At 40.2% G+C, this 121,441-nt stretch overlaps 1 protein-coding gene across 2 annotated transcripts; it reads left to right on the forward strand.

Annotated features, from left to right (window-relative positions):
- Positions 1-14,889: 14,889 nt before the first annotated feature.
- Positions 14,890-112,807, forward strand: ACVR2B (activin A receptor type 2B). Of its 2 annotated transcripts, none has more exons than XM_007500378.3 (11): positions 14,890-15,710; positions 89,744-89,951; positions 90,539-90,648; positions 94,386-94,534; positions 95,183-95,326; positions 96,567-96,710; positions 96,928-97,076; positions 100,570-100,684; positions 101,846-101,984; positions 102,221-102,351; positions 104,660-112,807. In XM_007500378.3, exons 1-11 carry the CDS (start codon positions 15,659-15,661, stop codon positions 104,852-104,854), a joined length of 1,536 nt encoding a protein of 511 aa, XP_007500440.1. In that variant the 5' UTR covers positions 14,890-15,658; the 3' UTR covers positions 104,855-112,807. The 2 variants fall into 2 exon arrangements, with proteins under 2 accessions (XP_007500440.1, XP_007500439.1); XM_007500377.2 differs by lacking the exon at positions 14,890-15,710 and adding an exon at positions 33,373-35,345.
- Positions 112,808-121,441: the final 8,634 nt, after the last annotated feature.

Here is a 121,441-nt window from a genome sequence, read left to right on the forward strand (position 1 = left end):
AGGACAAGCATATGGGGTAGGGCTTGGAGAGCCCCAGACTTCTGGGAGCTCCTGTTTTGCTCCTGAATTGGGCCACGTACAGTACACTTCATAACTCATTCATAACATGTCCCTTGGAGCACAGCTCACACACACCCACACACACATGCCTGTCGGCACGCCTACTCCTGCTTCTGCTGAGCCGACAAACGAAGTATCATTAGAAGTTTAAAAAATGGGGTAGATGAGCCAGCAACATTCCTGTTAGAGAATGTCTGAGCATTTAAATGTGAGGGCATCTGAGGACAGAGGATTGGGAATGATTTCCTCTTGTGTGAGCCTGAGGCTCCAACTTCACAATTTTTATTTGTGTGTCCCCCGAATGGGAGTGGCCCTGAATTGATGGACAACATGAATGAACTTCCCAAATTACTAGCCTGTTACAGGATCCAAATGTAGCATGTTTGCCAATGATCTCTGTGCAAAGAGTCAGAACTGATCCCCGCTCCATGGTTTATCTACCTTGTGGAAGATCCATGACCAATGGTGGTTAGTCCTGTCCTACCTCTCAGCCTGAAGGCAGCAAGTGCAAAGGGTTATCATATCAACCCAAGAAAACTCACTACTGGGAAAATCCCACAATACATACCACAGCCAGATGTGCTGGGTTTATGGGTTATCTGTGTGGATAATTGAGAGGTGACTGTATAATTGAAAGGCAGCTGTATTACTTCCCAGACCAGATGTCCTGGAATGTTCTAGGTTGCAAGAATCTGTCTAAAGCACAGACTTGGGCTGTCTATCCAATACCCATTTATGGGTTGAGGACAAACTGTGCCCTTGGCAAACTAGTCATTCGATCCCCTTCTCTAGAAGCTTCCTCCCCCGCCCTAATCTCTGCCAGTGACATTTGGGTTTCAGGATTTCTTTGAATGACCCAACCTTTATCCCTCACTGAAGGCAGGAAACAGTCCTCACGGCATCCAGGAGAAATAGAAAAACAATATGATAAAGTGAAACATCTTGGTTATTGAATCATTGATCCGTTGATCTATCATTGTCTTCCCTTTCCTCTTCCAGTTCCAATTCTTCCATTTCATCCCATTTTTCTGCTTCTTCTTCTACCCACATTTCTCCTCCTCTTCCTTCTCTTGCTTAAAAAATGCTAGATTTGGGGGCAGATAGGTGACTCGGTGGTTAAAGAGATAGGAGGACCTACATTCAAACATGACCTCAAACCCTTCCTAGGTGCATGACATTGGCAAGTCACTTAACTCCAGTTGCCTCACTCTTACCTTCTGCTTTGAAACTGATATTTCATATTGATTCTAAGACAGAAGGTAAGGGATTTTTGTTGTTGTTTTAATTCTAGATATCTGGTTAGAAGATCTGAGGCCATGTTCCAACTCTACCACTTACTATCTGTATGACTTTGGCCAAATCATTTACTCCCTCTAAGTCTCAGTTTTCTCATCTATAAAATAGGAAAAATAAGAGCAGTCCCTGCCATTCTTATAGAGTGGTTGATTGGTTAAAAGGGCTGAATATAGTATGTGTGAAAACATTTTGTAAACCCCAAAGTACTTTACAGGTGGAAACTGTAATTTTGATATACATCCCACAAACACTTATTTACCATAATTTTGTTGGGCACCATTGCTGGGCACATATTTATCCTGGTTTATTTGGGTTCTGACTAGAGTCTACATTCTTACTTACACATTTAACATTTCTTGGGGTAGGGGGAGAAGCAGGGGTTCCTTTGAACTAGGCAGAAACTTTCAAAAGAGCTCCCCACTCTTTCTTATGTTAGAGGAAGGGCTATCCATCCTAAAGTATGATGCTAAATCATGTCCAGATCCCAAACCCTGTTATCACTCACAGAAACCAACAGGTGACAAAGATGAGTGGGTACAGGACTAACGATGCTTTAACATGGATATAGGCTCACAGGAAATTAAATGACGACACTTACAGAAGGAGTGGGTGGAATTGGACAGGAAAACTGATAGGAGGGAAGTGACTCTTATGACTAAGTAGATTTCTTAAAGCAGATATATCTTTAATTCAGTGGAAAAATAACAAAATCTATAACGCATGGGGAGCCTGTGGCAGGAGCTTCCTTCTTCTGCCTTCCCTCTTCTCAAAGCTGCCTTAGGAGGGTCGCATGGGCTGGGGAAGATGTACTTTATAAGCTGTTGAGGACACAGTCCCATCTCGGTATTAGCATGGGGGGACTGAAAATATTTGAGTGTGGTAGGAATAAGCAGGGGAGTCTTCCCCTTAACCCTACTCAAGAGATGAGTTCAACGTTCCCATTCTTGAAGGATGGGGGTCCTTCTTCCTCCAATGCAAAACCAAACCCATTGAAACTTGGAAACTGGCCTTGGAGTATTTGCTGGAGTGGAAAACCCCACCCATCTGAAGCTAATTTAGTGATAAGTCTCTCTGGACTGGTCCAAGGTCTTCAGACTTCTTAACTAGTATTCTTTCTACCTTGCCTTATAATTTATAACTTCCATTTCAATAAGAGGAGGCTGTTTCTAGTTGTTAAACCATTCATATCATTGCTAGTCAATTCTGTTCAATTCAACAAGTTTTTGTTAAGGACCTACTATGTGCCAACCGCTACCTTTCCTTTATGTGTTGTCTTTAGCTAATGGAATATAAACGCTTTTAGTAGAAATATTGGCTTGCTTGTCTATCCTTGTATCCCTCATGCTAAGCACAGTGTCTAGAAAGTGCTCAAAAATGCTCCATTTGCCAATCTCTCTCTAGGTATTTTTGATTGACAAACACACAGTCTGTTCCTGGGCCCCACACTCTACGTCTTTCTAGCCTCCCAGAGTTGGGGCTAGAATAACCTTTGAGAACCAGAGCAATCTCTATGCCATAACAAGGTATCAAAGGACCCAAGTATTAAAGAAGTATAAAATTAAAAAAAAACATGAAATTAAAACCCCCCAACAGTTAAGATATTTGTTACTCCTAGACCTATAGGAGGCATCTCTGGGACATGAGATGTTTACCCTTGTAACATCATAAATATGAAGGACTTTAAGGTATTTTGGGTCAGGGCATTCTGCCCAATGTAGAATAGGCTGTATTCAGGTATTTTGTGAATGAAGATTTGAATAAAAAAGAACTCCAAAGATGGAAAGTGCATCCCTTCTGAGAGATGATATTATGGTTTTTCCTCCTGATTGAAATGCAATGAGAATCTTTGGTGTAGTATCTAATTGCTATGAGCTTTTCTAGGATTAGCTGTGTCTCTGGATTATATTGGATGTAAACCTTTATGTAAACCCCCTGACTAGTTCAAGGAGAGGAGAGGAGGAGGTGGAGGAGGGGGAGGAGGAGAAAGAAGAAGAAGAAGAAGAAGAAGAAGAAGAAGAAGAAGAAGAAGAAGAAGAAGAAGAAGAAGAAGAAGAAGAAGAAGAAGAAGAAGAAGAAGAAGAAGAAGAAGAAGAAGAAGAAGAAGATGAAGAAGAAGAAGAAGAAGAAGAAGATGAAGAAGAAGAAGAAGAAGAAGAAGAAAAGAAAGAAGAAGAAGAAAAGAAAGAAGAAGAAGAAAAGAAAGAAGAAAAAAGAAGAAGGAGGAGGAGGAGGAGGAGAAGAAGGGAAGAGAAGAAGAACTGCATTCCTAATTATACTAGCAAATGTTAGCTGTAGAATCAGAGATCCAGGGTTCAAATTCTGGTACTTCTACTTTGTGACCTTGGCAAATAACTTCACCTCCTCTGGATCTCGGCTATAAAAAACAAGGGAAATGGATTGGAGAACCTCTGAAGTGCCTTCCAGCTCCAAATCTATGAACTCTGATTGATGTCCTGAGAGGATTGCCCAGCCAGGAATAGTAGAAAGTTCTACCTGAAGGTATTGAAAAAAGAGATGCAGAAATTATTTGTTATCCCAGTGATTCCAGGGATCATAAATGATGTTTGGGAATATCCAGTATGTTACTTTATAGAAATCAAGAATAGTAGAAAGAACATATGAGAATCAGGGTGGTATTGCATATGCCATTGAGAAGCTCCAGGCTCATATCATTTTTTTGATAGTCACTAACTTTGTGTAGGTAAATAACTATACCTTTCTGAGTCTCAGTTTTCTCCTCTATAAATGGGGCTAATAACACGTGTAATCGTCCTGATAGGATTCTTGTTAGGCTCAAATGGAATAACATATGGTATGAAAGAAAATTCTGTACATTGCAATTTAGGCACAAGCCTGCCAGAAACAATTTTGTTAATTTAGATTTTTCTAAACTAAGCTTTTTTTGTTGTTGTTAAGAAAAGTGGCCTAGCAGTTTCAGATTTCAAACTATATATTACAAAGCAGTAATGATGAAAACAATCTGGTAATTAGGTAAACAATACACAGTAGTAAAAGACTATAGTAATCTAGGTTTGATAAACCGAAAGATCCAAGCTTTGGGGGGTAAGAACTCAACATTTGACAAAAGTTGCTGAGAAAACTGGAAAGCAGATTGGCATAAATAAGCATCTCACATCATATACTAAAATAAAATCAAAATGGATAAATGACTTAAACATAAAGGGTGATATAATTAATAAATCTGAAGAACAAGTAACTTCCAGATCTATGGATAAGGAAAGAACTTATGACCAAACAAGAGTTAGATTGGATTATGGGAAGTAAAAGAAATAATTTTAATTGATTAAAAAAGCTAATGCGGCTAAAATTAGGAGGAAAATTGGTTGGAAGGGGGAAATATGGAAGGTTTTTCTGATAAAGACCCCATTTCTCACATATATAGGGAAGTAGGCCAGATTTATAAAAATAAGTCATTCCTCAGTTGGTAACTGATGAAAGGAAATGAATAGGCAGTTTTCAAAGAAAAAAAATCAAAGCTATAAATAGTCACATGCAAAAATACTTTACTTCACTGTTGATTAGAGACATAAATTAAAACAACTCTGAGATCCCACCTACCAGATTGACTAACATGACAGAAAAGGAAAACAACAAATGCTTGGGGTGAATGTGGAAAAATTGAGACACTAATGCTATGTTAGTGAAGCTATGAACTATTCTAACCATTCTGGAACACAATTTGGAACTATGCCCAAAGGGCTATAGAACTGGGCATACCCTTTGACTCAGCAGTACCACTACTATTTCTGTATCCCAAAAAGATCAAGGAAAAGAGAAAATGACCTATTTGGAGAAAATATTTAGAGTAGTTTTGTTTTTGTCTTGGCAAAGAATTAGTTTAGGAGACATTTATCTATTGAGGAATGGTTGAATAAATTGTATTATGATTGTAATGGAATATTAGTGTGCTATAAGAAATGAAGAACAGTATGTTTTCAGAAAAACCTGAGAAGACTTAAATAAACCATGTAAGTGAAGTAAGCAGAACCAGGAAAGCAATGTACATGGTAACTGCAATATGTAAGAATGATTAACTTGAAAAAATTGATTTACTCTGATCAAAACAATAATCTAAGATAATTCCAAAGGACCCAGGATGAAAAAAATACTACTCATCTCCAGAGAGAAAACTGATGAACTCTGAATGTAGATTGAAGCATACTTCAAGCAAAAAAAAACAAAACTTCAAATCTGGCCTCAGACATTTCCTAGCTGTCTGACCTCAGGCAAGACACTTATCCCCCATTCCTTAGTCCTTAACCATTCTTCTGTCTTGGAATCAATATACAGTATTGATTCCAAGATGGAAGGTAAGGTTTTTAAAAAATAAAAAAATAAACAAAAGACTTTATTTTTTAGTTTTAGTTTTGTTTGTATTCTTTTTTTTACAATATGGCTAATGTAGAAATATTTTGCATGACCTCATATATATAATAAAAATAAAACTGTTTGACTTCTCAAGAAGTGGGGAGAAAGGGAGAGAGAGAATTTGAAACTCAAAAACTTTGATGATTGTTAAAAAATTTTTACACATAATTGAGAAATATTTAATGAATGAAAATAATTTTAAAAATAAACATTTCTGCTTAGAGAGAGAAAGGACCAAACATGAGCAATTATTCCATGACTTTGAAATTTTTTTTCTCATATCTATATTTAATCTATAATTTGTGATTTTCTCAAATACAGAGCAAAAGTTCACAATGAGATAAAGCATAGTTCTAGGAATGAGGATAAAATCCAGTTAAAGTTTTGCTTCATTCAACAGAATAATAATTTCTTAACTGTTGGCGTACTGTTGGAGCATCATTTTCCTAACACTTTTTGATTCCTCTTTGACCACTTCAAAATTTTCCTTTACAGCCCATCATGATAGTATATGCCTGTAATCCCAGCTACCAGGGAGGATGAGGCTGGTGGATCTTTTGACTTTGCTCATTTTGAAAAAGTGTGTTTTGTGGGTTGGGTGTCTGCACTAAGTAGATGTTAATATCGTGAGCCCCCAGAAGTGGAGGAAGGCATCACCAGATTATCTAAGGAAAGGTGAACCATCTAAGGTCAAAGCTTCTTCCCTGGAAAGTAGTAGAACTGGACTGTCAGTAGTTTTTCACTTCTTGACTGGTTGAGAGGAGACTGTTTTTAAAATAAATGAAAACAAAAAAAGATTCTCCTTTCTAGTTGGTCAAAAATGAACTCAAGAGATATTTTCATTAGTTGATATAATCAAAAACCTCTTCTTTCTCTTAATCTGATCCCTATTCCCGTCAAGGCATAGGGAAAGAAGCTACTGTTCTGAGGTGGATCAGTCAAGGGCCTCTTGCTTTTATCCAGTAACCAAACTATTTGTTTCATGGAGGTGACTTTTCTAGAGATGATCAGAAGAGAGAGGATTGGGAGTGGGTTAAAAATGGGTTAGGCCTTGGATAAGAATGGTGTGGAAAGATTATAGTCTAAGCTATTATTTTATAATTTATAGTTAAAGAAAGTTTGATATTTTTTCTTTCAGATTAGTTCATAAAGTTTCACAGTAGGATAATTTTTAAATGTTTTCATAATACAATACTGAGCATTTTGAAGATATTAAACATGTTATTTCCTTATTTTTTCAAACTTTTACTTTCTGCTTAGAATTAATACCAAATATCAGTTCCAAGGCAGAAGAACACTAAGGCTTAGGCCATTGAGGCTGAGTAACTTGCACAGGGTCACATGATTAGAAAGTGTTGGAAGCCAGATCTGAACCCAGGGCTATCCATCTCCAAGCCTGGCTCTCAATCTGCTGAGATAACTAGATGCCCTTAAATGGGTTATTTAAATGCCATATAATCTTTTCTGATGATTCTTCTCTATTAATACTCTCTTTTAGAGCCAACATTCTTGTAAATATGGATTTGGTGCCATTATACTAAGTAGTGTATAATTTCTGTTAAATCCAAGATTAAATTTTTTTTGTTTTGATAGTAATTTCAGGAAAAGAAACTTGCTAACTTCCCAAACCAAGACAGTGGACTGTTTGGAGAAGGCACCATAAACATGTCTGCAGAAACCACATTCTGCATCAAAAGATCCAGAATGAACTTTGGGATGTAGTGAATTGATCTGAGGGGGTTGAACACATTTATTCTTAATGTAAACTCTTATGGCAAAGGGGATTGCCCCTTAATTGTTTTTTTTGTCAATGAGTCTAGCAATCATTGGTTTTGCTCTCTTTCTCTATTTCCCTTTTATCCTCGAATTATTGCAATTTCCCCTTATAAAGTGCAATGTTGAATGCACCTCTTGTAAGAGATCTTTATAGATACAAATAGGTTATTTGAAATGATTCATTGGAGAGACTAGGCATGTAAATTCAGGAGATTTCAACATGCTTGTCTCTCAAAGGATCACAGGGAGGTTTGTGTAGATAGAATTCTCTCCCCAAAGCTCGACCAACCCAGCTCATCTTACCCAGCATCCCATTTGCATGCTTACGCTGTGTGAATGGATGGACATGAAGGTGAATGCATGTGGGGGAGTGTGTAGGACAAAGGTTTTGGTGTGGTACCACCCTCTCTCTCTCTGCTTCCCAGAACACAGCTAAGGAACTTGACTGAGAGCCGGGCGGTGGTCAATTAGGTTAGATTGGGCTTTAATTTGCTTTCTCTATATTTAGTGATTATTAATAAAATTCTATGGAAAAATAAGAACCTGGAGTTATTGTTATTGGTATTAATTTAAATTTTACAATAGTTAGTTAAGAAATCTAGGTTTCGAGATGGATGTTGGAACCAAAAAAATCTGGCATTGACCAAAATTAACCCTTGCATTTTGTTTCATGGATGTCTCTGACCCAAAATTTATATAAATAAACATCAAAGTGCATTTCTAACAGCAATATTTCCTCTACAGCAGAGGTTTTTAAATTAAGGACCATAGACCCCAGAGGTCCATGGATAGAGTTCAACTTAGATTTAAAAAAATGAAACCCTTACTTTCCATTTTAGAATTAATACTGTGTATTGGTTCCAAGACAGAAGAGTGGTAAGGGCTAGGCAATGGAGGTTAAGTGACTTGCCTAGGGTCATACAACTGGGAAGTATCTGAGGCCAGAACAGATTGGTTTTTTTCTAACACTTCAAATCAAAATTTAAATTCGATTAAGAACCTTCTATGTGCAGAACAGTATACCAGGTGGCAGGGAACTATAAGATTTTTGGTAAAGATATTTTATTTTATCAATTACATTTTATCACAGTTTTCCACACACTGTATATATAACAAATTTCCACTCCAGTTTTCTGAAGTTATATGATCCAAATTGTCTTCTCTAAGCCTGGCTCTCAATCCACTGAATCACCCAGCTGCCCATTGGCAGCTTGTTTTTTTTTTTTTTATAAATGCATCTTTACTTTCACTAATTCCAAAGTGAGATTTTTGTGTTTTTCAATTTTCTGAAAACATTCTTGAGTCGGTAGGTTTCCTACACTATCAAAGGGCTTAATGACAGGACAAAATTAAGAATTCTTTCTCTAGACTCCAGAGTCTCTAGAATTTAGAGCAAACCAGGGACATGTCAGTTCTCAACTCTGCATTTTTTTAAACCCTTGCCTTCTGACTTAGCAATGATTCCAAGCATTGGCTCCAAGGCAGAAGAGCTTAGGTAAAGGGATAGACAATGGGGATTAAATGACTTTCTTCGGGTCATACAACTAGGAAGAATTTGAGGCCAAATTAGAACCCAGTACCTCCTATTTCCACTTTTGGCTCTCTATCCACTGAGCAACCCAGTTGCCCTCTCCCTGCAATTGGGTATGATTAAAAACAGTTTCCTTGACCCATATGGAATTATTAGCCACAGAAGTGGCCCTCACAACTTCTGAATTTGTCATTAAATCACATGACCTAGGAGTTGGGGTAAGGTTTAGATCTGTCCTGCTTCTGCCATTATCCATTGAGTAATCTTGGCCAAAGTCACATTTTGCCCAAGTACAAAAATGGTTAGGATCTGTATAGGAGAGGGAGTTCCTATACCAACAAAAACATAGATCCAGTCCTTTTCCCCATCCCTATCTGGAAAGTAATATATTATAATACTTGCCTAGCCTCCCTCAACAGAGTATTGGGATACAGTGTATGAAAGCACTTGGAAAAGGGGGGGGAAATGTTATAAATATGGAAGGCATCATTACTATAAAATATGTTCTTTCAGTAGAAGAGATGTTACACTGTAATAATCCATGAAGATGTTGCTCAGAAATCTGCCTTATGTTTGTAACTCTTAAAGTTTAGGGGAGAAAGTTAATTCTAACAAAGGCAGATGTCTTGCACCTCTCAAGGCACAACACACACATACACACACACACATTTTATACACACACACACACATACATTCATTCAGGGATGAAGATGAGTCTGTGTAAAAATGTATCCAAAAAAAATTGAGGAAGCATTTTAAAAACTGAAACAGCACAATATTAGTAGTCAGAAGACGTGGGTTCTAATCTTGATTGTGTAAACTTTGGAAAGTCACTTAATACTGCTGACTCTCAAGGTCCTTATTATAGAAACTGGGAACAATAATACTTGCCTACCTCACAAGTTTATTTGTTTGTTTTTAGGGATGGAATGAGAAACTATTTGTGAAGCACTATTTTAAAATGTTATTATTTATAAAAAAATATATGTTTGCAAACTATTGAGTTTTTCTCCAACACTTCAAATCAAAATTTAAATTCTATTAAGAACCTTCTATGTGCAAAACAGTATAGTAGATGCCAGGGAACTATAAGATTTTTGGTAAAGATATTTTATTTTACCAATTACATGTTATCACAATTTTACACACACACACACACATGTATATATAACAAATTTCCACTCCAGTTTTCTGAAGTTATATGATCCAAATTGTCTCCCTCCATCACTTTCCTCCCCCTTCCTGAAGATGGTAAGCTATTTGATCTGGGTGATACAGGTATTATCATGCAAAGCATATTTCTAGATTGTTCATTTTTAAGGGAATAATCATATATCCCCCCCCCAATAAACTAAAGTGGAAAATAGTATGGTTTGATCTGCATCTGACTCCAACAGTTCTTTCTCTGGATGGAGGTGGATAGCATTAGTCCTTTGGAATTGCCTCAGATCATTGTATTGCTGAGAGTAGTCAAGTCTTTCCTAGTTGACCAATTCAGAGAACTCTAATGTTAAAAAAGACATAGATCATGGCCTCAGAAAGCCCTAGTAGGGAGATGCAAAATATTCATAATTAACTATGATATAAAATAGAGCATAAATGCTCTAAGGAAGGAGAAAAAGCAAAGTGCTTTGTGAGAAAGGAGAGTTTACTTATATCTGGGGGGTGACTAGACTTTCTGGAAAAGGAGGTATTTGGAGGAGACTTTGGAAAATTAGTAGGACCTCAATAGAAGATGAGGAGGACATTCCAGATATAAAGGATGAAAAGAATAAAATCAAGGAGATGAGAAGGTGCCCAACATATGGTCAATTGTGAAGAGTCCAATTTGTCTACATTAAGGGGGTTTGTATCAGATAAGCCTGAACAGAATAGGTTTGTTGAGGGTCTTGAATGCCAAATGATGAGTTATAGTCCTTGATTCAGTAAGTAGGCTATCCCTTCTTCTCTTTAACCCTGGATTGATTTGCATCTGCCATAGGGGTTTATCTTCTAGGGAATTTTCAATAAGCTTTAGCTTATTAATCTCGGTTTACCTCTTTCTTGTAAATCAGCTTCAAACTGGTGAATGACTATCATCACAGAGTGACTGAAAAGGTCTATGCCCTCCTGGGGCAGAAATCATTATTCCATTGCCTCTCACATACCTCTTGCTAAAAGCTAAATGGGTCTCCTGCTTTCCCCCAACTACGTTACCCCAGCCTCTATCTACCACACTAGTGTTGATTAGACAACTAGTGGCCTTTAATTTCTTTTCTATAAACGGAATAGACAATGCAATAATGAAAGGAGGGCAAAATGATGGAGGAAGCACAGTTCATTGGCTGTTTAACAGTGGCTAGTACCTCCTGACTGCAAAAGAGAATGGATTTTCTGCTGACATTCCAGTGGCTCCTTATCACTTCCAGGATTGAACACAAAATACTCTGTTCAGTGTTCAAATTCCTTCGTGAACTATCCCCCTTCTTTACCTTTTCTCACATTGGCCTCCTAACTGTTTCATGAATAACACACTTCATCTCTCTGCCTTAGCATTTTCCCTGGCTGTCTCCCATGCCTGGAATGCCCTTCCTTCTCATCTTTGCCTTCTGCCTTCCTTCAAATTCCAACTAAAATCCCACCTTCTACAGGGATTTTCTTAATTTTGGTACCTTCCTTTTGTTGATTATTTCTTATTTACCTGATATGTAACTAGTTTGTACATATTTGTTTGCTTGTTGTCCCTTCAGGATTGTGTGCTCCTTGAGGGTGAGAATTGTCTTTTGCCTTTTAAAAAATGTTTATTCCCAGAGTTTAGGATTCTGCCTGGCACCTACATACTTACTAAATCTTACTGTTTAGATTCCTTTGTTCAAGAGGAAATATGGAGAAATAAATCTCAGAGGAATTGCCTGGATAGGGGTAGCATTTCCCCCCAACTTTAACCAACATTAAGGATATTGTCTCTAAAGGATTTAGTTCAACAATCATTGCCTTATCAACCTACTGAATACCCTCACTGGCCTCTGAAGAGAGAGGGGCAAAATGCCTGCATATTTGGCATTTCATTTGTGGGAAGGGTTCCGAAGGAAATAAGCAGTTAATATAGTGCCTATGTGAAAGTGCTTTTTGCAAATGTTATCTCATTTGATCTTCACAGCAATCCTTCCAGGTAGGTGCTGTTATCACCATTTTACAGATAAGAAAACTAAGGCAAGCAGAGGTTTAGTGACTTCCCTGGGACCACATTGTAGGGAGAACCTGAGGCTGCATTTGAACTCAGCTCCTCCTGACTCCAGGTTCACTCCCCCATCCACTGAGCTACCAAATGAATGTCACATGAATTTGAACTGTTTCATCATTCCTCACCTGTCAACCTAATGTCTTTCTTCTCAAATTCTCCACAAAGCCCTTTCCAATCATATCATCAATTGATGGTCTTTTCATAGAAGGAAAAACTGAGTAACCAAAAGGATGTATCTCTGAGTCTCACTATTTATCAGAGCAGAGCTAGGGAGAGGTCTCAGTTCATTTACTTCCCAGACTTGGATTCTCTGTACAACTGATACTTTTTCTCTGAATAAAGTGCATAGCTTTGAGTCAGAGACCTGGGTTCAAATCTTGCCTCGATGTGTAAATATGGGTAAATCATGAAGCTTGTTTCCTGATTTGTAAAATGGGTATACTATTTATAATGCCCATTTCCCAGGCTTGTTTAGAAAGCACTTTATAAAACTTAAAGTACTGTTTAAATTTGAGTTACCATTAGAGCCTGATATCTCAATAGTGTATATATTTTATTCTTGCTCTGAACAGTTTTTCTTTCCAGGTATAGCTTTTCTTTTTCATTCCTTTCTCATTATGGATGCTTACTATTGTTACATCACATTCATTTCCAAATATATGCCTCCCTGCTCTCCTACACAGCAAGCCATCCCTTGTGACAAGCTTTTTAGAGGCAAAGAAAAAGCAGCTCAGCAAAACCAGTGCATCGATAGTGTTTGACAGGACAGACAATATTCCACATCCATAGTCACTCACCTCTGCAGTGAAACAGAGAAGCACATTTTCTCAACTCTTTTTTTTTGGGGGGGGGGGAGCCCAGTTAATATAATTACAAAATGTTTAGTTTTTCTGTTTAAATTCGTAGTTGTGTGTATTGCTTGTTTGATTTTGCTTATTTGACTATGTACAACTTATTTAAAAGTTTCTCTGAATTCTTTGTATTCTGATTTCATTTGTTTATAGTCATTCCCTAACCAAGGGGCATCTACTTAGAAAACAGTAGAATGTCCTAGTGAATAGAGCCCTGGTTATAAATTCAGCGAAACTAGCATTCACATTCCATCTCAGATATTTCCTCCTTGTGTGATCCTGGGCAAGTCAATTAACGTCTAGGAACAGCTATTTCCTACTCTGTAAAATGGGGATAACAATAGCACTTACTTCATCGGTGTTATTAGGATTAAAAGAGAAAATGTGTGTAAATCTTCAAAGTGCTATATAAATATTAGCTATTTTTGTTTTCTATTCTTTGCTAAAGTGAAAAGTGCTGCCATGAATATTTTGGTGAATTTGGAATCTTTCTATCTAAGGGTCTTGGGGGTACATGTTCAAAATTTAAAGCATAATTCCAATTTGCTTTCCAGATTGTTGCATCAGTTCATAGCTTCACCAGTAGTGTATTAATGTGGCAGGCCCGAGTTTTTCATACAAGGAGTTTGAGTTTGTATTTTGGGTGTACGAGTGTCTGACTGAGTGTGGAAGTCCATGTACACCAGGCTTTTCAGCTTTTCTCTTTCTATTACTGTTCTGTTTAGACTTTAACTTGGGAAGTCTTTCACCCACTGACTATGCCCAGGATCCAACAGGTTCTTCTCAAGCAAAGAGGTCCAGGTGGCCAAGTTGGACACGTGTTGGGGTTGGACTTGAGTCCTCAGGTTCCGCGTCGGGGCTCTACCCCAAACCCACAGTGTGATCCACAACTCAGGGAGTGGTCGGGCACTAAGCCCTCCTCTCGTCCTTCTCATTGGCCTGGGGCACGTTTGGCAGGTGACTTCTGACCACAGCAACAATCCACCCCTTCGTTTTTTCTTGGGCTTGGGGCCAGCCCGCAGCAACCATCGGTAATGTGGTCTCAGAGAGGCCTGGAGGGGCCATGGATGGAAGCGGCGAAGGCACGGGCCACTGGCCCTCTGTGATCTCTGGGCACGTTCTGCAGAAGCCTCAGCTGCAGCAGGCGCAGGCCCTGGGGACAGAAAATCGCGGCCCAAGGGACAGAAACCCAGCTAGGGCCAGAGGAGGCGGGGCAAGGGATAGAGCTGCTGGGGGGTGGGGGAGAGGCGGAGAGGTGTGCAAGAGAAAGCTGGGAGGGGGGAAATGGAAATAGAGAAAGGGACTTTTTTGGTAGATGAAGCAGGGACAGGCCAGGAGGGATAAAGCGGGAAGGGTCTACCAGCAGGGTTGGGGAAGGAGGAATTCCAGGGGGGAGGGGGAAAGAGGGAGGGAGGGACGAGGGCTATTCCCGGCAGGAGAAGGGGTGGTAGAGAGGGAGGGGCACCCCCGCACACTGAACACACACACTCCCGCCCCGTTTTTGTTTCTCACCCATCCCCGGGTGGGAGCTGTCCACGAGGCCGGCAAGATCCCGCCCCGCCCCGCCCCCTCCTCGCACACGGGGTCCAGCCCCCCGCCCGCCTCTTTGTATCAAACATCCGGGTTTCCCCGCGGGCTCCACTTTGCCTTCGCGGCTCAGGAGCCATTTTGGACTCAGTTCAGCTCCCCCCTACTCCCCCCCCCCCCGTTCCCGCCCCTCCCCCTCCCCGCGCTTCCCTCAGTCCTTTCATGGCCACTCCGGAGCTGGAGGTTGCACCGGCCTCTCCTAGTCGTCGTCTCGCTGTCCTCAGCCGCCGCCGCCGCCTCCTAGTCGTCGTCCCTGCTTCCCAGCCCCACCACCCGCTCCCCCGGCGCCCCCAGCTCCGCCGCGCTATGCCTGAGCCCGGCGCGCCGCAGCCCCCTCCGCCGCAGCCCGCGCCTCCCCGCTCCTCCGCCGCCGCCGCCCCCCAGCCCAGCTGCCGCCCCCCGGCCGTCACAGCCGCCTCGCCCCGGAGTCCGGGCCGCAGCCGAAGCCTCATCCACCTTTTGCACGTCGTGCGCGCTCCGCAACTGTCCTGAGCCCTCAGCCTGAGCCCCGCAAACTTTGGGGTCTGGGTGTGCGCCTCGCGGCCCCAGCCCCTCTGCCTGTGACGGCCCCGGGCTCCCTCTGGACAAAGTCTCCCGGCGCGCGTGGGGAGGAGGAGGAGCAGAAGCAGCAGGAATCGGAGCAGGAGCAGCGGCAGCGGCAGTAGCGCGCCTTCGGCGGGGCCCGGGCTGGCCCAGCGCTTGCTTCATCCCCTCCCTGGCCCGGCTAGCTGGCCCGCCGGACTAAGGGGACTCGGCCACGAGCGCCACAGGGAGTCGAGCCCGCTGGGTCGGAATTGATCGGAGCCCGTTCTTCGCCTGCACCCCTCAGGCTTCTTCCCGCCGCTTCCTTCTGAACTCCCTTTCTGGGGCTCCTTTTTGCCTCCTCCTCCTCCTCCTCCCCGCCGGCCCCCCGCGTGGCGCGCGGTGTTTTTGTCTTCGTGGAAGATGACGGCGCCTTGGGTCACTTTCGCCCTGCTCTGGGGATCGCTCTGCGCAGGTGAGTGTTTGCAGGGCTTCTTGGGGGTGGAGAGCGGGAGGAGGCTCTTGATCCGAGCTCTGCTCCAGACTCCATCATTCTTACCAAGAACCCCGGGGTCCGGTGACCTGGGATATGTCTCTTAAGTTTTCTGTTCCCGGGGTGGGGGTGGGGGGGCCGGGGGGCGGGGCAGGGTGTATGTTCGTGTGTCCGCGAGGCCCGCGGCGTGCGAAACTCGCTGTAATGTTTACCAACAAAGGAACTTCCCCGAAGCCTCGTACAAGCACCTGTACGCTCTGTCCATTTCTTCTTACTACCCCCACCCCTAGTGCTTCTAGTTTGGGGCGAAGCCGCCGGGTCTTGGAGGGGGGCCAGCACTGTTGTGGCTTTTTCTCATTTTCTCCGTTGCAGCCGGGTATGGCTGGTAGCGGCTCTCGGGGACTAGCTTTGCCGCGTATGCTCAGAGCCCTCCGGGCCCCTGTTGGGGAGGGGGGTGGCCGCGTGACCTGTTCACCGGGCAGGATTCGCGCTTCTTGGGGGGGATTCATTGTTGCTGGACTAGGTTCCAGGCTCTCCCCGCTGATGTCCCAGTAGCCGGGGGTCGCCTCCCCCAGACCCCTCCTTAATGAAATGTGCATAGACTTGGAAAGTCTAGCTGGGATGGCGAGAGTGGTGGGGGGTGGGGATGGTGGTGTGGTTTGAGGTGATTTGTGGCGGGATGAGCTCATTCAGAGTTGTAAAAACCAAACACAGCCGTGTCCTTTCTCCTGACACGTTTGGGAGTCTGAGGTTTTTGTTTTTTAGTCTCCACAACTATTTGCCAATTTATTGGACTCTGTTGCTGCTTTTGGAATGGGTAAAGAGGCGGAGCGGAGCGCTAAGCAAGTTAGCTTAAAACACCAGCGGAGAGAATGTCGAGATCGGGGACCCGCGGGGCTATTTTAAATTGTACCTCCCTAACCCTGCTTGGGAAAAGTGTTTGTCTTGGACTAAACGGGCAATCTCTGCTTGAGCAGCAGTCTGAGCACTGGACACCGCGGGATTCAGACTGTGGAGGTTGGCAAGTCCGGCCAGGAGGGGGAATTTTCAGCTGCTGGCCCCCAGAGCGTTCTGGCTAAGCTTCCGGGGTTCTCCCCGGAGCTATCCGCACGCTGTACCCTTTTCAAATCCCTTCGGCCCTCTCTGGGAGCCCAGCCCCGCGGCAAGGTACTGCCCCGCCCCCTCGTAATCCCTCGGCCCCCTGGGGCCGGGGGTTGCTTTAGTGGTTAGGGAGGGGGTAGGAGAAGTGGAGGAGGCCGGGCCCCAGATCCCCGGGCTCGGAGCGCAGCTGTGCGCGGCCGCTGCGCCGGGCCGGCTCGTGTTTAAGCCGGAGGGGGGGAGGGGGGAGATTCGGGAGGAGGAGGGGCGGGGCAGGAGGGGGAGGGGAGAAAAGGGGAAAAATAACAAGTCTCCCCTTTCGGGGATTGGCGAACAATGCTGTGTGTGAGAGCAGGCTCGCCAGCACTAGCGCGCGCGCACACACATACACACTCACACCAACAACATGCACTCGGGTTTTTTCAGTGATCCTCTCTCTCTCCCCTGTTTCCAAATCTTGTGATGGCCAGTACTTTGCATTGAACTGGATGTGTGTTTGTGCACTCTCAAAACCGCCCCTTTCCGTCCCCCCACCCCCAGCCAAGCTTGATTTCCCACGGTAAAAGGCCCAGGGTCGGGCGTGCATCGGATCGGGCCCTGTGGGTGCAACTGAATTTAGATTGTTTTTGCGGGAGAGGAGGCTGAATTTAAAGCGTTGTCTTCCCCGAGGAGGGGACCCTTTATGGTATGGATTTCTCTTGAGAGTCCCACACCCCGTGGGAGTGAATTATCCAGCTGCTTTTTAGGTTGGAGGGAACAGCTAGGGTCCGGCAGTACGTCTGGAGCCATTTGGTTCTGGGCTGCTGGTACTGTGATGTTTAGGAGAGGGAGAGGTGTTAAAGCGGACTTCCCTATTAGTCGAATTTGAAGGAAACCACTTGGCCGCCCTCTCGGATCATGGCCTGGAGGCGGAGCAGGGACACACCCCCGGCTGCAGGGTTGGTTTGGGGAAAGCTGAGGCTTGGGTCTTTGTTCGGAGCCCCCATTAAACATGCAGTGTAGCCTCCTGGGCTCCGACTGCTGCAGTTTCTTTGGGAGTATGGAGAAGTCGCCTTCGGGGGGGGCGGGGGCGGGGACTCTTGAGCCATTCCCACTCCGAGGGGTTTGTGGGTTCTGTGGGCTGTTCGTGTTGAAATTGTGCCGAAGCTAAGAAGCCAGATCCTACGAACGGAATTGGCACTGGGTGTGGGGGTCGTAGGCAACATCCTTTACCGAAAGGACCAGGAGTGGTTCTTATTTGAAAAGACCGAGCAATTTGAGAAGTGGGTTGTTGTTTTTTTTTTCTTTTAATCGCAACCTGCACCCTATGGGGTAACTAGTAACCATTTAGCATAAACCAGATTCGTTCTAGTATTCCTTCCTGCCCTAACTCACACTGTCACCTCTCTTAGTGCAGGGTATCCCAAAAGTCTTAATGTCGTTTTCAGCTCTAATTGCTTAAAACTGGCACTGAGACTTTGGAGCTTCCTGTATATCTAACTAAATGCGAGATGCCTTCCTCTCCCATTCATTACTCTCCCCCCACCCCCACCCCCACCCCCATCATAATACTCTGGAATATGGATTCAGATTCCCCGAAATTGTGGTGTGTAATGTTTTGGGGGGGAGGGGGGCAACATTAGGAAGTCAGAGCTATTTATGGGATATACCCAGGCATTCCTTTTAGCGTAACTTCAGATGTTGTCTTTTCAGTGTTTGTACAATTCATTCTCGAATATTTTTTGGGAGGGAAGGGATCCTTTAATCTCCCGCATTTACTAATTCGCCAAACATTTGAATGTCTATCAAGAATTTGCTTCTTATTCTGATAGGCAATTGGGGTGGGATGGGGAGCCTCTGAACAACTCTTAGGAATAATGAGATCATATTTGTTTATTAGGAAGATTATTTTGGCAGTGGTTTGAATGGAGTGGAGAGGAGAGAGATTGGAGGGAATACAATTTGAAGGCTGACACCATAGTAAGGGGCAAAGGGAACTGAGGGCTTGAATTAAGAATGAATCTGTCAGGAGCTACCTGGAGACAGGCGGTCCTAGGTTCAAATTTGACTACAGACACTTCCTAGCCCTGTAACCCTGGAGAAGTCTCTTAACCCCAATTGCCTAGCCCTTATCTGCTGCCTTGAAACTGCTAATTGATACCAAACCCTTTCCTTTAAAATCTCCCATATATGGAAACAGGTTTGGAAGCCGAAAGCGCCTTTTTCACAGTCACAAAGTGGCAGTCAGAATTTAAACCAAGACCCTGTGATATCCATGGCTTTCCATTACCCGAGTTTCTCTAGCTCAAGAGTTCTTGACCTAGCATTTGGAAACTTGTTTGTTTTGAAAAGTATTTTGATAATTGTACCAGAGTAATTGCTTTTTTTTCCTGGTAATCCTGCGTAGTTTATGTATTTAAAAATGTTATTCTGAAGACTATTGGAATGCTTCTCTATACCCTGATAGATTTCACCAGGCTGCTGAAGGGGACTGTCTGTGACAAGTCCAGCTAGATATAATTAGGGGCAGAAGGAAGGGGAAAAGTGTGGAGCAGTTGTGGTGGAGATTCTACTAACAAGGTCGTCTCAGGAACATAGAAAGGGAACTGAGAAGCTATCTAGTTCTGCCACCTCAATTTCACAGTGAAGGAAACTGAAGCCCAGATAGGTTAAATGACTTGCCCAGGGTCACAGGGATTCCAGAGTCAATGCTCCTTGCTCTGTAACATGCTGATTATACGTCTAGGAGTGAAGGAGATACAATAATCATTGACTGGCTACTCCAAAGTCTTGAACCTTGAGAATTGGGAGAATGATGGGGCCATCAGTAAAAATTGGACATTTGGAAAGAAAGGTAGTTTTGTGGGAAAATGAGTTCAGTTTGGGGCATGCTGAGTTTAAGGAGAGACTTGTTCAAGGGAAGAGAGCCCCCTTCCTAAAAGAAATAATACATAGAAGTGATCATGGAAGGGGCCTGGAAATGAGTGAGATCAAGGAAGAACTCAAACAAAAAATAAGCCCAAGTATAGGGGTTTGAGAAACATCTATTGTTTATAGAAGGAAGAAGAAGCAGTTGAGGTTGAAGAGGGAGGTCAGGGGTCAAACTTGACTTATGTAGGTTACATTCCTCTGGTGATTCCTGGCAAGCATGATTACAGCCACTAAATTAAATGCTGCTTCAAAATACATATTTCCTGAAATCTGGCAAAAAAAAAAAGTGAATTAAACTCTTAAAGGGCTCCAGAGGATGCCACATTCTCCACCTCCTACTTGATGGGGAAGGGGGAGGAAGTTGAGTTAATTTGCTTAATCAGTAAGCCCCAGGCAGGAGCTTTTCAAATGGTTTGGCATTTTGGATTAAACTAAATTTAAGAAAATCATTCATTGTGTGTCTCCCTAGGAGATTCTGAGTGTTGAAGCTGAACAGACAGCATCCTCTTCTGGTTAAAATTCCTAATACCAGTGCATTATCATTACACCTGCCAGGGAGTGGCAGAACAATGGATGTAGGTTCATAAGGTGCTACCTGTGGCCTTAGAAGGGTCTTTACTCATTTTAGATATGATGAGTCATGCCCAGAAAGTATATTTCCCAGGATCACTCAACAAGTAAGTTATCTGAGGAAGTACTCTTGGACAGCTACTCCTGAATGGCTTTCTACAAGGGAAGGATTCTTAATACTGTAATGCTTATTCGGGTAAATGACTATCTTTTCTGGCTAAGATTTCTTCCCATTCAAAGTCTGTGGTAGGTGTCCTGGGGGGTTAAAAGGAGAGTTGTAACTATTCTCCTATTTGTGTGTATATTGGAAATCTGTATCACCTTTTCCTTTATCTTTTTTAAAAAACCCTTATTTTAGGTCCTAGAATGAATACTAATTATCTGTTCCTAGGCAGAGGTAAGGGCTATGCGGGGGTTAAGTGACTTGCCAGGGCCATACAGCTAGGAAGTGTCTGAAGTTAGATTTGAACCTAGGACCTCCCATCTCTGGACCTGGATCTCTATCCACTAAGCCACCTAGTAGCCCCTCCCTTTCCCCCCTTTTTCTTTCATATGCCATCAAACATTTATTAAGATTGACACCGGAGATACAAAGAGAAAAAAGACCAAAGCAACAGTCCAACTCTTCAGTTAACTAACATTTTTTCTGTGGAATTCAACCTGTAAACCCAGCACACAGATAAGATAAATAAATGCAAGATTATTTTAAGAGAAAGAGAAAACTAGAGCTGGTACTACAGAGTTATTTATGCCTTAAAGAAAGCTAAAGATGTTGAGGCAGAGTTGAAGAGAAGACTTATTCTTGGATTGGAGGACAGACAACAGGTGCTTCACAAGGCAGGAAAGTGAATGTAAGTTTGGGAAATAGTACATATATGAAAATAAATTTTGAAAGGTTGGCAGCAATCAAACTGAATGACTTTAAATGCCAAGCTGAGGAATTTATATTTTATCCTAAATGCAATAGGGAAGTCACTGTAGCTTCTTGAGCAGAAAAAATAATAAATCTGTGCTTTGTGAGGATTGTTTTTGACTGTTGTATGAAGGATGGATTGGAGAGTTGATAGATAGTTAGCAGGAAGACCAACTAGGAGGTTATGGTTGTGGTTCAGGAAGCTAGTGATAAGGACCTAGACTAGAGTGGCAGCCATGCCAGTTGGGACATAAGCGTATTATGGACAAGTCTTGGCAGCTCATTGGATAAGAGGAATAGAGAGAAGAATTGAAGATAATTCTGAGATTGTAAATTTATGTGATTAGAAGGATGAGGGGGAGGCTTAGAAAGAAATAGGGACATGTGCAGGATTAATAAGTTTGGGAGGGGAAGGCAGTGGGTTTCATTTGGAACAAGTTGTGTTTGAGTTGTTTATGGGAGGGCTGGATGTATTCATTTGGGAGTTATCTTTGTAGAGATATTAGGGTTATCTGTGGTAGTTAATGAGATAGATCACTGAGGGAAAAAAGAGCCTAAGAAATGAAGAGAGCAGGTGAGGCATAGACCTGCAAATGAAATTGAACAAATTATTGAATCAGAGTTCTGGAGTTGGAAGGAGGCTTGGAAAACATGGAAGGACAGCACTTTTATTTTATATAGGGGGAAAATTGAGACTGAGTGATAAAGGGACTTGCCCAGGGTCACACAGTTAGTGAATGTCTGAGGCAAAACTTGTGTGACTAGGATGAGGGGGAGGCATAGAAAGAAATAGGGACGTGTGCAGGATTAATAAGACTGGGAGGGGAAGTCTTCTTGACTTCAAGTCCAGTGCTCTGCCTGGGACTGAGAAAATGCTATTGGATTTGGTAATTACCAAATTGTTGATAACTGCTGGGGTAGGAAGCCAGAATGTAAGGAATTGAGAAATGCAATGAGGCAGTGGAGGCAAGGGATATAGGGGGCTCTTTCTTGATGTTGGACTGAAAAGGAGAAAGGACAGTGGGGGTCAGGGTCACTCTTGGGTGCTTTAAATGACTATTAACTCAGGCTAGGTTGTAGACAGCAGAGAGTAAAATAGCACATAAAGGAAAATTGACATTTAGAGTTTGGCTCGACAGCACAAGAAGAGATTGATTGTTGGGGAGGCAATGGGGGTTGGGGGTGTCAGAGAAGTCATCTAGAGAGGTTTTGAGGTAGATCATAGAAAAGAAGGTGCTTAAACTGAGCATCTGCTGTTTTTCTAGTTTAGGAGGAAAAGTCCTGCTGAGAGGGAGTTGAGGGGGTAATGTTTAGGAGGCTTGGAGAAAGGGTTTTGAACCAAAGTTGTGGTGAGTGCTGAAGAGTCAATTAAGGAAGAATAAAAGGGTTGCCACAGGGCCTGAGCTTAGCTCACTGGAATTTAGAGTATTACTTATTCTGCAACTCCTGAGTTAGATGGGGGGGGGGGTTATCCCAAGCTGAGGGTTTGACAAAGCATAAGGAGGATAGAACTAGAGGGTAGAGGGTAGGTTTGATTGAAATGGTTAGCCATAGGGATAAGGAAGGTGAAGTCATGACTGACTTGAAGTCATAGTAAAGATGAAAAATAGATTGCCATCCAGGAGAGAAGGAATAAAAGTCGATTGTGAATAGAGATGAATTTTGGAGTTCTGAATGAGGGTGATTAATTGCTTAGAAATACTGGTAAGAGCAAAGGTTTGATCATGGCTGAGTTGGAGTGGAGGCATTAGAGTTTGAACTGAGTAATTGAGAGAATCTATTGATATCCCAAGTTATCCAGGTAGAGGCTGGGGTGGGAGGGAGATGTCCTGGAGAAAGGAGGGAAAATCACCTGGAGATTGGAAAATAATGGTCAGCTGAGATGTGCCAGGAGCTGCGCTGTACACTCATTGCAACTGGATAGGGTGAGAGGAATAGCAATTCTTCCTCCTTTAAGGTTAGATTGATGATAACAGAGACAGGATTAGGGAGTTGGAGGGGGAGAGAGTTAGAGTTGAATCCAGGAGTGGAAAATACTGATAGAAATATAATGTCTTTTGGGAGTGAAGAGGATCAATTTCCATGAGAGGAAGAAGATAGGAGTGAAATTTAAAGGTAAAAAACAAAGGAGTCATAGGTTTAGTTGGAAGAAACTTTTGAGGTTAGTGAGCTGACCCTCTATCCTTATTTTACACATAAGGAAGAAGAACCAAGTAAATGACTTGCTTAGGGTCATACAGCTAATAAACATGTGAGGCAGAGGATTTAAACCTAGGCCTTCCTGACTATTAAGTCTGAGACCCACATACTATGCCTTCTTGCCTCTAATAAATTTTTGTTGAGTAGAAAGTTCCAGAAAGGGGGCAGAATAAATAGTATTTGGGAGATTTGTTGTTCAGTCATTACTAAGGGGAGCTTCCCTTCCTAATGAGACCATAGTTCCATTTCCTAGTCCCTTTTTATACTACTTTCATTCCAAGGTTGTTGAGAGAGAGACAGACAGAAACACAGACAAATAGAGAGAGAACTTCAAAAAGGTGAGGTTTTGTTTTCATCAAATCCAGTTTCTCTCTCCTTAGAGGAATTCAGCTTTTGCTCAGCCACTTCCAGTGGTTAAAAAGTTCACTATTTCCTGAGAAAATAAACCATTCTCTTGTTGGATAAATCTCATTGGGGTAAAGATCTTTCTTATATTAAACCTATTTGACATGTAAGAAAATTGGCCTAGGTTAGATAGATGATCTGTTGTCAGTGACAGAGCTAGGGGCTGACCCTTAGATCTTCACTTCCCTCCTCCAACTCAAGCTTGACTCAACACCGGTTTGTTTGATATCTTCTTACCTTAAACCAGTCTCATCTGACTTAGGTGGGAAATTCAGAATGGCAACCCCTTTGCCTTTTTTGGTTGCAGTTTGGTTGGAAAGAGTGTCACTTCTACCACACCCCCATCCCCTTGTAGCAGCAAATTTAGATTTGGTAAGAAAAATAATATAGTAAAATTATTTTTAAAGCAATAGATATTTGCTAAATACCTTCTTTGTTCTCAACTCTGGGTATCCTTCTGTCATAAAGAAGACTAGCAAGAACAAACTATTCTAGGTCTAGTTTAAATAGCTTGAATGCCAATAATGACCCATCATCCATCTATAAGATGCTTTGTACTTTCCAAAGTTCTTTTCTATACTCTGTCTCATCTGATCTTTCTGGCTACCCTGTATGGGAGGCCAGGCTAGTCAGGAGTAAAAAGGGAATCCTAGAAAAAGGGAAAAAGCATCGTTAGGGACCTATTATGTGCCAGGCACTATCCTAAGCACTTCACCCTTTGAGTTCAGTGATGTTATTATTCCCATTTTACAATTGAGGAAACAGAAGCCTACACAATGACTTGCCCAGAGTTTCACAGCTAGTAAGTATATGAGACTGGTTTTGAACTCAGGTTTTCCTGACTCCCAGGCCCAGCACTTTATCTTCTGGGACACCTAGCTGTTTCTTTTTTCATCTTAAGTTTATTTATTTAATTAATTAATTTAGACTATTTCCCCATGGTTATATGATTCATGTTCTTTCCCTCCCCACCTCCCACCCTCCTCCCATAGCAAACAAGCAATTCCACTGGGTTTTACATGCATCATTGATTAAGATCTATTTCCATGTTATTGATATTTGCACTAGGGTGATCATTTAGAGTCTACATCCCCAGTCATATCCCCATCAAACCATGTGATCCAGCAGTTGTTTTTCTTCTGTGTTTCTACTCCCACAGTTCTTTCTAATAAGTTCCTCAGAATTGTCCTGAATCACTGCAATGCTACTAGTAGAGAAGTCCATTACATTCAGTTGTACCACAATATATCCGTCTCTGTGTATAAGGTTCTCCTGGTTCTGCTCCTCTCACTCTGCATCACTTCCTGGAGGTTGTTTCAGTTCACATGGATTTCCTCCAGTTCATTGTTCCTTTGAGCACAATAGTATCCCATCACCAACAGATACCACAATTTGTTCAGCCATTCCCCAATCGAAGGGCATCCCCTCATTTTCCAATTTTTTTGCCACCACAAAGAGTGAGGCTATAAATATTTTTGTACACATATTTCCCTATTATCTCTTTGGGGTACAAACCCAGCAGTGCTATGGCTGACTCAAAGGACAGACAGTCTTTTAGCACCCTTTGGGCATAATTCCAAATTGCCCTCCAGAATGGTTGGATCAGTTCACAACTCCACCAGCAATGCATTAATGTCCTGACTTTGCCACATCCCCTCCAGCATTCATTACTTTCCGTTGCTGTCATGTTAGCCAGTCTGCTAGGTGTGAGGTGATACCTCAGAGTTGTTTTGATTTGCATCTCTCTGATAGTTTTGATTTCTTTATTTTTTTGTCACATCCCTTCCAACATTTATTACTTTCCTTTGCTGTCATATTAGCCAATCTGCTCATCTAGCTGTTTTGAGAGAAGTTGCTTGTTTGCTTTTAAATCTTAACATTTACATAGCATGCTAATATCTACAGAATTATATACATTATTCAATGTTTTCGTAACAACCCTGTAAGATAGGTGCCATTATTTTCTCCATTTAATTTGCCTGCCCCTCCATTTCCTTATCTCTCCATTGGGTGATACATTAAATGACCTCCTTGCTCTAAAGCCATGATAGAATTTAGACTCCTCTAGGGCACAGACTATTTAATTTTTAAAATTCTTTTGGTATCTCCAGCACCTCATACAGTGTCTAGCATGTTCTTAATAAAGGCTTGATGATTAATTGGTTGATGATCCAATGAGTGACTTCTCAGTGTTCAAATAGCTGGCAAACATCTGCAGTAATATTGGAAGCCTGGTCTTATTGACCCCTCAAGTTTAGTACTTCACTATATTTTAAAAAATTAAATACTCGGTGCCCTGGAGGAGTCTAAATTCTAACAAGTAAATAGGAATCTTATTGGAGTCAGGTATGGTAATGAATCAGGACCTGTCCCCACTGATAGTTTGGGTCCCTCTAGGAGTCTGTGAAATTCTTGACTATCTGGGAATTCCTGAGGTAGCAAAAATCTTGACTGGTGTTGATGATTGGGTGATGTCAAAGGCTCTGTTTTTAATCCAGTAATTCCTAATGCTGAAATTCTGATATAATGACTAAGACAACAATGCTTTTTTTCCCCTTAATTTAAACCCTTACCTTCAGTCTTAGAAGCAATGCTGTGTATTGATTTTAAGATAGAAAAGTGATAGGGGAAAGGCAGTGGAGTTAACTTGCCCAGAGTCACACAGCTAGAAAGTGTTTGAGGTCAGTTTTGAACCCAGAATTTCCCATCTCTAGGCCTGGCTCTCAATCCACCAAACCACCTAGCTTTTCTCAACCAGTGCTTTTTAATGACAATTTTCTAGCCAGTTTTTTTATTTGAACAATCTCATTTCTTTTTTAAATTAAAAAAATTTTTAATGAATTTTTTATTTACTTGAATTATAAAAATTTTTGAATGTTCATTTTCAATTTTCCCCATCCTTTTTCATCCTTCTCATGTGCTTTCCCAATTGAAAAGAAAGACAAAACCCTTTCAAGAAATGTATGTTCAAGCAGAACAAACTCCCATGTTGTACATGTCCAACAAGGTATGCCTCATCCTGCCTATTGCATCTTACCACACCTATCTGTCATGAGGTAGGAAATGTAGTTCAGGATCATTCCCTAAAATCACAATTAATCATTTGCACTGATCATAGTTCCTAAATCTCTCAAAGTTTGTCTTTAAAATGTTGTCCTTATATAAAGGACTTTTCTGATTCTGCTTATTGCATTTTATTTTGCATCTGTTCACGCAGATCTTCTCAGGCTTCTCTGAATAGATCCTCTTCATTATTTCTTGCAGCATGATACTATTACATTACATTCCTATACCATAATTTGTTTGATCGTGTCCCAATTCTTTGCTACCACAAAAGAACCGCTATATATATATATATTTTGCAAACTTTTTTCCTCTTTTATTGTCCCCCCCTTTGATTGCTTTGGGGGGTTATATAACTTTTGGGACATAATTTCAAATTACTTTCCAGGGTGGCTACTCCATTCTGCAGCTCTACATTACTATTTTCATGAAGTCCCTCTCCCATTTTTTGTTCTGCTCTCTTTTCTTTCTTTCTTTCCTTCTTTCTCTCTCTCTTTCTCTCTTCCTACCTTCCTTCCTTCTTTCTTCCTTCTTTTCCTTCCTTTTTTCAGTTATTTTAATTTTAATTTTTGTAAGTGATATGGAGCAGTTTTTCATATGCCTGTTGACAGCTTAGATGTTCTTCTTTCAGAGCTGCCTGTTCATATCCTTTTAACATCTATCAGTTGGGGAAAGATTCTTATTTTTAAAGTTTTGGAAATGAAACCATTATCAGAGAAATTTTGAGCATTCTCTTTCTGAGTTTTTTATGCTTGATACTAGATGTTTAGTGTAAGAAGCCCATTAAGATATAGTGTAAAGAATACATAAATGTGAAAAAATTCATACTTTCATAGGGAATTCCCATTGTGGGAATTCCTTCCATTCTAGAAAACATCTATAACTGTAAGTAAACTACAGACAGACTACCTTGGATAATAATAATCACTCATCTGTCAGATAAGTTAAGGTTAAGTCCTAGGAGGTTTCTTGAAATACAGAGAAATTGACTTGCCCAAGTTCATACCGCTAGGAAGCATCAGATAAAGGATTTGAACCTGGAATGTTTATGATTCCAGCCCAACAACATGTACACTACTCCTCTATTGCATTTTGAGTAAAGAAATTAGATAGAAAACTCTTCACTTGAAATAGTTTGGACTATTGTAGTTTTTTCTTGGAAGAACCTGTAGCCATGTGGTAGGTGTGGATTATTGTTGGAGAAAGAGAATTATGTCATAACCTGGGTCTGTCCAGTTGGCAATCTTTTCGTAGGGGAAGTGTGCTGTACAGTTTCTTAAAAGGAAAACCAAACTCGGTGGGAACAAGGGGCATGAGGCTTGCTCAAAAAGATTCTTTACTAATTAAAATAAACTGCTTATTATTGATAATAAAAGGCAAGTTTTTTGGACAACAAAGTTATGACTGGTACTGAAGTTGTATTCTAAGAAGGTTGTGGCTGGTCTTGAGGTTTCCTTGTTTTGGTTTTTGCTCTTGTAGGTGTGGTGTTTTCCCCCTCACCATCCCTCTTCTAAAAGGGAAAGCCTTAATGATTTCTTAGTTAGCTGTGGCAATTGGTATGTGATTTAGATGTCCCAGTTTTCAAGGCAGGGGGTGTTCGTAACCAAACATTGTGACTTAGGGAATGGCAGCCCCTAGTGTGGTTTGTACTTGGAAAAGTTAAAGGCAAAAAAAGCTAAATAATTGGACATGAGAGGCATTCCCCAATTCGGAACATAGTGTTTCTTAAAAGTTTGTGAGTCAGATCCTTTGAGCCCTGTTTCTTATAGAAATAGTGTTCCCAGGCTAGCCAATAAAAACTTATTTAACCTTGAATTAAGTGGAACTACCTATTGAATAGTTCTAGTTGAAATTCTGTGTCTGTGGCAAGGGAATGGACTATGTGTCCTGACAGAGAAAGGTACAGTAGATAAGAGCTTCAGACTTGGAGTCAGGAAGATCTGAGTTCCAGTTTGGCCATGGATACTTACTAGGTTATGTGATCCTTGTGCAGGTTACTTAACCTCTCTCAACTTCAGTTTCCTCATCTGTTAGGATGAAATAATATTTGTGAAGCACTTTGCAAACCTTAAAGTGTTATCTGAATAAATGCTAGCTATAAGAAGAATTAGATTGCACATGTGGCTAGCCTTAGGCAAAATTTAGAAATAGGAAAATCTTGTCTTGAGCATCCCTGTACCCCTCTCTGGGCCCCTTTCCTGTCTCCTCCTGTCTTTTTCTTCAGCCCCAAATGACTTACCTCTTTTCCCTCCAAAACAAAACTTTTGTTCCTTTCCTGCCTCACTTGGCTGGCTGTTAAGATGAAAGCAGTCTAAAGTAATTCACACTGATGAGAAAGGGAAGCTAGTTACCCCTAAATGAATCTCTCATTAGTGAAATTTCAGGCATTGTGACAAAATGAAGTGTGAACATATTTAGTGACTTGTATGGGAAGATGTTTTTGAGTAGTTGGAGACCAGGGTTATTCTGATGAAGAATCTGGCCCGGAGCTATCTCCTCTTTTTTCACAGCATCTTTCATTTCTGGTTCTTTAAAAAAAAAAGATATAAATGTTTATGTTCTTAGCAACCTAGTGGAAGTTCCAGGGAATGAGAGACATCAGTATTATTTTGTGGGTGGTTCAAATATAGGGTTATCTCTTAAGGTTTGGTAGAGGGGAAACTTCTGTTTCTTTGTGACACTTGTCACAAAAGGATAAAAAGCATATATGGCTTTGAATGAATGGGTTTAAAATTTTCCTTCCCTTCCTCTCCTGTCCATTCCTTGGGACAGGGTTTGACTAGTCATGGGCATTTGATGTTGAATAGACCCACTGAGGTAGGGGTAGGGTAGGTGACCTGGGAAGGTTTGGTCCCAGCCATGACTAATGAGAGGAAAATAGGTAACACAGAAGAGATCCAAGAAAGTAGACCATTGGTGACAAGTGGGAGTGTCCAGGCAAGCAGAAGGAGAAACATTGTTGGAGGTGTCTGGTGTCAGGCAACCAAGGTCCAAGTGAGATAGCTTCAGGGAGATCTGTTAGCAGATGGCAAAGAGATTGAGATTCAGGGGCAGAATTTCATTCTCCTTTTAAAACTTAGCAAGGTAGGGAGGACTTCAGTCTTGGAGGAACAGGAACTCTCATCAATCAGTAAGCTAATTTATTAATAAGTGCCTTACTATGTCCCAGGCACCATGGTAGGTGCTGGGGGATATTGAGGCAAAAATGAAACAATCTCTACTCAGAAGAAGCTTACAGTTCTGTTCAGTTTAGGGAAGGGGATACATAAGATGAACCTACATAAAGATATGTAAAATGTAATCTCTAAGATTGACCTGAGATAATGTGGGGGGAGGAAGGAAGCTCTAGAAGCTGGGGGGTTGGATGGGATCAGAAAGGCTTCAATGCAGAGGTGCCTTCTGAGCTGATCTTTGAAGAGAGATTTGAACTCAGGGGCCCTATCCAATAATTATATTGTAAATAGGTTACAGCATAAGAGACGTCACAAGGATCCAACCCAGTAACCCAGAACCAGGTTATGTTAAGTTGTGCCTCTATGGGCTTCTTATCTCTCCCCTGCCTGAGACATGATTGATCCCAGAGCCTAGCCTAGAGCTCATCCTATGGATGGGAGCAAGAGGGATACTGGAGAAGGAAGCAAGGCTGATCTCTTAAAGAGTTTTCTTATCAATGAAATGGGAGATAGAACTGTCTGTTTATGCTGCCTGCCCCCCTTCCCAGAGAGAGGCTCTGGAACCTGTTGTGATGATAAGCTTTTTGGATGTCCCCATTTTAACTTCTAGATAGAGACAACTCTTGATGGATTTTTTCAATCCCTGTAATCACTAACTACTGTGCAAAAAAACCTCCATTGGACTCCTCTGATATTACTTTCAGTGAATCTAGAGGATCAAGTAGCATTCAAAGCCCCAACCTACCTCTCTAAATTCATCTGCCACTGCTACCCTCTTTCCCATCCCCCCAAGTAGTCAGGTGCCTAATGCCCTTTCACCCACAGACCATATTTATTCCTGCCTCCTGGCTTTTACTTATGCTGATCTTCCCATACTTACAGGCTTTCTTCCCTCCTCTCTGCCTAGGGACTGTCATGTAGAAGCACATTAGACATAGGCTTCTTGACCTTAAAGGGCAGAGCCAGGGATAGGTGGTGCAGCTCATAGAACTGTACTGGAAGTCCTGAATTCAAGTCCTATCTCAGTCATTTCATAGCAGTATGATTCTGGGAGAGTCACTTAGCTTCCTATTTACCTTTCCTCATCTGTAAAATGAGTGAAACAATATCACTCACCTCCTAGGGTTGTTGTGAGGATAAAATGAGATCATATTTGCAAAGCTCTTTGCAAACTTGAAGCTCTATAAAAATGCCAGTTGTTATTAAAGTTGTGAAGTGACAGATTTCAGCTTGATTTGGAGGGGGGGAACCCAACCTTCTTAATGATTATACTAATGTGGATATTTCCCCTAAGTATACAGGGCACAATCCTCATATCTGCTCTGTTTTGGGAGGTTTGTTTCTGTCCTCAGAAACTTGTCTCAGGGAGTCCAAAGTGCTAAAAGTTTTCCTCACATATTCTTGATACTTTGTATGGGTCGCATCTTCAATAGAAGATTCCTCTATAATAGAGGTCTGTGAGATAAGGCTGTTTAGAGGTTGGATCCTCTGTCAGAAATTCTGGGATATGGGCCAGATTCTCTTATGGTAGACAGGTATAGATGGGTGACCATCTACATCCTTGGGAAGAACTGTAGGTATCCCTTCCATATCACAGCTTTCCCTATTGTGGTTTCCAGTATCATTGATGTGAGAAATTAAATGGGAATTTGGAGGGAGTTTTGCAGAAGCTGCAGGTGACACAGGAAAAGTTTATAAAATTAGAAATGCATAGATTGTGAATATAGTATTATATAATATCATCATGTTTTATCTTTCATCTTTTCAATACCATGAACATACACAATTTCTTTTTTAAGGTTAAAAGAAGTAAAAAGTTAAAGTTTACAAAAAGTATACAAAAGCTAGCAGATGACACATAAAGGCCAGAAATGTTAATGTTAACCTACATATAACCGGTGACCAAATATTTTATAAGATACACTAGTCCATAAAAGGAAAAGAAGAAAAAGTCAAGACGACTTCTCTGGTATGAAGGGAGGGCAAGAAATTCTATGTTGGTTTTTCCAAATCTTGGAGGGCACAGCCTGTTCCCTTACCCTCTGAGATTTGGAAAGGATTCTTGTACTCACATATATAAGATCACAGATCCGTTTAAAGAACAAATCTGAGGGCGTTTTTCTTAAATCTATTTGAAATTTGCTTCTTAACTATTACCACTTGTGTCTGGTTCTGCCTTCTGTGATAGAACAGGGAGGACTTAAGCAGGGAGGAGGGGAAAGTTAGTGTTGTAGAAGGAATTCCTGTTTCTACCAATTGGGCTGGGTATCCCATGGGGTGCCTTCCAACCTAGACACTGTTAATAGTTTTCTATAAACTAAATCATGTTCCATCTCCTGCCAGAGGTGGTTATTCTGGGGTTACTTCGTGTAGATCTTTATTTTCTGCAACCTCCTGGAACATATAGGATGATTTCCTTTGGCACTTAATCACACATTGCTTTGTACCTCACAAGGTTATTGTGAGAAAAACAATCCTTGTAAACCTTGTTACAAAAGAATTGTTTTATTTTACCTTTTCTCTTGTTAAAGTACATAGCTTCATATTATGTTCATTTGAAAAGTATATTAAAACACATTCAAATAGCTACGTAATATGATTTTTGCAGTAAACAAACATTGTCTAAATAAATGTTATATGAGAGTTGGACTTAGGGGATATCTAAGATCTTATCCTGATCTAAATCAATGACCCCATTATTGTTGAACCTGTTGCAGAGATAGCATAGTGTACTGCAGAGAACAGTGGATTTAGAGGTTGGAGGTCTGAGTTCAAAACATGCCTCTGCTCTGGACTACTATGTGTTCTTGGGCAAATCATTATCCTCCCTGAGCCTTAGTTTCCTTGTCTGTAAAATGAGAAGGTTGGATTAAATGGCTTCTAAGGTCTCTTTCAGTTCGAATTCTTAAGATTTGGTCACTCTTCTCCCCCAAAATCTGATCTCTTTACAGGCAGTCTCTGTAGATGCTGTTTCTCCCCTGAAGTTCAACTCAGTTGCCAGTGGCTATATTAACTTTTAGTATGTAGGTAAAAAAAATAGACATGGACTAGTAGATTGAGGATAGAAATCTCTGCCTTTGTACTTTGCATCCTCATTGATTATTTGACTTCCCATGATGGTACATTTATTATTCAGAGAATTGAGGGCTATGGAAAGAGGCATCTGCTTTGCTAAGAATGGAGAAAGAATGTTACTCTGTTTGTCCTCATATAGACTCTTGTATTCATATATAGTCGTGGGTATTGATCAGTCCTAGGCAGTTACTTGGAAATTCCTGGAGGAGTTTTTTTTCTTTTTTCTTTTTTTTATTTTGCATATAAATGAGGTTCAGGGTAGCCTGTAACTCTCTAGATGTCATATTAGATAATAAGTAGCAAGGCTCAGATTTGGACCCAGGTCCTCTGATTCCCAATCCCGTTCTCTTTCCATTAAACCATGCTGACAGATAAATATAAGTTCTATAAAATACAAAATAATTGGGGGCACTAGAGTAATAACACCATGTGGCAACCAGGAAAACCTCCTTTAAGGGATGGCACTTGAGCGGAGCAAGGTATTTGCAAGAGAATGAGGTGAGCAGGACATTATGAAATATAGACAAATAAGAAGAGCAAAGGAGACATTGAGGGGAGGAGGCATGTTGTTCACAAAAGGTTTATGGAAGTTCATAAAATCAGAAATTGAGAACTAGAAGAGGATCCTGGAGGTCAGGTACTGTAACCCTCCCCCCCCCTCCCCATTCTTCAATGGAGAAATTGAGATCAAAGAACTTGTCCAAGGTCACTCAAAGGAGTGACCAGGTTCAGAGCCTGATCCTTAATTAAAGGTAGTCAGACCTGTACTGGGCTGTGGATGGAAGAGACAATCTTAGGAGGTAGGGGGAAATATCCAACTCCAAGGTACTGCCAACAGGTTGGCATCTGCTTGTGGATGGTTTCACACACCATGTTGAGGGATTAATATTTTGTCCTAAAATAATTGGAAGGGTCTTTTTTTTTTTTTGAGCAGGAGAGTAACCTGGACAGAACTCTGCATTGCTTGGACAGATGTGTGAAGGGTGAATTGGAGAGGAAAGAGACTGGAAGTAGGGAAACCTGTTATAGTTCAGGTGAGAGTTGATTGCCTGAATCTGGATGCTGGCAGTGTGAATGGAGAGAAGTGGACAGATGTGAGAGAGATCTTTGAAAGAGAAGAGGTAGTGACTGATTGTGTTAGATGGCAGGGTTTGTGGAAGAAAGAGAAAAAAAACCCTGACATTTAAAGGATAGATGATCAGGCAGAAATAGACACGTTTGCAGAACTGAGGGGTTTGGGATAAAGTTATTGAGTTCAGTTTTAGATATGTGGAATTTGAGTCAAAATTTATATATATTCATGTCTAAAAGATTCCCATTAAATTAATGTGAGCCTGAGGTGTTTGGGTGTTGTTGGGGTGTGAAGATAAGCTCTGGTTATACTGTGGTGTCCTTTTCAGTAGTAGGGTCTTGGCTGGGCACAACCAGGAGGACCAGTCTGATATTTTTTATCTAATAGAGTCCTTGGAACCAGAGAGTATTTCATTTCTGTCTTTGTATTATCTTTAGCTAAGTGCCTAGGAGAATGCCCAGCACCTAATAGGTGCCTAATAAATGCTTGTTTAATTGAGTGCTCTGACCAGTTGTGGTTGAGGTTTGAGATTGTTGGCAAACCCTTTAAACCCAGGGTGGGCTCTGATTTTGTGAATATTGAATTAAAGCTTCCTTTCTAAACATTTTAATCAGGTAAATGGCAACTGGCTTCCCCCAAAACCCTAAACAAAATGCCTGTTCAGGAAAACATGTTAAATGTGCAAATTTTAAGTCTATAATTAGTGAGTAAGGAGCCCGCTAATTCTTCTCTGTTAACGCCAGAGAATCCAGTTGTCCTTGAGTTTTCCTAGTGCTCGCATTAGGTTACATGGAAAGCAGTCATTGGGTGGCCTGGCCAGCCTCTAACTTTCCTCAGGTTTGACATGTATCTCTCCCTCCCACACACAATGTTAGAGACTGGGAGCAGAGGCTTCTCTGTTCAAGGCACAGCTCCTTCAGATCAACACGTCCCTGTTTCCACACGCCAGCTCTAATCAGAGCTGGTCACACCAGAGGCAGTGGTCAGGCGTACTCGTGCTTTGGGCATTGGGAACAAGGGCAAAGCAGGTATGCCCTTTCTCTGGGATATGCCTTCACTCAGGGATCCTGGAGAGATGCTGCTGACTAGATGGCCTGGAAACACAGCTGGAAAAATGAAAAAGGATTTCCAGGAAGGAGGTAAATTGCTCTGTAATGGTAATTATCCTTTGACTGGATTCATATTCTCTAACAGTGAAGTAGCAAGCTCATTTGCATTATTCCTAGTGCTTCTGATGTGACTGTCTTGACTGCTTGACTTCAGAGTCCCAGATTGTTGATATTCTCTCCGTGGGGGTGGGGAAAGAGGATATTTCTGGGCCTGTGATTTTTATCCCTTTTGGGAACTCCAAGTGTGGAAATTCCTTCCACAAATAAAACAATTCTTGTAACTTAAAGCCTTAAATATTTTCCCCAATTATATGTAATAACTAATTTAACTAATTTTAAAAATAATTTTGAGTTGCAAATTCTTTCCCACTCTCCTTCCCCTCCCTCCTCATTGAGAAGGCAAGCAATTTGATAAAGGTCATACATGTGCAGTCATTTAAAACATATTTCCATATTAGTCATGTTGGGAAAGAAAACAGACAAAACATATACCCTAAGGAAAATAAAGTTTAAAAAAATGGTTACTTCAATCTGCATTCAGATTCCATCAGTTTTTTTCTCTGGATGGGATAGCATTTTTTTTTATCATAGGACCTTTAGAATTGTCTTGGATCTTTGTATTGCTGAGAATAGCTAACTCATTCACAGTTGATCACTATACAATATCATACAATGTTGCTGTAACTGGGTATAATATTATCTTGGTTCTGCTCACTTCCCTATGCATCAGTTCATGTAAGTCTTTCTAGGTTTTTCTGAAAGCATCCTGATCATCATTTCTTATAGCTCAGTAGTATCCCATTGTAATCACACACTACAACTTGTTCAGCCATTCTCCAATTGCTGAGCATCTCCTCAATTTCCAATTCTTTGGCACCACAAAAAGAGCTACTAAAATATTTTTCTATGTCCAAGTCCTCCTCTCTCCCCGCCTTTTAAAAAAATCTTTGACTGCAAATCTAGTATTGCCTGGGACAAAGGGTATATGCAGTTCTATATAGCTCTTTGGGCATAATTCCAAATTGCTCTCCAGAGTGGTTGGATCAGTTCACACATTAGTATTCCCCTCTACATTTGCATTTTCCTTTTCTCTTCATATTACTCAATCTGATATGTTGTGGAGTGGTACCTCAGAGTTGTTTTAATTTGCATTTCTCTAATAGTATTTTTAGAGCATTTTTTCATTTGATTATAGATAGCTTTGATTTCTTCTGAAAATTGCCCATTCATATTCTTTGACCGTTTATTAATTGGAGAATGATTTGTATTCTTATAAATTTGACTCAGTTCTATATATATTTGAGAGATGAGGCCCTTGTGAGAGAAATTTGCTGTAAAATTTTCCCCCTAGTTTCCTGTTTTCCTTTTAATATTGGCTGTAGTGTTTTTATTTGTCAAAACCTTTCTTAATTTAGTGTAATCCATTTTATGTCCTATAATGCTCTCTATCTCTTGTTTGGTCATAAAGTCTTCCTTTCTCCTTATATATAACAACTAAACTATTTAATGTTCCCCTAATTTGCCATCTTTTACATCTAAATTATGTGCCTATTTTAAGCATATTTTGGTATATTGTGTGAGGTGTTCTCAGCCTGGTTTCTGCCAAACTGCTTTCTGGCTTTTCCTGGCAGTTTGGTCAAATATTGAATTCTTATCCCCAAAGTTTGGGTCTTTGCATTTAATAAATGCAAGATAACTATGGTCATTTCCTACCATGTGTTGTGTACCCAGTTTATTTAATTGATCCACTGAAATTAAAAATAATTGCCTGGGAATACTGAGAAGATCTGAACTGTGTGAGATCATATAGCAAGTGTGCATTCTAGGCAAAACTCAAACTCAGATCTTCCTGTATCAGAAGCTGGGCCTCTATCCCCTTTACTTTCTTATACTTACCCTTTAATAATTGACAGTAAACTCCATGAAGGAAAGCCCTGTCCATTCTTCTGGATCCCAAGTAGTGCAGTGTAGAGCAGGGCATGGCAGGTCTGGGCACTCAAAAGGAACTCAGTGGATGCTTTTAAAGAATTAGATTCCTATGGAGCATGTTTTGCCTCAAGTGATTTCTGGCTCCAGCATAGATGGTTTTGAATGCATGTTCTCCCATAGCCTCTCCTTGTGGCCTCTTCTTTGGAGCTGTTTGATGAATTTTGAATGGATAAATGAGAGTTCCCTTCAACCATCTTTTAGGGACACTCTTTATGGTTTGGAAAACTTTTCAGCTGCAGGGTATCATTTGGGTACCTTCAAATTTACTTTGTGAGGCAGGCACAATATATTAGGGACTGTCTTTAGCCCAACTGCTCTTAATTGGTTCTAGGAAGGTACCATTCAATTAAACAAATGCATCCCCTGTGTGCCCAGGATTGTGCTAGGTGCCTGGGGGAAGATAGAAAGTTTAGACAAAGTTCAGAGCCTATGTTAGTCCTAGCTGTGAGACAATTTTTCCATTATGCATCAATGTTGCACTTTCAATAAATAATATTAACAATGTTGTTATAAAATGAAGATGGTTGGACAACTTTGTGTGGAACACTTTTCTATAGGAATTCACCCTCTCCTCATTGGGAATATTGAGTTTTAACTCTATAGCTCTACAAATGTTGAACAGTATTACTATTCTGCCAGGGACAATTTTGTGGTATTAGCTACTTCTCATACATAGATTTGGAAGATTTTTTTAAGTTGAAAATTTTGCTTAGAAAGATTATGATTTCCTGTTTTTCTCTTTTTTGTAATGAGTGATTAAAATTGCAGAAAGAGGCCAGTGTTGAAATTTTGCCCTTCCAGATAGATCAGTTCTATGCCTTATAAATATTTTGTCAGTTATAGGCAGCTTCTTCTGCTTTATCTAGCTAAAGAGTATCTTTTATCCCATTTACCCTCCTCCTTTACTTCTGGGATCTGGTAATGGCCTTACATTGTCTTCCTTGAATATTTGTCTTTTCTTCATGAAAGTCTGACACTAGAGGTGCTACCTCTCTTTATTCCCCACAAAAACCTAGATTATTTTCTCTTATAAGATCCATGCAGAATTGGAAGACAATCATAAGCAATCTGCTCCTTATCTTTGTACCCAAAAGCAAGATTTCGGCTCCTTAGAGAGAGAGAGAGAGAGAGAGAGAGAGAGAGAGAGAGAGAGAGAGAGAGAGAGAGAGAGAGTTGCTACAAAAAGGGAGAAAGGAAAGGAAATATATTTGGTAGAAGGAAAGATCCTTGTTCCTACAGCTATTCTTTTCTTCTGGTCTTAAATTTTTTTTTTAAGTTGATAAAGGAAATCTTGGTCTGTATGGTGAAGGCAGTGCAAAATGAGAGGAGAATACAGACCTGTCTAGAGTGTAGAACACATCAGAAATATATTAAAGGCCTATATGATACTAAAGACAACCAAAAAGACTTCTTTCTCTACTTTAGAAGGAAGAGGAAGTTCAAGGAAGGACTGGGCCATCTGCTGGATATGAATATGATCATTACTGGGAAAGAAGAGAAGGTAGAACTAATGACTAGGGTACTCACTTTGGTTTTTGCTTTTCTGCCAAGAAACAAACTTCTTATTGAGAAAGTTAGAACAAAATTATTTCAACTGAGATTTAAAACTCTTCATGGATAAATAGATAGTAAGAGAATAGTAAGCTGTTCTCAGTGAGTTCGAGTCACCTGAGCTAGATAAATCATATCCCAGAATACTGAAAGAGTTTGTAAGCGTGTTTTATTAAGTCACTTTTGGAAATCTTTGAAAAAGCATGATTAACAACAGATGGACACATGGTGGTCTGGATCTTCATAAAGGATAAGGGGGATACTTCAGACTAAGGCCTAATAGGTTGATAAATGATTATAGGAAAGTTCTAGAATAATAAAGGTACTGTTTAGGAGTACTTCATAAACATTTCTTTCCTTTCTAGGAGCTAGTTATGAGTTCATTTACAAGTTGTACTAAACTAACTTCATTTGCTTTTTTATGAGTTACTAGATGATATAGGGAATTCTGTAGACATAAAATATTTAGATTTCAGCAAGGTACTTGGGAGTGGTGATAACCTTGTGGTCAAGAATGGAGAAAGAGGATAACCAGATAATTGTTCAGTTAAGGTGGTTTGTTTGGATATATCCAAAGAGTGTTCAGTCAATCTATGTTAACATGGAAGAAGCCTAAAGAAAAGCTACAGGGCTATTTGTCCTTAGTCTAGTTCTTGTCAACATTTTCATCCATGGCTTGGATGGATAGTAGGTAGGTAGGTAGATAGATAGATAGATAGATAGATAGATAGATAGATAGATAGATAGATAGATAGATAGCATTGTTTTTCAAATTTGCTGATAAAGAGAAGCTGGGAAGGATAACAAAAACTACATTCAAATAATAACCTTGGAATCCAGAAAGAGCATCACAGACTGGAATGGAGGACAGAAGCTAAAAAGATAAGTTATAATAGGGATCAATGTAAAGCTCTATACTTTGGTTCAAAAAGTTAGCTGTTCAAGAAATAGGAGATGTGGCTAGAATGGAAGTTTTACTAGACCTCAAGTATGAGTGAACATGGCGATGTGGTGGTTTGGAAGAGCTGATGCAATTATGCTTCATTAATAGGTGCCTAATTTCAAGCTTAAGGTTGATGATAAAACCTGTTCCCATTGTACTCTACACTGATCCAGACCACATCTGCAGTATTGTGGCACTTGGACTAGAAGTATTTTAGAAAGGATGTTGGCAAGATGGAGTACATCCTGAGGAAGGTGACTAGGATGATGAGGGAACTTGAAAACATACTATAGGAGTGATTGAACAAACACAGAATTTTTTTGATAGGAAAAGAATACCTGTAGAAAAATATGATAGTTTTCAAATATTTTAAAGATAGTATGTTGAAGTGGAATTAGTCTTATTCTGCTTGGGTCCAGAGGATAGATATTTTTTTAGAATTGATGGATGGAAATAATGAGATAAATTTATTTTTTTTCCTTAAAAATATTTTATTGATCTTTTATTTTTATACCATTTCCCCCAAACTTTCCCTCCTTCCCATTGCAGAGAGCCATCCCTTAATAATAAGAAATTTAAAAAAAGGAAATAAGAATTTAGCAAAAAAAAACCAATATTTTGAAATGATCTCATTATCTACAGTGTAGTATATCCAGCCACCCATCTCTTCTTTAGGAGCAAACTTGTTCACTCTCACTTTGTATCATTGTTTCAATTGCTTTGTTGTCATTTTGACTATTTAAATTATTTTCTAGGTTTCTGCTTTTTTCACTTTTGCCTCAATCCACATGTGTTCCTCCCTTACTTCTCTATATTTTATCATATGCTTGACTTCTTATAGCACAATGATGTTCATGTACCACAATGTGTTTATCTACTCTACAATGAATAGGCATCAAATTTCTTCCCAGGTTTTTGCTATTACAAAAAGAATGCTGCTATAAATATTTTGGTATGTATAGTTGTTTGTTTTGGTCATCGACCTCTTTTAGGCATATAAATAGGGAATTAAATTTCTGTTCAACATCAGGAAAAACTTAGCCATCAGAGTTGATGATAGAATTGGCCACCTTAGAAGACATTAGGTTCCATGTCACTGTAGACCATAAGACAAAACATTTAGATCTGAAAAGAACCTTAACAATCCAGTTGAAATCCTCCAGTTTATACATAAGGAACCTGAAGCCCAGAGTGGTAAAGTGACTTCCTCAGTAATTATTCATATTCTTGTAGTTTCTTCATGGTTTACAAAATGCTGTTTTCTGGCTTGGATCCATTTGATTTAATGGAGCAGTAAGGAACAGATTTCTTGATTTAATTTAATCTCCCCCCCACCCATTTCTAATCCAACTCCTCCCCTCAATAAAAAGTTTGGTTTCCTTTCCCCCATTACAACTTTAATGGTAAGCGTGTGAATTTATCATCCTTACCGACAATACCAAAAGCTGCCACTAATGTCTCTGGATGTGTACTTGAGTGTGTATACCTGTTTCTGCCCAACAGAAATGAGGGGAATAAGGTTAGATTGAAGCCTTTGTAACCCATATTGATGGTGATAAGTGGGAGGTTTTTATTTGCAAATGTTTCTTTTTAGGCTATTTGAGTTACACAGTGATAACCAGCCTAGACTAAAAATAGCACTTGAAACTGAAAGCTGGTTGTAAACCAACTTGCTTGGCTGAGGGAGGAGTCATTTTCCAGGCATTGTTGATTAGGATTTCAGAGTTCCAAGAATGGGTGACTAGGGGCTGTTACAGTAACAGCTGTTCTCTGTCCATCCAGAGAAGCTGTTTGCTTCCCAGACGAGTAATAATTAAACAGAAGTTATTTTCTAGCAACCTCTCTAGTTTTATGCTAAAATGCTGTCTCTGTTTAGAAGTTTTTTAATGAGGAATTTTCTTCTCGCTTTAAAGTTTGAGTTTCATTTTGGAGCCTAGATTTAGTGTGTTCAAGAAGGACAAATACTCAAAGCCAGCCTTCTGCCTCCAGGTCTTAGAAGCATCTGTGTCAGTTCTATCATAGACCAGCTTCCTGCTAGAAGCATGGACATTCTAAGAGGGTTAGTGCTGGCTGGTCCTGCATTCCCAGATTTTTGGAAGAGAAAAGGGATAAAGTTTGATAGGAACACATGAGATAAAATAGAAAGAACCTTGGATACAAATTGAAATCAGAGGACCTGGGTTCAAATATGAATTCTGTTATTATCTGAGGAGTTTCTCTTGGCTTCTGTTTCCTTATTTGTAAAAGGGAATTGGACTAGATCCCTAAGGTACCCTTGAACAGCATTTTTTCTTGGAGAGTTTGGGTGAGTCAGGATGACTTTTTGACATTAAATCAGAATCCCTGGCATCTGCTTTTTCTCTTCTACCTCCAGGCCTAACTTTTTTATGTGTTCAAATAGCTCCAAAACAGGGCTAGAGTTTCTGTTTTGTTTTAGTATGCTGCATATCTAACCCAGGCCAGGAACCTCAAGCATAGGACCCGGGTTTCTCTAAACTGAGAAGTCCCGAGTCTGTCCCATATCAGACAACTAGATATGTTGTACATTCCTAGCTCTTTAGTGTGGGAACTGAATATAGATTTTATGGTGATGAAGCCTATTTGGATTTGGATAATCCTCTTGGCTAGAGGGTGTTTGCTGGGGAAGAATGAGAAGGATTTGGGGAGAGAAGACTGTCAGTTGGGGTGGCAGTGGTAGGGGTTGTGATGGGGTAGAGGGGAGCATATTGGTAACGTGAATGGTCATTTCCACTATATCCTTTTCTTTAGAGCAGATCACCTGTGAAATACTAAGGGTATCTAAATGCAAATCACTATGATGAATCATGCTAGAGGAGGTGACCTGGTGGGTCATCATGACTTAACATATGCCATTTACCCATTCTTTGGGCTCCATCCTCTGTTCTCTTTCCTCCTACACTGTTGAAGTCTGGGGGGAAATCCTGTTGTGGATACTGGGCACTTAAAGAGGGTTTATCATCTGAGCTCTGCAGCTTAGTGAGATAGAGGCTGGCATCTTGCCTTGGAGCTTAGATGAGAGACCTTCATAGATATGAGAGTCTGAGAGGATGGAGAGGATCCGAGATTCTGTTTAGGATCTCCTGGTCATTTATACCAAGGACAGGGAGCATTGGAAAGGATAATCATAGATGTCAAATGCTTTGGTGATGATTCGGTATTTTCTGATTTTCCTAGTCGTTTTCCTCTTAAGATGAAAATGCCTGTTCTACTTTCTCCAAACTCATAACCAATTCACAGTGAGAGTAGAAACCAGGAAGCATGAAGTAGCAGAACTGTTAATCTATCTTTATAAATAATCTAATCAGGCATGTTTGTGAAACTGTAAAAGATTGGCTCTTCTTTTAGATCTGATCAGTAACAGCATGTTGAAAATATTTTTCCAAGTTTCTATAAAGTATATCTCTTTTAATATTAAATAAGCAGAGGAAAAGTATGAATTCTAATGGGGATTAGTGGTTTGGATTTAGAAGGCTTTGTTTCAAGTTCCACTTCATTTCCCTTAGCCTCAATTGGAGAAAATTATGTATTTTAGAGAGTTGATGTGAGGAAAGTGTTTTGTAAACCTTAAAGTGCCTGATTAGTAATGACGATAAAAAAATATGTAGGCTGGTCAGTTCAGTCATCCTTGTTCAGGCGCTCATCTTTTCTTGCCCAGACTTTTGTAATTGTAACTAATCTCCAAATTTTCCCCTTTTGTAGTTTATCTTTTACATTGCTGACAAAGTAACCTTCCTAATCGCTTGGTTGATGTCATCATGAATGAGAGAGAGAGAGACCATTGCTTCTATAGGTGATAGATTAAACAATCAGATTCTTCAACAAGTCTTTCCTGAGGTTTTTAGTGTTACCCTGTATTGGGTCACTATGAAGCATATTTATATCTGTGTGTGTACACATATATGTACACATATATGTGTATATATACACATGTATATACACAAAATATGTGGGCATGCATGTATGTTCTAATTCTGAGACTTAACCTCATAACTTGCAAGTTGGCAAAGAAGACATAAGATGGGAATAGCAAAATTTGGAGGAATTAGAAGACAGGTACACTAGGGCTTTGTTTGTGGATGTTAGAATCTACAACCATTTTGGAAAACAATTTGGAATTAGTAAATAAAGCTACTAAAATGTCCATATCCTTTGACCTAGAGATTCCATTCTTAGGCTTATACCCCAAGGAGACCATTAATCCCCTAAGAAAGTCCCCATTTACATGAAACTATAGCAACACCTTTTTTGTGATAGCAAAGTAGATCTACACCAATGGGGAATAGCTAAACAATTGTGGTTCATGAATATAATGTAATACTATTGTGATGTAAGAAATTATAATTATGATGAAAAACATGGGAAGATTTACATGAACTGATTGAACATTTTAAAGGAAGCAAAGCCAAGAAAACAATATGCAAAAAACTTCTGGCAGTTGTAAATGGGAAGAACCACAGATCAATCCGAAGTGAATGTTGCAAAAATACAAAGAAGGAACTTGGCTCAAATGAAGAGACATGAAAGGGCAGCTGTGTGGCTCAGTGAATTGAGAGCCAGGCCTAGAGACAGGAGATTCTGGGTATAAATGTGTACTGAGACACTTCCTAGCTGTGTGACCCTGGGCAAGTCACTTAACCCGAATTGCTTAGCCCTTACTATTCTTCTGCTTTAGAACCAATACAGAGTACACAGAAGGTAAGGTTTTTTAAAAAAAAGAGAGATACATGAGAAGACCCTCTTAATCTACCCCTTAGCAGAGGGGAGTCCATGGGTATGGTACACTGCAAATCCTTTCATACTGTTTTGCTGTTCTCTCTCTCTCTCTCTCTCTCTCTCTCTCTCTCTCTCTCTCTCTCTCTCTCTCTCTCTCTCTCTCTCTCTCCCCCTCTCTCCCTCTCTCCCTCTCTCCCTCTCCCTTTCCTCCTCCTTCTCCTTCTCCTCCTTCTCCCTCTCCCTCTGCCTCCCCTCCTTCTCCTTCTATCCCTTCCTCCCTCTCTTAATATTTCTTGGAATAACTCTGGGAGCAGAAAATGGAAGGATATTGGGGAAAATTTTGGTACATGATGAAACAAAAGGCATCAACAAAACTTACATATATATATTCTAACAAAATTGTCATTGATAGGATACTATTTTTCCATTGACTTTGATTATGAAATTGAAGATTGCTACTGTGGGGAGAAATATCCTACTTTTTATTTGAAAAATTGAGGGGAAACTATCTTGAGAGAAGATGGGGACTATTTTTATAGGATGAATGGACTTTTTGCATCACTTCCTTAAAATTGGGAACACCCACTCTATTATTGTTCCCAAAATTATTTTTGATTCTTGATCAATAAGTAAACTTTTTAGGTTTTGGACCTCTTTGCACAATAGAGTTCACAGAATAATTGAGTTCCCATTTATCTGGGTGTCCATTTGTTTTAACCAAACTTGGGGCAGATGTTAGAGCCCTCAAATGATTTAAAATTTTTGGATTTGACTTGTAGAAAACAAATTGTTTCCTACCTGTGTAAGATTGTATATTTTAAAATAAGGAAAGGGGAGCTGTATAGAGTTGTCCACAAATATTTATGATGCATCTGTTACATGTAGGAAATGTGCTAAGAGCTAGGGATAGTAGAAGGATAAAATTAAAATGGTCTTGATCCTCAAGGAGCTAACTTTGTGTTAGGGAATACAATATAGAAAAAGCTAAGTCTATGGATGTTGATTGGAGGAGGAGAACCTGGAAAGACTTGCCTTGGAAGGTGGGTCTTCAGCTGAGCTTTGAAGGAATTCGGAGATTCCAAAAGAAAGGAGTGCATTCTAGCTAGTAAAAAGACATAAGGATGGGCATGTAATGGTAACAGCAAGGAAGAAAATAGACAAGAGCCATGAAGTTTATCCCTCTTGTTTGTCAAACACTGACACTGAGTTATTGAAAATCTAACGGCATTGATCTCTACAGTGAAGAGCAAGGCTACAAGGGTAGATACCTTATCTTCAAATATACTCTTGTATTTACTTCCAGGATCCATGCTTTCGTTAGTGTGGTTGCTTCTGTCCCTTCAAATCTTAACTCTTCTATGTTTTGGATAGTATTCCAAGTTGCTGCGGCTGAAAAAATTCATCACTTAAGTGGCCAACTTTGTGGTGATTGCAGGTCTTTGAACTTCACTGGGCTAAGCTCAGATGACAGACATATAGTCTGTTGCTAGGCCTGTACTGAAAGTCTTTCCATGTACTAGGACCTGTCAGGGCTTGCATAACCTTTGAGAGCCCAGGGTCACCCCCAAGCCATAATGAGGCATCAAAGCAGGGCTTTAGTGGGAGAATCTTTAGATATGGAGGGATCAATAATTCATTCAGTAACCATTTGTTACATACCAAGAATTGTGCCAGTTATTAGGGATCCAGTGGCAAAAATGAAATAGCCCCTGTCCTTAGGAAACATATTCCATTGGGGGGAAATGAAATAAATAAGTAAACTAAACATATATACAAAGTACATGCAAACTAATTTCAAGGATGTGCGTGTGTGTGTGTGTGTGTGTGTGTGTGTGTCTGTCTGTCTGTCTGTCTGTCTGTCTGTCTGTCTGTCTAAAGGAACCAGCACCTTCAACCTTCTTGGGCAAAGGAATGACACAATCAGATTTAGTGTGGAGGATGTGGTCATGGGATAAGAGACTGGTAGTTTCTGCCAGCACAAAAGATTCATGTCTGTAATGAGCTAGGCAAGTTTAAAAACCAAGAGTTATAGGTACATTTTAAAAATATGAAAAGTGTCTGTAGGCTTCATCAGACTACCAGAGAGGTCTATCACTAAAAAAGAAAAAGTGATGATCTCTTGCTCTAGAGTCAATCATTTCTCTTGAGAATGGATTCTATGGCTTGATTGTTTGTGTCCCTTATGTAGTTGTATGTAGATGCAGAATGTTTTATTTTACAATGATGTGGAAACTCAGAGAATCAATCTGATACTGTTATGGAAGTCAATAGGAATCTTCTATGTTATGTGACACACAGAAGATGGGACCTCCTTGGCTGGAGGAAAACAGAATTAACATGGTATATTAATTTGTTTCATTTTTCATATGATTTTCATATTCTTTTTGTTTTATGGTTTTTTGTCTTTTTGCCTAGGTAGGCAGTAATTTCCATATGGGCAGAGCTTGTCTTCTAACAAAACTTTGTACTTTCTACTTAGCATAGCCCTAGGTCAGTGATGGCGAACCTTTTAGAGACCTTAGAGACTGAGTGCCCAAACTGCAACTTTCATGCTGCATGTGAGCCCCCCCCCCCATTTACCCTAGACAGAGGCAGGAGGAAGCACTCCCATTGGGATCCTGGGCAGAGAGGCAGGGCAAGTGAGAAATATCCTCAGGCGTATGTAGAGAGGGGGAAGGGAGCAGACCCCTCTGGCACTCTAGCATGTATGCCATAGGTTCGCCAATACTGCCCTGGGTTTTCCCATTAGGGAACTGGGAAAAGACAGAAAACAAAACAGCATAATGGTCATTGACTTTTGGGGAATACTCATTCTGGTTTCATTATAAGAGATGACTTGGAGAAAGGCAATGACAGTATTCTTTTCAAACCTCCAGATTACATAGAACAATTTAACATTCCAGATCCTTGGTTAGGATTCAAAAAGATTTTGATGGATTAGAAAAGGGGGCTGAATTTAAGATCAAACTTATTTAGGATTAAACTTAGTAGAGGTCAATATAAAGTCTTATGTTTAATTTTTTTTAATCAACTTTGCAAAAACAAGATGGCATAGGTCACTATTGTGTTCAGTTCTGGACATAGCATTTTATCAAGGTCATTGGTAAACTGGAGAGCATTCAGAAGAGAGCCAGCATATGGAGGAGGGCTTCCATTGTAAGGAATGAAATGGGGAATGAAGAACCTCAAGGGTAGGGGAAGATAGTGATGTGTGCTGCCTTCTAGCCCTGAAAAGCTTTCATAGAAAAGAAGGATGACATTTGTTATGTTTGGCCCCAGACAATAGAATGGTGGAAATTGCCAGGGAGCAAAAAATTTAGAATTGATAATAAGAAAAAAAAAAGTTTCTAACAGAACTAGCTATTCCAAAAGAGAATAGACAGTTTCTGGAGTATAGTGCATTTTCTTTTGCTGAAGGTTTTCAAACAAAGCTTGAACTTGTCGTGTGTGTTATGGTGATCCTTTTTTCTGTTTAAATGTTGAATTAGAGTGTATTTGAGTTGCTTTTATTTATGAAACTTTGTGATTCTCTGTTCTTAAGTCTTGTCTGTCTTTTTTTTTTAATTACAATTTTATTTTTTTAATTGTTTAAACATTTTTTCCTCCCTCTTATCTCCCCCACCCAAAAAGAATAAAAGCAAAACACTGCTAATAAATAAGCATGGTCAAGTAAAGCAAGTTCATGTATTTGTCATGTCAAATATTGTGTTGTCCATTTGTGCCAGAGGTAACATTGTTGGCTCATTGTTGATTTATTGAGTTGTTCAGAGTTCCTGAATCTTTTGAAACTGTCAATTTTTACATTGTTGATGTACATTATGAATTGTTCTCTGGACTCCCTGTTGAGTCCATATAGAATGAAATACCAAATTTATTATAGTCAAACAGAGAGAATATATGGTGGTGTATATAATTGAAGAGATCCATAAATGGAGAGAGAATTGAGAATTAAGGAACGGGAAAAGGAGGGATGAGAGCATCCTAGGTGGGTATTCTGAAGGTAGGAATGAGCAGTGACAAGTTTAGGTGTTATGTTATGGAAGCCACTAGGTTGCATGAAGAAAGGGAGGATAGGGAGTAGGTCTGTGATTTCCTTAAGAGTCCCCACCCCCTTTACTATTGAAATTTAGTACCACTTAGAATTTTAGAGAATTGCCTAGGACTCAGAGATTAAGTGACTTGTCCAGGATCCCATAGCCAGTATGTTTTAGAGGTGGAACTTAAACTTAGGTTTTCTTGTCCCTGAGGCCATTTCTACCCACCCTTCTTGCAGAGTTTTAAAACTAGTATTTAGGAGAAAGGTTTCATGACATTGGCCAACCAACTTTGTTCTTGGTACCTACAATGTGAAAATGATATTTGATTTGAGCATGACTACAGTAATGTAAATAAAAAAGAAAATACAAAGATGAAATCAGAATATGGGGGAAAAAACACATTTTTTCTCCCCTCTCTCAGCATACAAGTGGGGAACTCCTAGAGGAGAATTTTGTATATACTACCAAATGATCACACTATCCATTTTGGGGGCTTAACTATTTCACCATTATTGTAAGGGAGGGGTCATTGCTAGAGAATGCTAGAAGATATATCCAGAAATGTAAAAAATAAAATTTATCAATTAAACTTTAAAAAAGAAAAGGAAAGAAATAAAAAAGATCCTAACTACAAAGCCTGCCAATTTCTGGAGCTTCAGAAATATTCAGTCCTGTAAAGTCCATCTTCCTCTCTGTTACCTCCCATTGTGATCTCATAGGAGCTTTGGAGAAAGTACCAGAACATTCCTTTCATTCTTCGGCCTTCGATCAGTCGGGCTTCAGGACAGCTGTTTGCTCAGGCCTCAGAGTAGTGGGTCTCTCAGCACCTGTTCCTGACATAGCCCCCCCCCCCCAATCTCTCTCACACACTTTAATTTTGTGTGTGCATATAAAGAAATTGGGTTTTAGTCTCAATATTCAGTCTTGGAGTTCTTGCACACTAATTGTCATAGATTATTCAATATTTATTTCTTTGCTAAAATTGTATTTAAGATCTGGAAGCCTGGTTGTCTGAGAATGACTGTTTCCTAAGGGTGTTTCTTCTCAAACTTCTAGAAGCTGGTTAGACCTTGGGCCTGCCCTTTATATTTCCTTTTTTATTTACATTGCTGTAGTCATGCTCCAATTAAGTCTCCCCTTCCCTGGCCTGAGAATTTCCTGAGGAGGACATGAAACCCTGGTGTCGCTAAGTGGAGAAGGGCAGGGCTTGAAGATGTATATTATGGGGTTGGGGAAGTCATCTGGGGTAGATGTTCAGAGGAGGCTTTTTTACCCTTTCAGAATAGGCAGAGCCAGAGTTGGTTCTAGTCTGTTGATCCAGAAGTTGTCTACGAGTGCCCTTCTGACAGACAGAGGCAATCCCTAAGAAAGATGTAGCCTAGCAAAGCATGGTCCAATTTTTTTTGGAGAAGATGGAAAAGCTGAAGGGCCTCCCAGAAAGGACGTCAATGATCAGGTTGTCCAAGCCCTACAGAGGAGGAAGTCCAAGGTGGAAGTGACTTACCTAAGGTCGTGCAGGGATGGAACAGCAGAGCCAGAACTCGCTTCTGGGCCACTTGTAGGCACACCGGCACAGATCAGACTGGATTCACCATCCTGCACTCCCCATTCTAGCCCACCTGGCCCGCTGGTGTTCTGAATCCAGTGCTCCACCTCGTTTCAGGACACATCCCCCCCCCCCAGGTGGTCTGCCCCCTGCCTGGAATTGCCTCACTTCATCCTCTTAGAATCTTTATTTTCCTTTAAGATTGAGCTCAGCTGCCCCCTTCTAGTTGTTTGTACTCCTTTTCAGATTGTGTCATTGTTCAGTTGTGCCCAACTCTTGGTGACCCTGTTTGAGGTTTTCTTGGCAGAGATACTGGAGTGGTTTCCCATTTCCATCTCCAGCTCATTTTACAGATGAAGAACCGAGGCTGACAGGGTTAAGAGACTCTCCCAGGGTCATGAAGCTAGAGTAAGTGTCCGAGGATGGATTTGAACTCCTGACTCCAGGCACAGCACTCTGTCCACAGGGCCACCTAGCTGACCCCTACTTCAGATTACTTATCTGTGTACATACTATTCATAGTAGAAGATGAACTCCTTGAGGGAAAGGACTTTCATTTTTGTGGGGGTATCTTCAGCCCTTTTTTTTGCCTATGGTTGGGGTTTAAATAAGTCTGTTGGGTTGACTCTCCCAGGTAGCCCATAAATACACTTTGACCCCATGAATGCTGCCTTGCACATACTGATGAGAGCCCAATAAATGTTTGTTGAATTTTTCACTTTCCTCATTCCTGGCCTCTCTTGTGTGGACATAGGATCTGTCCGCAGTGGTCATTAAGGTTGTCCCCATGGTGATCACCCCTGGGGTCTCAACAGTTGGATCCCATGTGGCTGCCATGGGGGAGGGGGTTGGTCCTTTCAGCCGAATAGGTCTTTCTTTGTGTTGGGGCTTGAGAGGGGGGAGCTTCAGCTTTGTAGTTGGCCAGGCTCGGGGTCAGCTACCCTGGCCTTTGCCTCAGGATTGTATTTCAACCACTTCCTGAAATGATGTCCTGAAGGCTGGGTTCTTTATCCTCTTAGTTTCCATTAAAAGAGACGGGAAAAGGGAGGAAAACCTCCTGAATTGAGCATTCCCACCTCCCTGGCATGGGGCTCTGTGCTGCTGACTTAGGGGAAAAAATATTTCCTAGGGATGGACTCACAAGATTAAAGGAGAGAACAATTTAAAGATCTCCTCCCCCTGCCAATGTTTAAAAGAGACATTGGCTTTTTTTTAAGTTCCTGGCTTTAAGAGGAATATGGTCTATCCTTGAGGGCTTTTTCTTTTAAGGGAAGAGAGAAAGCCAAGAGCAGCTGTCCCCAGCCAGCCTCTTGGTGGATTTTCTGGCCAGATGTTGTTTTCACCCAAAGCATTGGTTGGGTTGATATGCCAGGGCCTGTCTTGTTGTCTGAGGGCTTGAGGCTGCTTGCTGAGGAGCTGATGGTTCTCATGTCCTGGGCTCAGTCTGGGCATGCATTTTGGGTTTGTAACCTGAGCTCCAGTTTACCTAGACATTACTCTAGTGAGAGCTACTTTTAAGAGGTCAAGCTCCATCTTCCTGGCTTTATCTTGTACATTCTGAGGTCCTTGTTCTTGGCTGATTTCTTCTACATGTTGGTTGATGTGGTCTTTGTTCAAGGATCTACATGCTTCTAGGTTATTCCCTTCCCCCTCCTTCATTTCTGGGGTCTCCTCTCTCTGGCATATGCACTGTGGGAATCCAGTTCTCTCATTTACTTATGGAAGTGGGACCCTTGACATCCATTTTCTGCTGCTTGCGTCTATCCTGCATCTCCAAAAAGTGCCTCATGCTTAGATTTTCTAGTTAGTCTCAAACTGGGATAGGCCAAGAATCTGTTCAGCACATTTCATCAGAAATGCTGAGCCATCTCCAACAGGGTAATCTTTTGTAAACTGTATTTTGTAATATTTTTGTAAAAACACATTTTTGGTAAAATGTACTTCTTCTCTATGAGCCTGACTGTCTTAAAAAAAGAACAGCGACGACAGCGGCGACGAGGAATCAGGAGAGCTTGTGATTGGTTGTCTTGGCTTGTCCTACATCTTTGTCTTGAATAATTATAAACTTTGGAAAAGTGCTAAGAACTCCAGATTTTTTATGCTGCAGTCTCAGCCTTCTTCTGCTATGTGCCTATTACCTACCTAGCCAGGGCCATTTTTTAAAGTTGAAGGCATGAGGCAGCTCCTCACTAGTTCTGTCCTTTGAGGACATCTGTGAGGGTTACTGATAAGAGTGATCAACCATTGTGTCTGGAGCAGATTAGGTTTTACTCAATGGATGCTTAAGGAAGGTCATCTGAAGTCTGTGATTCCCAGGAAAAAGGAAGAGTATGAGGGTGAAGAGGAAGTCTGACACTGAAGAAGCATTTATTAGGTGCTAACTAAGTGCCTGGCATTGGGATAGATTCTTGGAATCTAAAGCCACCTTTAAGGAGCTTACATTCCATAAGAGGAGTCATGTACAAACATGAATAACTACAAGCATGTACTTAAAATAAATACAAGAGAGTTTATAGGGGGAAGCACTGTTGGGAGAGTAGAGGGAAGAATTAGGAAAATAGGAAAAGCCTCATGACAGCCCTTGAACTAGCTTTGAAGGGAACGAGGGAATCTAAAAGGCAGAAGGGAGGAAGGAATGCCTCTGTATAGGGAATGTGGCAGGTGGGTAGTACAGCAGGAAGAACAGTTTAAGGAGACAAAAGAAGGAAAGAGTGACATATAGTAACTAGAAAGGGAGGCTGGGTCCAGGTTGTATAGAGCTTTAAATGCTGAACAGTGGAGTTTACAGTTTATCCTTGAGGCAGTAGGGAGCCACTGGAGTCGCTTTGGCTGAGTAGCCACAAGCTCAGACCTGTGCTTTTTAGGAATATCACTTTGGCAGCTGAGTGAGGATGGATTAGAGGAAGGAGAAACCAGTGAGGGAAGTCTTGCAGTAAGTAGTCCAGGGGAGACGTGACAGCCTGACTAGTGGTAGCTACATGAGAATAGAGAGAAGGGGATACCTGTGAGAGATATCGTGGACAGAGGGTCAGTAAGATTGGCCAACTGTTTGTGTGTATCAGCTGAGAGAGAGAAGAGTTGGAGAGGAATCCAGTGGTGCAAACCTGAGTGACTGAAAAGATAGGATACCCTTGACAGGCATAGAGCAGGGAAAGAGCTGGGTTTGGGGGGTGGGAAATGAACTCCACCTGGACGATGAAAGTATATATAGCTGGAGTGGGCTGTGATAGGAAAGATAGAGGATTATACTAGGGAGAAGGAAGGGGGAGAACTGGAGTCGTTTCTAAGTCAGAAATGAGTAGTTCAGTGGTGCTTCCCTCTTCTTTTGCATCCCCTGATAGCTAATGCAGCATTCTCAAACTGGATGCTTTTTAGCACCTGTGTGATATAGGCAGATGAGGAAACTGCCCAGGATGTTTGGAGTGACTTCACCAAGGTCATATAGGGAGTAATGAACAGTCTAAAATTAGAATCCAGGACTCTTGAGTCTTGCCTTCTAGGTTTTTCTAGTATAGCAGCTCTTTAATATCCTTTTATCTTTTCACTGAGACATCCATCACCTGTCTGGGTCTATAGCCTTTGATTTTACCCATCAAAACATAGGTGCTTATGCAGCCATAGAAAAACCAGAGCTGACAGTTCAACTCCACTTTTTTTGTCTCCTTAAAATACTCATGGACTCAACTGAAAGATTCAGCTACATTAAGGCAAAGTTTGCCTACGAGAGATAACTTGTGATTTTAAAAAATGTGCCCAGGGTAATATTTTCCCCAAAGGAATAGAGATTAAATGGTGGAAATTCATGTGTCATGAGAGGCACCAGGGAAAATATTTCTGAATATGTGTCTGCCCTACTTTATTTGGAAACGATCAGCTACAGACTCAAGATTTTCACCTTGCCTTGGATGACATATCCCTACTTGTTTGGGAGATTTTTTTCCCCATGATTGTGGTGTTTGAATCTCTCTTTTCCACTTAACTTGTAGTAAATGGCAGGCTTAATCTTTGAGCCTGAAAATCCACATAGCAGTAACTGTGAGAGGCAGGTCATCTCAGAGGCCATATGGGAAGAATTTACAATGACTTTTTTTGCATTGGGAAATTGCTGTCAGATGGTCATGATATGGGTAAGAAGAAATGAGAATTGGAGGAGACCAAGGGATCTATTCAAACCATGAGTACTTTAAGGACCAGTGAGTTAGTTGGTGTGAATACTTCCTCTAGCAGATTCCAATTCTACTACAACTCAATACAGGGTATTTGGGTGTTGCTATAATATTCATCATTTTGTGGCCAACATATCTGAAATTAGTGAGGCTGCTTCTCAGACAACAGACTTATAGACTGTCGCCAGCCCTGTCCAGCCTTTTCCAGCTTGGTTGGACCTGCCAGAACTTGTATGCCACTGGCATAGTTTTCAAGAATGCAAGGTCACCTCTATGACACAGACATGGGAGGAGGACTTTAATGGAGAGGACCTAATCCTAGAATATTTTTTCCTAGCTTAGAATATTAAAATATTAGAGCTAAAGGGGTTCTTAGAGATAATTTAATACATTCCCTTGTTGTGTTTTATTTTTAAAATAAGTTTTAGGGTAATTTTTTGTTTTTGCATCAGTCATTTCCGGGTAGTCCCCTTCTCTCAAACAGCACATACAGTTGAAAATTCCCTTGAAACAGATGAAAAAACAGTTAAAATCAATCAACACAGTCATCTCATCTCAGAGTGTATGCAGCTTTCCCACTCTACCCTACAAGTGATGGGAAGGGAAGGCATAAAGGATAAATGATTCATTCAAAGACATATAGGTAGGACATGTCAGTCCTGGAACTAAGTCTTTTGCTGTTTCCAAGAGATAGTCTTTCCAAATCATCTCTCTGGAATGCTCTGCCCAGGGAATTCTGAGTGGGCAGGGGTGGGATAAAGCATTGAACACAAAATAAAATTGCCCATTTGACCCACAAGAGAAATTCCTGCATCAGCATTCAGGAGACTTGGATTCTAGACTCAGTTTTCCTGTTGACTTGCCATGTTGAATTGTTATGCAAGATTTGTCATCTTTCTTAGTGTCCTTTTTCTTTTAAGAGATAGGGCAGGGTGGGAATTGATTCAGCCTATTCATTGGGACTTTAGAAGAGGATAAATGAAATCATAGGAAGAAAGACATCCTTAGAAGCTTAGGTGAACACGTAGGGTCATAAACTTTCCAGTTAGCATCATGTGACCTCCCCTTCTTTCCTTCATTTTTTTCATTCAGTAAATATTTATTTAATAGCTACTATTCTTGGACCTGCAGGAAAGAACATTTAGATAAGATAGAGGTTCTGTCTTCGTTAACCTTACAGATAAGTCATATGACAAACATGGCTACATCATTGGATCTCTGTAGTCTTATTGGTGCAGGTATTTCTTCCAATGGTGCTGACTACAATTCATCCATGCCTATTCATCCCATAGGATTCTTGCCCATGACCTCCCATAAGTTCAGAACAGGAGCATGTCAAGTTTTATTGAAATCCAGACAATATCAGTGGATAATGGGAGCTGCCTAATAGTTACTTCCTCACTCTTACTACATGACTATTGAGTCCTGTGGTTCATTAACCTTTTTTTTTTAACATTTTGATAACTTCATTTCAATATAATTGATTTCCTTTGTGATACTACTGTTTTATGCTTTTAAAAGCATTCTTTTGAACTGGAGTGCATATAGGTTTCGCCAGACTATCAAAGGGGTCCATGACATACAGATACAAAGCTAAGAATCTTTGTTTAGTTCCATCTTTTTTTCAGATTATACTTTTCTTGGGTGATATTATTTTGATGATATTTCCTGCATAATTCTTTGTAATTCTAGGGAACCAATTCATAATAAGCATAATTATAATACATAGTTCATAATAAATACATGGGAATGCAAATAGTCTTCATTACTTCACCCAAAGAGAGCTTGCTGCTGCCCTCTTGATGCTCCTAATCCAAGGGAGATGGAGTAAATGCATTAAGCATTAAACAAAGTGACATAACAGAAATACAATGATGCAAAAGGTGCACAGCATGCTCCCAGGAAAAATTCAGAAATCTCCTTTTTCAGGAACCTCACATCAGAAGATTTCTGTCTTAATACTCAGATTCTTATAGAGTACTTGTATAAGAGAGTTCCTTTTGATAGACTATTTCAAGGCCAAATTAATCATCTGTCCTTGGATACTACCCAGTGACCTAGCATCATGGATTTTGCCTGTCCGGCTCTGGGATAGGTCATCTCCATCTTTCCATAGCTAAAATGGCTTGACTTTTCTATGTCTGCGCCTAGGAGGGGCTGTGTTGGACTCATGTGAGTGGAGTCTGCTTTCTTACTGCTTTATTTGTGAGGTCCACATTGGCATCTTTGGCTGTGGATTTATTTTTGAAAAGCCATTTTTAGCATTAGTGTTAACTTCACTAGACTGAGACACTGGAGGCTGAAGGTCAGTGAGTGAGTCTCTTGGCTAGTCTTTCCTGAGAGGTTGGTGGTGGGATTGGATGAAGTTATATGGAAAAGAGAACTTTTGACCTACTTGATAGATGCCAGCCTACTTGGACAAACCAACCAGCCAACGTGTGAGATCTATTCAGGTATTTTTTCTTAGTCTGAAAATCTCTACATTTATATTACTCTTGTTTTGAGGTGAGGATATTTTCCAACTTCTCATGTCCATGTGGAAACATTAATAGATTGCTTGCTATTTTTACAGTCAGGGGGTAGTTATCCCACCAATATGTGTGTCTGTGTCTGTGTCTGTGTGCATGAGAGAGAGAGAGAGAGAGAGAGAGAGAGAGAGAGAGAGAGAGAGAGAGAGAGAGAGTGATGTAATAGATCTGAGAATGGTATCCCTTTGTCCTTGATATGATTCTAGCATATCACTCAGAATCCAGTTGATTCACTTGGACTATATAATCAGGGAGTACAAACTGATCTTAATTGAATAGGAAAGTAACAAAAACAAAGATCACTTGACTATTTAGAAGTGAAAATTGCATTCATCTCAATGGAACAAATAAGTGGTTTTTGTATTATTTTCTCTTTCAATATTAGTGTGGATAATTAGAGATGTTATATATATATATATATATATGTATATATATATATATATATATTGTAGATGCAGTCATTTCACCTGCCTCTCATAAACTGACCACAGTGACCCATGTATGGATCACAGCATTGGAGTTGAAATAGACAGCTGGTGGCACAGTGGGTTTTGAACACAGGACCTGGAATTGGGAAGATCTGAGTTCAAATCAAGCCTCAGACACTTTCTGTGTGTGGGAGCTAAGGCAAGTTGTTTAACCTTTGTTTGCCTCAGTTTCCTTGATTGTAAAATGGTGATACTAGCCACCTGCCTCCTAGGTTTGTTTTGAAGAGTAAATGAAATAATAATTGTAAAGTGCCTGGCACATAGAAGGTAATTAAATGTTTGTCCCATCCATCCTCAGGGGTTTTACACTTCATAAATCCTTTCTTCAGTAGCCTTATATCTAGACTCTTTTCTAGCATGTCCACTAATGGGGAACTCATTGTTCTACAGAGTAACTCATTCCACTTTCAAATAGCTCCAGTTCTTAGGCAGCTTGTTTGCTTCTCTGAAATTTCTACTCATTGGTCCTAAGTTCTGCCCTCTGATACAGTACAGAAAGAATCCTTCTTTCAAAATATATGAAGATAACAGTAGCATCCTTCCTTTTTTTTTTTGAACATTATTTTATTTGGTCATTTCCAAATATTATTCATTGGAGACAAAGATCATTTTCTTTTCCTCCCCCCCCCCCTCCCATAGCCGACGCGCAATTCCACTGGGTATCACTTGTGTTCTTGATTCGAACCCACAATAGCATCCTTCTAAGTCAATAGGATAAATGTAAAATTCTTTTTAACCATTTCTCATGTGATAGAATTCAAAGGCATCTCACCATCCTAATTGCCTTTCCTTGGGCACACTTTTAGTTTGTCAGTCTCCCTTCTAAAAGATGAGACCCAGGTAGAGTCTGACCAATACAGAATATAGTGAGACATTTACCTCCCTTGTTTTAGAAACTGTATTTTGATCATAAGGTTGAATTTGTTTTTTGCAGCTAGATCACACTATTGATTCTTGGCACATGTAATATACTTAAGCTTCTAAGTTTTTCTTAAATTTTTGACTAGTCATATATTACCCATTCGATAGTTGTTTTGCAGATTTAAAAAAACAAACCAGACAAAGACTTTGTATTTATTCTCATTGAATTTCCTACTATTAGATTCCATTCTTTTCAACAAACATTTATTAAGCATGGGTTTTATGTAATTTCTTGTTGTAGGTGCTGTTAGATTTGGCCCATCCTTTTAGTCTGTTGAGATAATTTGATATCTTGATTCTGTCATCTAATGAATCAGCTATCCCTTCCAGATTCATGTCTGATAGAGATTTGATAAACTTACTGCCAGTATCTTCATATGTCATTGATTTAAAAAAATATTGAACAAAGACTGACGAAAGGATCACAATTAGCATGAACCAGCCCTGTACCCCAGTCTACACTCTGTGTTTTGGTGTGGTCATTCAGTCCATTTTTAATTCAGTTAGTTGTACTGTCATCCAGCCTAAATTCCTCCATCTTAGTAAAATCCACATGTACTTTTCCCATAGCTCCTGATCTGCCAATTTAGTAGCTATCGAAGTAGGAAATGAGATCACTCTCTGTGAACTGTTGACTCCTAGTGAATATCTTATCCCTTTTCTTTCTAATTGTTCACAAACCATCATTTAAAAAATCCATTTGACAATTTTCCCTGGGATCAATGTTGAGCTCAACAGGAGGATTCACCTTCCCTTGGTGTAGGGTAGGGTGGGATGGTAAGTATATGTGTATGTTCATGCACACACAAATTAGGACATTTCCCCTTGGCCAGACTTCCAACAACTTTCCTCATCTACATAATTTCTCAAAGTTTACTCATAGACAGTTTTTAAAACCCATAACCTTCCATCTTAGAATTAATATTATGTATTGGTTTCAAGGTAAAAGAGTGGTGGGGGCTTGACAATGAGATTTAAGTAATTTGCCCAGGGGCATATAGCCAGGAAGTGTCTGAGCTTAGATTTGAACCCAGGACCTCTTGTTTCTAAGCCTGGCTCTCAATTAATGGAACCATCTAGTTTCCCCATAGTCATTTTTTCAACAGTCATAGCTGTCTTTTTTTTTTTTCCAGTATACTAGGTCTATTTGTCTGAGATAAAGAGACTTGGAATTCACTTTAGAGCTACTGGGGTTTTTTTTTCCTCTTTTAAAATTAAAATTCTGTTTTAACCATGTTTGCTTTATCTTTTCTATCTGAAGATCATTCTCTTTGATTAAGAAGATAACAACAGACACATATAATCCTTTGAAGCTTGAAAAGAACATTACGTATGTTATTCTCATTTGATCCTCATAACCCTATGAGAAGAATACTATAGGCATTTTGATCATCATTTTCTCAATGAAGAACCCTGTACTCAAAGAGGTAATGATACTTGCCAAAGGGGGTCACTCTTTTAGAGAATAGCAAAGCAGGACTTGGACCCAGATCTACCATCTTTAAATTTATTATGCTTTCTATCTTATACTGTCTTCCCTGTACAAGTGAAATGAAAGTTGATTCTTTCTGAATTTTTTTTAAGTTGTAAAGTTGTTTTTAAAGTTCTTTCTTAATCATCCCTCTCTCTCTTCTCCAGTTCTGTATTTCCCTTCTTCCTTTCTTTATCACTAGCATTCTTTTCCCCTTTTCTTTCTCTTAATTAGTGCTACTTGCCTAAATTAAGCTTTAGGCTTTTATATTTCTTTGGTCTTTTCATTACAAATTGCCCTGGTTTTTGCCTTTAATATTGGTGGGAGGAGGAGGAGGAGGAGGAGGTGGCACACTTTAGCTTATTCTGGCATTTATAGCCTTATTAACATTCTCATGGATCTTAATTACACTTGTATCCCTTCCACTATCTATATATTCCCTTTTCTATCATATTCTTACATACATATATAATATGTTTGCTATAAATATATATACCCTGCATGCTATATATTTCTATTTGTGTACATGTGTAAAAAATTTTATATTTATATGTATATGTGTATATATATATATATATATATATATATATATATATATAATTTTTTGAAACCAAAGTCAATGAGAGCTCCCTGTTTAGCCACAGCAAGATCATTTGTAATTGTGTCTTCAGAAGTTCTTTTTGATGGTCTTCCATCCCAATTAAGCCATCTACCTTTTTGGTATTTAAGACCATATCTGGCCTTTCTCTGAATTTTAGAAAATCATTTCCATTTTTAGAAATGTCTTATGAGTTCTTCTAAATGAATTTATTAAACAACTACTTATGTACACAGCCTATATGGTCACAGGTCATGATAATGATATCTAGACATAGGAAGGGGACTGGTAGACTGGCTGATGAAATGAACAAGTTGTGGGTTTCAAAAACAACTTAAAAAGGAGAACCTTTCCAGTACCCACTTTTACACACAATTTTTTCCTAGGTAGAACAAGCATAACTAAATAGAAAATAAAATTCATTCCTTGAATAACGAACTATTTTAAAAGAAAACACAATACCTGTTTAATTTTCCAGGACATGCTGCCACTACTTATTGCTAAGAAAGACACCCAACAAGAGTCCTGTGGTTTTTTAAAATTTCAAGAAAAATAAAATTTGAAGGTGTGATTCTGGAGGCCATGCTAACCTTACTATACTTGGACTTGCATGGGTTAAATCTCAGATTCATTAAATCCCATCTGTGCTGGGAAGCCCTGGAGTCTGTGTTTCATGCCTCCATCTGGGTCACCCCTCTGTGACCAGCAGATGTGAGAGGTCCCTCTTCTTTAGAGCTCCACAAAGACCCAGCCCCTTTTCTCTTTGCTTTTCTCTTCTCTCTGGTCCTTCATTTCTATTCTTTCTCTGTTTCTCTTTCCCTTCCTTCTTCTATCATCCCTCTCCCTCCCTCATCTCAATTTCCCCTTCCTTTATCACTGCCATTCTTTCCCCTCCTGTGTCTCTTTCTTCCCTTCTTTCTCTCTCTCACCTTCATCTCCCTCTTGGTTTCCCCCTTTCTTTCTCTTCCCCCATATCTTCCCAGTTCCCTTGTTTCCCCAGCTAGTTCTGAAATACAGAATCCTTTGGAAATTTGGCTACAATGCCACCACGTCTGAACCATGTCCGAACCAGTGCTCCCAGCAACCAGTGGGTCAGAAAAAAGTGGGAGGAAAGCATTGGAAATTATAGACTCATTGCAGTTTGCTGAGTTTGGGCAGTTGGGGATTACTTCTGAATGAGGAGCTCTCACACCCAACTTTCTCTTTTCTTTAAAGGCTCATGTCAGCATTTCCTGATTCCAGACACTCAGCAGATTTACCCCCTCCCCCAGTGAGGCCCACCGTGGCCTCATGGGGGAAGAATGGGAAACTGTTTGAAAGCAGCTCTTACCAGTTACTCCGGACACATCTATGCTTTTGTCCTACTGGAGGCAGAAGAGAGGGAAGGCTGCTTTGGGCTGCCTGAGTTAGATAGAAGTCTGGTCTGTGTTTAAACACTAGAATAGACAGTCTCTCTCTCTTTCTGTCTCTGTCTCTCTCTCTTTCTCTGTCTCTCTGTCTCTCTGTCTCTGTCTCTGTCTCTCTCTCTCTGTCTCTGTCTCTGTGTCTCTCTCTCTGTCTCTGTCTCTTTCTCTGTCTCTCTCTGTCTCTCTGTCTCTCTGTCTCTCTCTCTCTCTCTCTCTCTCTCTCTCTCTCTCTGTCTCTGTCTGTGTCTCTCTCTCTCTCTCTCTCTCTCTCTCTCTCTCTCTCTCTCTCTCTCTCTCTCTCTCTCTCTCTCTCTCTCTCTCTCTCTCTCTTTCTCTCTCTCTCTCTCTGGAACCTTGTGTGTGGCCTGCTTATAAAAAGTCACGTCTGAACCACAATAGCATGTGGCACTTCGTGCCTGAGAAGTGATCGTGTGCCCCAGGCGAGGTGTTGGTGGGAGCCAGACTGGGACCCATAGATGCGGGGGAGGAGCAAGCCTGGAGTTCTGAATGGCTTAGGGTCCAGGGCTGGACAATGGAGAGGGGCCCCACACCTGCTGTTACTGGGAGAATCGTGAACATTTGCATTAAAATGGAGCCCTCCTCCTGCTGGGCTTTGAAAACAGTTGTGTCTGGAGGCATTTGACTGGCTGGCAATGCTGTGGGGGCATCATGTCCCTTTCCTCCTTTGGTGGAAGTCTTTGGGGAAAGGAGGACTGATGAGGGGGCCCACCCTGTTGGAAAAGGAATGGCCGTGAGGGGACAATGATTTACATTTCAAATCTCAGGCCCTTTCAGAGCCCATCCAAAGCCTGAAGATTCTCCACATGAATTTCCAGCTCGGTTTACATGTCTCATTCACAGTAGGGTCTCCTTCTCCATGAGGCCTCCCATTGTTCTCCTCTCCAGGGCAGCCCAGAGGGGGGCGGTGCTGCCTCCTTAGAGTGGTCTGAGAATCGAGCAAGCACCAAAGGGTCTTCCATCATCCTGGGGGACTTTCCTTCTGTGGTTTTGGGACCCTCGGCCCCTCGTGAGTGAAGCCTGTGGCTTTGGAAGTGAAACCCTTCGGAGGGACCCCGAATGCCGCTCTGCTCTGCGGGCCCTTTCTTACTTCTCTCTTCCCAAACCTCTGATATAACTATCTCAGAATAATAGTGTTCATTATAAGAACACCAAAGCAATTGTAGTGTCCCCTGTGCAGGAAATAGAACTGTCCTAGGACTATTTCTATCTGAAATCTATGGAAAAGGAGATTGAATAATAATAATAATGCTGTTTAAATAGTGCTTTAAACTTTGCATACATTATCTCAACTGATCTTCACTACAACTCTGCAAGATAAAGACTACTATTCCCCCCATTTTACATAGGAGGAAGCCAACTCTCTTAGGGCTGGGATGACTTGCCTGTGGTCACACACAGGAGGAGGATTCAAATCCAGTTTTTCCTGATTCTGGGCTCTCTTTACTATTAGTTGCTGCTATCTCAGTTTGGAGCAATTTTAGACTGACACATAGACAATTAGAATGAGAAAGAGAGTTGATTTAATCCATCATCCTTATTTTCTAGGTGAGGAAACAGGCTCAGAGACAGAGAGTCTTTCTTTTCTGTGATAAGATAATCTCTCTCATATTTAGAGTGAGTTTTATTGTACTGCATGCTTAAAGTCTGTGCAGTATATCCATCCATTGTATGATGGAGGATCACCCCCCTGGGAGAGGGGGCAGATATAAAATGAGCAGTTATTTAGAACTTTATGTCCATCTTCTCTTTTGATCCTCACCACTTCTCTAAGAGAGTCCTATTTTACTGAGAGAATTTAAGTGACTTACTCATGATCCAATTATTTATTTATTTATTTTATGATCTGATAATTTAGAAAGTGTTTGAAGTCTTTCTGATTGCCAAGTTCTCTATTCTTATGTGAGATGACACAGGGAGGGTGGGAGTCTGAGCCTCAGGAAAAATATGAATATTAATAGCACAATGAATGTGTTTTTATGTTGCTCTCTAGGCTTTGCCAATGAATGAAGGGATTGTGACCAGGACAATTGAATTTAGTGGCAAAGGCAGAGGAAAAGAAAGGTAGTTGGCTTTGAGTGCTGAGTAATCATAGGTAGGAGCATCTGCCGGGGTTAGAGCAGCTGGCTCTGTGACAAGGTTAGGGTTAGATCCTAGAATAGCCTTTCACAAAAGGCTGATAGCCTTGATGACAAACTAGTGAGAATCATTGACAACAGGAACAAAATGTGCTGGTAAAATCACTTGTCATTGCCTGCATATACCATGGATTTGTATACGTTAAAGAATGTTTTAAATAAATATTGCCATATCATATGTTCTTTAAATTTTTTTATTTTCCCCCAATTATATGTAAACTTATCCTCTTGGACTTTTTAAGCTACACAGAATAAAAAGCATCAAGGATGATAGCAACTTGGCAGAATAAATCAAAAGCATGCAGGAGCCCGTCATTCCCATTGTCCTGTCTGCTACTGGAATTCTCATGAAAATTGTTTTGAATGAGCCTCCAAAACCCAAGTGACATTCTAATGTTTTTATTCAATTAAGAAAAGCAGATATCTTATCTATGCAGTAAATAGTTTGCGAGAACATTCGATACAAAAGAATAACTGCAGAGTAGTAACTTAACCAAGGATCATTTCTCTCTGAATTCCATAAAAAAAGAACAGGCAGGATCATTGTCTTCCCTTACACACACACACACACACACACACACACACACACACACACACACACACACACACACACACACGTACTTTACAGAAATTATCCAATTTGTTATGACAACAGTATAAGGTAAGTGATACTATTATCTTGTTATATTTGAGGACACTTAAGACTCAGGTTAGAATGTGAATGTGAATAAATTTTTAAAAGTAATTCTTACCTTCCGTCTTAGAGTCAATACAGTGTGTTGGTTCCAAGGCAGAAGAGTGGTAAGGGCTAGGCAATGGGCGTTAAGTGACATGCCCAGGGTCATACAGCTAGGAAGTGTGGGAAAACATTTTAAATTTAAAAAAACCCCTCAAGTTAGGCAACTTGTCCAGAATCGTACAGCTACTAAGTATCCAAGGCAAGATTTGTACCCAGGACTCCTAACTCCAGTTCCAACACTATGCTCATTCTGCCATGCTGATTTTGCCAAGACTGTGTTATATTAATTTAAGATCATTGTGTTTTGATATTTTAGCAATTCTATATTTTGAAATTTTTTACCTTAGTTATAGATAAAGGTCTTTTGAATAAATATAGTATTTGTCTGGGATGCTTTAATGAGAAGAAGGATTTTGTCCATCCTTGGATCCAGAAGACACAAATATCCTAGAAACTAGGCCAGAACTGTTAACAGTAATGAAGAGGGGGCTGCCATGCTCACTGGTTGTAAGCCTATTTCACAAATGAAAACTTGGGACAGCTTATTAGTATTGTACTCCTTTCTGCTTGCAAACTTTTAAATACTTATCTTTCCTTTTCACCTTACTTTGTAAGCACATTCTACCATTTCAAAATACCTCTTTCCTCTCTCATTGCCATTTTCCTGAGATCTTTTCCCTTCCCCACCCCTCTTTCCTTCTCTCTGATTTCTTAAATGAATAAAGTAAATTATTATGATTCTATTTCCCAGAGTGAGTCTTTATAACAATAATATACCTTTATATGACTATTAAGATATAATTTTATCTAATTTTTGCAGAATGTTTTACATAGGTTATTTACTTTGATCCTCACAACAATCCCGTGAAATAAGTGGTGTTGTAGTTATCCCTGTCTTACAAATGGGATCAGAGAAGGTCAATAATTTGCCCTTGATCATTTATTTGGCAAGTTCCCAGATTGTGATTCAAACTCATGTTTTCCTGATTTCCTAGGCTAGTTGCTTCTTTTTTTAAATACCTTTTCCTTCTGTCTTAATAGCAACGTGTGTAATTAGGATCTGTTTCCCAGAACTCTAAATCCCAGCTTCCCATGTTCCCTCCCTATGTTAGCATGTAACATGAGAGGGAACATGGGAAGCTGGGATTTAGAGCATGTAACATGAGAGGGAACATAGGAAGATGGAATTTAGAGCACATAGCATGAGAGGGAACATGGGAAGCTGGGATTTAGAGCACATAACATGAGAGGGAACATGGGAAGCTGGAGTTTAGAGCATGTAACATGAGAGGGAACATAGGAAGATGGGATTTAGAGCACATAACATGAGAGGGAACATGGGAAGCTGGGATTTAGAGCACATAACATGAGAGGGAACATGGGAAGCTGGGGTTTAGAGCATGTAAAAATGAGAGGGAACATGGGAAGCTGGGATTTAGAGTTCTGGGGAGCAGATCCTAATTACACAAACCCCAAGACAGAAGATTGGTTGGTATGGACTAGGCAATTGGAGTTGAGACTTTCTTAGGGTCACACAGCTAGGAAGTACGTGAGACCACGTTTAAACCCAGGTCCTCCCTACTCCAGGTCTGGTGCTCTATCCACTGTGCTACTAGCTGTCCCCCTAGTTGTCTCTGTGACAACTTGCCTGGAAATTTAATCTCGGGATAAAAATTCACTTCATATAGATTCTTTAAATTCACTCTATCTTTTCTGAGGTTCATTTTGTTCATTTTGTGACTTTGGAGGAGACAAGACAAGAAGCCTGAGCAGTTGTTTGATTAGGGGCGTGCTGGATTTGAATCACCAGTTGGAGGTTCACATACCCGAACTCTAGGCATTGAGATCTGGGTCTAGAAATCAGGTGGGACTAGTCCCATAGTTCCCATGTTAACCATGGTAATACACTACACATTGGTGAAAGCAGCATTGCATAAGTGAGTAGGAGGGAGAGAAAAGAATCTAACCTTTACCTTATGCCATCCTTAGCCCGTATTTAGATAAAATAGTGATCTCTTCCAAGGGGAAGGATATTCCTTTTTTGCAATACAAATTATAATCTACGTGTACATTCTCATTCTGTAAAATTTCTGGATAATTTCTTTCTGACCATAAATGTGCTGAGAAGGATCTCTCCAAAGCTCTGAACTTTCTATGGAAACTAGCACTGTCTCTTTATTTTTAACTCTTCCATATTCCTAATCCACATCATTTTTCTAATCACACATATGCTCAGTGAATTCTTTTACCCCCCTGCCCCCCCCCCATGGAGGGGGTCTTCTTTATGAATATGATACAGTTTCCTCTTTTTTAAAAAACCCTTACTTTCTGTCTTGGAATCATACTGTATATTGGTTCCAAGGCAGAAGAATGGTAAGGACTAGGCAATGGGGGTCAAATGACTTGCCCAGGGTGACACAAGTGGGAAGTGTCTGAGGCCAGATTTGAACCCAGGATCTCTGGTCTCTAGGCCTGGCTCTCAATCCACTGAGCTACCCAGCTGCCCCAGTCTCCTGTTTATATCCTGCATGGCCATTTAGATCACACATAATTTTGATTCTTTGTAATTTCTGCTGTTCTCTCAGTCACTCTGGTCTACATTAGCCTGTGGTAGAGTACATCGTCATGTCCTCCATCCTACCTTGTACAGAAAAACATTAGCTACTGCTCTGAGGCATGTAGGAAAGGGCAGCAGGGACGAGAAAAAGGTTAAAGGTTAAAGCTGCCTTTATTCTGCTCCTGAGTAAAACACCAGACCCCTATTTAAGTGTCTCAGGTATCATAAATGGTACAGACGGAGGGTCCCTCTCTCCTCAGGCAAATGACAAGCCTGTGATTTCAGATCCCAAGTAGATAAATCATAAGTAGAGTCGTAAATTTATATTTTATATATATAGTTAGATAGTTATAAAGTTAACCCTTTACAGTGGTTAGGTGAGCTATGGGGAATTATATCTGTTCAGCTACTTCAAAGGCTATAATAGGAAGAGAAATTAGACTCACTTTGTTTGGCCCTACAGGGTAGAACTAGGGACAACTAAGTGGGAATTACAAAGAACTAAATTTAGGCTTGATCTAAAAGAGGAATGGGCTGCCTGGGGAGAGAGTGGGCACCCCCTCACAAGAGGTGTTGAAGAAAAGATTCTTTTTTGCATATGTGTTGGATTCAAAGGCCCTTCCTCCTCTGAAATTCTTTGATTCTGTGATTTTTTTAAGCTATAAATTTACATGACTTTATTTTCTATCAGCCCCAAAGATATCATCTTTCCTTTTCCCTTTCCCTTTCTTGAAAAAGGAAAAAAATGCAGGTTTAAATATACAAAGCATGCATGCAGTCATGCCTTCTGACATCCATATGCATTCATATTTTAGGACTTTTTAGAAGAATCCAAAATAAGTGAGCACTTACCCCGAAGATAAGAAAATCCTTTTGACTAAAAGGAGTCAACCATAACTTCCTCCATTTACTTCTCAGGTAAAGCCTGAGAAATCATGTCATACACTGGCTCTGTCTCATCAAATTATTGTTCTGTGAGGGGAAAAAAAGTTTTCATTACAAGACCCAATAGCTTACATCCAGTGAGACCTTGTGATTATCTATCACAGGGACAAAAGCTTAGTTAGTTTCCGAGCCACAGATATTAATTAGTTTTACATATCCAAAGTCCTTATCCCCTAGGAAGGAGTAAAATTTCACTTGTTTTTCTCCTGGAAGAGGAAGAGATTTAGACTTGGTCTGTTTTAGTCTGGGACAATGAGTAGCCAACATATTACAGAACTTCCTTACAGTAGGTTGTTGCAGAAAAAATACTGGACAAGGAATCATATGCCAGTGACTTCTGACAGAATCTGTTTCCTTATTTGTGAAATGATAATAACATGACTCTGTGTATTCTGCTCAGTGATTTGTAAATCTTAAAGCACTATGGAAATAATCAGCTATTGCTAATTAGTGCTTTCCAGAAATAGAGTAGACTACTTCAGGAGAGGAAGCATTTCTGTCCTAAGAAGTGTTCAAGCAAGAGATGTCCACTTGGGTAGGGATTGCACTAGAAGAAGGAGAAATTTCCAGTTCTAGGATTTTATGAATCCTGTGTAAAACATATGGCTTCTAGAAGTAATAAAGGTTTTCACTCCAACTTGATTGTATAAGCTCATGTGTGCCCTGGCTTCATTTTGGCACAGTTGTGGAGACTGATGGTTCAGTAAATGGAAATACTTTTTCTTAAGTTTGCTTGGGAATGTCATTTTTCAAAGCCAGCTTATTCTGCCGTAGCCCAATCTCTCTATCCCTTCTTCTACTCCTACTGTTCAATGAAAAGTCACAGACCAGCCTTTATTGAACTACTGGACTATGAGATCCTTGGGTACAGGCTCTGTTGTTTGGCTTTCTTTGTATCATACAATGCCTGGCACATAGTAGGTACATGAGAAATGTTATTGACCCACTGACTGTTTGACTAAGCCCCCTGGTATGGTGGTGATGGGAGGAAGCCTGGAGGAGGAATCTGCCCTTAGGAATCTTACTTAGAATCTTGTTTGAGAGTCAGGGCTCACACAATTCAAGATGGTGGGTCATGCTTATCTTTAGATCATGGCTTTACTTAGCATTTGTGGATGTATGTATTTATGAACATAGGTTGGTGGGCCCATAGGGCAGTACATGGATGTCCAAAAGCATGTTTACATGGGTATTAGTAGAAAGAGTTACTGATTTGGAGACAGAAGACCAAGATTTACATTTGACCTCTGCCTACTATTCCCTAGGAACCTTGGATGAAATGATCTGGACCTCAGTTTCCTCATCTGTAAGATGAGGGGTTTAGTCTAGATGACTTTTAAGGTACATTCCAAGCTCTAAATCTATGATTATTATTTAGACTGCGTCCATTAGAACTGTTTTTGCCCAAAGTTACAAGGACTATGCGCCTCTCTGTCCTGGTTCTGTCATGATCTAGGTAGCATTTGGGAAGAGGGTATGTTGAAATTTGGGTTAGAGGAGGATTGGCTTTTATTAAAAATCCCTTGATTTTCTGAATGCTCATACCATGTTGTCTCTGTTTCTATCTGTAGGCACTGGTGGGTGGGAGCTTTTTGTGTGTATTAAAGGCAAAGGCGACTGTTGGTGTGAGCTAGGTTGAGTAAGTGGTTGGTTTTTTGCCAGAGGCTATTAATAGCTGGATGTGTGTGTGTAGAAACTGAATGAGGGTGAGCAATGAGCAAAGGAGGGGAAAGCCCCTTTGGGTATCCAGCTGGCAGCTAAGGATCCCAGGACAGGGGAGGGGCAACCACTAAGCTGAGTGCCAGAGAAGGGGACAAGCTTCCTGGGAGCTGGCTTCCTTCTGGTTTTAGGTTCGTGGTTCAGATTTTTATTATGGGGTTCTTTTTATCCTCACATTTGCATAGGGTTTCACACTTCTCATACCACTTTTGGGAAGCATTTAATTTGATCTTAATCACATTCCTGAGAGTTTGGGGGGGTTTGACCATTGACCCCCCATTTTACAGATGAGAAAACTGCAGTTACATGGTTTTACTTCTCTCTGACGTCAGAGACAGCATCTGGTTTATTTATTTTATCTCTCCAGCTGTCAGTACGGTGCTCTGCACATAGTATTAGCTGACATTTGTAGAACACTTTTAAGTGTTGCAAAGAACTGTTTATGGACACAGTTAAAATCAAAACACATTTATTAAGGTTTTACTCTCTCCCAGGCATTATATTGAGGTACTGGGGATACAGAGCCAAAATAATCCTTGCTCTCAAGAAGCTTACATTCTATTGTGGTGGTACCATGTGGAGTGGCGGAGTAAGTCCATTTTTATTGTTTGGTCATTTGTCTCTGACTTTCCATGATCCCATTTGGGGTTTTCTTGGCAGAGATGCTGGAGTGGTTTGCTGTTTTGGTCTCCAACTCATTTTACAGATGAGGAACTGAGGCAGACAGTTAAGGGATCTGCCCAGGGTCGCACAGCTAATAAGTATCTAAGACTGGATTTGAACTCAAGAGGCACTCTTCCCACTTGGCTACTAACTCCCAGAGTAACTGTAGAAGAGGATAAAGTTATCTTGAGAGGAAGAGATCGGTAGGAAGTAAGGGACCAGAAAAGACCTCCTATATGTAGGAAGTAGCCCTTCAAGCTATTCTTGGAAGAAAGCTAGGTTTTTCTAGGTGGTAGAGGTGAGGAGGGATGGGGGTGCATTCCAGACTGACCCTTGCTACTCAGTGAGGTAATTATCATTGAGATAAGAGTTGAAAGGGATCCTGAGGTCATCTATCTTTCTATTCAACTCATGTCTGGCAGAGGACCCCCTCCTCCAACTTCCTCAACAAATGGTTATCAAGACCCTCTGCTTGAAGATCTCCTGAGGCAATTTATTACATTTTTGGATGGTTGGTTCTAATAGTTAGGATGTTCCAGCCATTGCTCCTATTTCTGTTCTGAGACCAAGCAGAACTGTTTGGATCCTTCTTCCACATGAAGGTCATTCATGACCTTTGAAGACAGCAAGTGAGTCCCCAACATCCCTTATTTCTTCAAATGACCCTCTGCTCTTCTCCCATCCTCTCACCATCCTAGGCTTCTTCTCCATGCTCTTCAGGCTGGCTCTGGTTTGCCCCACTGGAATCACATGTTGTTTTATGACTTGGTAGCACTTAGCTGTCAAAACATCTAGTACCCAGATGCAGTTTACACAGAAGAGAATAATTTCATCACTTTTGCCACTTTTAGGTATTTGGTTGATATTATTTTTCTCATCTTAGAGGTGAGGAAATAGTCTTCTAGAGGACACGTGACTTACTTAATTATATAGTACCTGTGGGATGTGGGATTTGAGCCCAGGTCTCTGTTGATTTTGCTGCATAATGCATGTAAATGTGTTGAATTGACCTAGAAGGAGATGTGATATACTGGGTAGAGTGCTGGATTTGGAGTCAGAAGACCAGAGTTTAAATTATATTCTAGGAAATGAAAGGATTGAACTTTAAAGCCCCTTCCATCTTTAAATCTTGAGTATTATAAACCTAGTTTAGCTACTTATTTTCCCATGCAATCTCAGGAAACTTGTCCTGTGGACCTCAGTTTTCTCATCTGTAAAATGAGAACATTGAATTACATGATCTCTAAAGCTTGGAGCAAGTAGGTAGCACAGTGGATAAAGTGCTAGACCTGGAGTCAAGAAGACCTGAATTCAAATCCAGCCTAAGACACTGATTGGCTCTTATGACCCTGGTCAAGTCACTTAATCCTTGTTTACCTCAGTTTTCTCATCTTTAAAATGAACTGGACAAAGAAATGGAAAACCTCTCCTCTATCTTTGCCAAGAAAACCCCAAACAATGACAGGCAGAATTGGATGTGACCAAAGTAATTAAACAGCAAAGTCCCCTCCTATTCTAAATCCTCAGGTCCTATGATTTGAAGTTCCTGAGGTCACTTAGCTAATCTATTTAGTGGCAAATCCAAGTGTCCAGTGGCCTTTACAATATATTGGAGGAAAAATTTTCCCTAAGTACGTGGAATAAAAAAAAGCCAAACCCATCCTTAGTATATGTTTCTCAATGCATACTTTTCAACAGCATCCTCTTTTCTTTGTTATTTAGAGATCAAGAAATTGCACCTTTGAAAAGAGTCATGGGTTTTGTGGGGAGGTTTTGTTAGGGAAGTAGATATAGCATGGAGAATGAAATAAATGGGGGTCTGTGTTCAGTGAACCTTAGAGTGGTTCTTAGGGGAGGAAGTTTTCTAAGGGTCAAAGACAGAATCCTGGTTCTCCTGCAAGTAGTCCCTTAGCCCCTTTAAGCCCCTGTTTTTTTCATCTGTAAAATGAAAGGGTTGGGCTAGATTAGCCTCTGAGGTGTCTCCCAGCTCTAGGACTATGGTCCCTCATGCCCTCTGTAACTTGATATCCCTTAGGTCTCTCTCCTGACCCTGAAGGTTGTGATCTGAGTCTTTTGTGAGCATTTGTGGGGAGATTATGTGATCTTAGTCTAGTCTAGTCCCAAACTCCTATCAGCTCTTCAGGTAGACTCCTCCCCTTCCCCCCAAAGGTTACTGTGTCCTTCTCCATCTTGCAGCCACAGAGCTGGCCATCCTCATTCGATGGGTCTGGTGTCTGGTGGCACCACTCCTATTCCAGTTTAACTCTGAGAGGTTCCACTTTGGCTTGAGAATGGCCAGGCGTTCTTGAACTAGACCTGGACTGCCTAGATTTGGGGGTGATGAAATTGGATTTGGAGGAATTACATTTTTACTTTTCCCTCTCTTTGATTTCCTTTGTAATCATCCTTATTTTCTTTTTGCATTTAGTGTCTCCCTTAGTCTTCATCTGACTCCCAAACTCTACCCTTTCCCATAGCTTTAGATTATTTATATCAGACTTCATCAGAAGTCGCTTCCATGGATTTTCCTGTTTAAATAGGCAGTATTTCCCCCTTCCATCTTTTATGGGCCAATAGGGGGTGTTACCTGAACTAATTTATGGTGTTGATTTCATTGACTTATTGTTTACTCTTCCTTCCCCCTCCCCCTCTGCTTCTCCCAGTGAAAGGGGCTCAGCTGGTCCTAGTGTATGGGGTCTGGCCCAGACCATAGAACAAAGGAGCCCAGTAGGGGGAGGGGGACAGGAAGCAAATAATGAGATCTGACTCCTTTTGAAGTGCTTTTACTTCTCTGCCTTCTTTCTTAGAGGACAGATAGAAGCAGAATTGGCCACAGACATCTGACAACGGTGCCCTAGGGTTTAGGGATGTAGGGAGGAGAGAGAGAGAGACAGAGAGACAGAGAGACAGAGAGACAGAGAGAGACAGAGACAGAGGGAGAGGGAGAGGGAGAAAGAGAGAGAGACAGAGAGACAGAGACAGAGAGACAGAGGGGAGAGAGTGACAGAAAGACAGAGGGAGAGGGAGAGAGAAAGAGAGAGAGAGAGACAGACAGAGAGACAGAGAGAGAGAGAGAGAAGTTTATAAGGGGGCTACAGCTGGGGAGCTCTGAGCTTTACTTAACTAATTAGCTGTTCTCTAGGATTGTAGACTGTTAACCAATTCCTTGTCTACCACAATACTGACTACTCCTGCTTCCTTTCTTCTCTGAGCTTTCTACTTCTTTAGCTCTTCCTCCTTCAATGTAGAGACTTTACAAGGTTATCTCTTGGCCCTTTTTCCCTCTCCATTGTTATTTCATCTATTCCCAGGACTTCAGTCTCCCCAGCTACTATTTCTGTCCCAAAGCTTTCTAATAAATCCCAGTGTCACTTTCTCAGCTGCACGCTGAACATCTCTACCTGCCAACACCTCAAATTAAATAACTCCCAAATATGCTCCTCTTTCCCTCTTAACGTGCTTCTGCTCATAACTTCTGTCGGCCAGTGACAGTGATAATTCTCTTCCATTCACCTCAGCGCCAGAGTCTTGAGGTGCAATATTGTACAATGGAATAAGAACTGAATTTGCAGTATCTGATTTAGACCTGCTCTCCGCCATTTAATATCTCTGATCTCTGTTGACCTTGAGGAAGTCAGATGACCTCTAAGTTCTCTTCCAGCTCTAAATTGATAATCTGATGGTTTTCCTTTTCCCTCCAAAAATCTAGTTCATTATCAAATCCTGTTGCTTTTCTATTCTATGTATGTCATTTGCTCCCCCTTTTCCATTGCTACCACTGTAGTTCAAGCCAACTTGTACTGTTTTTTTGCCTTTCCTACCTCGAACCTTTCATCCCATTCTAGTCTCTATACCACTAATCTTATTCCCTATACCGCTCTTTCTAACAACAACAACAAAAAAAAAAACTTTGATGATTCTCCATGACCTAGAGAATACCTATAGAATAAGAGGCAGAAAAATTCAGTCCAGCTGAGGACAGAACTCTCTTTGAAGAGTATATGGAATGAGAGTCAGCAAACTGTTGGTAGAATTTGGATTTCTGTAAAGTTTACATCCCCCTTTGTTTTGTAAAATGCTTAGATTGGTATGGAGAGACTGGTTTTGCACAACTCAGTTTCCTTTGGTTCAGATGCCTAAGGCTGAATTTGGCTTTTCTGACACTGTTTGGCTTCTGAGTTGGTGATCACAAGGCTGATTTGTAAATTCTAGATGAACTGTATGGTTTCTGTTTGATGATTTTGATCATTGTTTGGGCATGAATTAATTTATTCCCATTTACTCTGGAGGTGGGTTTTGAGATTTTCCAAATAGCTAGTCCTAGATTCTACTCAGAACTGGAGTTAAAATAAGGGGGAGAGTGATATAGCAATTATCTTCTGCCTTGAAAAAAGTCACAAGGCATTAGTTGGCTTTCAGGGGCGCAATTTGTAACCTCTTCTGCAAGGCCAATTCAGAGATGTAGGGGACCAGTTCTTCAGGGCTTTGGGTTTTGGGGTATGCTTGCTGATTGCAGGATCTCTGAGGTTTTGTCTTTCACCTAAAGATCCCTTGACTCATGCTGCCAGCAGATCACCCACTGGGGGCTATGTTTTCTTTCTCCATATAGGGCCAATTTACAACCATTTATGGTAAAGCTGAATTCAAGGCAGGAAGAGTTAGAACCTCAGCTATCCAGAGACCAGTTTTACTATCTGCTGAGATGAAACCTCTGCTATAACTCAACGCAAGCAAGGCATCAATTTGTCTTCCTAGAGCAACACTCCAACTCCCTCCTCTTTTCTTGGCAGTATCTGGTGGTCAGTTGGTTTGGGGACAGTAACTAAAGCTCCATCATCTCCTTCTAAGCCTTCAAGGGGGAGAGGGGATATTATAATACTGTGTTGTTAGAATTACTATGGTATAGTCTTTATTATAGAGCCTTTATAGAGGGCTGAGGGTCCCTTGAACAAGGGATAAGGATAGGGAATAAACCTTTTATTGGTATAGAAAACTCCCTCTACCAATGGAAGCAAGCACTTCTCTCATAACTTATCATCTTAGAGAACTTCCTAGAGTATTGAGGGCTTAGGGGACCTTGTCTAGGGTCACAGAGCCAATATATGTCTGGAATGATATTTGAACCTAGGACTTCTTAGATTCGAAGCCAGCCCCCTTTCCACTTTCTAGGAAGGGAAAGCATCATCTTTTAAAGTATAGAATGTAGGGAGCAATGCTGCTGGGAGCCTAATATTTCTTTCTGTGGCTCACTGAGATTTTCTATGATTATGTTTCTCTATATTATTCTGATTAGTTACCCTACCCCCCTCTGCCCCATAAACACTCAAAATACTTGTGGCCTTTAAGCCATTTTTAATAAAAGGGGAAAAAAATTTTAAAAACTTCCTTTGAAAGTGGGAAGGGAAGAACATGAATCATGTAACCCTGGAAAAATACCCTAAATTAATTGATTAATTTAAAAAATAATAAAACGGGGAGAAAAATGCAAAAAGTGAGGAGGGAAGAAGGAAGAGAGACCACTTGTTCCATATATGGTGCATATTGGTGGAATTGTTCCATATATGGTACATATTGGGCAGGCACATCACCAGTCTTTTGCAAGAGCAACATCTTGAAAGGGCTTGGCCTAAGTTAGGGGCCATGTTTGTTCCTCTGCTGACTTCACAGGTTGATAGGAGCTTCTAGGTAGTAAATTCCTCACTAACCCCCCACCTCTCCCTCATCCCTCAGCCTGTTAAACTGGAGCTTCAACTGCATGGGGTGGTGGTAGACAGCAAGCTTAATTAATCAGCCTTTATAAGCATGCCTTACTAAAAGTCCTGTCTTTAGCTCCCTGCCTCAGCTTATTCCTATGCACTAAACTAACTTTAGAATTCCTAAAAATAATGTGTTTGGGGAAAACTCATCAATTAATTAAAACTAATTAAAACTATCAGCTAACATTTATATAACACTGTGTTCCAGGTGCTGTGCTAGGCACTTTACAATTATTATCTCAGTTGATCCTCAAAACAACCAAGTAGATTCTGTAATTATCTTGATTTTACAGATGAAGAAACTGAGATAAACAGAAGTAAAGTGACTTGCCAAGATAGTCTGTGGTCAGATTTGAATTCAAGTCTTAGACTCCAGGCATAGCACTCCCTCTACTGCCCCACTTCATTGCCTAAGTAATGAAGTTAGGTGGGGCATAATTCTGGAATTGTGTAAAAGTGGAATGGGCTGCCTAATGAAATAGTGAGCTCCCTGTCACTGGAAGTATTCCAACGCAGTTTACACCTATCTGGGATGTTGTAGAAAGGAAAACTGATCACCAAATACTGCCAAGAAAAGAGAAGGGGGAAGTTGGGGTGTTGCCCTGAAAAAGACAAATTGATGTCTTGATTGCCTTGAGTAATCTCAGTGATTTCATCTTAGTAGAAAGTTGGATTAGCTGACCCTCCAAAGTTCCTTTTATCTCTAGATTTTATAATGCCTAAATTTGAGATCAGAGGATTTTGACAGGGGACTGATATAAAACAACTAACAATTTACACATATATCTTAATGTCTAATCTGGGCTGGGTTGGGGGAAAATAATGAATTTTTAGAACACATTTTAAAAGGAGCTTACACAAGATTAGAAAGATAATTAGGAATCAGATTGGGCAATTTCTTAAAAGCCAGAATGTACATGAGGAAGGAATTCAAGATTTTTGAATAGGAGAGTGACATGGTGGGTTCTTTGTTTTAGGATTATCAGTCTAGCCATTGTATGAAGGATGGATTATAATGAGGAGAAACCAGAAATAGGGAGAACAGTTAGGATGCCATATTGCAGTAGACCAGGTAAGATGAGATGAGACCCTGAACCAGTGTGGTTTCTATGAGTACAGAGAAGGGGGAGGATCCTGGAAATGTGGACTTGGGCTCACCAAGACTTCATAACTGATTCACTGGGAGGAAGGGCAGCGAGAGAGAAAGCAGAGCCAAGGATGGAACCAAGCAAGTAAACATTGGAAATTGCCTTACTTGGAGCTTGGTTCTCTCATAATAGGATATTCTCTTGCCTACATGAAGGACTAGATACCCTCTTGAGATCATTCTAGCACTAAATTCTTTGCTTCTCTGATTTTCCTCATCATTTTGGCTTTCACCTCACTCTGGGTTACTTTTTACCTTTAATATTCCTGTCAAGGATGTTGAAACTTGAAACTAAGAAGACTCAAATTCAAATATAATCTTGGATCTTAACTAACTTTCTGACTTTGGGCAAGTTAGTTAACCTCTCTCAGCCTCAGTTTCCTTATCTGCAGAATTAGAATTTAAAATAGAACCTAATGGGGGGCATTTAGATGGCTCTGTGGATAGAGAGCCAGGCCTGGAGATGGAAGGTCCTGGGTTCAAATTTGGCTTCAGAAACTTCCTACCTTTGTAATCCTGGGCAAATCACTTAACCCTTATTGCCTAGCTCTTACTACTTTCCTGCCTTAGAACCAATACTCTGTATTGATTCTAAAACAGAAGGTAAGAGTTAAAAATATATAACTTATTTTACAGGGTTATGATGAGAATCAAATGAGACAATATTTGCAAAGCTCTTTGCAAACCTTAAAGCACTATACAAATGCTAAATATAATTATTATTTTATTTTGTACAATTCCAGTAAAGGATTAGAATTCCCCTTTCCAATCCCTCCTTAATTATAGTGTCTCCTTTTGGTTTATTGTCTCCAGTTTGTCTTGTATCTAGTCTGTTTCTAGAGCTGGTTGCATGTTCTCATCCCTTAGACTGTGAGTTCCTTGAGATTGTCTTGTCTTTCTTGGTATCTCCAGAGCTTAGCACAGTGTCTGACATATAGTAGAGACTTAATAAATGTCTATTGATGAGCTGGTATTTCTGTACTCCTTTATATACTTTGTTTTGTAAGAAATTCCCGTTTCATTCATCTATATGGTGTTAGAGAAGGAACTGGCAGCTGTAAAGACTACCTTCAAGGTCTTAAGACACTGGAATTGGGTAGTACATGTGGTGGCCTTGAGTATCAAATTGACAAAATCCAAAATACTTAACAAGGATGTTAAGCCGGCACTAGAAATTCAGAGACCATTTCCTTGCCTTGTTTGATTTCGATTCAGTGTATTCTCGACTCTATAAATTATAAAGCTAAGATTTTCTTATCGAACTCGCTCTCAAGCCTCCCAGCTCCCAGTCCACTTCTTCTCGTACTGGACACACATTGAGTACCAGAAGGCTGAGACCAAAAACTTTGCAGCAGGCTTGTTCTGCTTAGGTATTGTCTTGTTAGCGTGAGAACCTCAGCAATAGAATCATTTCTCCCCGTGCTGTACTGATGACCTTGGACTCCTACTCACTGTCTGGGCTCCTCCACATGAGATTGTGTTTATCCATTCCGGTGGTTGCTATGTGGACTCAGGTCCCACGACTCTGCTGTGACACCTTATGCTACCTTCAGGCTACTGGAGGCAGTACAAAACCCTAAACCTGACAACATAGGACTTCTTATGGCTAAACATATGGGGAGATGGATGCTTCTTAATGGCCACCTGATGGTACTTGAGTTGAATATCAATCTTAGCAAACCCAAAGGACTCCTACATCTTTCACTTAATCCCAGAAAACTTGTCCCTAGTCCATTTGGATTTATTCCAAGACTACTTCTCTTGTCATGGTAGAGAACACTTTTAGAAATGATACACAATGCATTATCAAAAAGACTCCTGCATCTTCCCACACATTTTCCACCACCCCAAGCCCCCCACCAAGGACTGCCTGTTCAGGTTAATTCATATAGAGGCCCAGGACAAATTCTTTTATTGACTAAAGAGATCAAGATGTGAACCATACCATACCATTGTGCCTGTAATGTGTCTCACAATCCATTTATGCTTTCTTTTACTTACTGTAGAATTTTGATTTAACAATATGGTTCACACCATGGACCCAAAATAGTCTTCCATACACTAATGCCCTGTATATCATTCTCCAGCCTTTTCCCAATTCCCATTCCATTCATGTCTGTACCAGGCTACTTAGGTTGACCTTCATACTCTTCTAATTAGACCAAAGCTCTTTAAACCTGAAGCCCCTGACAAGAAAGTCCCAGCACACCGGGAACCAGTTTTATCTACTAAGGATATGTTTGACAAGTTGAACCTGGAACAAAACAGATAATAGTCTTATTGGACAGTTTTCCTTCTGTGAGAGGAGTCAGCCAAAATTCTGACTTTAGATTCCAAACTTCATCATTGTGTAGTCCATATCTTAATGCTGTATCTTCCTGAGTCCATCTTAAATAAGGGGTCAAATATAAAATATTTATTACTTTAGAAAACTCTTCTCTTTGTGCCCTACCACCCATGGGGCAGTTTAGTATAGAGGAAAGCCTGTTAGACCTAAATGATTCAGAGCCAAAAAACCATCTCATAACACTTGACGAAATCTGGCCCTTTGCCTACCCATTTGATAAAGCTTCTGGAAGAAAGCTGTCAATAGTACCTCAAGAGTGAGGGAGTCATAGAGAATGGAGCTTTGTGGACCAAAAGTCACTCTACTATCTTCCCTCTTATCATACTGTAGTCCAGCCCAACAAAAGCCCCAGGAAATTTTGGATCCCATGACAATTTCCCTTTAAGGCCAAAAGGTAGAGTTCTGTTTTTATTTATTAATATCAATATTATTATAGCCAAGTAAACTTGCTTCGTAATAAACATTTAAATTAATTGCAACAGGTAAGTTTTCCATCATTCTTATAAGCCCCATCACAACTCTGACCTTTCATTTTCATTTGGTCATAATATGTGCTTTATAATTTTTGTTCTATTTTTTCACTTTGCATTATTTTATAATTTTGTTTTCCAATTTCTATGTATTCCTTTGGGGTTTTGATAGAATCCAAATGTTACATTTCATTAGTGTACTATAATTTATTTAACTGTTCTTTTTGCTTTCAATTTTGTGTTGATTTTGTTTTGCAATTATATATGGTGTTGTTATGAAAATCTTCGAAAAGCTAACTTTTTTTTCCTTTTTAGTAACACACTCTTCTTGGTATGGATGTTATAGAGAGAAAGAGGGACTCTTTTAATCAGGAAAGCCTCTGAAACCCTAATAATGATTTCCTTTTTAAAGTCTTCGAGAAAGAGGTAGACTTTCTCCTTGATAACACCACTCTTCTACTCATGCCTTAATCCAAGAGCCTGCCTTCCTCTATTATTTCTTCTCCCAAATTTTCCACCTCCCCTCATATGTTGGATTCTTCTTTTGTTTATAAATGCTCCCCCAATTCCATATTTAAACAAAACTTCATTTGATCCTTTCACCCTCTTAAGGGTTTGACTTATACCTCTCTTTTTCCTAGCCAGATTCCTAGAAAAAAGTTGTCTGTGTTCAATTTTATCAGCTCTTTCTTCAACCACTCATAATTTATCTTCCATCTTCAATAGAAATAATTCTTTCTGAGGCCAGCAATGATCTGTTCATTTCATTTCTGAATCTGATGATCTTTTCTCCTTCCTCATCCTTCATGACTTTTGTAGCATTTGATGATTGACATCTAAGGCATTCTTTGGTTTTTGTATGATTTGTTGTTGTTTGGTGACATAGTCCTCCCCTTATTTCTTTACTCGTGTCTATGTGTTATTTCTCAGTTTACTTTGTATTATAATAATAAATGTCCTGTTCCTTCTGTTTTGGGTATACCCCAGGGCTCTGCCCCAGGTCCATTTTTCTTTCTACAACTCTGTGGGTGATCTCATTTGCTTCTTTGGGTTGAACTGCCATATCTTTGCATGCAGCTTCCATGTCTAGATATCTATCTGGCCGTTATCTCCTAAATTCCAGTGACACTTCACCAACCACCTACTGAGCAATTCCAACCTGGTGTCTGGAAAGCATTTTTAACTCGGTGTGAATAAAACATTCTCTTAGCCCTCAAACCTTCCTCTTTCCCTCACTTCACTGTATCATCCATCAAAGGTACCACTATGCTAGCTTTTAAAGCCCTTTATAATCAGGTAATTTTATCATTTCCAGTCTCACTGTACATTTTTCCCCATTATCCATTGTGTTATATCTGAATTTGCCTGCTCAATGTCTGTCTGTCTGTCTGTCTGTCTGTTTGTCTCTCTCTCTCTCTCTCTCTCTCTCTCTCTCTCTCTCTCTCACACACACACACACACACACACACACACACACACACACACACACACACATTCCTCCCCCTTCCTCATGCCCTTGCATAGACTGTTCCCAGTGTATTCTTTTTGTTTTTTAAACCCTTACCTTCCATCTTAGAGTCAATACTAGGTCTTGGTACCAAGGCAGAAGAGTGGTACGGGCTAGGCAATGGGGGTTAAGTGACTTGCCCAGGGTCACACAGCTAGGAAGTGTCTGAGGGCAGATTTGAACCCAGGACCTCCCATCTCTGGGTCTGGCTCTCAACCACTGAGCCACTCATTTGCCCCCATCCCCTACCCCCAGGGTATTCTTGATTCACAGATAGATAATTCATAGAACTCCTAGCTCCCTTCAAAACTGAGCTCAGGTACTTCTTACAAGAAGCTCATTTCTCTCTCCTAGTTGCTAATGAGGCAGCAGTTCACACAGAGGATAGCAGATCCCTCTACCTAGCTAATTCCTTACCTCAGACATGATAAACTGTGTGACTCTGGGTAAAGTCACCTAACTTCTGTTTGCTTCAATTCTTCAACTGTAAAATGGGGAGAATAATAAACATCCAACTCCCAAGGTACTGTCAGAATCAAATGATATAATATTTATAAAACACTTAGCACAGTGCCTAGGCACTAAATAAGTGTATGTTTCCCATATCCTTATTCTACTTTGTAAAATATTTATATTATTCTAGATGACAAGGATTGTTGTAAGGATCAAATGAGATATTAGTTTAAAGAAGTAAAAGTCCTTAAGACAGTGCTTGCAATAGTAGGGACTATATAAATACACATTTCCCTTCCCTTACTCTTTTCTTTTTCATTGAAATTATTGTGTATTTTTGTTATCTGTATTTTTGTTGATCTTTTCTTAAACATAATGCTTTTGTCCAGCTTCCCAATCCCTATCCACTCCCCTACATGTAAGTTTTTTGAAGGCGAGGACTTTTTCATTTTTGTTTTTTATCCCCACTGCCTAGCACAGTTCCTGACATACAGCAGATTCTTAATAATTACTGTTTAATTTGTGAGTGAATAATTCTAGAGCCTTTTAAGCATCAGAAAATTCTACTAAAAACATGATGCCCACCTGGTAGGTCAGGCTGTAGGAACAGAAAGCCCATAGTTAGTGTCCATTAGAACATAAGCAGCAGCTGTTTCCTGCTGAGCTGCTGTCCAAGGTCTTGACCTTAGTTAGGATTTCTCTAGAGCTTTGCTTGCCCCACTCTTGACAGTCAAACCACATCTCCTGCCTACCATTGTCAATGGCCTTGAGTCCTGTTGATCTGGCTTGTGTTGCCTCCCTCTGCCTAATTCAGAGCTGAGATCAATGGGTTTGGATGAAAAAGATAAGCCCTACTCTGCAGGTGAACCATCCTGGCTAGTGGCAGAAATGGGCAGTTATTCATTTCCCCTGTAGTTTGGAAGATGACATCTCTGCTCTGCTTTGACTTAGGCTAAAGGGAGAACAGTCATCTCCCTCCCCTTGTATTCCTGTGGCCATGGTTTCCCTGTGGTTGACCTTTTAGTTGTCCTTTACTCTTTCATTTACATGCATTATAGCTTTTTTGATTACTAGGGAATTAGATTTGGAATTGTGGTATTTGGAAATGTCACACTGGATCGATTGTTAGGGCCATGGACCAAACACATTCCTCGGCCTTTTGGAGCATCTGTGTTGGCCTCTCTGGATGTTTTCTAAATGGAAACTTTCCCCTTAGCATAGATGCTGCTTTAGAGGACTGAAATTGTTCCCAGGAATAACCATTTAAAATATATATCTTATTAGAGGTTTGAGAGAGGCAGAGTGACTTCAGAACTGCCCTAAAAACCAGGAAAGCCTTCATTCAAGACCTGCCTAGGACTTATTCTGGCTGGGTGACCCTGGTCAAGCAAACTTAACCTCCTAGAGCTCTAGGCAGCTCTTTAAATATGTAAGTTTCAGAGAAGGCACTCACCTGCATTAAGAGAGAATTTCCTTACTATACCATTGAAATCACAGGTCCAGATTCTGTTCATGAAATCACAGGTTCAGTCCCTATCCATATCAAACAACATCAATATAAATAATTAAGCTTGCTTAGTATTTGCATTTAAATCACTCTGTTTTAATTTGTAACATGTTTAGTCCTTTGCTCTATGTTTCCACCAGGATTCTCTCATCATTCTCATTCCCTTTTCCTTATGTGATCATAATCATTCTTCTCTTTTTCGTTTATCATCATCATCATCATCATCATTACTATGATTTTTATGAAGTCTCTTTCCCCTACAAGTTTCTTTGTATTCCCAGAATGACAATTCTTACAGATTATTTACTTATCCCTGGATGTTTTTATTCCTCCAGTATACCACATGCCTCTTGAGAACAGGAATAGTTTTACTTATTTTTTCTTTGTATCCATAGTACCTCATGCACACCAAGCATTCAATAAATGTTTGTTGAAATGAACTGAGTATGACAATGGAATTCTCTGCTCTGGTGGTTTTCACAGCACTGATACCTTCAAAAGTTCCTTCATTTCTGTTATTTTTTTAGTATAATCACCCAAAGGCAGTTGGATCTGTTTTTCTCCCAATTTGGAGGCCCCTGAGAGTAAAGGCCAAATTCTCTGTCCCTTTGACTATTGAAAGCTGGTGGCCCCAGGTGAAAGGATGGGTCCAGGTCTCATTGGTGTTGATTTATGAATGGATGAAGGCTGGCCTTTTTCTGGTCACTAAACTCAGGTTAGAAACTTTGACTTTCTACACAAATTCATTTTTGTTTTGTTGCCTTTCCTGCCTCATCTTCCTGGGCTGCATTAACATTAGGGACCCAGTTTTATTTATAGCTACTTCTCACTTGAATGGCTGAACTCTAGTTTTCTACACTGAAGCATCATTTTCTCCAGAAATCATATGTTCATTTATTTACTCAATAAAATATTGAGGACTACTATGTGTGATAAGTGTTGTAGGAGATAAGGAGATGACTATGACAACCCCTACTCATAACAATCCAACTGGTGAAATAAAACGAGTAAAAAAATAAAATAAAAGACAAAAAGGGCACATGTATAATTGAAAAAAGGAGGGTGAGGTGGCCTTTGAGTGATACCAAAAGATGACAATGACAAATGGACAAGCTGAGTGCTAGGCCGTGAAATGTTAACTGAAGGAAGGTTTCCAGTAGGGTGGATGGATGCTCCAGGGAGGCTAACAGAAAGATATAAAAAAGAATCACTAAGGAAGAGAGGTCATGGATTAATTCAGAGATCCATCCAGATATTGAAGTAAGAGATAAATAACAGCTCAATACAAGAATTGAAGAGCTGTCACAAGACAGTCATGATTAATTGCCTAACAAATTATACAGACATTCATGACCTGCCCTTGGATGCCATATGAATTCTTGGGGGAGGGAAGGAGAAATTGTTGGAGGCCAGAATAATCAAGGAAGACTTCTTGGAGGAGATGGGATTTAACCTAGTTTTGAAGGGTAGATTTCATCAGATAGAAATAATGGTCCATAGGAAGAACTAGTGTGAGATTCAGGTAGGACCAGATTGTGGAGGGATTGGTAGAGGAATTTGATTTTTTTTTCTTGTTGGTAGTAGAGAATTGTTGAAGGTTCTTAAGCAAAGGAAATTATGAGAATGGTCTGATAAAAGTTATGTTCTGGGAAGGATCTGGTGATAGATGTAGGATGGATTGGGAGTGGAGAAAGGGAGACTGTAAACAGGCAGAAGAGTTAGAATGCTGTTTAAGTAATCTAGGCATGAGGCAATGAGCACCTGAGAGAAAGCAGGAATAAACAAGAGTGAGTGCTACTTTATTAAAGAAGAGCTGGCAGGACTTGTAGTTTGATTACGTTCTTACTAAGTGGTGGGGATCTCACTTCAAACATTTCTAGATGCCCTTTTCTGACCACTCTTCACTTTTTGCCCAATATATGCTTATCTGTGATCATAATCACGGGCATTTACTCCAGACAGCAAGCTTATAGAGATCAAGAATAATTTTCATTAAGTATTTTAATATTTATTTAATTGAATTATTATAGAAAGGAGGAATTATATGTCATGGAATCTATAAGAGCTGGAAGAGACCTCAGAAAACTGCCTAGTCTAACCCCATACCTGAACAGCATCCCTTCTACATCTAATCTGTGCTAAAAACCCATGATGAAGACATAACACTACCTCCCAAGGTAGTACATTCCATTTTGAGATAGCTCCGTTTCTTGGGAAGTTTTTTCTTATGTTAAGCCTAAATCTCCCTCTCTGGAAAGTCACCATTTTTAAAAAAGTTTTCCATTTTGATGAAATCCCATCCACATGACAGCCCTTCTGATATATGAAGGCAGGTATCAGTCCTTTAGACTTCTTTCCTCCAGGTGAAACATCTTCAACCAGTCTTAAGGTGACATGACCTCAAGATACCTCACCTTCTTGATTACCCCTTTCTGGACACTTTCCAACTTATCAATCTACTTCATAAAATGGAGTACCTAGAAGAACTGAACCCAGTACTATAAGGCAACAGTGTCAAATGCTAGCCAACAAAATACCTAGTAGAACCAGATTAAAATGTAATTAGAAACTAACAAAATAAATAAAAGTATAATACAACATAGATACTGTTAATTTATGCTTTTTAAAGTCACTTTGCAACAGATCTTTTTCTGTTTGAATTTGATACCACTGTTTTAGGGTATAGAACAACTAGGGCATGGGGTATAAAACTCTCATTCTTAGTCCTGGACACTGTTTTTCAATGAAATTTGAGACTGCTTTGGGCTTTTTAGTTACCATTGAATCGTTGCATGTACAGTTCTCTGAAATCTCCAGATCTATTTCTAGAGTTGATATTTTGAACCCCTAGTTTAGAACTATACATTAGTTACTTACATTTCATATTCAGATCCATTTATTATTCTAGCCTGTTAGAGACTTTTTGGATCTCAGCTTTGTCATTAGCTATCCCTCCTAGCATTGTAGTAACTACAAATTTGATATGCATGTCATCTGTGCTTTTTATATCATAGGTAAAAATGCTAAACATTATTGGGTCAATCAAAGATTTCTGAGGGGTTCCATTTTGATTTCTTTCCAAATTGACATCAAATTATTAATGCTTATACTTTGGGGCTGACCATTCAGTCAATTCATCCACTTAAGTATACTATCATCTACTCCATTTCCACAAGAATAGCTTGAAAGGCTTTGTAAAATGCTTTGCTAAAGTAAACTCTATAACATTAGCTTTATTTATAAATCTATAACATTAGCTTTATTTATCAGTGTAGTCATCCTCCCTTGCCCAAAAAAAGGAATTGAGGTTATACAGTCCTAACCGTTCCTTGATGAAGACATGTTGGCATTTACGATTACTGCTTCCTTTTCTAGATCTTAACTAACTGCCCCTTTAATAATAGTGTAGAGTTCTTTCAAATCAAAGTCAAATTCGCTGGCATATAGTTTTGTGGAACACACTCTTTCTTTTTTGAAAATCTAAACACTGACCTCTCTCCCTTATAGTTCTTTTCCCATTAGCCATCATGTTTCAGAGATCACTGACAGAAACTGGACAGTAACATCCAACAGTTTGCACTACCTTGTGATATGGCTCATCTAGAGCATGGCTTAGTTACTAGAGTGGGTCTAAGGAAAGAAGATGTTCTAGCCTAGACTGGACTGAGCAGAAGGGATTAATCAGAGAGGACAAAGTCCCTTAGGGAATAAGAAAGAAAGAACTGAGCCTAGGAGTTGCATTTGGAACCTGGACAGGGATCTCCCGGGAAAATGTGTCCTTAAGCTACCATAGGCCCGACTCTTAACTCTGTTGTATGTACCTGGATGCACTAGCCTGTTGATAGAGTGAATCTGAAACGGCTTACACTAGAATGGAGGAACTTCTCATATTACTTACTACCTTAACATGACACTGAAAGAGATGCTAGAGGAGATGGTCTAGGGACTGGCAGGAGAGGATTTGTCACAAGGTTTTCTGATTCTGCCTCCTAAGGATTTTTCCATGTCACCTCTTTTCTATGACCTTCCAAGTTGTTGGGGTTTTTGGTAGGGGATATCACTTTATCTAACTACATTTGTCTATGCCATCCAGAAATATAAATAACTACAATGTAAACTTGACAGGCACATGTATTAGAAAGGGGCAAACAAAATACTATGACAAACTTAAAGAGGGGAAAGTTCATTCATTACCATCTGGATTACTGGAGGAATGGCTGAGGGAAGACTTCATAGAGAAGAGAGAATTTGAATTGAGTATTAAAGAAGGGGATTTCAGACAGTAAGTGAAGATTTCTAGGGTATTCCAGGAACAGCCTGAGTGAAAACTCTGCAGTGAAGAAATACAAAGTCATTTTGTAGAAGGGATAGACAGCAAGTAATTAGTTTTGGTTAGAATGTATTGTTTGTGGAAAAGTGGTCATAGGAGCCAAGTCAGAAAAAATTAAGATGACACCAGTATGTAGAATGCTTTGAGTGCTAGACAAAGAGGTTTGAATTCAGGATCCAGTGGAGATTTTGAGGAATAATACAACCAGATCTGTGCAGAAGGTTTTTTTTTTATTGCAGCATGAAAGATGCACTGGGGACAGCCAGGTAGTAGTAGTACAGGGGATAGGGCACCAGACCTGGAGTCAGGAAAACCTGAGTTCAGTCTAGCTTCAGACACTTCCTAGCTGCATGTCCCTGAGCAAGTCACTTAACTCTGATTGCCTAGCCCTTATTGCTCTTCTGTCTTAGAATTAATTCTAAGACAGAAGATGAGTTTTTTTTTAATGCAATAGAAGAGCAGAGAACAGAGAAGGCAAGACTTTTAAGGAGTCTATTGCTTATAGTTCAAGTCAATAAGTATTTTAAAGTCTACTTTTTTAAGGCATATGATGAATATTAACAAACTGTACATAGTAAGCACTAATAAATGTTTATTGGTTGACTGCTAAAAAATGGAACAGGTCCATGATTTGAGGAGCTTGCATCCTACTGGTGATCCTGGCAGGAGCTGATGAAGAACTCTTAGTACAATGACTGTGGGAATGGGATGGCCTAGGTGAAGGTAGGAGGGAAGAGCTACATGCAAGATTTCATAACTGAATGTGAGGTTTTGACCTTCGTGAATTGGGTAAATAGTAGAATGACCGAAGGAAGAATTTTATTTGGGAGAAAAGATTCAGTTTGAAGTGCTAGCAGAATATCCAGGTGTAAATACCTTAATTACCACCTCAGCGGTTGGAGATATGAGTCAGTATCTTACAGGAGAAGTCAAGACTGGAGATAAAAATTTGAGGGTGATTGGTGTCAAGGTTACAGCTGAAGTTGTGGCAATGAGTGATGTTGCCAAAGAAGGGAATATAAAAGGAGGAGAATTAAAGGCCAAGGTCAGCACCTTGAGAAATGCCCTTTCCAAGATTTGGGAGGAGGACTAGCAGTTAGAAGGAGATAGAGGAATGATGTAATCTCCTTATTGTATTATTAGTTTTTTTTCTTTTTCTCCTCATTGCCTAACATAGCCTCTGACACATAGTAGGAACTCAATATTTGTTGATTCATTGGTTGTTTAAAGAACACAAATTAGGCGTGTTTTGTCAGAAATCAATAGAAATCGGTCTATTCGAAAGGAAGAGAGGAAATAACAGAGAGTTCTATTGCTGAAGAGAGGTCAAGAAGGATAAGAGCTGAATGAAAGTCACTGGCCTTTCAGAGACAGTGTTAAGAGGCAAGCTAGCCTGAGTTTGAAGAAATAGAAATAGAAGAAATAGAAATAATGTCTTTTTTGTGGTGCAATTGTTTTTTGCCCTAGAAATTTGACTGTAATGGAGAGGAGAGAGATGGGATAATAGGTGGATGGGAAGATCTGAGCATGCTTGTAGGTAGATGGGAACAATTCATTTGGAGGGAATGATGAAAAATGCAAAAAAAGGGGGTTTCAGGGAGGGATACAATTCAAGTCAGTTGTAGAGGAGTTAGCTGGTCTTATTCTTCTTGTATCTCTCTAGGCTTGGACCCTGGGATCAAAGGATATATAGAGCGATGACTATATCCTCATTACTCATCACCATCCCTACTTTTTGTTTGTTTTTCCTGCAGGACCAGGGCGTGGGGAAGTTGAGACACGGGAATGCATCTACTACAATGCCAACTGGGAACTGGAAAAGACAAACCAGAGTGGTCTGGAACGTTGTGAGGGAGAGAAGGACAAGCGCCTTCATTGCTATGCTTCATGGAGGAATAGCTCTGGTTCCATTGAACTTGTGAAGAAGGGCTGCTGGCTGGATGACTTCAATTGCTATGATAGGTATTGCTCCCTCACCTCTGAGATTTCTCCCCAACCCAGTCCCCACTCCTTCAGCCAGATCAAGGTCTTTGGGTCAGAAAGCCATCTCTGTTTTTGAGAGTACCTTGGTGATGTCGTAACCTCATTGGCCAATGGGACAGCCATTATATTCCAACCTATGTAGATGTGACTCGCCTGCCGTGTTTGGCAGGTCATTTGGGATCCCTTGGAAGAATCACCTTGGCTCTTCCCCACTGCTCTCCTACCAAACTACAGAAACCCTTTATTGGGAATATTTCCCTAGTCTCCTTGAAAGCTTGAAATTTGTTTTCCTTAAAATCATGAAGTATTATTTGTCAGTGTTTCCAAGTGTAATTTTGGTGCTTAGCCATCAGCAAAGTGGCTCTCAAGGGCTACTTCTCTTCCAACTGTGAAATGGAAGTAAACACTTGGGAATTAACACTCCACACGGGGCAGGCCTTCATCTTCTCAGCACCCCCCTCCAGCCCCAGGGGTCAAGGGTAAGTGCTTAGAATCTAATGGACTCCAGGAGGAAAGCCTGGATGATTTCGAAAATGTATGCAATTTCTCTGCATTCCTCATCACAGGCAGGAATGCGTAGCCACTGAAGAAAACCCCCAGGTCTACTTCTGTTGCTGTGAAGGAAACTTTTGCAATGAAAAGTTCACGCACTTACCTGAGGTCACTGGCCCTGAAGGTAAGGAAAGTTGGAGTGGCTTTGGTTTAGGGACTGAGACACTTCCTAAAGGTCTGAGCCTTCAGTGGACTGAAGTGGTGAAGCCAGCCAGGGAAGGGAAGATGGAGCCCCAGGAATAACTGAAGTTTATAGAGTGCTTTAAAGTTTGCAAGCACTTTGCATGCATGATCCTATTTTAGCTTCTCAATATCCCTGTGAAAGGGGGTAGGTGCTACAGGGGTTTTTACTCTTCCCATTTTATAGACAAGAAAACTCAGGAGTTTGGGGGGGGGGGGTTTGCCCATAGGATAGGATTTGGAACATCAGGCATTTTCACTTTAAATATTACAGTCAGTACTGTGCCGTGCCGTGCTGCCCTTCATTCCCCCTAGGTTTTGTGGTGTCTCATTATTCTACAGGACTCCTACTGCATCACTGGTCAGCTCCATCATCAATAGTGACTCTCATTCTGCACTTAATTTCTAAGCTGCTGCTGTTGTTATATGACTAAACTTGGCTTAGGGAAAATTTTATTTTGGAGTGTGTGAGGCCATTACAAGAATAGAGGATGATGCATTCTTTGCCTTCAAGAAACTGACAGTTTAATTTTCAAACAATGAAAATTTTCATATGGATTCAATTTTTTAAAAATTTTGTTGGTTTTATGAAATTGACAACATCAGCAAACACAAATGTTTCCATATTCAAAGGATAAGAAAATAGGATTGCATATGAAGTCTATTATATACAGCTTAGTTTTAAAAAAATATATATTACATTTAACAGGCTACCCCAATATTGCCCTGCTTGTCTTGTGGATCCTTTTTTCTATTTCCTTCTTTGTAGCTTTGAAAAAAAGTTTTATTTTAAAAAAACCCTTGCCTTCTTTCTTAGTAAGGGGTAGGCAGAGAAGATTAAGTCACTTGCCCAGGGTCACACAGCTAGGAAGTATTTGAGGCCACATTTGAACCCAGGACCTCTCTACTCTAGGCCTGCCTCTCAATCCACTGAGCTACTTGCTCACATCAAATTTACCTTAAAATTATTAATTGATTCTTTACACCCTTTTCTGGCATCACTGTCACTACCCCTTTCTAAAAGCCCCTTCCAAGAAAAAGTATAAAACTTAAATCCTTTCATAATAAATACCTAGTCAAATAAAAATGAATTATATGTTCAATTTCTTAAGTATCCTTTGAAATAGTAGTGCTGTCAACTGAAGTTTAGAAAATGTATTTTTAAGTGGAAATTTTTTTTTATTATTTTGGATGGTGAATATTACAAATCCACTCAGAGTTACAAATGTCAAGGAGAAAATGGAAGAGAATGCCATTATTTTTATTAGTTCCCTTTATATTCTTGATCTTTTGTTTTTCTAGATGAATTTTGTTATTTTTTCTAATTCTCTAAAATAGTTTTTTGTTGGTTTGATAGGTATGGCACTAAATAAGTAAATTAATTTAGGTAGGATTGTCATTTTTTTAATGTGATTATTTTGAAAGACTCTATTGAAGCCTCATTCCTAAGGACTCAAGAGCCTGGGCATTGATTATAGGTTCTCAACCACTATGTTAACAGAACAATACTGCCAAACTGGAGGTGCTTGAAGGGCAGCCCTCTCAATAAACTGTTGTTGAAAGACCCAGCCGACCAAACTACAGAGGTTTCCTTCCCAAGTGGACATGATAGAAGAGATTTTTAAGTCACAACTCCCTGAGATCATCTACATTGATGAAGGGAGCATCTGTATTTATGAAATCACAAATCCTTAAACTATGAGAGTATTTCTGGAGAAAGGGAAGTGTTGTTCCTCTAGTGAGACTGTGAACTATCCCAACCCCTTCCCCAAAGACAAGATCATAGAGTCATAGAAATTGTCTGGAAGAGGTCTTGAACAAAATCAAGCTTATTAACCGTATCATTTTATCAATGAAGAAATTGAAGCCCGGGATGGTTAAGTGATTTGCTCAAGATCACACGGGCAGAAAGAATTAGAGACAGGGTTTGAATTCCCTTCCTCTGCTTTTCTGACCTTTCATTGTCTCCTCCTACTTTTAGTATAACCAAATGGAGGTCTGTGCTCATGATGAATCTTAGCAAAGACTGGGTGAAAGGAAGAAAGGAGAGTTTTCCTCAACAGGAGTGAAGATAGTATGGTGACATTGGATTAGGAAGAAAGAAATTACTATATTCCATTTGGAGTTAAATATCCATTAATTCTTCTCTAGAAGTAGAATTGTATTTTTAAAATTATATTATCTGGTCATAACCCTCCAAATCTCACATAATGCCTCATATTTTGAGGAATGAGAGAGTAGAAATTAGAGGTGAAAAATTGTCATGCTCTCTTATGCCTCTGGTTTCCAAAGTATTACATGATGAGCATTTCCCTTAATGATGCCTGAGATTTATTCATAGACATAACATTCACTTCCTCAACATAAAATATAGATATTTATTTACTTTTTTTATTGGATCTCTAATTTCATTAGTATAGAGAGCTCCTGATGAGCAGCTTCCTCCCTCTATAGATATTAGAACTTTCTCTGCAATTTAAGTGTTTTCAGGAGTTCCTTGGGACTCTGAGTCATTGTGAGCAACCCAAAGCCATAGAGCCAGCCAGTAAATGTTAGGGATCTGACTTAAATCTGAATCTTTCTGGCTCTGAGCCTCCATCTCTGTCTACTCTGCTATACTTGGGTCATGGATGTTTATAATCACACATAGTAACCTTCATCTCATTCTTCTATAATGTTTTATGGTTTATAAAATAATTTCCTCCCATCAACTCTGGGAAATTGGTAGCACAAATATTCTCATTTTTTGGATTAAGAGACTGAGGCTTAGAGAATCTAACTCACCTACAATCATGACAGTCTCTGCTCAGTACTCTTCCCACTTTAACACTCATACATTCACATGCTTTGACCCCACCTTTTCCCTAGCCTTTCTTAATTCTAGTGCTTTCTCTTTTTAAATTATTTCTCATTTATTATGTATAAAGCTTTCTTTGTATATATTTGTTTGGATTTTATTTATTTGTTTATATTATAATTTATTATTTTAGATTATATTTAGATTATAATTAGATCAATTTAGATTTTTATTTATTTATTTAGATTATAAGCTTTTTGATGGCAGGAGTTGTCTTTTGCCTTTTGAGGGGATCATCTCCAGCATTTGGTAGATGCTTAATAAATGTTTATTGATTGATTGATTGATTGCCATATATCCACCTGTATCATTTAAAAATTTTTGTTTTGTTTAAAAAACTTTTACCTTTTATTTTAGAATCAACACTGGATATTAGTTCCAAGGTAGAAGAGTGGTAAGGGCTAGACAATGGGGGTTAAGTGACTTGCCCAGAGTCACACAACTAGAAAGTATTTGAGACCAGATTTGAACCCAGACCCTCCCATCTCTAGGTCTGGCTCTCAGTCCATTCTGTGTTTCATTTTTATAGGAAGAAAATATATTTATAGGACATTCCGACATAGGCATCTCTACTTATAGGCATCTGATCAATACCTGGAAATAAGCCTTTAGCCTGTATCTCCACTCTGGCTTTGGAGGTCTGGCATGTCAGATCATTCTGCAAGTCCTTTCTCAGAGGTGAGGGAGAGGGAGCGGGACATCCAGCCTTTGTTAGCATTGCTAGTCCCCAGAAAAAGCCAGCAAGATGGAAAAGGGATGATGCTGTGACTGTGAAGGGGGCAGCCGCTTCGTCTTGTGAACAAAGCCTTTTTATTTCCCCACAGTTACCTATGAGCCACCTTCGACTGTCCCTCTGCTCACAGTGCTTGCATATGCCTTGCTGCCTATCGGGGGCCTCTCTCTGGCTATCGTCATTGCATTCTGGATGTACAGGCACCGAAAGCCTCCCTACGGTCATGTGGATGTCAATGAGGTATCCAGGGGAATTGAGGAGATAGAGACCTCCAGGGGGAGAGGGGTTGCATGGGGGCCCCCAGGCATTAAAAGAGAAAACATTTAGTTTCTTCCCCTTCCAGGGAAAGGACTTTCTCAAAGATAAATGGTCCCGCTTTCCTGCACCCGTACCATTTTAATATTTGTGGACACTCATGCTTGCTCATGTAGAGGACGATGAAAAGAACTCATTCTAGTTTTTCCCTCCTAGGCCCTTTTAGCCCATTGTCAAACTCTGTGAGCCAGAGATTATTTTCACTGTTTTGTCATAAGAAAATTGAAACACTAAGTGACCTGCTTAGGTTCATATGGCAGGACATGAATGGCAGAAGAATGGAGTCAGGATATAGATTCTGCTCCTCAATTTCTTTTTTTAAACTCTTACTTTTTGTCTTAGAATCAATACTGAACATCCAATCCAAGGTAGAAGAGTGGGTACGGGCTAGGCATTTGGGGTTAAGGGACAGTTCTCCTTAATCTCTAAGCAAAGGCTTTGTTTTGTGTACCTTGGAATGGGGAAGAGTAACCGCATCAGGAACCCATGACATCCTTCCCAAGGACTTGCTATGTTGTTAACCTTGATAGTATAATTCTATAGACTCTTGAACTCTTCCCTTTGTTATCCTAGGACCCGGGTCCTCCACCCCCTTCTCCACTTGTTGGCCTGAAGCCATTGCAACTGCTGGAGATCAAGGCCCGGGGACGTTTTGGCTGTGTCTGGAAGGCTCAGCTTATGAATGACTATGTAGCAGTGAAGATTTTCCCATTACAGGTAACACATCTGGTTTTAGGTATTGCATTTCTAGACGATAGATGTGAGAAAAATAATGAAGATAGAACATAGTGGGGGAGGGAAATGGAAGAATTAGATGACTGAGGTTTGTGCCTTTAACAGAAATAGCAAAATTGGGAAAAATAACATGTATGGGGAAGAGGAAAGTGTGATGAATTCATTTTGGGGTATGTTAACTTTGGAAAGACTGATGAATTCAGTTTGGGGTCTCAAGGTTGGAAAGGTTGATGACTTCAGTTTGGGGTATATTTAGTTTGAGGGGCTGGTGCAACACCTTGATAGAAATGTCCAACAGATGATTGGTGAGAGAGGACTAGAACTCCTGGAAGCCTTTGGAAGTCAGCCACAGGGAAAATGATTAAAGCTATGAGAGTGAATGAGTCCACCAAGAAAGGGATTAGAAAGAAAGAAGAGAAGGTAGAGGGATTATTCAGCTAAGAATGTGAGAATAGGATGATAAAGCCTCAGGATGAGCTTGAGGAAGAGTAATCAGATTGCTGGGAGGAAAATGAGGAGAAGGCAAGGTTGTGGAGGCCAAGAAAGGAGAGGCTGTCCAGAAGAAGTGGTCAGTAGCGTTCATTGATGTAGGAAAATTAAGGTTGAGGAAGGGAATTTAGACTTAGAAGTTAGGAGATCCTTGTTAATCTTGGTTTCAGTGTGTGATGGGGCCAAAAGCCAGATTGCAAGTGGGCAGTGATAAAGTAGAGGCAGCCAGTCTAAATGACTAAAAGTTTAACAGTTAAAGGGAAAAGAGCTATAACTTGGGGAGATAGAGATAGCAAGGTTCAAAGAAGCCTTTTTTGGGGGGACCAGGAAACATATTTGCAGGTATTTGTGAGGGGACCCATAGAGGGAGGAATTGAAGATTCTCAGAGTCTCTGGATGAGAATGGTGGATCTACATTTCTTCCAGATAATCTCTCACAAGAGTATACTTTCTTGCTCTGGAGACAGGGAAGGATTTATCCTCCCAGCTGCTGATGCTTTTTCCCTTTTCAAATTATCTTAATTTACTCTATGTATCTTATAAGTACCTAGTTATTTACATGCCACTTGCCTTCCTTTATATTCCAAGCACCTCGCACAACAATATCTCCCTTGTAAATGATTAATGATGCTTATTGACCAACTGAAACAATTTGGAAGCTAGGATGCCTGTATCACCCCCATCAGAAGATTAGCCGCTGAGGTCTCAAAGCTGCATATTTTCTGTCCCTTAGGACAAACAGTCCTGGCAGAGTGAACGAGACATCTTCAGCACACCAGGCATGAAGCATGAAAATCTGCTCCAGTTCATCGCAGCTGAAAAAAGAGGTTCCAACCTGGAGGTGGAGCTGTGGCTCATTACAGCCTTCCATGACAAGGTGATTCTGACCTGCCTTTCCCCCTTCCCTAAGAGGACTCATAACTGCTGCTTTCCCCTGTGTCTCGGGCTTCTGTGACAAGGTGATCCTTCTGCCTCAGTCAATGTCCAATCACTACCTGCAGGACAAAGTTGCATCTGAGCTCTTCCTACGGGTTTGGTTTTCCCAGATGTATGCTACCCTTCCACGTGTCTGAACTCTATTCTACTTCTTCTAGGGTTCTCTCACAGATTACTTAAAAGGGAATATTGTTACTTGGAACGAGCTGTGTCACGTAGCAGAGACCATGTCCCGAGGTCTGTCCTATCTGCATGAGGATGTGCCCTGGTGCCGGGGAGAGGGGCACAAGCCAGCCATTGCCCACAGGTATGGAAGAAAGAAGAGAGTTAAATGGGATATGATGCTAGGATTGGGCTGAAGATTGGGGACAGGTACAGGAATTGGACAAGCTGGCCTTTTGCTGGAGTTGGAGCATAAAGGTGTATATGATAGGCATGTTTTTTGGGGAGGGAGAGGCGTGCTTAATTAGCACCCCATGATACCCCTGTGGGGTTGATTGGATTGATAGGGATGAAGTTAACAGCAGTTAAGTCTTCTCTTGTTGCTGCTGTTTCTGCAGACTTAGAAAGACACTGATCTCACCCCTCTTATTTACTCTTAATTCTTCATCCACTCCCAGTCTCTGCTCTGGCCAGTCTCCAAGTGTGGCAGCAGCTACTAGTTCCAAGCGCCCTCCCATGGCCATTTGGTTTTATATGCTATTTTAAAATAATTGATCCATGCAGATCCGAGTCTTTTTTTCCCTCTTCAGTGGGTTTCCTTTATTTAGGGTTCTGTATTCATGTTGGGGAATGGGAGAGAGGGAAGGAAGGAAGCACTATTGAGGAATTTTTCCCTGGGCTTGTTTGCTTTCTGGACTTTAAGCATAGTCTATGGCGGCAGTCGGGTAGGAGAAATAGGGAGAAATATGATGAAGAATTAGAGGATATAATTTACTACTTTCCTAAGAAAACAGCTTGTTAGCTACCTAAGCTGTAGGTGGCATACTCACCTCTTCCTAAATCTGTGTATTAAACTAAGGACTTTCTATAAATAGTCATTGCATGTATGTTATGTATGCATACATGCATGCTTACACACATTGACAGAAGTTAACATAATTTTAGCTTTGAAAGGCCTTCAGGAATCATCTAGATTATATGTTCTTAAATTTGGGGTTTTTTTTGATATCATGGACCCCCGTGGTAATCTGATGAAGCCTGGGGGGCACATCTCTGAATACAGTTTCTAAATAATTGAAGGAAATGTTAAGTTAGAGATCACTGAAAATAAAGATGTAATAGTTTACTTTTCAAATTCATGGAATTTCTGAAATCTGTGGGTTCTAGGTTAAGACCTCCTGAACTAGATCATCTTCTTCATTTTGCAGATGAAAAAATTTTTTTTTAACTTTTTAAACATTATTTTATTTCGTTATTTACAAACATTATTCATTGGAAACAATCATCATTATCTTTTCCTCCCCCCGCACCCCTCCCACCACTTCTCCCATAGCCAGCACACAATTCCACTGGGTATCACATGTGTTCTTGGTTCAACCCATTTCCCTGTTGTTGGTATTTGCATTAGAGTGTTCATTTAGAGTCTCTCCTCAGTCATTTCCTCTCAGCCCCTGTAGTCAAGCAGTTGCTTTTCATCGGTGTTTTTACTCCCATAGTTTATCCTCTGCTTGTGGATAGTGTTTTTTAGATCCCTGCAGATTGTTCAGAGACACTGCATTGTCCCTAGTGGAGGAGTCCATTACCTTCGATTGTACCACAGTGTATCAGTCTCTGTGTGCAATGTTCTCCTGGTTCTGCTCCTCTCGCTCTGCATCACTTCCTGGAGGTTGTTCCAGTCTCCATGGAATTCCTCCACTTTATTATTCCTTTTAGCACAATAGTATTCCATCACCAACATATACCATAATTTGTTCAGCCATTCCCCAATTGAAGGGCATCCCCTCATTTTCCAGTTTTTGGCCACCACAAAGAGTGCAGCTATGAATATTCTTGTACAAGTCTTTTTCCTTATTATCTCTTTGGGGTACAGACCCAGCAGTGCTATGGCCAGGTCAAAAGGTAGGCAGTCTTTTAGTGCCCTTTGGGCATAGTTCCAAATTGCCCTCCAGAATGGTTGGATCAGTTCACAACTCCACCAGCAATGAATTAGTGTCCCTACTTTGCCGCATCCCCTCCAGCATTCATTACTTTCCATAGCTGTCATGTTAGCCAGGCAGATGAAAAATTTGAACCTTGGTATGTGCTCATAATTAGAGTAAGTTAACAAAAAGACTGCCAGATGTCCTGACTCCTGGTCAGAAAGCTCTCCATCAGGGCACAAGGACCACTCAGTATTTATTACAGTGTTAGATTCTTACTCATTTAACTTGCCTGTAGACCATCCTTGCCCAGGTAAGAGTGCTGAGTTGAGTCTCTAGAATCCTGGTTCTTGAGTTTGGGCTTTATTGCTAACCAGTTGTATGAACAGTCTTTAATGATCACTAACATCACGACCTGTGACATCTTATGATTGCCTCAGCGTGAAAGAGGAGGTCCATGCCTTGGTCAGGGAGAGAAGAACCTAGAGCATCTTTGATCTTTACTCATGGAAGGAAATAAAAGGGCTCCCATCCGTGTTTTGTATATATTGTTTAGGACTTGGGAGCACTGAATGAAAGCATGTAAATGGGGAGGGGGGCAGGGGGAAAGGCAGAATAGGTGAGACTTTTGGCATTTAGAACTAATTTGTACCTCTAGCCTATAATAATACTGTAGTCAACTTACATGTACTCTTATTTTTCCTTACTAGATTTTAAAAAAAAGTTTGAATCCTCAGCCACATATTACTAGCCCTTTAGTAGATAATGTGCTTGTAAGAATTCGGTTTTCGCTGAATGTAATTTGAAGCCAAATAGACATTTTCTTCCTTTAATGACTTTTTGGGATTTTTTTTGTCTGTCAGTCAACTCACAAGCATTTATTAAGCTCTTGCTATATACCAGGCACTATACTAAAGACTTAAGATAGGAATACATGAGCAAGACAATCCCTGACCTCAAAGAATTTACATTCTAGTAAGAGGAGTCAACATATTCACAGTAAATATTAGGGTATAGGGTATATATAAGAAAAAACACTGTTTTTTTTTCTTGGGTGGGGGCACAGAAAACTGGGGGGAATGGAAAGACTTCTTGAAGAAAGTGGTATGTAGACTGAACCATGGAAATTAAAGGAGAAGTTAAGGTCTGCGAGGTGGAAGTGAAAAGAATGAACAGCCTAGGTATGGGGAACAACCTTCCACATAAAGGGAAGATGAAATGCCACATATGTGAAACAAAAAAGCCAAGTTTGGCTGTTGTGTAAAGTGTAGAGGGAAGGTCCCACGTGCTGAGGGAAGAGTTCCAAGATGAGGCAGGCATAGTTTGGAAGCTAGGGAGCCAGGAACAGGGCCAAGAAAGCAGTGAAGTCTGGCTTGGACCTCGCCACAAAATGGGAAGCTCTTGGAGAAACTCCCCAATGGGAGAAGAGAAAAGAGCAGACCTTCTAGGAGGGATATTACAGTCTGTAATGGACACAAGGATGATTGGGTTTTATAGGGCAAGGAGGCTCCAGGGTAGGTCCAAGATGAACTAGAAGTTCTTCCAGATGAGAACTAAAGATGAAAACTTGAGAACCATCTACATAGTTCAGGCCAAGCACCAATTCAGAATTCTCATGTAGCCTGGGTTCCAAAACCAAATTTTGCCATGTACAGAAAGAGAGACGCCACCTGGGGTGTTCGGTGTATAATCTTCAAAGTCTATCCTGACTTCTTTCAGGGACTTCAAGAGCAAGAATGTCTTACTGAAGAGTGACCTCACAGCTGTCCTGGCTGACTTTGGACTGGCTGTGCGGTTTGAACCAGGAAAGCCACCAGGGGACACACATGGGCAGGTGAGGAGGGAGGGAGGCCAGGGACAAGGGCCATTTGGAATGATGCTTAGATTCACAATTTAACTCTCGATGCCAGATCCAAGTTCTTTCTCTTTCTGCCAACATGCATGCCCTTGGTCTGTAAACCAATCTTAATACCGCCCTAAACCAGATATTACTGAGAAGACAATCTCCTGGATGAAAATCATGTTAATAGATTCTGAAATCAGTTATTAATAATGACTTTTGCATTATGTGAACTCTCCTGAATACTAGTTACCTGAGTAATTAAAAGCTAACCTTATAGCTTGACCCTAATAGCCTCAAACATTAATTTTTCTCTCTGTGTGTCAATACCTGGGGGCTAGATCTTGATCAAAGGGTATATTCTAGCAAACCAAGTCTGAGAAATGACTAATTCTTAGCTGTGCAACTTTCCTCTAAATGATGTTAATTTCAGAATCCCTTAAGGCTTACTTTTTGTTTAGTCCCAGGTAATTTGGCCTGACATTGCCCTAGAAAAAGAAAATTAAGAGGGAGATAGGCAGGATGATACATAGTAGGACCCAGGCCAGTAGTTCAAAGAATTAGGATGCCCCTGTCCCATTACCCATCTTCTTGTGGATCACCAGCCTATCAGCCTATCAACCAATCAATTCAGGCTCAAGCAGAGGGAGAGCAGGCAAAGAACACAGATCATTTACCTTAGTAGCCCAAGAAAAAACATAACTGAACAGATCATTTCTGCTCTTCCTTCAGCAGATAAAATTCTGTATTCCATTCTATATTCCAAAGCCTAGTAGCATTTTAGAATTCTTTTTGGTTTGGAGATTACCTTGCCATTCATTATGCTCCTCTTAATGCAAGCAATGGCCTCCATTATTTTCTTAGATCCTGAGAATAATGCTAGCTCATTCTCCTGCTGTGAATCATGGAATGTTAGGGCTAGAAGAGAATGCAAAGGTCACTGAGTCAACGTGCTCATTTTACAGAGAAGCAAAATGATTTGTTCAGCACTCCCTAGGTAGTTGAGTGGCAGAGCCTGGATTTGAACCTGGATATTCTGATTTCCTGTCCATTGTTCAGTCTGTTAGACCACTTACTTTTTATCCTCCTTAACCCGTTCCCTGTAACATATTCTCTTTTCCCCTCTCATCCCCTGCTTTTGTCTCTATAATGTAGGTTGGAACGAGGCGGTACATGGCCCCTGAGGTGCTGGAGGGAGCAATCAACTTCCAGAGAGATGCTTTCCTGAGAATTGATATGTATGCCATGGGGCTGGTTCTGTGGGAGCTGGTGTCTAGATGCACAGCTGTGGATGGTGAGTTTCTGAGGATCTGTGGGTGTGAGGGATGATCTTCATCATGCTTGGAGCTTCTGTCTGCAGGGACCGTGTCTTCTCTACTCCATGACCTAAGCCGTGTGCTTCTGGTTTTGGTTTTATGGTATATTCTACAATGACTCTGAGGACAATGCAATTAAGATGGGATTGATAGGGGCTAGAGCCCCAGCCTGGGCATGAGCCATGACCCTAATTTTGTCATCTCCTTTTTGCAGGGCCAGTGGATGAGTACATGTTACCCTTTGAGGAGGAGATTGGTCAACATCCATCGCTGGAAGACCTGCAGGAGGTGGTGGTGCATAAAAAGATGCGCCCTGCCTTCAAGGATCACTGGTTGAAGCATCCTGTATGTATTCCTTCCTCTTCCCTCTTACTCCCTGTCTTAGTCATGCTCAGAAATAGGGAGAGGGAGAGGTACCATGTTTTATGAATTCCTATGCATTAACCCAAAAGGTTCATCTTATTTCGTCATAGTGTAGGGATGAGCAGCATTGAGCTGTTTTCACCAGACAGTATAAAAACGAGTGATTCTCGGTATAAGGAAGGGTTTAGGATCTTTATTACAAAATATTTCCTTTGATTATAAAAGTTCATAGTTTTCTAAATTATCTATTCATAGCATCTAGATCTGGAAAAGACCTTAAAGATCTGTTACTCCAACCCCTCATTAACTGGTGAGGAAACAGGCCCACAGGTTAAGGGGATGTGACAGAGGACCCAGAGTAAGCAAATGTCAGGTGAGGTCAAAATCTAGACCCCTTAATCCCAAATCCAGGGTTTTTTCCCACTACATCCTACGGAGGAAGAATGAATTACAGATGAGCTTGGGGCAACTTCTCTGGGAAGCTAGTGGATTATTTCCTAAGCATTGGTCTGAATAGCTTTCTAGATCTCCTCACCTTATCGAATCCTTAGTCATGATCATGTTGATCATTTGCACTTGTATCTCAGCTCAGTTGTGTGTGTGTGTGTGTGTGTGTGTGTGTGTGTGTGTGTGTGTGTGTGTGACAGAGAGTGAGTGTCAGACAGGGAGAGAGACAGAGACAGACAGAGAGTGAGTGTGAGAGAGAGGAGAGAACCAGAGGGAGGGAGGGAGGAAGTGTATGTGTGTGTGCGTGTGTTCATGTACCTCTTCTGTGTGTTTGTCTCATTCACACACATGTACATTTCCCTCCTTACTATTCCTTTTCTCTAACAAGAGAAAAGAGAGCTCAGGGCATGATGAATAAGATGGAGAAGGCAATCGAAAACTATGCCATGTGAGAATTAGTTAAAGAAACTTGTGCTATTCAGCCTGGAAAAGAGAAGTTCGTGGGTGGGAAGGAAAGATGAGAGCTGTCTTCTAGTATTTGAAGGGTTGCCAAGGAGTAAGGGGATTTGATTTGTTCTGCTTGGCCTCAAAGGACAGAACTAGGGAGCAATAAATAGTATTGAGGACTATTCCTCAGCTTTTAGATAAATGCAAAGAAAAATTACCCAAGAATTAACATTACTGAAAAATGGAGTAGACAGCAGCTAAGGAGCAGAGTGGATAGAACACCAGGCTGGGGGGTTACACCTGGGTTCAAATCTGGCCTCAGGCACTTCCTAACTATGTAACCCTGGGCAAGTCCCGCTACTCTTTTGGCTTAGAATTGATACTAAAATAGAAGATAAGGGTGTTTTTTTGTTGTTGTTTGTTTTGTTTTGTTTGTTTTTTTTACTTGAAGTGAACTGGCTTTGAGGAGATAGTGAATAGTAGGTCTACTACTTCTGGAGGTTTTCAAGTGAAAACTTGATGACTATTTGTACAAAATATTTTAGAGAGGATTAAAAAAAAAAACTCTTTTATCTTCTGTGTTAGAATCAATACTGTGCATTGGTCCCAAGGCAGAAGAGTGGTGCTGGCTAGGCAGTGGGAGTTAAGTAACTTGCCCTGGGTTACACAGCTAGGAAGTGTCTGAGACTACATTTGAACCCAGGACCTCCCTTCTCCAAGCCTGGCTCTATCTACTGACTTCACCAACCCACTTAGCTGCCTACATATTGAGGGGATTCTTATTCAGATATAGATTAGATTAGACCTAGAGTGGGTTCCGCTGTATTCTGGGGAGAAAGCTATGGAAGTGGGGGAACCCTAGATGCATCCAGAAAGGTAGAAGTATGATTGGAATATGGGACTTGATTCCTCCTTAGGTTGTCGCTGACCACTGAGCCCCCCTCTGCATCTCTCATATCATTTCTGTTTCTGAAAACAGACTAGATTCTCTTATTTTTCATTGTTGTAGCCAGCCAGCTTTCAATGATATAGCCAGTCAATCAGCAAGCATTATTAAATATTTACTACGTGCCAAGAATTGTGCTAAGTTCAGGGGATACAAAGCAAAGTAAAACAAAAAAAAGTATATGGCACAAATAATCCCCAAATATCTTTTAGGCTCTGGGATGATTGTATTATTATTTTTGTCTCTGGTTTCCCTTTCTAATTGTTTCTCTCACATTAACCCATTAGAGGGCTAAGGGAAAGAAGACATTGGGGTTAATCATTCATCTGCTATGGGTAATCTAGCAACTGGGACATCAAGACTTGGCTTGGCACTGTGAGAAGACGTTGTTGAGGCATTCCCAGTAAGGGTCATTGTTTTATTTGTCCTGCCCCTCCTCTTGCCACACAGGGATTGGCACAGCTTTGTGTGACCATCGAAGAGTGCTGGGACCATGATGCCGAGGCCAGGCTCTCTGCAGGCTGCGTGGAGGAACGCGTGTCCTTGATTCGCAAATCTGTCAATGGCACTACCTCGGACTGCCTCGTCTCCCTTGTGACATCTGTCACCAATGTGGACTTGCCCCCCAAAGAGTCGAGTATCTAAGTCCTGGGTCATATTTGTTTTTCCAGACTCAGTGAATTTGAAGAAGAAAAAAGTTAAAAAAAAACAAAAAAAAGAACCATAAAACCAACGAACACATGAATGCAGCTGCTATTTTATCTTGACCTTTTTATTATTATTATTATTATAATTATTATTATTATTGTTATTTTTTGATTGGATCAATTTTTACCAGCATATTGTTCTACTGTATTGAAAACAATGGACATCTCAGCAAGCATTCAGGTCCCGACTCATGAATGCAGAAACGGTGCCCGGGCCGCAGAACCTCAACAACCTCGTTTTCCGTTTGTGATTCAGTTTTTTAGGTTTTTCTTTGTTGGTCTGTTTTCTCCACAGAACATCTGTGACACAAAGAAACCCATCTCCCATCTTAGGAAACATAATGCTGCAAACTTTGGAGGAAACTTTAAAAGACTGTTACAAAAGACGCCTTTCTCCAAAAAAAAAAAAAGGTGTTCCTTCCCTAAGTCCACCCTTCCTCAGCCCCCCACTCCTTTTACATTATTTTCCCCCTTTTAGACAGTGAGCTTCAAAAACAGCAGATGTGTCTTTTACGGATCTAACGGGTGTCATTGTAATGGAGGAAAAACCAGGAAGAGGATGTTAACTCCTGGGATATGGGGGTGACCAGGGGGGAGGTTGGTGCTGGGGGTGGGGTAGGGAAGGGGGCATCGTTGGACTTTGCAGCATTTGGAGAAACATCATTTGTTATGGAGCTACTTCTCAGGTAATCAGTGAACGAGGGGAAGGACATTTTGGACACAGAGCATTAATAGCAAACCCAGAGTTTGGAGAAAGCAATTCAGAAAGCCTGAACTGTTCTTTTGAGTTCACTAGCAACGTTACTTCTTCTTCTTCCATTGTCTTAGACCTGGATATAACCAGGGTTGTGAGGGAAAAGGAAAATGAATTTCTTCCTTCCTTCCACCCCAACCAACTTCCAGATAAAATTTCCTCTTATTTGAGAAACGTACTTATTTTCCTCCCCTAAAAAAAGTAATTGTGAAGTCATTAACCAAATAGACTATTCCTTTTTCCCCCCCCTTTCTTTTTTTTTTTTAAAGAAAAACAGTTTTAAATTCATGGTCTTTTCTTAAGGTGAATAAATTGAAGGGACCTTGCCTCTTCCTGGAGAGGTTCAAGGAATAAACCTAAGGGGCTGAATAATGGCCCAGCCTGAACAGTCATTTAAGACCATGAAAAGAAATGCAGTAAAATTGCTAGCTCTTTAAGGAGAGAGTTTTATTTAGAGGGAGGGAGAATGACCTGGGCCTTTGGCCAAGGACTACAGCACTACTTCAGCACCCAGGAAACATCAGGATGAAGACAGCACCATGGGGGTGGGGGTGATTTTAAGAGCAGCCAGTGTGATGGTTTTTAATATGTTTTTTTTTTTTTAATCAAGTGGCTTGCTGATATGGCTTTCTCCAAATCCTGTGATGAAATTTTGTCTTAAAGTGGTGCATATCTTAAATACCGTTATTCTATTATGCCATAAATTTGCTCTAGTCAGTGAATGTTCCTAATGCTGCTGATTCAACATTTAAATATTTTTTAATTTGCAAAACATACAATGTTTTAAAACACACACACACACACACACACACACACACACACACACACATGCTACGTGGCTTCCGAAGTTTAAACTGAAAAGAAAAAAAAAGAAAACTTCATGACCACAGACCACCTCAAACCAGAAATACCTCAGAATTTTCTACTTGTATGAGTTTTATTATATATTTTGTTGTGTTGTCTTGTAGTAAGTATATTTTAATGTATGTTGGCTTTTATGACAAGGGAGTTTTAAAAAAAGAAAAAAATAGAAAAAAAGTTCCAAAATCTTTTAGGAAGTGCTACCATTTTTTTGTTTGGTAATGACCCATTCATTGTAAATAACTGTGTCCGGTTGTAGAATGGTTGCCTGCTTAAGGGATCCCTGGGCATTAGTCACTCTTATTTGCGAAGGCTGTTTCCATCCTTTGTTTCTTTGGTCCGTTTTATTAAAAGACAGTACATCCTTTTATCTTAAGGGATGGAGAGTTTGGGTGTGCAGAATGGGGAAGTGATTTTATTGCATTGGAACTGACCTTCAGTGAAAAGTAGTATCCTTTTTTAAAAAATCATTCTTTGGCATTTTCTTCATACCTTAATGATTATCGGAATGAAGACTAACCCCAATTTTTCCTCATACTAAAACAAATATAGCTCTCAGCCTTTTAATTGTGTGTATTTCAATAAGGGATATTTCACTTTAAATTACACTTCTTATGAGAAATTACCAGAGAAGATAGAATAGGATAGATAGACGTATGGACAAATAACTACATGTCTATTGTATCTGCCATCAGAATAAATACACACTTAATGTGAATCGGAGGCTTTCTAGAAAAAGATACCATTCTAGGAGCAGTGGTTAAATAGTTTCCCCAACTCACTCATTTGCAAATCTTGGCGTTTTCGGTTATGTTCCCATGTCCACATGCATGCAGAATACTATACACGCATCACTGAATCACTGAACAGTCTGCTCCTGATACAGGATCCCTCAAGGGATGTCTTGATGATGGTAGTGTGGCTGAGGAATGATTTTGTAATGTGGTTGATTTGGGGCTGATTGTAAGGATTTTATTTGCTCTGTGAGTATATGTCTACACAGGGGCTTGTGTATGTCAGTAACTCTTGTGTTAAGGAGTTCCATGGGGTGTGTGAGTTCACTCCCTTCTACCTTTCAATATTTTCCTCCTCTTCATCTCTAATGTTACAGGGGTTTGAAATATGGGCCAGTTAAGATTGTTTCAGAGTAGGACATGGGGTGGGGATGGGGAAGGTGTACTGTCTGTTTTTCTATGATGATCTCCATGTTGTTTGGATTTTTTTTTTCATTCAGAATTATTCGTAATGGCTAAAATAGGCCTTACAGCAGTTGCTTTTTTGAATCTAATTTCTTTAAGAAGCTTTAAAATATTTATTGAAAGTGCCATATATAATTTTTTAGCTTTCTCTGTTACTCAGTGTCAGTCATCTCAACCTTCTCATACAGAAGGATAAATTAAAACACGTAAAAAATGTAGCTTATTTTTACTGCAGGGAATTGTTAGATCACAGATCCTTGTCATCAAACACTGAACATATAGGGCCCTTGAGTGTTTTCTGGCTTTCAAGTTTTATGCAGGTTGTTTTTTACTCTTTTCTTAAGTGGGTCTCAGCAGAATCCATGAGCATGGTTTAGGTGGTGGCATTTGACAGTGGCTGAATCAGAAAGTCATTCCCCTGAAGGTAACATGGTAGAGTCTCCCTCTAGTGCTCATTCTCCTTGGTAAACAGTCCCTGCAGACTGCTCAAAGGTTTGGTTTCAGCAGTTGCTCAAAAGGAGCCTGTAGGTGATGGCAGTTGCAGCCCTCCTGGTGTTGGATGAGGTGGTCCTCAGTCTTGTATCTCTAAGGCTCCTTCTGCCTGTCTTGGTTGTGCTGTCAGAAGTACAAATTTGATACATATTGTTGGACCAGTGGTACAAAAGTCACTTTTTGCAACAATGATGTTGGTTGAGCTTTGGGCAGTTAGTTTGGTGCAACACTAACCAGGCTGAAATGGAGCATGGAAAAATAGTATCTGGGTGCTTTGTTCTTCTAATAGTCTTTATCTGTTTTGTAGCAAGTTGTTACCCATCGGTTGAGCCCCCATCTGCTTTTCCACCAAGAAAGTCTAACCATTTGGTGGTGGGCGATTCCTTCTCTCTTTCTTCCACTACTTTTCTCATAAACAGTTTTCCTGACAAAGCTTGTCTCCTGTGTGCCACCACTGAGGTGGTAGGTGATAGATGCAGAATGAAGCATACATTTTCAAACGTGGCCAGTTATTGGTTTGTTTGGCATGACTAGACTTGGTCTTTTACAAGGAGGGTTGTCATTATGAAGTAACAGTGATCTTTTTTAAAGCACCCATAAAAACTGTACAAGGAACTTATGTGACCCCTAATTTTAAGGAGCCCAAAGTAGTCTTGATGTTTTAGCCCATTCACCCAGATATCTCCAAAGACTTGCCAATGGGGTTCTGCTTCTTTAACAGAGATCGAGTGGGGCACATGGGATAAGTTAAGGGGACAGGAGAACTCAGTGATCCCAGGAATAAATATTTCCTGGTCAGAGTTCTTTAGCTCATATCAACTTCTTCTTATGAAGTTAGAACTTTGGGGGAAATTCTGGCCTGGGAAGCATTTCTGATATGCTCCCACTCAGTTTTATAGCAGGAATAGTTGTATGGCAGGAGCATCCATGATCTGAGAAATCCCAGTGAAGCACCCTGATTTTTTGTGATTTACTGTGTAGGGACCCAGTAGAAATAGCACAGTCCCGAATTGTGCAGCTGGCAGGGTAGGGGTGGGGAACAAAGCGCTAGGGTGCTGTAGAACATCAGATCTCAAAGGAGAGCCTCAGCTTAGAATGGTCAGTTCTCATCAGTGGCAGTCAGTGTGCTATCCCGGACCCTAGGGGAGGTATTCACGAGTCATCTGTGTCAGGGGAGGACGTTTCAAAGGAATAGCAGTCTTGGTGGGAAAGTATTCAACTGATTCCTTCAAGAAGGACCCCCAAAGCATCATCACCATCAGCCGCAAACATGAGAGGCAAGAGCATGTTAGTATGAGTATGGGTTCATCCCTATTGCTAGACCTATAAAACTAAGGCCAATGTGAGGAAGACTATTGGGGGACAAGGAGGATCCCCTCCTTTTTGTTTTACTGTGATGTCAGCTTTGTGCCCCCCTAAGATCTTCAGTATCTCTGCCCCTTGGTGGCATTCCCAGGCTGAACTACAGTCCATTGCACTAGGCTCTCAATCCTTTATTAATCAGAAATAAAGCTATAACTGCTCTAAAACTCAAATATAAAGTTGGCCATCTCCTCACTCCTAGATAGAAGAACCTAGTTTAGTGCCATTACTCAGTGAGGGAATATCCACTTGTGACCATTAAAAAAGGGTTAGGAAGCCACATCTTTGCCTCTGAACATTCTGGCAATTTCTTCCATCAATCTACTGAGTTAGACCAAACAATGTATCTCTTACTTTTAAACAGATTGGTTAACAATTAATAGAATTACTCATTCAACTACAGCTTCTTTTTTTCCTGGTCACCAGGGTTGCATTGGAGCAGGTGTCCGCTGTGACAATGATGAACTGTCACCATAGGAGAAACAACTGTGCTTATTCAGTTTTGCTGGAGCTTCCTTTGCTGAGTTCCCAGCATCTGTAGGGTTCCATTCAGAGAATGTTTTTCATAGCCTCTCATCCAATGAGAGTGAAATTACTTTTTCCCAAGAAGTTTAAATGGGCAATAGAACTAGTCTGCAAATTGTGAGACTCAATTGTACTTGGTCCCTCTTGGAAACCGAACATTGTTTTGTTTTTGTTGTTTGCTTTTTCAATATGGGACTCGAGTGTTGCTGGCACTTACTGGTAGACTGGAAATTTTTTGTTAATGTCCTATTGGCATATCTTGATGGGTTTTCAGTCTTGGAAATGAAAAGGAAATAACCAACCTCTCATTTTAACTAGTTAGTTTACAATTTAATATGGGCCAAAAAGGTATTTTAAAAGGATCCATAAGAATTAGCCCAGTTTAAATATCTGCTTTTTTAGCAGGATAAATAAATTTTCATAAGGACTACTATTCAGAAAGAGAGACAGGTTGCATTTTAATGTTGCTAACTCTGTGGGTCATAAACTTGTCTTAAGAAATGAATAAAAATATTTACTGGTCTGCAGACTTTCTAGCACACAGACAGGAAAATGAAGGTTGCTTGCATAATTTTTCTATTTGCTATGCATTGATTACTTGTCCTAGGTGGCTGTTCATAAGGCTATCCTAATTAACCTAACCACACCAGTCACATCTAAGTCATCAGGCAATTAGAACTCTATATTTAACATGAATTTTTAGCAGTCTTGCATTTCCAAAGGACAACTTCCAGTCCTTAGAAATCAGAAAGTCATATATTTAGGCTGATGGTTCAGGAGAATTTTAAGTCATGATCAACTTGAGTGTTTTGAAGACATGAGCACACTAGTAGTGCAGGCCCAGTAATTCAAGTGACACATTATTTATGTTGATATTTTAAGCTATTTAATCTTCCCTTTGATTTGGGTGCTCAGGAATTTTTTAATAAATTGGTGGATGTGGTTGTCAAAATTGAAGGGAAGCTTATGTGTTTGCCCTGAAAACAGACATCACTTTTTTGGAATATGATGGCTTAGTTTTTTAGGTAAAGAAAAGAAAAGGAAAATTTAAAAAACTATTCATGAGATTTAAATGATCTTTGAATTATTCTTGTTGGTTTTCCAAAAAATTATTTTATTGTGTTATTAGCCCTGGGGCTCTTGACTTAAATAGAAACAAAATACCAATGAAATAGTGGTGTAACTTGTTTATATTTTAAGCCCATTTTTAATGGAGTTTTAACAATTAATTCAGTTTTAACAAGATTTTTGAATTACAATATTCTTCACTCTTTGGATTATTGCCAAGAATTTAACATTTTCTTAGTAGACTATCTTCCATGGATAAAGACTTTCTGATAGGAGTTGTTCCAACCTATTCCAAGAGTGCCAAAACTAAGCACTTATAATTCTACCCCGTGATGCTTTACCCTAAGAGAGATCATAGTCTCTATATTAAAATAAAATATCTATCCACTTATATCTCTATTGATTTTCATGAATTATCTCTCATCCCTAGATTAGAGGGTATTTTTGAGACTGATCAAAGCTTCTAGCAGAATGGTCATTTTATTTATTTTTCATAATGAGCTATGGAATTGGGTTTTTCTGAATTCTGAAGAAAGAGAACTTGGATAAGAGATAGAAGATGATTTTTTAAAAAAGAAATATATTTCTTTCCCATGAATTAAAAATCAAATCCTTTAAATCAGAGATGTCAAACATGAGGCCCATGACACTCATAATGCTGCCTGATCCAGGTTCAAAATGTAATTGGGAAATATTTAACAAAATAAAACATAGATAAGGTTGTGTTTCAAAATGAAGTCAAAATGTTGCCCACAGGGATCCTTATTTATGCATTAGTTGTCCCCATTTTTATTTGGGTTTGACACTTCTGCTCTAAATGATCCCATGAAGAAGAACCCAGGCTAGATGGGGGAGAAAAATGTGAACATTTTATAAAATGCCCTCCCTTGAATGGTTGGCATGTGGCCATGGTAGCGCCATTGTTAGGTAGGACTGTTCTGCTAAACTAAATTACTGGCTAATCTAGGCCAAGGTGCTGAGTAGGTCAAGACCCTCAATCCCTTCTCCCTTACCCCCAAATCCCTTTTGCATTCAGAATATTATTTAGAAACATTGTAAATAAAAAAGTAGGCTATATAGAGAAATGACACTTGAAGTTTTACTTTAAAGAATATATATCTACATATATATTTAGTTACATAAACTAGCAAGAAGTCTACACCTTGCGGATTGTTTTATACCACAGATTATTTTTATAAAGTCTAATGTGTTTCAACAAGAATGATTTTGTAATCAGATCAGCTGAAAAACTTACCTTTCAAAGTGTGCACTAGAGAAAATCAAAGGTTCAGTACTTTAATCTTTAAAGGAAAAAAAACAACTTAGTATGACACTCTTTGGGACTACAGTCTGTTTTAACATGGTTTTATTTACCCATGCCCAACCCAATATCAAACTCTTATGTTCCATAAAACATAGTAACTTGTAGCTTAAGAGTATGTCCAGGAGATATGAAGAGGAATGGAAGAAAATACCTAAAATTCTTATTAGTAGCTACAAAGAACAAAATGAAATTAAGATTTGCCAATTCGTGTGATCACTCAGACTAGCTAATTTGAGACTGAATATTTTAAATAGAGTCTAAATTATTCTATTGGGCTGTGTACATTGATCAAAGTTGAAGGAAAATGACCAATTCTGACAGTAACAGTGGTTGTATATACTACTGGATGTGATCCATAATAGCCAGTGGATTTAGAGACATCTCTCTGAAACTTGTTGCTTTTAGAAAAGCACAGGAGCATTATAGGGTCAAGACTTTAGAAGACTCACAAATTTGTCCACTTTCCTAAAAGTTTGGTTTCACTGCCATATTGAAGGGAAACTTTTAGTTTGGGTTTGGGTTTTTGTGATGAGTGGAATGGTTGATGTGTGTGGCTTGGGGTTAGAATATGAAAGGGGTTGGGGGGGGGTGGGGTGGAAGTTCAGTCTTAAAACCAATAGAGAGATAACTTTACTTTTTACTTTAATGGCAAATTCTGGATCTGTTCTAGAACTCATGCTTCTCTGTGCTCCAGAATGGAAAATGTCCTGGATTGGGCCAAGGTTATGTATACTCCAAAAGGGTTTTTTTGGAGTCCCTCAGGTTCTCGAGTGCATGGCAAGTGCATCATCTTAGGTAGGACTTGCTTATCTAAAAATTCTGGTTTGAGATAAAGCTGTACACAGTTCACTAGAGAAAATATTTAGATTCAGTCTGTCGAGTAATCCTTTGTAAAACAACCTGCGGTTTTCCCCCTATACATTTCCCCAGTAAAATAACCATTTTGTGATCCCTAGCTACTTGCCCTAGAATGTAATTCTGTGTGCCTTTATTTTCCTCCCATGTAAAAGCAACTGCTGTAAGCTTTTCCTACCTGTCTCTTCAGATTCAAAACTCCATCTCGCCCTCATTTCCCCTGTGTTGTTTCTGGATGCAGTCTGTGATCCAGGTATTTTAAGAACCAATTACCTCAAACTTTATGTTAAACAGTGTTGCTCTCTGGATTCTTCTTGATACCATGATATTGTAACATACACAAACAAGAACCATGCTATATTTGGGTGTTTGGGAGTTTTTGAGTGGAGTTTTTTTTTTCTCCCTACCCCAAGAAAAATGATTCCCAAGGACTGATGGTGGAGGAGGGTGGGGATTAAGCTTTCCAATATTGAAATCAGAAGGGCTTTTTGGCTAGACCAATAATAACATAATGGTGGGTGCTTCAAGAGAGTGATCTAAAGTGCTTCCTGTTACTCTGCTAATTCTGTTTTCAGTATTCTAAGACCTGAACAGGTAAAATGGTTAAATTGGCTAGGTTTTGTATATAAATTATTATTTCCAAAGCTAAGGGCTTTGTAGCAAGTTTTCAGTGATTAAAGCTCAAATGTAGAACATTCCTTTAAAAGGTTGGGTCAGAAGCTCACCATGTACATATATATACCACAGTGCATTCTGGAAAGAAGTTTGTAGTATTTGTCTCTGTGAAATGAAGCCTTGTGGGTTGTGGTTGTTTTGTCATTTGGTTTTATTTTTATCTGATACAGTGAATTTACATCTATATCTGAATTCCAGACTCGGGGGGTAACAGTCAAACCCCAAATTCCAAAGTGGTAACTCAGTAAGTAACAGAGGGCTGCCTGGCTATGTTGTGAAAATCCCCCATAGAGTAGTGAGACTGTGATCTAGCTCAATGTTGCCTGGGCAAAGCTAGTGTGGTGCAAAGGGTGCAGGGAATCCTGACAGCCCCCTAACACTGATGAACCCTGCCTTTTATCCAACTAGACAGGTGACTTTCTTTTAGGGCTTTGCCCCTACTGGGCTGTCCAGAGAGCAAAGCCACCAAGTTTAAAAACATTTTTGGCCAAACAATTTCTCAATAAAGAACTAATTTCTCATCTAAATATGACCAGTTTGAAGGGAAAGTCATTTAGGTGGGAAGGGAGACCCCTGTTTTTATTTTGAAGACATCAGTGTTCAAGTCAGTGTCAAGGGTTAATAATGATAGTTTCAGGGATTCTCCAATAAATTCTTTTAAAAGTATTAAAACCTCCCAAGAAAGGAGGAACTTTTTAAAAATGCCAGTGGCTTCCCCCCCCCTTCTTTTCTGACTGCATAAAGATGCAGAGGATGGTACTTGGGAATTAAGGGCAGTGATGGCTGCAGGTTTAGGGACATGCTCCTTATTTTCATTCTAAATGCCATGAATCCACACAGTGCCATTTTCCCACTGTCCCAAATAAAATATCTGCTTCGGAATTCTCCATGACTTCCATGGTAGAGTCGTCCTCCCTACACCAGTGAATAGATTTCACATTCGTCCTTACGTTTGACTAATTGTATGCAGTACTGCAAGTTTAGTTTGATGTCGATTCTTGCGGAGAGAGCTCTGTACAAGCAGCATACAACATCACTCACCAACACAGCACAGTACAAAGCTCACGAGATCTGTTTTGGAACCAGCAGGAAGAACTGACACACCTTGATGTTTGCCATTTTAAACAATTACACATCCATTTTTACCAGCTATTTCTAAACGTGTGCTTTAGTGGAAAGGAAAAGGGGGTGGGGGAATCCCAAGACTTGTCTAGCTTAGTGTGTGTACATCACTTTTAGAATGGCTAGTTAAGTCTCAGTGCACTGTGTTCCTTGGTTTGTCTATAAAGAGTCTACGTGGCAGAGTTCCCCAGGGACCTGCTTCTCCACCATTCATAAACTAAAAGATTCCATCAGTCTCTTAAATCAGAACTGCGTTCGAGTTCAGCAAAATGGAATTGGCGAAGCACTTTCAAATGGTAAAACTAATGGAATGACTTCTGGTCCTTGGCTCCAATTCAATAAATACTGTTTGTATACCAGAATATGTGAAATGTAAATGTGGTAGGTTCTGTTTCACTCGTAGCTATAAAATAAGACTTTTGTAGAACAGAGATAGCTTGTACTACTGAGTTAACAAAAGTTATTATTCTAAAGTATCCTGTTAAAGAAAAGGAATATACAGAGTTAAGCTTGTTGCTGTTACCCCCCTTTCGGATGGAAAAGTATATGTGTGTGTATATATACTATGTACATAGTATATAATATATATATGTTCACACACAGACGTACAAAGTGGCCTAAAGCAGACATCCACATACTGCAGTTGCAAATTGAAGAAATTTCAGAAAGGACATTGTATCATAGTTCCTACATTTGCAGTGGTTCTTTGTTCTCCTTTTTACTGTGGTAATTTTAGAAATGAGTATCAAGTTTGAAATTAGATCTGCCAAGTTGGAGCTTTGCTGCTTGAGCCCTGCACTGGGTCCCTGAATAAACCAGTATGAATGTAGTCCTTGCCCTGTGTGAAGAAGCAGCCACGCCCCAACAGAATAGGAGAAAAACTGTAGAAAGAGCGATTTCAAGTTTATCTTTTTTGTATATGAAAATAAATGGTAAATTTAAAAAAATGAACAGTCTGGCTTCTTTGCGCATTACAAGAAAGTGTAGACTTCAAGGAGTGACCACAGAAACTGTCAAGGGAGGTGAGTGCCCACTCCTACCGCCCCCCACCCCAGATGGGCAGACCTAGTTCTGAGGATTCCCTTCGTACAAAGGAGTGGAAGTTTCCCCTGCATCCCAGAGGGGGTGGCTGCTGCGCTATAGGAGAGCCCCTGCATGAGGACCCTCACTCTCCAAGGATCTCTGGAGCTCTCTCCTTTTGGGACCCCCGGGTTAGCCATACGCAGCCTGTTTTATTGATAAGGGAAGAGGAAAGGTAATAAGCATTCTATTGCATGTCTGCTAAGGGCTTTACAATGATCTCAGTGATTCTCACAACAACCCTGACAGGTAGGTGCTGTTGTTATCTCTGTTTTTAGTAGGGGAACGGGGGCAAACGGGTTAAGTGACTTATTAACGGCTATCATATCAGTGGGTTAAGGTTTACCAAGAGTTTTCCTTGGACTTTTGATATGAACCTCACAATAATCCTAGGAAGTAAGCAAGCAGTATGATGATCCCCATTTTATAGATGAGGAAACTGAGGCAGAGTTTTAAGTGACTTGCCCAGGGTCACACAGCTAGTACGTGCTTGAAGCAAGATTTGAACTGGGGTTTTCCTGATCCCCAAGTCTGACAGTATTCACTGTGTCAACTGGCTGCTTCCTTTTTTATTTGATCTCAGTGGCTTCGCAGAATTCATTCTTCCAATAGTTTGGCATAGAAGTGCACGTCTTAGCATTAAAGTCAATATGTTGACTTCTCAGTATGCCCATTAGACCTCCAAAACTGAAATGAGGTTGGGGAGGGTACCAGAGATAGGCCACTCATTGGGGCCCAAGATGTATGTAGCAAGGTGCAAGAAGACATTTTTCATTAGGCAATTGGAGTTAAATGACTTGCCCAGGGTCATACAGTTAGGAAGTATCTGAGGTCAGATTAAGCTCAGGTTGATGTTCTATTCACTCGTTGTGCTACTTAGCTTCCCTGGGCAAGATCTGTTTAAATTACTTTGTAGTAGGCAGCTGGGTGGCTCAGTGGGTTGAGAGCCAGGCCTAGAAAGGGGAGGTTCTGGGTTCAAATTTGGTCTTAGATATTTCCTAGCTGTGACCCTGGCCAAGTCACTTAAACCCCATTCCCCAACCGTTACCCCTGCTCTGTCTTAGAACCAATAAACAGTATGGATTCTAAGATGGAAGGTAAGACTTTTTAATTGCCCGTATAAAGGAACATTTTTAATGCCAGAAAATGCCACCATCTCCCATTGTTAGTTATTTTGTGCTAAGTGAGGTTCTATGTATTTAACTGGAGACTGACAATCTCTGGTGGACAAGAATGATTTTCAGATCTGGTTTGGGGAGCGCCAATCACTCAAATCTTTATTAAATACCTTTGTGCCAGGAACCATGCTAAACTCTGCAGCTACAAAGACAAAAGTGAAATAACCCCTGCCCTCAGAGCTTACATTCCAAAAACAGATGTACAGTTCTAAGCACATATAAAATATATGTATACCCACACACAAAATGAATACAAAGTAATGGGAAAGGAAGGTGCCAGCAGGAAATGCTTCACATAGTACAAAGTGAGTTGAAAACTTTCAATAACATTGATATTCTTTGTAATTCTCTATATTCGATGCTCTTAAAATATTATTCTGAGTCCAAACAGCTCTTCAATTTGCCAAAGGGATCTATGACACAAAGAAAGGCTAAGAATTCCTGATGTAGGGGCAGGTGGGTGGCTCAGTGGATTGAGAGCCAAGCCTAGAGATAGGTCCTGGGTTCAAATTTTGCCTCAGACACATTCTAGCTGTATGACCCTGGGCAAGTGACTTAATCCCCATTGCCTAGCCTTTATCGCTCTTCTGCCTTGGAACCAATACACAGTATTGATGACTCGCTTTAAAAAATAAATTAAAAGAGGAAAAACAAACAAACAAAAATTTATGATGTAGAAAGTTGTACTTACCCAAGTTTTGAAGGAAACCAGGACTTCCAAGAGTGAGTTTGGGAGGAAGTACATTTCAGACACCAAGGACAGCCCTGGCAAAGGTGAAGAGATGGGAAATGGACTACTGTGTGTAGGGAACAGCAAGTAAACTAATGTGACTGATTTGTAGAATGTGTGAAGGAGAGTCATGTAAAAAGTCCTGAAAGGTAGAAAGGGGCCAGGCTGTGAGATTTATAGCCTAAGCAGTTATCCTACAGCTAACGGACAGCTCTGCTATTTGCTTAATAGGAGGATGACAATCAGACTTACACTGAAAGAAAATCACTTTGGCAGCTGTGTGGAGAATAGATCTGAGTGGGGAGAGAGAAGGTAGGGAGATGAATCAGGAAGGAATTCAAGAGGCCAGGAATTCAAGAGTAGTGGCTAGGTGAATGGAGATGAGGAGATGAACAGAGAGATGTGAAGGAAGGAACTGCTGGAATGAGTTGAGTGTGGGGAGTTGAAGATGAGCCTGGAGTTGCTAGCCTGGGTGACCAAAAGAATGAATGAAGTGCTTTTGAAAGTACAGGAAACTTCAGAAGAGGGCTGGCTTGAGGAATTCCAGCTCTGGTGGTATGAGACCGCTGGATTCCCTTGTTTCCATTAAAGACCTTTGTGTGAAAAAGAGGAGGGAGAAGTGGGAAGGATCAATTCTATTTCAGACATGGTGAGTTTGAGTGCCAACAGGACATCTAGTTGTAAATGTCCAACAGAAGATTGTTCTAGAATTCAGACACTAGGCTTGTACATGTTGGCTAGGGAGTCATCTGCATAGCAATGATAACTAAACTCATGGAAGTTGATAAGGTCAGCAAGACAGAAGGAAGGGCCTAGGGCAAAGTTGCAGGGCCAGAGGTGGGACTAATACCCACATTGTGTTGACATTGATGATGAATAAGTGAATTTGTCCAGGTTCTCTGGTCATGCATAAGTAAATATTTCTTCACCATACCATGGAATCTTAGAATTAATGAACAACCCCTTGAAATATGGAAGGCTAAGTTTGGAGATAAACCAAAGGAAATGATACTTTTTATAGGGGTAAGTGCACTCTTAGAGCCCATATTCCTCTAGGAGATAACCTAAACTGAAAATACATGTAGGTCCAAGAAAGTTTGGGTAGATCAGTGGATGATGAAGATGTTTGAGAAGGTTGGGATGTTTGAGTCCAATCCTTACCTCTGAGAGGAGGCAGTTAAATGATGTGGTGTATGACTTAGAATCAAGAAGAATTAAGTTTAAATCCTGATTTAAACACTAGCCTTGAGACTAGGTGAGTCACTTAATCCCGTTCAACCTTCATTTCCTTCTCTATAGAATGAGAATAAGAGTAACACTCATCTCACAGGTTTATTGTCAGGTTCAAATGAGATAATATGTAAAGTGGTTTGCAAACCTTAGTTTAAATACTATTATCATCATCATCATCATCATCTCTGATTGACAGCTGAGGCTATTTCCCTAGTCCAGGTGAAAGGTGATGAGGACCTGAAAAAGGGTGGCAAGTAGAGAGTAGTGGACATATGTAAATTATTTTCTATTCCTTTCTTACTCCTTTTCTTACTCTTCTATTATCCTCCTTCCTTGCCTCTGCCCTGGTGCCCATTGATGACTCCCATGGTGATTGCTATTTCCACTGATAAAACCCGTAGCTCAAGAAATTGCTTCATTTTCCAAAGAGGGGGTCCTTCTAGAAAATTGACAGAAATTGAATGTAGAACTAGGTAAAGTTTAATGGCAATTGCTTTTCACATAGTGGGTGCTAAATAAGTGCTTGTTGAATACATTCTCATCGAATCAAGTAAAGCTATCAACTTTGCTCTCAGTCCTTCTTTGTATATTTCTAGGTCCTTTTTGTCTTTCTTGATCCTTGAAGGGAGGGTATCCTATGTTCAAATACTCCTTTTCATCATCTTGTTGCCAAATCCCCAATTTTTTCCATTAAAAATTTTTACTTTTAAAATATTTTTTCCATGTTTACATAATTCATTTTCTTTCCCTCCCTTCTTCCCTCCCCATTCCTGGAGCCGACAAGCAATTCCACTGGGCTATACAAATGTTATCACTTGATACCTATTTCCATATTATTCATTTTTGCAATAGAGCAATCTTTTAAAACCAAAACCCCAAATTGTATGCCCATATAAGCAAATGATGTCATGTTTTTCTTTTGCATTTCTACTCCCACAGTTCTTTCTCTTGATGTGGATAGCATTCTTTTTCATAAGTCTATTGTGATTGTCCTGGATCATTGCATTGCTGCTAGTAGTCAAGCCCATTACATTGGATAGTCTCATAGTGTTTCACTTTCTGTGGACAATGTTCTCCTGGTTCTTCTCATTTCACTCTGCATCAATTCATTGAGGTTCTTCCAGTACACATAGAAATCCTCCAGTTCATCATTCCTTACAGCACAATAGTATTCCATCACCATCAGATATCACAATTTGTTCAGCCATTCCCATTGAGGGACATCCCCTCATTTCCAATTTTTTGCCGCCACAAAGAGTGAGGCTATGAATATTTTCGTACAAACATTTTTCATTATTATCTCTTTTGGGATACAAACCCGGTAGTGGCATTGCTGGATTAAAAGGCATACATTCCTTTAAAGCCCTTTGGGCATAATTTCACATTGCTTTCCAGAATAGTTAGATTAATTCACCACCTCAACAACAATGCATTAGTGTCCCAATTTTGTCCCATCTCCTCCTACATTTATTATTTTCCTTTATTGTCATATCCAATTTGCTAGGTGTGAGGTGGTACCTCAGAGTTGTTTTGATTTGCATTTCTTTAATCAGGAGGGATTTAGAACACTTACACATGATTATTGAAAGTTTTGCTTTCTTCATCTGAAAACTGTCTATTCATGTCCTTTGATTATTTGTCAATTGAGGAATGGCTTGAGTTCTTGTACATTTGACTTAGTTCCTTATAAATTTGAGGAATTAGACCTTTGTCAGAAGTTTTTGTTACAATTTTTTCTCCAGATTGTGGCTTCCTTTGAAATTTTGGTTATATTGGTTTTGTTTGTACAAAACCTCTTAAATTTAACATAATCAAAAGTATTTATTTTACATTTTGTAATGTTCTCTATCTCTTGCTTGGTCTTAAATTCTTTCCTTTCCCATAGATCTGAAAGGTATACTATACTATTCCATAATCACCTAATTTACTTATAATTTCCCTCTTTATATTTAAGTAATTCACCTATTCTGAATTTATCTTGGTGTAGGGTATAAGATGTTGATCTAAACCTAATTTCTCCCATACTGTTTTCCAATTTTCCCAGAAGTTTTTGTCAAATAGAGGGTT

The sequence above is a fragment of the Monodelphis domestica genome, chromosome 7 (genome assembly GCF_027887165.1).
Source record: "Monodelphis domestica isolate mMonDom1 chromosome 7, mMonDom1.pri, whole genome shotgun sequence".
Classification (NCBI taxonomy): domain Eukaryota; kingdom Metazoa; phylum Chordata; class Mammalia; order Didelphimorphia; family Didelphidae; genus Monodelphis; species Monodelphis domestica.

Excerpts from the sequence above, each read along its gene's own strand:
- ACVR2B (XM_007500377.2), top strand. The coding sequence starts at position 35,237 with ATGCCCTTTCTCTGGGATATGCCTTCACTCAGGGATCCTGGAGAGATG. Across the intron at positions 89,952-90,538 it reads GACTTCAATTGCTATGATAG|GCAGGAATGCGTAGCCACTG; the intron begins GTATTGCTCCCT and ends TCCTCATCACAG. Across the intron at positions 96,711-96,927 it reads TTACAGCCTTCCATGACAAG|GGTTCTCTCACAGATTACTT; the intron begins GTGATTCTGACC and ends TACTTCTTCTAG.